The 122,893-nt window shown below is 36.1% G+C and overlaps 3 protein-coding genes and 1 non-coding gene across 16 annotated transcripts in view; 2 read left to right on the top strand and 2 right to left on the bottom strand.

Moving 5' to 3' along the window:
* Fgd4 (FYVE, RhoGEF and PH domain containing 4) overlaps window positions 1–4,657 on the top strand; it is a 188,573-nt gene extending 183,916 nt beyond the window's left edge. The window contains 2 exon segments of the mRNA XM_047548975.1: window positions 607–747; window positions 1,809–4,657. Coding sequence (XP_047404931.1) covers window positions 607–747; window positions 1,809–2,066 — 399 coding nt within the window. The 3' untranslated portion in view covers window positions 2,067–4,657.
* A 53,466-nt stretch (window positions 4,658–58,123) lies between these two features.
* Window positions 58,124–109,863, top strand: Dnm1l (dynamin 1 like). Of its 9 annotated transcripts, XM_047550543.1 has the most exons (21): window positions 58,124–58,330; window positions 76,563–76,710; window positions 81,013–81,051; window positions 82,501–82,547; window positions 83,224–83,295; window positions 85,744–85,830; window positions 87,469–87,631; window positions 89,973–90,093; window positions 91,458–91,589; window positions 93,287–93,493; window positions 96,768–96,888; window positions 97,211–97,366; window positions 97,597–97,686; window positions 100,064–100,156; window positions 102,372–102,428; window positions 103,061–103,138; window positions 103,439–103,471; window positions 105,220–105,396; window positions 105,559–105,668; window positions 107,024–107,183; window positions 107,457–109,863. In XM_047550543.1, the coding sequence occupies exons 1-21, from the start codon at window positions 58,229–58,231 to the stop codon at window positions 107,511–107,513; spliced, it is 2,250 nt and encodes a 749-aa protein (XP_047406499.1). In that variant the 5' UTR covers window positions 58,124–58,228; the 3' UTR covers window positions 107,514–109,863. The 9 variants fall into 9 exon arrangements, with proteins under 9 accessions (XP_047406499.1, XP_047406500.1, XP_047406503.1 ...); XM_047550544.1 differs by lacking the exon at window positions 103,439–103,471 and having other exon boundaries at window positions 107,457–109,862; XM_047550547.1 differs by lacking the exon at window positions 103,061–103,138 and having other exon boundaries at window positions 107,457–109,862.
* Trnaa-cgc (transfer RNA alanine (anticodon CGC)) lies at window positions 60,033–60,106 on the bottom strand. The gene has a single exon. It is a non-coding gene; the product is annotated as a tRNA-Ala (tRNA).
* On the bottom strand, window positions 84,960–120,066 carry Yars2 (tyrosyl-tRNA synthetase 2). Of its 5 annotated transcripts, none has more exons than XR_007108399.1 (7): window positions 119,246–120,066; window positions 118,160–118,327; window positions 114,120–114,275; window positions 113,634–113,804; window positions 93,319–93,387; window positions 89,574–89,663; window positions 87,861–87,876 (listed from the first exon to the last, which is right to left on the bottom strand). XR_007108399.1 is itself a non-coding variant. In XM_047550552.1 (5 exons), the coding sequence occupies exons 1-5, from the start codon at window positions 120,025–120,027 to the stop codon at window positions 111,582–111,584; spliced, it is 1,437 nt and encodes a 478-aa protein (XP_047406508.1). In that variant the 5' UTR covers window positions 120,028–120,066; the 3' UTR covers window positions 111,479–111,581. The 5 variants fall into 5 exon arrangements, 1 of the variants encoding a protein (XP_047406508.1); XR_007108397.1 differs by lacking the exon at window positions 87,861–87,876 and adding an exon at window positions 92,513–92,705 and having other exon boundaries at window positions 89,452–89,663; XR_007108400.1 differs by lacking the exons at window positions 87,861–87,876; window positions 89,574–89,663 and adding an exon at window positions 84,960–85,201.
* Window positions 120,067–122,893: the final 2,827 nt, after the last annotated feature.

Raw genomic sequence — 122,893 nt, forward strand, 5'->3', positions numbered from 1 at the left:
AATAAAAATTTAGTTAAATGTTTTTATTTCCCTTTTCGCCAGTGATTGATATATTAAAAGCAAAGCAGAAAACTGTAAAATGGCTTTTCAAAAATTTCTTACAATGAAAATTTAAATTACCGCAGGTACTAGGACAATTGGTTGATTTTTGCCTTTTTGCTGTTGCATTTGTGTATTGTTGGGAGTATTGTAGTTCAAAGTTTGTGGTATGGATTCAGACTGGGCTAAAATTCTATCACACAAATTCTGAAATGTGGGCTCTTGGGGAAGCTATTTAAAAATGCTGAGCTTCAGAGCTAATGAAAGTACTAACTTTACAATGTTGATGCAAGGATTAAATGAAATGCATGTATCAAGCTGAGAAAACTGCCAAAAAAAGCAGTCAATACATGTTTATTTAAATTTGGGTTCTAGTAAGAGTTATAGTTGACCCAAGTAGTTTTCCATATTAGTGATAGAATTTCAAATGTAATTGCAAATTAATCTTTTTTGGACAATCCCAGAAGACATTTTATATGAATACATTATACTTCGAGTATTTTCCTTAAGTTGAATCACTTCTGTTTCATTGTATTTTATTCTTTCTACCCATCATAATTGCTCTAGATTGAATCTGCAGAAGTATCTGGAAACAGTGTGGTGTGCAGCTTTCTTCAGTACATGGAGAAAACAAAACCTTGGCAGAAAGCTTGGTGTGTGATCCCCAAGCAAGACCCTCTTGTGCTGTACATGTACGGTGCACCCCAGGTAGCTAAACCACATCTGCTTGAAGGCACAGATGCCCCTGGGGACAGAGGGAGGCACGTGGATAGTGAACTCAATCCTTCCATCCTCCTCCCTAGAACAAAAGGACTCAGGCTGTCATGGTGTCTCATTAAAACTGAAAAATAGGCTGTACATCATGGCGCACACCTGTACTCCCAGCAGCTTGGGGATCTGAGGCAGGAGGATCTTGAGTTCAAAGCCAGCCTCAGCAACTTGGCAAGGCCCTAAGCAATTCATTGAGACCCTATCTCTAAATAAAATACAATAATGGACTGGGCTTGTGATGTGGCTCAGTGGTTGAGTGCCCCTGAGTTCAATCCCCAGTATCAAAACAAAAAAAAAGAAAGAAAAAGAATGATTAAAGTTAAGCTTGTTGTTTAAGCTGATAAATTTTATAGTTGCTATTTTCTTTACCCTATGAGTCATGTATCCCCTTTCTTTGCTCATTCCAATTCAGTGGGTTTGAGAAAAGGTGAATTGAGTTAACATGAAAGAACATGAGGAGGAGAAAAGGAAGCAAAGGGAAAAGCAAAAGGGGAGAGCACACCTTTTTAATGGTAGGAAATATTAAGAAAAATTGAGCTGGGTGTGGTAGTGTATGCCTATAATCCCAGTAACTTGGGAGGCTGAGACTGGAGGATCACAAATTTGAGGCCTGCCTCAGTAATTTAGCAAGGCCCTCAGCACCTTTAAAGAGACCCTCTCTCAAAATAAAAATAAAAAGGCATGGGGTTATAGCTCAGTGGTAAAGTACCCCTGGGTTAAATCCCTAGTACCACTGAGTAGAAAGCTGAATGAGCTCCCTCAGAGAAAAGGGGGTGTAGCATCAGTGAGTCCTAGCTGATTTGGGTGTCAGGTCTCGTTCATGCATTCACTCAGCCAACACCACTGGCCTCAGGTCCAGGCACTGGAACCACCCCCTCTGCCCATGGAGCACTCAGAGTGAATCTGGGCTGGGCAGGAGTAGGAAGGGAGGTTTTGCAGGAGCAAGGGCCACACACAACAAGCTAATATATCTCTCTCGTGCAATGTTCTTTGCTTAGGATGTCAGAGCCCAAGCTACCATTCCACTCCTGGGCTACATCGTGGATGACATGCCAAGGAGTGCAGACCTGCCACACAGTTTCAAACTGACGCAGTCCAAGTCTGTGCACAGCTTTGCTGCAGACAGCGAGGAGCTGAAACAGAAGTGGCTGAAAATCATTCTTTTAGCTGTCACAGGTGAGACACCAGATGGTCCAAATGAGCACCTAACCACCCTGGACGATCATCATGAACCTAAGAAAAAATCAGAATGTTGAACTCCAGGATCAACTGCAGCGTGGGGTCTCAAGCAAGACGTACAGCTCCAGACATTCCCAGCTCTCCTTCCTCCTCTCTTAGCACTTTACGTTGAAAATGTAGACTCATAAATGCCATCATTTGGGGACTCTTTTCCCATTTGTGTACTCTTAGTAAAATTAACGTGCAGAGCCATTCTCCCAGTAAAGTTTTGAAATAATGTGAAAAATGGAGTTTTTATGAACTAGAATATGTGCTTTTGTCTTGAAGAAAATGGTGTCAGTTGATTGTATCACTACCGGGTTAGAATGGGCCACTTTCATTTAAGAAATCCTTCGATGTCTTCTCTTTCACATGTAGAATCTGTAACAGTTCGAAAGATATACCTCCATGTTGCCAAAATAGATCCATGGTGGAAAATACAGGGACAGTTTAGGGTATTATATTAACTTATTTAGTTTATAAATCTCAAGCTGCATAAATGATGTATGTTCTTTTAAAACAAAGAAACGAGGACAAATTGTTGGTGTTCAACCTTTTTGACTTAAAGATAATACTTGTTTTTGTAGAAATACTCTTCAGAATATCTAAAGTATATAGCAATTATCTGTATATAGAATTAAATATAAATATATATACTATACATGCTTTTCTCTACAGCTTTAGGTTCACATTCATCTCTAATTTATTTTTAAAATAAAGGGCATGTTTTATCTTCGAAATGAGCAGTGTTCTAAACTTAAATGTTTTTGGTGATTTATGTTTAACCGATTGGTATCTAAGGGTGTTGATATTTTTATAAGAAAAAGCAGTATGTGGCATGGGGCAAATTAGTGAATTCCAACAGTATTTTTAGGGTTTTGTTTTTGTTTTTGTTATGTGCCTATTTAAACCAGTGCCTCTCTTAGAAGGTGCTATTAATACCTATTTAAATATAAGATGAGGGTTTAGTTAATGTTTCAGTTTTGATTATTCTGAAATTAAAGTGCATTTTGGTCACTGGGATAGTCAAAGTCATACGGGTTAATTTGCCTTTTATAAAAATATAATTGTTGCAGTAATTAACATCAGTGTGTGCAAAAATCTTTACCAAAACTTGAACTGTACAAGACACCTGACCTTACAGAGGGACATGTGGAAACTGCATTTATTGTCATTGTTTCCTTTTTTCATATGACTGTTATGCACGGTTGGATAAGGACTATATCAGATGAACACTTAAGATAACCATGTGGGCCTATTTGTCAGATAAGAAACAAAATTCACATGATAGCCTATGTTTGGGGGCAGGGGTTGATAGATAGTAAAGGAAGTTTATGCACAACCACCTCCCCAGAGAAGAACGGTGGTGGGTGGAGAACAATATTGAAAAAGCAATATCTTAATGGCAGGTTTTCAGGAAATACAAATGATTAAAGAATGTGAGAATTTTTTTCCCTTTTATCCTCTGTGGAATTTTAATAGATTATAATTCCTTGTCATGAAGGCTGCTCTTCATTTTATAGTACTTTTAATTAAAATCTCACATGGAGTTGCTTATTTAATCCTCTTCTCAGGTTCAATTTTTCATTTACTTTTACATTGTCACAACCCAAGCATTATCAGTTTTTATATACCAGTCTGCTAGAAATTTACTGTCCTTGGTCTTTAAGGACTGTACCTTAAATGTAGACAATGAGTAAATGTAGATTTACTCAGTTTGAAACTGTCATTTCTTTAGGCCCTTTTGCTTTAAGAAATATCTCAAGATTTTTTTTTCCCTCTACTACAAAGAAGCAAATGAACCAATTATGGCTGGCATAATTAAGTCCCCTTCCTCCATGAAAGGAATACCAGCCATGGTCATTAATATTAAACCAAATACTTAGAGCCACAAAGAGATGATACCTTCTTATGCCCTATGAAATCAGGGCCAAACTAAAAGGAAATTTACATTGCCTCTCGTTTCTAGCTATCAGCTGTAGTGTGTGTATAAGAATGGAAAAAAAAAAAAAAAAAAAACGGGTTTCAGATGGTTATTGAGAAAATTAAACTATAGCTATAGATAATACTTTGATTTTCTGAATCTCCAGAAAAGAGAATAAAAGTATAGAATGATTATCAGATAAAGATGACTTATAAATGTGCATAGATCATTGGAGATATATATGCCAACTAGATGATTTATGAGTCAGATTATTTTTTAAAATTGAGAAGAAAGGCCAACTCCACTTTCTCTACTGTCAAGTCCTTTTGGAATAGAAGTGACATGAACATGTTCAGTGTTATCTAACTTGGGTTCTGAAAGAATACTCACAAAGAGTATTATTATCATGCTCTTAGCATCCATTATCTTTACTTTTTTAAATGAGAAATATCAGTGCTAGAAGAGGATTTCTGGTTATCTAGTCACCCTCTTCACTTTTCACCCCACATTCTTCAGCCAAGCAGAGGAGATACAAGGTGGCAGCATCACTCATTTCTGTCTCTTTAAAGAATCACATATTTACTTGGAGAAAGGTTAATACTCTTTGCTGCTCAACTAAAAGACCTCAAAGAAGTTGTTAAAGAGAATTGGTATAAAAAGTGTCTTTTCCTTTCTGAGATACCCATGCAGTCATGACAAAATGAACCTAAAAAAAAAAAAAAAAAAAATCACTTTCCTATTAAAAAAAACATACCATATGGGTTTTAATGGTGGTCATTGTCTAATTTGGTGCTTTCCAAAGTTATCTTTTTAAGTGCCCTTCCTCTAAATTTAAAAATACTTCTTTGATAAAACTACTATTCATTAGAAAACATTCCAGTTTTTTAAAACTTAAATTTTGCTTTTGTTGAAAGTCTACCATTTGATGTATGAGACTTTGATCGAGGTTTTAAGTGGAGCTCAATAATGAGAAGTGTCAGCCACTTTCATAATAATGGCATCTATAACGCCATCTTATATGCAAGCAATAAACTCTCCAGGTACGGTTTTATACTGAAAGTATAGTATGAAGGCCCCTAGCCACAAGCATATAGAGGATTAACTTCCTGTATAGTATAATTGTAATTGCTGAGTATTGGGGAGGTAAATGGTGGGGAGGGGTGGGCATCATTCCTTGGATTCAAATGCTATCAAAATCATTTTTACTTTCTCAAAGGGTATGGAGAGTGAAATAAGTAAAAAGCACATATGTACTATTTTACCAAGCTATGTTTTGTTTTCCATTAATTCAACATACAGGTTACCTTTACTGGGCAACCCACCCCAATTTTTTAAAATTACCCAACTTTTTATAGAAATTCATCTTGTAAATGCACCATGTGTATTTTTTTTTAAGAGCACTTGTTCTAGTTATAAATGTATAAAGAAATCTGTAAACTTCATGGTACTGCAGGGTTGTTAAAGATTCATTGATGCCTTCTAAAAACCTTTTCTCAAAAATACATTTGGAAGTTCACGGTTCTGTTTTACTTTTTCTTATCTCTATGGAGACAAGGTGGGTTCCCTCCCTTCAAATGTTAGATCTTGTTTGTTTGTATCCAAAGCCTTAAGTTATTCTTAAGCATACTGTCTGTGATATATCTCTAATGGGATCTTCCTGCACTGCATGTATCCTGAGGAATAGACACCAACAGGAGCAAATACATAAATACATTTTAAGGAACAATTTTTTTTTTTTTTGCAGGTGTCCTTGCTATAATGCTCTATTAAGTAGAGAATTAAAGTTTCCTGCATCACATAATGTTCATGTTAGTGGATCTAAGATTAAGCACATAGTATTTATAAGCTAAGATTTGAAAGGCAAGAATATCAATGTTTTCATTCACAAATTTTGTAACCTACAAGAATGTATTAATGTAAGGACTGTGTGGCTAGCCAGTTCCTATTCTTAGGACTATATTGACATCGGTAGTGGATCATGTTATTTCTTCATTCTTACCCAGTTTTATTAGATTCAAGCTACTTTTTATTTTCATACTACTGTCTACTATAGCTTCTCTAGATTTAGAGAATATGATTAAGTAGAAAGACCACTAGGTCTATTTAAAAAATCCTTTTTGTGAATTTCTATTGTATGTACATATGTAAAACTTGTTTATTTTCAATTCTTTCCATAGGAAAGAAATTTTAATAGTTTGAGTATTTTAACAAGTTGTTTACATGGATTTTAAATATATAATTCATCCTTATACATGCCCCTGGATCATGTTTAGTCATGGGAAGATAACGTTGCTTTCTTTACAGTTACAATAGAGACAAATAATATTAGAAATTGAAGCAAAGAAGAATGAACACAGTTAGATAGTCTCCAGCTCAGAGCAAAGTGTGTTAGGAGGAAAATACCTAAGCTGCAGAAGGGATATAGACCATAAAATACAAATATATGTACTTGCATGCTGATGTGATTGATTGCACCCAGGCTTTGCCCTTGGCCTCTAAATTATAGACTATGGTATCTTGTTGTTATTGGATTCCTTTAGGTTTTTAAAAAATAGTTTCATTCTCTTAGAACACTTTTCTGTACTTTTGCTAAGACAAAACACCCCTCTAAATTAATTCATAGTCTTTTACTTTCTGGACTAAGCACCTGTGAGAATGCAGTCTTTTCTGTTTTGAATTGAAATAGCACATGACTTCTACGAGACAGTTCACTTGTTGGAGTCACTGAGGGTTACATGAGGGTCATCCCTTCTCCTGAAATTCATTGTGGTAGAGTTAGTGAAAAATTAAATCAAGAAACCTCTTAGTATATTTTAATAAGTGAATACTAAATGTATAGAGTGAAATATAGGTTTGGGAAAAAAATAATCTGTGGGGACCATTAGGATAACAATTGCATTATATATTACATAGTATATGGATATTGGAATGTATCACTGGGGGAGTCTTTCTTCATTAGCAAAGCAATCATGTCTGTATATAAAACTTTTTAAAGCCAGACTAGCATTTCATCTTGTGTCAGTTGACTGATATTTGAAAATATTATCTGGATTTTTCTTTTGATTTGATGACAAAGATTGAAAAGATCTGTTAGCAGAATTTTATCATTGACTCTAATGTGAAAAAGTGTATACAAATTTTCTTTTCTAGATATATGAATGTAAAATATTTGCATAGTGTATATATTGTGTAACATATGTATATTTGGTCATAAAGGCAGATAATTGAAAATACTGTAAAATTAAGCACTTTAATTCCTATTAAATATCAAACATTTGTATCTTGTAAATAAACACATCCTTAAATCAGTTCTAAAGCCTTATGGTGTTATTTCAACTAGAATCATATCTGTTCAGTTCGCATTGATTTTGGTTTTCTACTCAGAAAAAAAGTTACTCCAATGGGGCACTGATCCCCCCATCACACCCCCACAAAACAAACAACCTATAAAAATCAAGAACAAAGCTTGTGATCCAGCCAAGTTTTTCCCAAGTATAATCTGTGGATCTCCCTGTAATCATTCCAAGTCTGTCTCCAGGAACTGATAAGCAGTGCTGCTCTGTACCCTGGGAATTGATGCTTTACCCCACACTTTGGTATTCACCTATACTCTATGGTCTTTATGTAGTGAAACAAGCATGCAAATAAAGGGAGGTATGCCAAAGGTAAGTATTTCCTAGTTTCTCTTTATTATCCACTCTCTGTTCCTCAGTGATCACATGGTGATCTCATGCTGTCAACTCCCAGTTACACAGCTTTAGCTCCTACTTCTCTGGTCAGCAGACACATTTATCTGTCAGTTCTTGAATGTCTAATAGATGTCTCATATTTAAGAAATCCAAGACTGAACTCCTGAATTTTTTCTGCACAAAACCTTTATCCACAATCTTCCTCATCTCAGTTGATAGAAATTCTGGTTTTTGAGTTGCTCAGGCCAAAAACTTTCATTTTTGTTTTTTCTTTCTCATACTCCACATTCCAGTCTGTCAGCAAATTCTTTCAGCTCACTATCAAAATATACACAGAATCAGAAGTATTTATTTATTTATTTTGCTATTTCCTCTACTACCAATCTGGTCTAAACCAACATCATCTCTTCCTTAACATTATTGCAATAACTTCCTAATTAGCCTCAATGCTGGCGCCTTTGTCACATACTGTCCCTCGCCCTCACCTTAGTCTGTTTTGTGCTGCTATAATAATACCACAGATTAAGTAATTTATCTGAGAAGTTTAATATCAAGGTACCTGCATCTGGCGAGGGCCTTCTTTGTCATCAGAAGGCAGAAAGGCAAAATAAGGGCAAGAGGGCTAAACTCACCCTTTTTATAAAGGCACCAACCGCACCCAATGGTGGAGCCCTTGTGACCTAACCATCTCTTTTCTTTGCATTTGGTGTTGGAGACTGAACTCAAGGCCTCATGCATGGTAGGCACTTTACTCCTAAACATCCCCAACCCCCTAATTATCTTTTAAAGGTCCCACCTCTTTCCTGATTTCTTTCTCAGCAGATTTGCTGTTGGTATATAGGAAAGCTATTGATTTTTGTGTTGATTTTGTAACCTGCTACTTTGCCAATTTTGTCTATTAGCTCTAGCAATCTTTTGGTGGAATTCTTTGGATCTTCTAGGTATAGGATCATATCATGTGCAAACAGTGATGATTTGACATCTTTTTAATTTTTGTCCCACTTATTTCCTTTTCTTAATTGCTCTGACTAGAATTTCTAGCACTCTAATACATAGGAGTGGTGAGAGTGGACATCCTTGTCTTGTCCCAGATTTTAAAGGAAATGTTTTCAAGTTTTCCCCATTTACTATGAGGTTGGCTTTGGGCTCTTCATATATAGCCTTTATGATGTTAAGATAGGTGGCTTCTTTCCTTAGTTTCTTTGGTGTTCTATTTTTATCATGACTGGGTACTGAATTTTGTTGAAGGCCTTCTCTGCATCTATCAAGATTACTAAATAATTTTTGTCCTTAACTCTGTCAATATGATGAATTACAGTTATTGATGTGCATATATTAAACCATCCTTGCATCTCTGGAATAAAACCAACTTGGTCGTGATGTATAGTCTTCTTAATATGTTGTTGAACAGGATTTGCTAATATTAAGTATTTTTGCATCTAAGTTCATCAGGGTTATTGGTCTGTAGTTTTCTTTCCTCAATGTGTCCTCATTTGTTTTTGGTGTGTGTGATAATAGTTTCATAGAATGAATTTGGAAGTGTCCCATCCCTTTCTATTTCATGGAATAATTTGAGGAGAATTGGCATTAGTTCTTCTTTAAAGATTTGGTAGAATTCAGCTGACAATCCATCTGATCCTGGGCTTTTCTTTGTTGGAAGGCTTTTGATTACTGCTTATATCTCATTACACGTTACTGGTCTGTTTAGGTTTTCTATGTCCTCTTGATTGAATTTTGGCAGACTGTATTTGTCTAGAAATGTATTCATTTCTTCTTGGTTTTCCAATTTATTGGAATGTAAATTTTCAAAATAATCTCTAATTATCTGCTGAAGTTCTGCGATGTCTGTGTGATTTCTCTTTCTTCATCTCAAATTTTACTAATTTGGTTTTCTCCCTTTTTCTTCTGGTTAGTTTGGCTAAGGGCTCATCAATCTTGTTCATCTTTTTAAAGAACCAACTCTTGGTTTCATCAATCTTTTGTATTTTTTTTTATTCTCAAGTTCATTGACTTGGGCTCTGATCTTAATTATTTCCTTTTTTCTACTAGTTTTGAACCTGCTTTGCTCTTTTTCAAGGGCCTTGAGATGCATCATTAGGTTGTTTACTTGGGATCTTTCTGATTTTTTTATGTAGGCACTGATAGCTATAAACTTTCCTCTTACTACTGTCTCCATCGTGACCCAGAGGTTCTGGTATGTTGTATTACTATTCTTATTTGAGTCTAAGAATATTTTAATTTCTCCCTTGATTTCTTCTATAACCCATTCATTGTTCAAAAGAGTATTGTTCAACTGGTCATGGTGGCATACACCTATAATCCCAGTGACTCCAGAGGGTGAGGCAGGAGTATCTTGAGTTCAAAGCCAACCTCAGCAAAAGTGGGGCACTAAGTAACTCAGTGAGACACTGTTTCTAAATAAAATACAGAATAGGGCTGGGGATGTGGCTCAGTGGTTGAGTGCCCCTGAGTTCAATCTCTGGTACCAAAACAAACAAACAAACAAAGTATTCTTCAGTCTCCATGTGCTTATACGTTTCTGTAGGGTTTTGTCATGTTGATTTCTAATTTCATTAAGATCTGATAAAATGCAAGGAATTATATCAATTTTTTGTATATGCTAGGAGTTGCTTTGTGGCCTCAAACGTGGCCTATTTTGGAAAAGATTCCATGAGCCACTGAGAAGAAAGTGTATTAGCTGTTGTTGGATGATATATTCCATAGATGTATGTTAGGTCCATTTGATTTATACTATTTTTCAGAGCTAAAGAGTCTTTACCAAATTTATATCTAGATTACCTATCTACTGTTGAGATAGGTATGTTGAAATCACCAAGGATTGTTGTATTGGGGTATATCTAAGGCTCCAATTTGAGTAGTGTCTTTTTTTAATTTTTAAAAAAATATTTAAAAAAAAATTTTTTTAAATATTTTTAGTTGTATATGGACACAATACCTTTATTTATTTATATGTGGTGCTGAGGATTGAACCCAGTGCCTCACACATGCCAAGCAAGTGCTGTACCACTGAGCTATAACCCAGCCTGAGTAGTGTCATTTTTATGTAATTTGTTGCAACCATGTTTGGGGCATAAATATTTACTATCATTATATCTTCTGGTTGAATTGTTCCCTTTACCAATATGAAATTCATCTCTTCTGATTAATTTTGGTATGAAAATCTACTTTGTTGGATATGAGAGTAGCCAGTCCTGCTTGTTTTCAGGCTCCATATCAATTTCCGTTCTTCCACTTTCAGCCTGTGGCTACCTTTGCCTATAAGGTACATCTCTTGCAAACAATATATAGTCAGGTCTTGTTTTTTAATCCATTCTAACAGCATATGTCTTTTAATTGGAAAGTTGAGACCATTTATATTCAGTATTATTATAGAGAAAGATTTATTCATTTCTGTCAAGTTGATTTATTTATCACATTTAATTTGGTCCTGTTTCTCATTTGCTTAGCTATGCTTCAAGATGAGATATGTTCATTTGTGAGGGCCAGGTTTGTTTTTTATTTCTTTCATATGTGGTATTTCTTTAGGTAGGTTCTGTAGTACCAGTTTAGTAGTCATAGATTCTTTTAGTTTCTGCTAGTCTTGGAAGGGTTTGGGTTTTTTTTTTTTGGATGGGTGTCACTTAACCACTAGCCACAACCCCAGCCCTTTTTATTTTTTATTTTTCTCTCTAAGTTCCTGAGGTTGACTTTCAACTTGTGATCCTCCTGCCTTGGCCTTCTGAGCTGCTGGGATTATGGACGTGTGTCACCATGACTGGCTTGGGAGGTTTTTATTTCATCTTGATTTTGAATTATACCTTTGCTGGATATATTAATCTTAGTTGACAGTTATTTTCTTTCAGAGCTTAGAACACATTGTTCCAAGCCCTCCTGGCTTGTAGAGTTTGTGCTAAGAAATCAGAAGTTATTCTGATTGACTTGCCGCTAAGAAAGACCTGATGTTTTTCTTTTGGGGCTCTAAAAATTCTTTGTTCTATATGCTATGCAATTTAATGTTATGGAGAGACTATTTTTTTAATCTTGTCTATTTGGAGTTTTGATTGCATCCTGTATCTGGATGTCAATCTCATTCTGAAGGTTTGGGAAATTTTTCTGTTTTTTCCATGAAGAGTTTTTCCATTCCATTAGCCCACATCTCACAGCCTTCTTCAATTACAATGATTCTTTAAATTTGGCCTCTTCATGTTATCCCAGAATTCTTACATATTCTGATCACAGTTATGTTTCCTTCCTTCTTTCCTTCCTTTCCTTCTTTTCTTTTTATTAATACTGTCTGAATGTTCAAAGCTGGCCACTTTGTCTTCCAGCTCAGATTCTGTCTTCAGCATGGTCTACTTTATTAGAAAGAATTTCAACTGAACATTTTATTTGATCTATTGTGTCCTTCATTTCTGAGATTTCTGTTTGGTTCTTTTTCAATATTTCTATCTCCTTGTTAAATTTCATTCATTACCTATACTGACTTACTTAATTCATTCAGTTGCTTTTCTGTGTTCTCTTGGAATTCACTGACAATTTTTATAATGATTCTTTTGAATTCCTTATCCAATATTTCATCCACTTCTTTTTTGGCATCATTTTCTGGTGAATTATGACCTGGAGGAGGTGTTGTGTTAGCTTGTTCCTTCATATTTCTTGTATTCCTCTGTTGGGTTTTATGTATCTGTTGAAATGGATTTTTCTTCCACCCCTTTTTTTTAATTTTTAAATTTTATTTGTTCTCATTAGTTGTACATGACGGTAGGATGCATTTATACATTTTGATAGATCATACATAAATAGAGTATAATCTCTCATTTTTCAGATTATACATGTTGCAGTCATACATGTACATGAGGTAATATCTGTTTCACACTTCCCTCATGCCCCTTCCCCTCCCTTCATTCCCCTCTACCTAATATAAAGTAACATTATTTTTCCCTATCCTCCCCTTCTCTTCCACTCTTAATGTGGGCTTTTTTTAGAGCACAATCTTCACTTGCCAAAGTGTCCTAGAGTGATCTTGATTGAGACCCCCTCATAGGTGTGGTGTCTACAGACTTTGTGTTATTTCACTCTATTTTTTCTGTAGTAGTGGATGCCCATAGATGGGACCTGGGGATTCCTCCCCTAGCCATTTCTACTTGTGCTTAGTTTGGATTTTTGTCTCTTCTATTCTTTGCATTAAAGGATGACTGAAGATTGAATGTCATTAAATTGTGTGTGGAATAAGAAGCACTATTTTCTGGCTGAGTTTAGTTCAGCAGGGCAGTTTTTACTCTGTGAACTTGTAGTGTCCCTGTGGGTTCCCAGCACCTCACAGAATAGGGCAAACAATGGCAACAACCAATGCAACAGGCAGTTAGTGTAGAAATAGAGGATCGGGTCAGATCGAGGAAATGGGGGCCATGAAAGCCATTTTCCTCGGGAAGTTGGAGACTGTCCTGGGAGAATGGAATGTCAATGATCTGAAGAGCCCATTGATAAGCAAATTTACCTGCCCTTGTCAGGGACTACAGGCAAGGAGATGCTAATTAATGCCCCCTGGGCTCTTACCTGCCTGAATCACCTTGGACCTCCCCCTGCCCATGCTTCTCACTTTATGCAAAATTGGGTCTAGTCACATAGGCAGGAAGGAGAGATAAGGGGGAAGGAATGGGAGAATAAAACCTATAAAAAGGACAAGATTTGCTCAATCCAATGGATTCCGTCTTTGGGTCCCTTCTTCCACCCAGGAGAAGTCTGCTTTTACTTTTCTTTAATAAAGCTTCTTACTTTCTACTCTACACTTGCCTCCGCGTGCTTCTCTGCTTTTATACTTCAACACCTGAGGAAGCAGGACTCATCACTGGTAAACAGTGGTATCATATGTACATAGGAAAGTTAAGTCAGTCATTCCACTTTCTTTCCTATTCCTTTCCTCCCTCCCTTCCTTTCATTCCCCTTTGTCCAATGTACTAAACTTATTTTTCCCCTCCCTGCCTTTTTGTGTGTTAGCATCCACGTATCAGAGAGAACATTTCACCTTTGGGATTTGGGGATCGGTTTATTTGGCTTAGCATAATTGTGTGCAGATCCATCCATTTTCCAGCAAATGTCATAAAGTCATTCTTTGTTATGGCTGAGTAATATTCCATTGTGCATATATAGAACATTTTCTTTATGAATTCATCTTTGTATGGTACATAGATTGGTTCCATAGCTTAGCTATTGAGAAATGAGCTACTATAAACATCGATGTGACTGTGTCACTGTAGTACGCTGTTTTTAAGTCCTTTGGGTATATACCAAGGAGTGGGATAACTGGATCTAATGGTGGTTCCACTCCAAGTTTGTGAGGAATCTCCATACTGCTGTCCAGAGTGGTTGCATCAGTTTGCAGTCCCAACAACAACGTATGAGTGTATCCTTTTCCCAATGTCCTTGCCAACTTTTATTGTCTTGTATTCTTGTTAATTGCCACTCTAACTGGAGTGAGATGAAATCTCAGTGTAGTTTTAATTTGCATTTCTCTAACTGCTAGAGATGTTGAAGATTTTTTTCATATATTTATCGATCAAATGTATTTCTTCTGTGAAGCGACTGTTCAGTTCCTTTGCTAATTTATTATAATTATGTTATCTTGTTTTGTTTTGTTTTGTTTTGGCAATAAGTTTTTGAGTTCTTTATATTTCCTGAGATTAATGCTCTATGTGAGGTGCAGGTGGCAAAGATTTTCTCCCATTCTGTAGGCCCTTTATTTGTACTCTTGTTTTCTTTGCTGTGAAGAAGCTTTAGTTTGATACCATCCATTTATTAATTCTTGATTATACTTTAGGGGTCTTGTTGAGGAAGTTGTTTCCTAAGCTGACATGATGGAGTGTTGGGTTTACCTTTTCTTCTAGCAGATGTAGGGTTTCTAGTAAAATGTCTAGGTCTTTGACCCACTTCGAGTTGAGTTTTGTGCAGGGTGAGGGCAGTTCAATTTTATTCTGCTACATATGGATTTCCAGTTTTCCCAGCACCATTTGTTGAAGAGGTTATTTTTTCCTCCAATGTATGTTTGTGGTGCCTTTGTCTTGTATGAGATAATTGTACTTATGTGGGTTTGTCTTTGTGTTCCTATTCTGTACCATTGATCTTCATGTCTGTTTTGGTGCCAATACCATGCTGTTTTTGTTACTATAGCTCTATAGTATAATTTAAGTTCTGGTATTGTGATGCTTCCTGCTTTGTTTTTATTGCTGAGGACTGCTTTGACTATTCTGGGCCTCTTGTTTTTCCAAATGAATTTCATGACTGCTTTTTCTACTTCGATGAAGAATGTCATTGGAAACTTAATAGGAATTGCATTAAATCTGTATATCACTTTTGGTAGTATGGCCATTTTGACAATATAAACTCTGCCTATCCAAGAACATGGAGGGGGGTGGTCTTTCCATTTTCTAAGATCTTCAATTTCTTTCATCAGTGTTCTGTAGTTTTCATTGTAAAGGTCTTTCACCTCTTTTGTTAGATTGATTCCCAAGGATTTTTTTTTTTTTTTTTTTTTTTTGAGGATATTGTGAATGGGACAGTTTTCTTAATTTCTCTTTCTGCTGATTCACCATTTGTGTATAGGAATGCAATTGATTTGTGGGTGTTAATTTTATATCCTGCTACAATGTTGAGTTCATTTATGAGTTCTAGAAGTTTTCTGATGGAGTTTTTTGGGTCTTCTAAATATAAAACCATATTATCTGCAAATAGGGATAGTTTGAACTTTTCTATTCCTATTCATATCCCTTTCTTTCTTTCTTTCTTTTTTTTTTTTTTTTTTTTTTTGCTTAATTTCTCTGGCTAGAGTTTCAAGGACTATGTTGAGTAGAAATGTGAAAGAGGGCATTCCTGTCTTGTTCCAGTTTTTAGAGGGAATGCTTTCAGTTTTTTTTTTTTTTTTTTTTTTTTTTTTTTTCATTTAGAATGATGCTTGCCTTGGATTTAGCATATATAGCTTTTACAATGTTGAGGTGTGTTCCCACTATCCCTAGTTTTTCTAGTGTTTTGAACATGAACAGATGCTGTATTTGGTCAAATGCTTTTCCTTCATCTATTGAGATAATCATGTGATTCTTGTCTTTAAGTCTATCGATGTGATCAATTACATTTATTAATTTCCATATTTTGAACCAACCTTGAATCCCTGGAATGAAACCCAGGGACTTGATCATGGTGCATTGTCTTTTTCATGTGTTTTTTATGTGATTTGCCAGTATTTTATTAAGAAGTTTTGCATCTATGTTCATCAGGGATATTGGCCTGAAATTTTCTTTCTTTGATGTGTCTTTTGTTTTGGAATCAGGGTGATACTAGCTTCATAGAATGATTTTAGAAAGGTTCCTTCCTTTTCTATTTCATGAAATAATTTGAGTTCTTCTTTGAAGGTCTGATATAACTCATCTGATAATTCATCCAGTCATGGGCTTTTATTTGTTGGTAGACTTTTGATGGTATCTTTAATTTAATTGCTTGAAATTGATCTTTTAAAAATTTCTGTGTCCTCCAGGTTCAATTTGGGTAGGTCATATTTCTCTAGAAATTTGTTGATGTCTTTGAGATTTTCTATTTTATTTGAGCAAAAAATTTTCAAAATAGTTTCTGATTATCCTCTGTATATCAGTGGTGTCCGTGGTGATAATTTCCTTTTTCATCACAAATTTTAGAAATTTGAGGGGGTTTTCCCCTTTGCTCTGGGTTAGCATCACTAAGAGTTTATCATTTTTATTGATTTTTTTTCAAAAAAGACTTTTTTTCTTATTTTTGAAATTTTTTTATTCAATTTCATTGATTTAGGCTCTAATTTTAATTATTTCCTGTATTCTGCTTTTAGTATTGATTTGCTAATCTTTTTCCAGGGACTTGAGATGTAATGTTAGGTTAGTTATCTGGTAACTTTCTATACTTTTAATGAATGAATGAAAGTGCTATGCTATGAACTTTTCTCTTAGAACCACTTCATAGTGTCCCAGAGATTTTGATATGTTGTGCCACTATTCTCATTTATCTTTAAGTATTGTTCTTACTTCATCCCTAAATTTATTCTACTATCCATTGATCATTCAGTAGCAAATTATTTAGTCTCTAGGTGTTACAGTAGTTTCTATTTTTAATTATATCATTCATTTCTAATATCATTCAATCATGATCTGATAGAATGCAGGGTGTTATTTCTTTTATTTATTAATTAATTTATTTATTTAGTTAGTTACAGTGATTGAACTGAGGGACACTTAACCACAAAGCCACATCCCCAGCCCTTTTTAGTTGTTTATGTAGAGACAGGATCTCACTGAGTTGTTTAGAGCCTTGCTAAGTTGCTGAGACTGACTTTGAACTCACAATCTCCTGCTTCCTTCTCCTGAGCTGCTGGGATTACAGGCATGTGCCATTGCACTCAGCCTTATCTCTATTTTTTTGAATTTGTTCAGTGTTGCTTTGTGGCCTAAGATGTGGTCTATTTTAGAAAACAATCCATGTGCTGCTAAGAAGCAAGTATATTCATTAATGTTTGGATGAATATTCTATATATGTCTGTTAAGTCTAAGTTATTAATTGCATTTCTTAGTTTTATAGCTTCTTTGTTTAGTTTTTGTTTGGACAATCTATTCAGTGATGAGAGAGGCATGCTAAAGTCACCCAGTATTATTGTGTTGTTGTCTATTTGGTTCTTGTTTGGGGCATAAATACTTATGATTGTTACGTCTTGTTGATGTACAATTCCCTTAAGCAGTATGAAATGATCTTCTTCATTCCTTCTGATTAACTTTGGTTTGGAGCCCACTTTACCTCATATGAATATAGACACTCCTGCTTGTTTACAAGATCCATGTGAATGATGTGATTTTTCCCACACTTTCACTTTCAGTCTGTGGATGTCTTTGCTTATGTGTCTTGGAGACAGTATATAGTTGGGTCTTGCTTTTTAATTCTCTGACAGTCAGTGTCTTTTTTGTTTTCTAATTTCTTTTTGTAGTTGTAGATGGACAGCATGCCTTTATTTTATTTGTTTATTTTTACGTGGTGCTAAGGATCAAACCCAGTGCCTCACACATGCTAGGCACTGAGCTACAGCCCCAGCCCCAGTCATTGTCTTTTGATTGATGAGTTTAGGCCATTTACATTCAATGTTATTATTGAGAAATAATTTTTATTCCTTGTCATTTTGACTTATTTCTGGTTTTTAATTTAAATTGACTTCTCCCTTGGTTAATTATTAGTCTAGTGTAGTTCCTCCCTTTTCTGGTTTTCAATTTTATTTTCATTTCTTCTTCATGAAATATTTTATTGAGTAGTGAGGGTTTTCTAGTTGTGAATTTTTAAACTTTTATTTATTGTCAAAGGTTTTGATTTCATCATCAGATCTGAAGCTTAATTTTGTTGGATATAGTATTCTCGGTTAGCATCCATTTTCTTTCAGGGATTAGAATATATTATTCCAAGACCTCCTAGCTTTTAGGGTCTGAGTTGAGAAATTAGCAGAGAGCCGGATTAGTTTCCCTCTAAATGTGACCTGTCATTTTTCTCTAGCAGACTTTAAATTTTTATCCTTAATCTGTAGGTTGCACATTTTCATTATAATGTGTCCTTGTGTAGGTCTGTTGTAATTTTGTATATTTGGAGTCATATAAACCTCCTGTATTTGATTTTCCATTTCATTCTTTACTTTTGGGAAATTTTCTGATATTATTTTATCAAACAGATTGTGCATTCCTTTGGTTTATATCTCCAAGCCTTCATCTATTCTGATAAATCTTAAATTTGGTCTTTTCATGTTATCTTATTTTTTTTGGAAGTTCTATTCATGTTATCTTAACATCTTTTCTCCATGATCAACTTTATTTTCCAGATTATATATTTTGTCTTCATTGCCTGAAACTCTTTTATCTTCCAAGTGATCTAGTCTGCTGGTGATGCTTCTCACTGAGTTTTTAATTTGGTTTATTGATTCCTTTATTTCCAGAATTTCTGATTGGTTCTTCTTCAGGATTTCTATCGCCTAATTGAAGTGATCATTTTGTTTTAAATATCTTTTTTAGATGCTGATGGATCTTTATCTTATTAATTTGTTTATATGTGGTACTCAGAATCAAACCTAGTGCCTCACACATGCTAGGCAAGTACTCTACCATGGAGCCACAACCCCAACCCTAGAAGTGATCTTTCACTTCTCAGATTTTCTTTCTGATTTCATTCCTTATATCATCTTTTACCTTTCAGATCAGTTTAACTATGAACTTTAAATTCCTTCTCTGACATTTCCTCCACTGTGACATCATTGAATTCTGTTAATGAGGTATTTTGATTTGTTTAGGATGACTTTTTCTCTTGCTTTTTCATGTTGTTTGTATGTCTATTCATTTATCAGTAAGAATGTAAGGTGGCAGTAAGAATCTGAAGATTTTTAGTACCTCACATTTTAGGGGAAGACAAATAATAACAACAATGAATACAATCAGTATTTGGCATTAAACTAAATACTTAGCTCCTACAATATTAATTGGCACTATAAACAGAAATGATATGGCAGACATTTTCTGACAGTAGAAGTATTATGTTTACAAAAGGGTTTGGTATGTCAAAAAAGTGAAGAGGGATGGGCTGGGAAGATAGCTCAGTCAGTAGAGTGCTTGCCTTGCAAGCCCAAGCCCTGCCTGGGTTCAATCCCCAGCACCACAAAAAAAAAAAAAAAAAAATGAAGAGGGAAAATTCAGAAGAGATGTAGGATGTAATAATTGATAGGGAGGATGAGAGAGAGTAGTAAAGAGTTAAAGGAAGAGTGAAAGAACAATAGAATTTGGCTGTTGGAGAAAGAAAAGAGAGGAAGAGTATCAAGGGGCATAGACATGAGAAAATATAAAACAAATAAAAAACAATCTAAACAAAACCAAGTTATACTAACCAAAAACCCTAGTCCTCAACAGAATCAATAAAATAGCTACCATACTACCTTCAAGAAATACTTGAAATGAGTGAGACAAATATGTATATGTTCAAATGTCCATGGACAATTCATCACACAAAAGTAAAAAAAAAAAAAAAAAATGTTGATGGACAATTAAGAGATTGTTTCCATTGTGATGGTTGAAAAATTGTCTAAAATATTAAAGTTTTGGTTATTGGTTCCCAATTGTCTTTCTTTCCATTTTTTCTTGGCTTATGTATTTTGCACAAGAGTAGCAATTGGGGGCTGTCAGTTCCTTCCTTTTGTGGAGCTCATCATTGTTTCCTTTTCTCAACTTCCCTCCTCAGCAGTATGAGGTGGGGAGAGGTGGAGGGTGTTGTCTACTCTATTCACAGCAGGGGTCCTTGTAGAGTTCTGTGAAAGGGGCTCCCAGAGGTGGAGCTCCTAAAGGTGGTGTTTTGTCTAGCTAGACCCCTGGTTCTTTGTGGAATGATGTTTGGTAAAGTTTTTAAATCAGCACACCTCCAAAGCCTTGTTGCTCTGGTCCACACTGGGCATCTGTACCACTTGAATCACCCCTAGGTTTCTCTCAAGTGGCAAAGGAGCCAGTTCTTCAGCCTCCTCTGCCTCCCACAGCTGCAGCATGGCTGTCTCAAGATGGCTCCTGCCTCAGCTCTCCTCAGCCAAGTTGGGAAACATGTGGCACTTTTTAAAGCACCAATGCACAGTGCAGCCTCTAGATCAGCTAAGGACAGGTTGCTTTTCCCAACTCAGGATTTTCCAAACTAAATGTATCCATTCGTGTTTCTCTCTGTGTTCTCCCTCCCTCTGTGCTGAACCAGCACTGCTACCACTGCCGCTGCTGCTTCCACAACCAGTGTGGCTCCAATGTTATCTTTCTTCTTTGTTTAGTGTACCCAAATTTCTGAATATCTAAGATATTATGGCTGTCCAACATCGAGTTTTAGTGAAATCCCCCTTTCGCCCACCTTGCATAGAAGCAGTAGTCCTGCTGCTTGAATCCTGAACTACAGAGTGAAAAAGAATGCAGCCTTCCTCTAACCCACCATCTTGAATTCCATACACAGTAGCCTCAAAATAAAATAAAATACCTAGGAATAAATCTAACCAAGGAGGTGAAAGACTTCTGCAATGAAAACTATAGACCATTGAAGAAAGAAATTGAAGAATATCCCAGAAGATGGAAAGACCTCCCATGTTCATAGATAGGTGGAATTATTATTGTTAAAATTGTCCTACTACCAAAAGTAATATACTGATTCAATAAAATCCCCATCAAAATACCATGACATTTTTTACATAACTAGAAAAACAAGTGCTAAAATTCATTTGGAAGAATAAAAGACCCAGAATAACCCAAACAATTCTAAGCCAAAAAAGCAATGCAGGAGGAATCACAATATCTGACTTCAAATTATACTAGAGAGTTATGGTAACCAAAACTGCATAATACTGGTATAAAAACAGACACAGACCAATGGTACAGAATAGAAGACACAGAGACAAACTCACACAGATCAGTCATCTGATCCTTGACAAAGGTGCCAAAAACATACACTGGAGAAAAGACAGTCAATTTTAACAAATGGTGCTGAGAAAACTGGTTGTCCATATGTAGAAAAAGGAAACTACAACTTTATCTCTCACCCTGCACAAAAATCAACTTATAATAGATCAACTTGGAATTAGACCAGAAACTAGGCAGCTCCTAGAAGAAAACTGAAGGTCAACAATCCAACTGTTAGGTACAGGCAATGACCTTCTCAATAGGACCATTAAAGCTCAGAAATAATGCTAAATGTTGAATGAGATGACGTCAAATTTAAAAACTTCTACATGGCAAAGGAAATAATTATGAACATGAAGAGAGAACCTACAGAATGGGAGAAAATCTTTGCTTGCCACTCATATGGCAGAGGATTAATATCTAGAATATGTAAAGAGCTCAAAAAACTTTACACAAAAAAAATCAAATAACAATAAATGACAAAGGAACTAAACAGATACTTTTTAAAATAAGAAATATAAGTGGCCAACAAATACATGAAAAAAAAAGGTTCAACATTATTAGCAATTAGGGAAAAGCAAATCAAAGCTACACCGAGACTTCATCTCACACAAGTCAGAATAGCAGTCATCAAAAATACAAAGAATAATAAATGCTGTCTCCATTCCAAAGAATAATAAATGTTGTGGAGAAAAAGGAATTTTTTACACTGTTGGTGGGATTATAAATTAGTACAACCACTCTGGAAATCAATATGGAGTTTCCTCAAAAGTCTAGACATGAGGGGGCTGGCATTGTGGCTCGGTAGTAGAGTGCTTGCCTCACATGTGTTGTGAGGCACTGGGTTCAATTCTCAGCATCACATATAAATAAATAAATTAATAAGGGTCTGGGGTTGTGGCTTGTGATAGAGCACTAGCCTAGCATGCATAAGGTACTAGGTAAGATTCTCAGCACCATATATAAATAAATAAAATAAACATCCATTGAAACAAAAAATTTAAATAAATAAATAAATAAAATAGAGGTCCATTGAAAAAAAATATATTAAAAAACACTAGACATGACACCACCATATGACCCAGCTACACTATTCCTTGGTATTTATCTTGAAGAATTAAAATCATTTTACTGCAGTGATACATACATACCCATGTTTGTAGCAGCACAATTCACAATAGCCAAACTATGGAACCAGCTTAGGTGTCCATCAATGGATGGATGAATAAAGAAAATGTGGTTCATCCATACAGAGGAATTTATTCAGCCATAAACAAAAATGAAATTATGGCATTTGCAGGAAAATAGATAGAACTAGAGACCATCACGTTAAGCAAAATAAGTCAAACTCAGAAGGTCAAGGGTTGTATGTTTTCTCTCATCTGCAGAAGTTAGAAAGAAAAAAGGAAAAGAACAGTAGGGGCGGATCTCCTAAAAATCAAAGGGAGAACATTAGAGGAAAGGGACCAAGAGATGGGAGGGAGGGAGAGAGGGGGAAATTCCTGGGGAGTGATATTGGCCAAGTTATATTGTTAAAGTGTGTGTATGAATGAATATGTAGCAAGTTCCATCATTATGTACAACTACAATGAGACAATAAATATTGTGGGAAAATAAAAGGTCCTATCTCAATACCGTTACAACAGCAATTAAATTTCAAAATGAGTTGTAGAACTCATTTTGAGTTCTAAACACTCAAAAACAGTTTTAGTATCTGTTTAGTTCATTTGCCCATTTATTAATTGGGTTATTCAATTTTTTGGTATAAAGTTTCTTGAGTTCTTTACATATTCTAGATATTAAACCATAGCACTCACCCCATCCTCAATCATAGCATGCTCCCCCTCAAATTCTCAGATATGCAGCCAGAGGAGTCTATTGAAGTACAAGTCGGGCCCTTCTAGATGTTCCCCATTTCATTCAGAATAAAAAGCCCTTAGGCTGGGAGTGGTGGGAATTGGAATCAAATCCAGGGCCTCCACAATGCTAGGCAAGTGCTCTACCAGAGCTACAGCCCCAGTCCCATGATATATTTTAAATTCAATTGCCTCCACTACCAATGTTGTACTCCATTCTCTCTTAACATGATCTATTCTTTGCATGGCATGTAGCATCTTGCAACAAATGAAATAATTTAGTTATTTTTATGTTTATTTTTTATTGTTTGTCTAACCTACTAGAACATAAATTCCAATCATTTCTTATCCATTTTGATTGGGAATCCCCAAACCCTAGTATATTACAGGCACCCTAAAGTACTTATTGAACTTGAAAGTTTATATAAAAGAAAAAAGATCTAAACCTTTCCTCCAACATTTTAAATTGGAGGAAATAAGGGTACAGACCTTGGGAACAGAGAATGAGAGGAAAGAAAATCTTCAATATTTGATAAAGTCAAAATGTTTGTTAATAACAAAGCTAGATTCCTGATTAAGAATTTAAAGGTCAAGTACTTGAAAATATAAAGGTGAACCTGGCACAGTATGCATGTCTGCAATCTCAGTTACTGGAGAGGCTGAGACAGGAGGATTCCTAGTTTGAGGAATCCTAGTTGAGACTCTAGTGAGACTCTGTCTCTAAATAATATAAAAAGAGCTAGGATATAGCTCAGTGGTATAGCATTTGCCTAGCATGTGTGAGGCTCTGGGTTCCTGAGTTCAATAGTCAGTACTGGACCAAAAAAAAAAAAAAAAAAAAAAAAAACAAAAACCAAAAACGAAAAACAAAACAACAAAAAAAAATAGTGAAAAGTCTCAGTCAATCTTGACACAGTGGATTCTTGCTTTTAAAAAATAAGCTTAAGGGGCTGAGGTTGTGGCTCAGTGGTAGAATGTTTTCCTAGCATGTATGAGGCACAGGGTTAGATTCTCAGCACTACATATAAATAAATGAATGGAATAAAGGTCTATTAACATCTAAAAAAAATTTTTTTAAATAAATTTAAATTCACTATCACCACCATGACCATAGCACCTGGACTATGGAGGAAATAAGAGGCAGCTGGTCACTGTTTGAGAAGGATCCAGAAGTGCAGAAAAATACACATCCTGAGGAAATGGGGCTGGCAGAGTGGACCTGGCCCAGGGTCTGGATAGTGAGTGCCTAGTCTGCAGTCACATTCTTGTAGAGGAAGTGATTCATGTGTTGTTTTGCCCTGCATTAAGTAAAAACAGAAAACCAGGTTTGCTTGATCTGAGAAAGGAAATTCTCTGCTTTTATACAATTAGATTGGATCTCACAGAATAATACACTGTACAAAAATTAATTTAAAATATTGTTTCCATATAGATTCATACTATGTTTTTAAATGGGAGAAACATAGTTCATCTTGTAGTTTTTTCAATATCTGCTCAATGTGGTGTGTGTGTGTGTGTGTGTGTGTGTGTATGAATGTTCACATGTGTGCATTCATGGGGTGTGGAAAACAGGTAAGCACAGAATATAGGGAGAATGAAGCAAAGGATTCGGGCTTAATAGTTGTGTAGGAGGAAGATCCATCAATAAAGAAAAATTATTTGTTAAGAGCATGACCGATGTGATCCTACAATATGTATAATCAAAAAAAATTTACAATATGTAAAATCAAAAAAATCCATTTATGTATTATCAAAATATATAAATGCATTCTACTTCTACTATCATGTACAACAAATTAGAACAAATTTAAAAATTTTTAAAAAGATGATGCTTTTTTGAATATACTTTTTTGTGAAGGTTTGACTTTTGTATCATCTTAGTGTTTTACACACACACACACACACATATATGCACACAATTGCATAAATAAAATACCCCAAAATCTGTAGTAATAATATTGTATCTGCTAATTTTCCTGTCTGATAATTGCATGAGGTTGTGCAAAAGAATATCTTTGTTCTTGAAAATACACACAAAAGTATTTAAGGACAAAGTGGAATTGTATCTGCAACTTATTCTCAATGGTTCAGAGATGAAAGAGAATAATAGAGCCAATGTGGTAAAATTTTAATAAATAATATGGGTAGAGCTCTTGTAATAGATTGTAACTGTTCTGTAAGTCTCATTATATTTCAGAAAAATTGTTTAAAGTGTTTTGAGGAAGGTTTGGGAATGCAGTTCAGTGGTAGAACTTGCCTACAATGCATGCATCCCTGGGTTTGATCCCTGGCACTGCATAAAAATAAATAAAATATAAAGTGTTTGAGGGAAATGTAAAATTGAAATGAGATACCACCACAGCCCTATTACCATTGTCAAACTGAAAACACCGACAACACCAAATGCTGGCAAGGATGTAGAGGAATAAGAATTGTCATTCACGGCTAGTGGAAATACAAAAGGATATAACTACTTTGGGGAGAGTTTGGCAGTTTCTTACAAAACTAAACAGATTATTACCCTATGATTCATTAATCATGCTTCTTGGTATTTGCCCAAATGAATTCACAACTTACATCCACACAGAAACCTTCCCATGATTTTTTATAGTGGCTTTATTCACAATTGCTAACACTTGGAAGCTACAAGATGTCCATCAGGAGGTGAGTGGATAAAGTGTTACATCCAGATGATGAAGTATTAATTACTAAAAAGACATGAGCAAGGACTAGGAATATAATTTGGCGGTAGAGTATGTGCTTAGGATGTGCAAGTTCCTTGGTTTAGTCCTCAGCATTGAAAAATAATAAATAATAAATAATAAAAAGACATAAGCTACCAAAGCTTTTCTTCCCCAAAAAGAAATGGAGGAATACTAAAGGCATATATGATGAAGTGAAAGAGCCAACAGAAAAGACTATGTACTGCATAATTCTGACTACATTTATGTAACATTTTGGGAAAAGGAAACTACAGAGACATTAAAAAGATCAGTGATTGCCAGGGATTAGGGAGGAAGGGGAATAAATAGGCAGAGCAAAAGAGGATTATTCTGACAATTAAACTATTCCGTATAATATGATATTAATGGATGCATGAAAATTTACCTTAGTCAAAACCCAGAGTGAGGACTGGGGATATAGCTCAGTTGGTAGAGTGCTTGCCTCGCAAGCACAAGGCCCTGGGTTCAATCCCTAGCACCGCGGGAAAAAAAAAAAAAAACAAAAAAAACCCAGAGTGAAAAACCAAGAATGAACCCTGATCTGGGGTGTGGTGGTGCATGCTTATAATCCCAGTGACTCAGGAGGTTGAGGTAGGAGGATCTCAAGTTTGAGCAAAGTTTTGGCAGCTTAGCAAGACCCTCTCAAAATAAAAAATTTAGATAGGACTGGGAATGTGGTTTGATGGTAGAGTGCCTCTGGGTTCAATCCTCAGTACTGAGAAAAAAAAAAGAAAGAAAGAAAGAGAGAAAGATAAGAGTGAACCATGATACATGGACTTTGGATGAGGATGGGTCAAGGTAGGTTTGTTAGTTGTAACAAGTAGAGTACTCTGCTGCAGGATGTTGACAGGGAAACTATGCCTGTGGGAACACAGGGAGTTTAAGGGAACTTTGTACTTCCTGCTTAATTTTGCTGTGAACCTAAAGGTGATCTAAAAAAAAAAAAAAAAAAGTCCGTTTAAAAGGAGAAGTGTTTTGATGAAGTTTAACCTAGTTTTTAATATTCTTGAGCTTATATATTTCATTTTTCCTGTTTTTCACTTCTATATGAATCAAAGTTTTTTTCCTCAAAGAAAAAATATATAAAGTTGTAGTTAGGAGGAATAAAGAGCAATCAGATGAGAAACAATTTTTAAAAATACATTGAAAAAGCTATTACAAATGAAATTATGGTGTTTTCCAGTAAATGGACAGAACAGGAGAATATCATGCTAAGTGAAATACGCCAGGCTTAGAAAAAGGGTCCAATATTCTGTTCCACATGCAGAAGCTAGAGCAAAATAAGGGAAAGGGGGGTTATATATCATAAATTTATAGGAAGATCAGTGGAGTAGAAGAACAAGATGGAATGGGAGGGAGGAAGGAAGCCCAAGGGGAGGAAATTACCAATGAATTTAACAAAATCATGCTATGTGCATATATAAATATACTACAGTGAATTCCACCTTTATGTATGTATAAAGCACTAATCAAAAATAAATAAACAAGTGAAATGAATATCACTTGAGTGGAAGAAGGAAAATAGGAGGAGGAAGAGAAGGAAATAGAGGGGCACTGGGGACCAAAATGGAGAAAATCAAATTCCAAGCATGCATAATTTTGTCAAAATGAACCCAACTATTATGTATAACTATAATGCGCTAATAAAAGAGTTTTTAAAAACTCAATTATAAATTGTCACAGGAAAAATAATAGTCTCAAGAAACAAACTTTTGTTGTTGTTGTCATTTTGTTTTTTATAGCACTGGGAATTGAACCCAGGGTGCTGTACCACTGAGCTATTTGGAGACAGGATCTGGCTAAGTTGCCTAGACTGGCCTAAAATTTAGGATCATTCTGCCTCAGTCTCCCAAATAACTGGGATTATAGGTATGTGCCACTGCAGCTGGCTTCAAGATACAGTTTTTTGTTTTGTTTTGTTTGCGGTACTGGGGATCGAACTCAGGGCCTTGTGCTTGCGAGGCAAGCACTCTACCAGCTGAGGTATCTCCCCAGCCCTCAAGATATAGTTTTAAACATGAATTTGTTCAACATGTTTAAGTAGACCATTCATTTATTTGACATTTAAATATTGAGTGCTTTATAGTGTATCAATATGAAAGAAAATAATTGAATCAAATAATTTTGTGCTTATTGTATTAAAACATAAAATCTAGGATTACTTTGAATATTCAGTACTGACATAGATTTTTTTTTCCTGTGAGCACGCAAATAACGCTATCTTCCATATTTTGTATTTCCTGTAATGAGAAGATATGCTCTTCGTGAACGAAGATCCCAGTATATTTTAAGGTATTTGATTCATGAACAGATACTACCACACTGTCACAAAATATGTATTTGTCAATGGTTACAAGTAAAACTTCTGACCTCACACTTACCAATTGTGATTTAATCTAAGATTCATAAAAATAGAAGAAAAATTCTGTTTAAACCAGAGATTTTACAGTAAAAATACAAACAAATCAATATGCAGAATGGCAGGAAATTATACAGTGATCCAAATATATTTTAAGAAGCTGGGATTAATGACTTAGAGTGTTGCTTTGAATATGTAGCAATGATTGACTTATTTAAGGAATCCAAGTGAAACTAATAGATTATTGAAAAGGCAAATTGCTTGAGAATAAAAAAATGACTAGGGGCTGGGGATATAGCTCAGTTGGTAGAGAGCTTGCCTTGTACGCATAAGGCCCTGGGTGCGATCCCCAGCACCACAAAAAAAAAAAAAAAAAAAAATGACTAGCTGAGTAAGTCTCCAACTTTTTCAAGTTTCAGAGCTCCTTCAATCATGTGGACTTCTCACAAAAGGTCCAATGGACTATGTGAGTAACATGGATTAACATATTTTCATTTGTTAAAACAACAACAACTCTATGGGACTGAGGGTGTCACTCAGTGGGCATGTGCTTAGCATAAAGGAGGACATAGGTTCTATTACCAGAATCAAAAACAAACAAACAACAACAAACCCTCTAAATTCCACAGAGGATCTGACCTTGTGTTGTTTTGAATGAATAGAAGTAAAAAGTGCAATAGAACAGGTTATACATTTCAGGACTCAGAACCCAAAATCAACAAAACCCATAAAAACCAATAAGTGATTTTAGCTCAAAACGGAGGGAGGAGCAGCTTCTCTGTCTCCCACCTCAAACAACCAGTGTAAATACTAGTGTTCATAAATCTAAAAATAAAACAGAAGGGGCCTGGGTGTTTGTTTTTCCTAATTTTTCTTTTCTGTTTTCTATTTTTTCCCAGTGCCAAATATGTATTTAAAGTTTAAAATAAATGTCTTTATTAAGGAACTGCTAACTTCCACCTACCTCATCCGCATAAGAAAATCATACCAGCCCATCAGGAGCAGTCAGGACTTCACACTGGAGAGAGAATCCCTAGCCCACCCCTTGCGTTTCTATTTGTCACCTGAGCCCCAACTAGACTATGTGTTGCTTGAGTCTTGGTTTCAACAGGTTTCCTGGACAACGTAACAATCGAAGCATAACAGTCTGCCAACTTTTGCCAACAATCTGTTTATGCGTCTCTCGAGTGAGCCCTGGGGCCTGCCTGGAATCAGGACCAGATGGGACTTACAAGCTTCCAGATAAAGTAATAATTTGGTGACCTTTAAAATGAATACTATTTAAATGCTTCCTCAACATTTAGTTAGAACAGAGAAGGAAGTTCAAAGAAATAAGACTTCTTGGAGACAGCTGGCAAACTTCTGTATTCTGGGATCTTTGTTTTAGGGAAAGAATTATATTACTATTCACAAAATAAAAAGAGTCAGATGAACCCAGTTTCACTAGAAAGGGTTCATGGATTGTTGTTCAAGAGTGCCCCCTGGGGGTCTCAAACTATGACGAGTGACTAACCACATTATTCCACTGGGGAGGAGTTCTGGTAAATATAACTTTCTCTGTATCTCTGTACTTTCAACAATGACTGGTGCGCACTGTTATTTTAGGATCTTTCATACATTGGCAACGTGGGCCACTTGCCTGCCAGCCCACCCCTTATCCAGCTCTGTTGGGAATAACAATCCTCAAAGCACTTTCCCTCTGTTCTTCCCAGTTTCCTTTTCCTCCTTTCTTCTTCCCTTAAAAACATCAGGGATGGGGATACAGCTCAGTTGGTAGAGAGCTTGCCTCGCAAGCACAAGGCCATGGGTTCATTCCCCAGCATCATAAAAAAAAACACATCAAAGCAAATTCCTTCAAGTTTGTCCACTACAGAAATCATGAATGAATCCAAGGGATAGATTGTCATAGTTAAATCTTGAACTGAAATCCCCAAAATAGAGATCTCGTCTATAAAATAGAGATTCACTATTTGCAGTCCAAGGTCCTGTTGGTTTCATTGTGTTTCATTGTGTCCTAGGCACTTTCCTTATCTTCCAAAACAGGTTTTCAGAGTAATGGCCAAAAGCTAACTATGTGCCAAACCCTATTAGAGGAACTTTATATAAGTTACTTAATTTCTATTCCACCACAATTTATTTAGGAATCTGCTCACTTTGCATATTTTACTATTTAAAGTTTCAAGAAATATCTTTAACTTGTTATTGATATTTGCATCTGTGATTTAAGTTAGGTGTCATAGAAAACCCCTCTGGCAGGTGAATGAACTGCAAGGAGTGCACAAGAGTGACCCAACTCTCCTTTATTTTATAATCACACAGGTAAAGGGGCCCAGACCAGGAGGGGCTTCTTCTGTGATGAACAGGATGGGGTGGAATTAAGGGAGCCATTTTCTCAGGGAATCTAGACAGGGAACCACTCCCACACAGCACCACATACTTCTGGAGGCTGCTAGTTCCTGGAAGCCAGGCCTGTGTCCTATGGCTCAACCTCGTCTGATTCTGCTAGATAAGGATGGCTTCTCACACAGGAGGAAGCAACAAACACCTAAAGAATCTTAAGAGATGTGTTTTGAATATAAACAGACCTATTCACAGCCTGCTGTAGTCCCAATGTTCCTGGGGTGCATGTTACTATATAGGCAAGGATATATAATTTTCTCCCAAATGATTCAAATTCATCCCCTTCTTCATTCACCTGCCCATCCCAAGTTTTATGAACCATGGTGATAATCAAAGTTGAAAGAAGACAATTTTTCAGTGTTGCATTCTGGCCCCCTACAGCCCTATCCAGCTGAGACCCCAATGTTCTGGCCTGCTTGCCCCTCCTCCACCCATGATGTCACACCCTCCTGCTGGCCGCTCAGCAGCTGTAGGGCTTCACTGAGTGTTTCCCAGGCAAGTCTGTTGTGGGGTTACTAGAATGAAAGAGATAGCTATCTGGCTGAAAAAGAGAAAGGAATTAAGGGCCCTCTAAAAAGCCTTTGGGAAATTGCAAAATGTTTATAAAGGAGAAAGGAAAGTATAGTGTGACCAGAATGTAATCCAATTCTTTGCCTCCTTGCACTCCAGAGCAGTGGTTCTCAACCTGCTTTTCTTCCTCCCCGGGGACATTTGGTATGTAGTTGGTAAAGGCCAGGGATGCTGCTTAACATCCATGATGCATAGGACAGGCCCTTTCCACGACATGATTACCCACAATGTCTTTAGTACTCAGTTTGAGAAGGCTTGCTCCAGGGCCTCTACATCTCTGTCCACCTATTCCCTTCCTCTTCCCTCAAGCATGGGTGAAGCAAAGTGCAACCCTCTCCTCCTTTCTCCTGTTGCCATTCAACGCCCTACTTCTCTTTGGTTCAAATGGAAAGATGATAGCATCTCTATAGAAAACTTTATGGGTGGGCTGGGGAGATAGCTCAGTTGATAGAGTGCTTGCCTCACAAGCACAAGGCCCTGGGTTCAATCCCCAGCACTGCAAAAACAAAAAACAAAAAAAAAAAACAAAAAGAACTTTATGGGCCATAGTAATTTCCTGAGATTCTCAGTCTGTAGTTGGTGGTTCATTAGCAATCAGGTCCCTTAAGCAAAGTGACTCTTTATCTCTTGTATGGAATCTGGGAACTCATGGAGAGACAAGAATAGTTTGAATCTCTGTGCACTGGGAACGTGATCTATGACCTGCAGTACTTAAAAATCATTGTCCTTAAATGGCCTTGCACCACAATTGCTAAACATTTTTCCTTTAGAGTCCTCCTCTCTCGCTCTCTCTTTCTCTTTCTTTAGCTTGACATCTTAGGATATTTCCTCTGCTTTGCCATTCATTTGAGCCATGATTTGGAATCTCCAATAGCCACTCCCACCCTGTATCATTATGAAGAGTTCCTATTGAACTTGAGAGGGAGATAGAACTATTATTGTTATTGTTTGATAACTTAAAAATTAATTTTTAATTAATTGCTGAGAAAATATATGCCCTAACTAAATAAGTCCTCTATAGGTTTTTGTTTAAATAATTAGCATTCTGATTAGAATGTTTTTATCACTATTCGTCATTTTTCACTGAATTCCTTGTGAACAGTTGGGTAAGACTGAGTCTGCAGAAAAGACTTTAAAAGATACAACAATGACAAAAGGGCACAGGGTTCATACCTTGAAACCTATCTTTAATATGTTCCAAAGTCTGAATATACTGTATCTGTTCAGTGAAGAGTTGGAAGACTGAGGGAACTAGCCAATTTGTGTTTCCATCAAAGACAAGAATACTGTGGTGGGACCAGGTGTCTCCCATGCTTTTGGGGCTGTACTATGCATCTACTTCATTCTCATGGTCCTATAAATTAGGATAAGAAAGATAAGGTTCAGAAATATTAAGAGAACTCCTCAGGGACATATAACTAGGGAGTGGCAGAGGCAGGTTTTAAGCTTGGATTTAAACTTGGATTTCCAGGCAAACACCTGACAGTAATAGAGACTATTATTAAGGACATTTTATGAAACACACACCCTGTTTATCCCTTTCTATGATTATCTTGTTTTAAATCTCACAACCACCTTTTTATGTGAGTATCTTACAGATGGGGAAATTGAGGCTTAGAGAATTTATATCCCTCATCCCAAGTTAGAACTGGTAAATATTAAAGAACCTGATTCCAGCACAGTTCTGTCTGCTGTAAACCTGTGCTTTAAAGAATATACCAGGCCATTTGCCTGCCTCTTGCCTGTCCATCGCCTGCCTTACACCTATCCATCACACAATGCACGAGGTTCACCTCCCAATCGTCCGACAACAGTCAGCAAACTGATCGCCGACCGCCAGTGGAGCGCCAGTTGCCTGCGGTTGCCTGGAAGTTCACTGTTACAGTACCTGCAGGTTTGATTACATGTACAGGAGACACACCCTATAATGGAGGCTGCACCCTCATGGCAACCTCTTCCTCACACATGGCACTGCCTGACCCGCCAACAGTTTACCCGGACTTCCTTGTCCTGCTGCTCTCCCCTGGAAACTGAAAAATGTGTTCTTACCCAGCAGCCAGTTATGTGTAACTCCCTGATTGGCCTGCTTATCTCCACCCCTTAAGACCTTATATATGCCTGACTCATACAATAAAGTTGAGATTCCTGCTGTGCCTCGTGGGCTGACAGACTTCCCGGCTCTGGTGTATTTCCTTTGCCGCCGACACTCATCATCCTGCTAGGCCCCGTATTCTCCTCAGGCAGGCCCTGAGGAGGTATATTGGACCTTGTTGCCTGACAGGGAGCAACATACGCGTGGCTGCCACCATTTTGAGACAACAGCCAGGGCCCATTGGACCCCTGGCCAGACTGACTGAGCCCCGTCTCCAGGATCCTTCAGCCCAACCGATCACTCCCTGCTTCTGGGGCCCTCATGTCAACTGACTGCTCCCTGCTGCCAGGACCCCCAGACCAACTGACTGCGCCCTATCACCGGGACCCCAGACTGACTGATTGCACCTGGCCTCCAGGATCCTGCAACCACACCAAACATACCTGACCTCTGGGACCCCTGCCTGACCAACTGCACCCCACCTCCAGGACCTCCAGCTGACCACATCCGCATCCTGGTCTGCAGCTCCCCACTTGCCAACACATTTGGAAGCCAGAGCGGCCATCTTGGATAATCCTGGAAGCGGTAGCTCCAATCTTTAGGTGGGGCAAATCTCATCCTGAGACACCTGCTGGAGACTAGAAGCTCAATGTCAGGTACCTCTCATGCATCAGGCTACTGAAGACTGGGAGGTTTCATTACTATATGACTGTTATACTGTAGATTTTCTTTTTTCTCCTTATTGAAAATTTTAAGTTTTTATTTCTTTACTTTTCTTGCTCTCTTTTCCTTTTGTTTACCTGTTCCCTCGGAGTCTCTTTCTCCCTTTTTTGCATGCTAACATCCAATTTCTTTTGATTACACTCTCACCCTTTCTATTATCTAGAACTCCTGTATATTCTTTTCTTATCCCATTAACAGCTACATTCTACATCCCTCTGCATCCTCTTTGTCCTCCATTAGAAACTGCAGACCTTATTGCAAATCCGTTTGTTTTACTGAAGATAATATTTGAACTCATTCTGTTTATTATGACAATATTGTTATTGTCCTCATAGGGGCTATTTGGTCTAGGATTGCATAGTGTCTGAATTGGGCACTACTAATATTGATCTCCCCTTAAAGAAAAGGTTTTGGAAACTTATAGGGCCACTATAAACCTATAGGGGGAAATCTGCAAAACCCCAGATCTGCACTGCTAGAGGGGAAGATACATGAACAACATGAAAAAACAAGGGAAGAAAATGATCCAAACAAATCTAGATTCTATATTAATAGAATCCAATGACAGTATGTTAGAAGAAATGTCAGAAAAGGACTTCAGATTATACATGATTAAGATGATTTGTGAAGCAAAGGATGAGATAAGAGAGCAAATGCAGGCAATGAATGATAATACCAATAAGCTGAAAGAGCAACTGCAGGAAGCAAGAGATCATTTCAACAAAGAGGTAGGGATTCTCAAAAAAAACCAAACAGAAATCCTTGAAATGAAGGAAACAATAAACCAAATAAAAAACTTGTTGTGGGCTATGTGGTGCAGAAGGCGCCGGGATTGCACTTGGCAGCCAGCCAGAGGTTGCTTTGATCACATCGGCGGTGAGGAGGTCTATTGACATAAGCACACCCAGGTGATTTGTCATTGGCCGTATCCAATTAATTCCACGCACACAACGTGTGTGTGCTCCTGCTCGTGCCTGCTCGTTTTGACCTTTACCATGATTGGGCAGCTAGCTCCCGCCTAATCTTTGCATAATTGGCATCAGCTCTACCCTTCGCCTCCTGGAGGGGATATAAGCCGGCTCGCCTTGAGCACCAGGGTTTTTTTTAGAGGTTCGAGGTTGGAGGTTCCAGGTTCGAGGTTCCAGTTCCCGGGTTTCCTGATTCATCAATAAACCGTTCTGAATTCAAGAGCCTCACTACTCTTTTGTCCCCCGCGCCAAATTGACTCCGCTGTATGGCGTCAAAACTCAACGGAAAGCATCACCAAAAGACTAGACCACTTGGAAGACAGAACCTTAGACAATGAAGACAAAATATTTAATCTTGAAAATAAAGTTGCCCAAACAGAGAAGAGGGTAAGAAATCATGAACAGAATCTCCAAGAACTATGGGACAACATGAAAAGACCAAATTTAAGAATTATTGGGATTGAGGAAGGAACAGAGATACAAACCAAAGGAATGAACAACCTATTCAATGAAACAATATCAGAAAATTTCCCAAACCTGAAGAATGAAATGGAAAATCAAATACAAGAGGCTTACAGAACACCAAAAGCACAAAATCACAACAGATCCACACCAAAGCACATTATAATGAAAATGCCTAACATACAAAATTAAGATAGGGATTTTGAAGGCCGCGAGAGAAAAGCATCAGATTACATATGGGGGGAAACCAATACGAATAGCAGCAGACTTCTCAATCCAGACTCTAAAAGCTAGAAGGGCCTGGAATGACATATTTCAAGCTCTGAAAGAACATGGTTGCCAACCAAGAATCCTATACCCAGCAAAACTAACCTTCAGATTTGAAGATGAAATAAAATCCTTCCATGATAAACAAAAGTTAAAACAATTGACAAATTGAAAGCTTGCACTACAGAATGTTCTCAACAAAATATTCCATGAGGAGGAAATGAAAAACAACAATGTAGGTCAGCAAAGGGAGGAACTACCTTAGAGAAAAACCACTCAAAGGAGAAACCAAGCCAACTTAAAAAAAAAATAAGCCCAAATGACTGGGAATACAAATCATATCTCAATAATAACCCTGAACGTTAATGGCCTAAACTCATCAATCAAAAGACACAGACTGGCAGAATGGATTAAAAAGAAAGACCCAACAATATGCTGCCTGCAAGAGACTCATCTCATACAAAAAGATATCCACAGACTAAAGATGAAAGGATGGGAAAAAACCTATCACACACATGGACTCAGTAAAAGAGTGGGGTTTTCCATCCTTATATCAGATAAAGTGGACTTCAAGCCAAAGTTAGTCAGAAGGGATAAAGAAGGACATTTCATACCGCTTAAGGGAACCATAAATCAGGAAGACATAACGATAGTAAATATTTATGCCCCAAACAATGGTGCATCCCTGTACATCAAACAAATCCTTCTCAATTTCAGGAATCAAATAGACCACAACACAATAATTCTGAGTGACTTTAACACACTGCTGTCACCACTAGATAGATCTTCCAAACAAAAACCAACCAAAGAAACTATAGAACTCAATAACACAATCAATAACCTAGACTTAATAGACATATACAGAATATTCCATCCATCAATGAGCGGTTTCACTTTCTTCTCAGCAGCACATGGAGCCTTCTCGAAAATAGATCATATGTTATGCCAAAGAGCAGCCCTTAGAAATGCAAAAAAATAGAGATACTGCCTTGTGTTCTATCAGATCAAAATGGACTAGAGTTGAAATCAATGACAAATAAAAAACAGAAATTATTCCAACACCTGGAGACTAAATAATATGCTATTGAATGAAACATGGATAACAGAAAACATCAGGGAGGAGATAAAAAAAATTCTTAGAGGTTGGTCAATGAGAACGACGATACAACATATCAAAATCTCTGGGACACTATGGAAGCAGTACTAAGAGGAAAATTCATTGCATGGAACGCATTCCAGAAAAGAATGAAAAGTCAACAACTAAATGACCTAACATTATAGCTCAAAGCCCTAGAAAAAGAAGAACAGAATAACAATAAAAGTAGTAGAAGACAGGAAATAATTAAAATCAGAGCTGAAATCAATGAAATTGAAACTAAAGAAACAATTCAAAAATTGACAAAACAAAAAGTTGGTTCTTTGAGAAAGTAAACAAAATAGACAAACTCTCAGCCACGCTAACAAAGAGAAGGAGAGAGAAAACTCAAATTACTAAAATTTGTGATTAAAAAGGAAATATCACAACAGACACCACTGAGATACATAACATAATGAGAAGCTACTTTGAAAATCTGTATTCCAACAAAATAGAAACTACCGAAGACATTGACAAATTTCAAGAGACATATGCTCCTCCCAAACTGAACCAGGAGGACATACACAATTTAAACAGATCAATAACAAGCAATGAAATAGAAGAAGCCATTAAAAACCTACCATCCAAGAAAAGCCCAGGCAGCTGAGTTCTATAAGACCTTCAAAGAAGAACTCATTCCAATACTTCTCAAAGTATTCCAGGAAACAGAAAAGGAGGGTACCCTACCAAACTCATTTTGTGAAGCTAATATCACCCTCATACCCAAAGCAGGAAAAGACACATCAAGGAAAGAAAATTTTAGACCAATATCCTTGACAAATATAGATGCAAAGATCCTTAACAAAATATTAACAAACTGTATCCAAAAACATATTAAGAAAATTGTGCACCACGATCAAGTGGGGTTCATCCCTGGAATGCAAGGATGGTTTAATATCCATAAATCAATAAACATAATCCATCATGTCAATAGACTTAAGGATAAGAATCATATGGTTATTTCAATTGACACAGAAAAAGCGTTTGACAAAATACAACACCCCTTCATGCTCAAAACACTATAAAAAATAGGGATAGTAGGAACATACCTGAACATTGTAAAGGCTATTTATGCTAAGCCCATGACCAACATCATTTTTTTTTTTTTTGTAATCATACGTTTACATAGGGCAATGATGTTTATTTTTTTCCCTTCCTCCCCACCCCTCCCACCCCTCTTTTCCCTCTATACAGTCCTTCTTTCCTTCATTCTTACCGCTCTCCTTATCCCTAACCCTAAACCTAACCCTAAACCTAATGCTAACCCCTCCCACCCCCCATTATATGTCCTCATCTGCTTATCAGCGAGATCATTCGTCCTTTAGTTTTTTGAGATTGGCTTATCTCACATAGCATGATATTCTCCAATTTCGTCCATTTGCCTACAAATGCCATAATTTTATCATTCTTCATTGCGGAGTAATATTCCATTGTATAAATATGCCACAGTTTCTTTATCCATTCATCAACTGAAGGGCATCTAGGTTGGTTTCACAATCTGGCTATGGTGAATTGAGCAGCAATGAACATTGATGTGGCTGTATCTCTGTAGTATGCTGATTTTAAGTCCTTTGGGTATAGGCCAAGGAGTGGGATAGCTGGGTCAAATGGTGTTTCCATTCCAAGCTTTCTGAGGAATCTCCATACTGCTTTCCAGAGTGGCTGCACTAATTTGCAACCCCACCAGCAATGTATGAGTGTTCCTTTTTCACCACATCCTCGCCAACACCTATTGTTGCTTGTATTCTTGATAATCGCCATTCTAATTGGGGGGAGATGAAATCTTAGGGTAGTTTTGATTTGCATTTCCCTTATTACTAGGGATGTTGAACATTTCTTCATATATCTGTTGATTACTTGTACATCTTCTTCTGTGAAGTGTCTGTTCATTTCCTTAGACCATTTGTTGATTGGATTATTTGTATTCTTGGTGTAGAGTTTTTTGAGTTCTTTATAGATTCTGGAAATTAGCGCTCTATCTGAAGTATGGTTGGCAAAGATATTCTCCCACTCCGTAGGCTCTCTCTTCACATTTCTGATAGTTTCCTTTGCTGAGAGAAAGCTTTTTAGTTTGAATCTATCCCAGTTGTTGATTCTTGCTTTTATTTCTTGTGCTATGGGAGTCCTGTTAAGGAAGTCTGATCCTAAGCCAACAAGTTGAAGATTTGGACCTACTTTTTCTTCTATAAGATGCAGGGTCTCTGGTCTGATTCCGAGGTCCTTGATCCATTTTGAGTTGAGTTTTGTGCAGGGTGAGAGATAGGGGTTTAATTTCATTCTGTTGCATATGGTTTTCCAGTTTTCCCAGCACCATTTGTTGAAGAGGCTATCTTTCCTCCATTGCATATTTTTGGAACCTTTGTCTAGTATGAGAAAATTGTATTTATTTGGGTTTGTGTCCATGTCCTCCATTCTGTACCATTGATCTACCTGTCTATTTTGGTACCAATACCATGCCGTTTTTGTTACTATTGCTTTGTAGTAGAGTTGAAGATCTGGTATTGCAATACCCCCTGCTTCGCTCTTGCTACTGAGGATTGCTTTAGCTATTCTAGGTTTTTTATTCTTCCAGATGAATTTCATAATTGCTTGCTCTATTTCTGCAAGGTACATCATTGGGATTTTAATTGGAATTGCATTGAATCTGTATAGCACTTTAGGTAGTATAGCCATTTTGACAATATTAATTCTGCCTATCCAGGAACATGGGAGATCTTTCCATCTTCTAAGGTGTTCCTTAATTTCTTTCTTTAGTGTTCTGTAGTTCTCATTGTAGAGGTCTTTCACCTCTTTTGTGAGATTGATTCCCAAGTATTTTATTTTTTTCGATGCTATTGTGAATGGGGTAGTTTTCCTAATTTCTCTTTCTGAAGATTCATCACTTATGTATAAAAATGCATTGGATTTATGAGCATTGATCTTGTAACCTGCTACTTTACTGAATTCACTTATGAGTTCTAAAAGTTTTCTGGTGGAATTTCCAGGTTCCTCTAAATATATAATCATGTCATCAGCGAACAGGGATAGTTTGAGTTCTTCTTTTCCTATTCGTATCCCTTTAATTTCTTTGGTTTGTCTGATTGCTCTGGCTAGAGTCTCAAGGACGGTGTTGAATAGAAGCGGTGAAAGAGGGCATCCCTGCATTGTTCCAGTTTTTAGGGGGAACGCTTTCAGTTTTTCACCATTTAGAATGATATTAGCCATGGGCTTAGCATAGATTGCCTTTATAATGTTAAGGAATGTTCCCACTACCCCAATTTTTTCTAGTGTTTTGAGCATGAAGGGATGCTGTATTTTATCGAATGCTTTTTCTGCATCTATTGAAATAATCATGTGATTCTTAACTTTAAGTCTGTTGATATGGTGAATGACATTTATTGATTTCCGAATGTTGAACCAACCTTGCATCCCTGGGATAAAACCCACTTGATCGTGGTGCACTATCTTTTTAATATATATTTGTATGTGATTTGCTAAAATTTTGTTGAGAATTTTTGCGTCGATGTTCATTAAGGATATTGGTCTGAAATTTTCTTTCCTCGATGTGTCTCTGTCTGGTTTAGGTATCAGGATGATATTGGCTTCATAGAACGAGTTTGGGAGGGTTCCCTCCTCTTCCATTTCCTGGAATAGTTTGAGGAGTATTGGAATGAGCTCTTCTTTAAAGGTTTTGTAGAACTCGGCTGAGAACCCATCTGGTCCTGGACTTTTCTTTATTGGTAGGCTTTTGATGACCTCTTCTATTTCATTGCTTGAAATTGGTTTATTTAAGTTGTGTATGTCCTCCTCGTTCAGTTTAGGTAGTTCATATGTCTCTAGAAATTTGTTGATGTCTTCGAGGTTTTCTGTTTTGTTGGAGTATAGATTTTCGAAATAGCTTCTAATTATGTTTTGTATTTCACTCGTGTCTGTTGTGATGTTTCCTTGTTCATTCCGAATTTTAGTAATTTGAGTTTTCTCCCTCTTTCTCTTTGTTAGTGTGGCTAAGGGTTTATCAATTTTATTTATTTTTTCAAAGAACCAACTATTTAATTTGTTAATTTTTCCAATTGTTTCTTTTGTTTCAATTTCGTTGATTTCGGCTCTGATTTTAACTATTTCCTGTCTTCTACTACTTTTGGTATTGGTCTGCTCTTCTTTTTCTAGCGCTTTGAGCTGTAGTGTTAAGTCGTTTATTTGTTGATTTCTACTTCTTTTTTTGAATGCACCCCATGAAATAAATCTTCCTCTAAGTACTGCTTTCATAGTGTCCCAGAGATTTTGATATGATGTGTCTTTGTTCTCGTTTACTTCTAAGAATTTTTTTATTTCCCTCCTGATGTCTTCTGTTATCCATTCATCATATAGTAGTGTATTATTTAATCTCCAGGTATTGAAGAAGTTTCTGTTTTTTATTCTGTCATTTATTTCTAATTTCAATCCATTATGATCTGATAGAGTACAAGGTAGTATCTCTATCTTCTTGCATTTGCTAACAGTAGCTTTGTGGCATAAAATATGGTCTATTTTAGAGAAGGATCCATGTGCTGCTGAGAAGAAAGTGTATTCGTTCTTTGTTGGATGGTATATTCTATATATGTCCGTTAAGTCTAAATTGTTGATTGTGTTTTTGAGATCTATAGTTTCTTTATTCAATTTTTGTTTGGATGATCTATCCAGTGGTGAGAGAGGTGTGTTAAAATCGCCTAGTATTATTGTGTTGTGGTCTATTTGATTTCTGGAATTGAGAAGGATTTGTTTGACGTACGTGGATGAGCCAATGTTCGGGGCATAGATATTTATGATTGTTAAGTCTTGCTGATTTATGCTTCCCTTAAGCAGCATGTAATGTCCTTCTTTATCCCTTCTGACTAGTTTTGGTTTGAAGTCTACATTATCTGAAATGAGGATGGATACTCCAGCTTTTTTGCTGTGTCCGTGTGCATGGTATGTTTTTCCCCATCCTTTCACCTTTAGTCTATGGGTGTCTCTTTCTATGAGATGAGTCTCTTGCAGGCAGCATATTGTTGGATTTTTCTTTTTAATCCAATCTGCCAGTCTGTGTCTCTTGATTGATGAATTCAGGCCATTGACATTCAGGGTTATTATTGTGATATGATTTGTATTCCCAGTCAATTGACTCATATTTGTTTTTGACATGATTTGGTTTCTCCTTTATTTGGCTATTCCTTTAGGCTAGCACCTCCTGTTGCTGATTTGCATCGTTGTTTTTCATCTCTTCCTCATGGAATATTTTGCTGAGAATGTTCTGTAATGCTGGCTTTCTTTTTGTAAATTCCTTTAGCTTTTGTTTATCATGGAAGGATCTTATTTCATCGTCAAATTTGAAGGTAAGTTTTGCTGGGTATAAGATTCTTGGTTGGCATCCATTTCCTTTCAGGGCTTGGTATATGTTGTTCCAGGCCCTTCTAGCTTTTAGGGTCTGGATTGAAAAATCTGCTGATATTCTTATTGGTTTCCCCCTGAATGTAATTTGGTTCTTTTCTCTCGCGGCCTTTAAAATTCTGTCTTCATTTTGTATGTTTGGTATTTTCATAATAATGTGCCTTGGTCTGGGTCTGTTGTAATTTTGTGTGTTTGGAGTTCTATAAGCCTCTTGTACTTGGTTTTCCATTTCATTCTTCAGATTTGGGAAATTTTCTGTTATTATTTCATTGAATAGATTGTTCATTCCTTTGGTTTGTTTCTCTAAGCCTTCCTCAATCCCAATAATTCTTAAATTTGGCCTTTTCATGATATCCCATAATTCTTGTAGATTCTGTTCATGATTTCTTACCATCTTTTCTGTTTGGCCAACTTTGCTTTCAAGGTTAAATAATTTGTCTTCAATGTCTGAGGTTCTGTCTTCCAGGTGTTCTATCCTATTGGTTATGCTTTCTATGGAGTTTTTAACTTGGTTTATTGTTTCCTTCATTTCAAGTATTTCAGTTTTTTTTTTTTTTCAGTATCTCTAACTCTTTATTGAAATGATCTCTTGCTTCCCGTATTTGCTCTTTTAACTGTTGATTGGTGCGATCATTTAATGCCTGCATTTGCTCTTTCATCTCCTCCTTCAATGCCTGCATTTGCTCTTTCATCTCCTCATTAGCTTCCCTGATCGTTTTAATTACATACATTCTGAACTCCCTTTCTGACATTTCTTCTGCTGTGCTGTCATTGGGTTTTATTGATGTAGTATCTAGGTTTGTTTGGGACATTTTCTTCCCTTGTTTTCTCATATTGGTCAGCTGTCAGTGGGACCCTGAGATATTGCAGTTTTCCGCTATTGGCTTATAGTTTCCCGGTAGATTTCCAGTGTATCACCTCCCAGCCTTCAGTAGCCTGATGTCTTGGAGGAATCTGATAAAGCAGCACATCTGAAGAAAACTGCCCCTAGCCCCCTACTGGTTCCACGGTTTGGAACTGGTTCTGTGCGGAAATGCTCTCACTGTGGGCCTGCACCGTGCAGCTGGCCGTGTGGGAGGAGCCCACTGCCGGAGTGTGGAAGCCTACCTTGGGAAGACTCTAGCTGCCCTGCCTGGCTCCGATAAGCCACCTCTATCTGGACCTGCCACCCGGGCCGAGCTTTACCCAGTGGGCAGACTCACCTGTGGCTCTATTTCAGTCCGAGTCTCTCAATGCTTCCCCTTCTTAACTCCTGGGTTCTGGAGCGACTGGGGGTGCAGTCTCCCTCTAGGCCTCCATCTTGGATCGCCCTGTGAAGAGAGCCTGCGACTGGAGTGGGCAGAGCTGCCTGAAGAATTCTCCGGCTGCCCTGCCCTGATCCCAGAGGCTGCTTGCGGATCGAAGCTCTCCGTTGGTTCGGGGACTTGTGGCTGGTTCTATGTAGAAAACCTCTCACTGGGCGGTCTGGTCTGAGAAGCTAGCCTTGAAAGGCACCTCCCACCGCAGGGGTCCAGGCTACTTGGGGAGGTCTCTGGCTGCCCTATCCTGGTCCCTGAAGCTGCTTGTGTGCCGGAGTACGTTGCGCTGCATGGCTCCGGGACTCGGAGCTTGTTCTGGTCAGAAAGGCTCTCACTAGCGGGCCAGTTCTGTTCCGAGAACCTGGAGAAGCTGGCTGTGTGGGCGGGGCCCACCGCCGGAGTGCGCAGGGCTGCCTGTGGATGACTCTAGCTGCCCTGCCCGGCTCCGATAAGCCACCTCTATCTGGGCCTGCCACCTGGGCCGAGCTTTACCCGGTGGGCAGACTCACCCGTGGCTCCACTTCAGTCCGAGTCTCTCAATGCCTCCCCTTCTTAACTCCTGGGTTCTGGAGCGACTGGGGGTGCAGTCTCCCTCTAGGCCGCCATCTTGGATCACCCCGTGAAGAGAGCCTGCAGCCGGAGTGGGCAGAGCCGCCTGAAGAGGTCTCTGGCTGCCCTGCCCTGATCTCAGAGGCTGCTTGCAGATCAAAGCTCTCCGTTGGTTCGGGGACTTGTGGCTGGTTCTATGTAGAAAACCTCTCACTGGGCGGTCTGGTCTGAGAAGCTAGACTTGAAAGGCACCTCCCACTGCAGGGGTCCAAGCTACTTCCCAACATCATTCTTAATGGAGAAAAACTGAAACCATTCCCTTTAAAAATGGCAACAAGACAGGGATGTCCTCTTTCACCACTTCTATTCAACATTGTCCTTGAAACTCTAGCCAGAGCAATTAGGCAGACTAAATAAAGGGATACAAATAGGAAAAGAGGAACTTAAGCTGTCACTATTTGCTGATGACATGATTCTATATTTAAAGGATCCAAAAAACTCCTCCAGAAAACTTCTAGACCTCATCAATGAATTCAGCAAAATAGCAGGCTATAAAATCAACACGCATAAGTATAAAGCATTTTTATACGCAAGCGACGAAACAGCTGAAAGGGAAATGAGGAAAACAACTCCATTTGCAATAGCCTCAAGAAAAAAATAAAATAAAATACTTGGGAATCAATCTAATCAAAGAGGTAAAAGATCTCTACAATGAAAACTACAAAATATTGAAGAAAGAAACTGAGGAAGACCTTAGAAGATGGAAAGATTTCCCATGTTCTTGGATAGGCAGAATTAATATTGTTAAAATGGCCATACTACCAAAAGTGCTATACAGATTCAATGCAATTCCACTTAAAATCCCAATGATGTACCTTACAGAAATAGAGCAAGCAATCATGAAATTCATCTGGAAGAATAAGAACCCAGAATAGCTAAAGCAATCCTTAGCAGAAAGAATGAAACAGGGGGTATCGCAATACCAGATCTTCAACTCTACTACAAAGCAATAGTAACAAAAATGGCATGGTATTGTCACCAAAATAGACAGGTAGATCAATGGTACAGAATGGAGGACATGGACACAAACCCAAATAAATACAATTTTCTCATACTAGACAAAGGTGCCAAAAATATGCAATGGAGAAAAGATAGCCTCTTCAACAAATGGTGCTGGGAAAACTGGAAATCCATATGCAACAGAATGAAATTAAACCCCTATCTCTCACCCTGCACAAAACTCAACTCACAATGGATCAAGGACCTTGAAATCAGACCAGAGACCCTGCAGATTATAGAAGAAAAAGTAGGTCCAAATCTTCAACTTGTTGGCTTAGTATCAGACTTCCTTAACAGGACTCTCATAGCACAAGAAATAAAAGCAAGAATCAACATCTGGGATAGATTCAAACTAAAAAGCTTTCTCTCAGCAAAGGAAACTATCAGCAATGGTAAGAGAGAGCCTACAGAGTGGGAGAAAATCTTTGCCACTCATACTTCAGATACAGCACTAATTTCCAGAATTTATAAAGAACTAAAAAAACTCTACACCAAGAATACAAATAATCCAATCAACAAATGGGCTAAGGGTATGAACAGACACTTCACAGAAGATCTACAAGCAATCAACAAACATATGAAAAAATGTTCAACATCTCTAGTAATAAGAGAAATGTAAATCAAAACTACACTAAGATTCCATCTCACCCCAATTAGAATGGTGATTATCAAGAATACAAGCAACAATAGGTGTTGGAGAGGATGTGGGGAGAAAGGTACACTCATACATTGCTGGTGGGGCTGCAAATTAGTGCAGCCACTCTGGAAAGCAGTGTGGAGATTCCTTAGAAAACTTGGAATGGACCCACCATTTGACCCAGCTATTCCACTCTTCGGCCTATACCCAAAGGTCTTAAAATCAGCATACTACAGAGATACAGCCACATCAATGTTCACAGCTGCTCAATTCACAATAGCCAGATTGTGGAACCAACCCAGATGTCCTTCAATTGATGAATGGATAAAGAAACCGTGGTATATATATACAATGGAAAATTACCCAGCTCTAAAAAATGATAAACTTATGGCATTTGCAGGCAAATGGATGAAATTGGAGAATATCATGCTAACTGAGATAAGCCAGTCTCAAAAAACCAAAGGACGAATGATCTCGCTGATAAGTAGATGATGACACATAATGGGGGGTGGGAGGGGGGCAAGAATGGAGGAAGGAGGGACTGTATAGAGGGAAAAGAGGGGTGGGAGGGGTGGGGGGGAGGAAAAAATAACAGAATGAATTAAACATCATTACCCTATGTAAATGTATGAATATGCAAATTGTATGCTATTACTCCATGTACAAACAGAAACAACATGTATCCCATTTGTTTACAATAAAAATAAATTAAAAAAAAAGGAATACACCGCACTGCCGCCCCTAAAGCCATTTCACCATGTCAAGTGCCTATCACCTCATCAAATTCAGTCACCACCCACTGTGGTTAGTAATGTTAGTTCCAATTTTCAGATGGAAAAATTGAAGCTCAGATAGAGCAGGTAACCTCTCCAAGGCTACACACCTCCCACCATGTGTGGGTTATGTTAGGTAAGGAATGCTTGTTAGTACTCACTCCATCCATAATTTTCAAGCTCTATCAGTGTTCAGGTATTCCATACTTTTGAAGAATCAGTACAATTTCAAAAAACAAATGAAATCATAAATTATTTTCCACATACATACATACATACATACACACATTTATAGATGTTAACAAAGATTGAGATGATGATTGAGTTGGAAAAATGTGTACAGAATAGTAAACGTACATATTTAAAAAAACTGTAAAGCTGGGGGTAATGGTGCACTCCTGTAGTCTTAGCACCTCCAAAGGCTGAAGCAAGAGGATTGCAAATGCGAGGACAGCCTCAGAGATTTAGTGAGACCTAAAACAGCTTAGCAAGATCCTGTTTAAGGGGAAAAAAAAGAAAAGGACTGGGGATGTAGTTCAATAGTAAAACACCTCTAGTTTCAATCCCCTGTACCAAAAAATAAAAATAAAATTTAAAAAAACGGCTGTACCTTATATATGCATGGAAATTTCTGAAAGCATACCTAAGAAATCCTTAGTGATAGTTAACTTCAGAGCAAGGGATTTGACAAGGTGCCAGAGAGCTCAGGTGATATTTTTTACCTTCCCCTTTATGCCCTTTATTATTACTGTTTAACTAATTCCCACCCTTTCTTTGAGGTGAAAAGGAAAATCTAAAGAGGTTTCAGAGAAGTTCCTAGCCTGAGGACATACATATTTAGGTGTGATCTAAAGTAACTGGGCTTGCAACATGCTAATGTTTTATAATGAGAAGTGGAGAGTGAGAGGTGAAATTCACCCACACAGGTGGCAAAGCCGAGTGCAAGGCGTGGGGCAGGAAAGTGGCTTTTAGAGAACCTGTAGCTTAGGTAAGCAGGAAAGAGGTGTAAGTCTTAGGCACTCTGAGTTGCTGATTGCCTGGGTGAAAGAAGGCACAGTCTGTGAGAAAAGCTCAGGGATTCTGCTTCTAGGGGATTTGGGTTGACTTCAGAGCATGGATTCTCCTTTTACCAAGGAGTACACCTGGGTCTCACACAAGGGCAAAACATAATTGTAAAAGGTTGGTCAATTTAAAATTTAAAAACTTTACAAAGTTTTAAAATTCTGCTAGTCACATTTTAAAACCATGAGTTGAATTGTTTGTTTTTAAATTCAGAGACAAGGAACTCCAAATCAGGGAGTTTTTGTCAAATTGAGAGTCAAGAGGAATGAATTCTAACTCAGTCTCTGCTAGTAATGGGAGCTGTGAACATCATTTAACCTCTTTGAACCCTGGTTTCCATTTGTGTAAAATACTACAGTTGGACTAAAGTCAAAATGATGGAAAATGCTAATGTTCTCTTGGCCAGACTACCATAAGATTTTTAGTGCTCATGTTTTCTTATTCGTGGTTCATCTGATTCTTTTTGTATTTTGGAAAGCATATATTTGGACAAATGCAAGTATTATTTATTTTACATATAAGTATACATTGGATTTTTGTAAATGTTCTTCAAGTGTTTCCTTAATGTTAGGCTGCAAACCAAGCCTTCTCTCCATTTTTGATCTCCCAGAAGGACCTGAGACCTCATCCAAAGCCCCAGGGCATTAGTGGATCCCACAGTACAAATGAGGGCTCAGAATTAGTACTGATAAACCTACAAAGATCTCTTCAGGATTCAAAGCTTTTATTCAGACAAATAGGCTGGGCTGATTTCAGTAAGGCATTTAAAATGCTGCATTAGGCACCAGCAAGGTGGAGGAGCCATTTTTGCCCTGGCCATTTTCCATGCTTTGGAGTCTTGATTTGTAACTCCCAATACACACACCCTGCATTTCCTACCAGATTTGGTCCTACAAATGTCCTTCTACACAGGAATATTATTATCAAAATTAACATCAATTTCAGGTGGGGTGGCACATGCATACAATCCTAGTTACTTGGGAGGTTGAGGCAGGAAGATTGCAAGCTCCATGATAGCCTAGGAAACTTAGTGAGACCCTGCCTGAAAATACAACACAAAAAGGACTGGGGATGTAGTCCAGTGGTAGAGCACCTCTGGGTTCAATCTCCAGTACTGCAAAAACAAATAAAATTAAAGTCAAAAGACTTTATTGAGAGGAAAATTTGCAATGTATATAATAAGATTTATTTGTCATAGCAAATAAAAAAAACAAATGATTGTTTTAATATATAAGTGCAATGGAAAAAATGGGCAAAGATATGAATAATAATTTGCAGGAAAATAGAGGTGAATATATGTAAAATTCACTAATAATGAAATAAAAATAAAAACAATGACTACTTTTTTTGGAAAATAATTACCTTTTAAACTTATTGCTATGTTGCCCAGGCTGGCCCTGAACTCCTAGGTTTAGGTTCTCCTCCGGAGTAGCTGGGACTAGGGGTTAGTGCCACCATGTTCATCTCTAAAAATAATTTTTTTTTTTTTTTTTTTTTTTTGCTGTGCTGGGAATCGAACCCAGGGCCCTGTGCTTGTAAGGCAAGCACTTTACCAACTGAGCTATCTCCCCAGCCCCTCTAAAAATAATTTTTAACCAATAAATTAGCAAAACTAAAATATTGGTACTGCTTTAGGGTTGGTATGGGGAAAAGTATATTTGTATACATGCTTACTAGAAGAATAAACTGGCATTTTTTGGAGGGCAATTTGGCAATATTCAGATTTTAAAGATGCATACCTTTGGCTCAGAAATTCCATTTCTAGAAATCTATCCTAGTGAAATACTAATAGAAATATGAAAATACACACATACAATAATATTTTCTGCAACATTGTTCATAATAAGAAATTCAAAGTTATTCTCTACTGAGAAAAACTATTAAATTATCATAATCCTTACAAGAGAATCTATGCAACCATTGGAAGGAATATTTTGGGATTTTTATGTACTGATATGGAAGGTATTGAGACTATCATGATGAGTAAAAAAACCAAACAAACCTATAATAAGAGGAGAGTTCACTTTAAGTGAAACAAAAAAGAATAGAATCTATATGTGTAGTATAATCTCATTTATATTTTATGTTTGTTTAATCAGTGAAACGTATGAAGAACAGAAGAATGTTAACAGTGGTTTCCATTTGGAGAGTATGATCAGAAATGAGGATCTTTCTTATTTTACATTACTTATTTAATGATACTATAGACTGAGTTGTGTCATGCCTTACCCCCAGTCAAATTCATATGGGGAAGCCCTAACCTCCAAGGTGACTGTATTTTTTTAAAGGAGGTAGTCAGGACTAAATGAAGTCATAAGGGTGGGGCCCTAATTTAATAGAATAGGTGTTGCTTTTAAGAAGAGGAGAGAAGGGCTGGGGTGGTAGCTCAGTGGTAGAGCACTTGCCTAGCATGTGTGAGGCACTGGATTCGATTCTCAGCACCACATATAAATACATGAATAAAATAAAGGTCTATCAACATCTAAAAAGAAGAAGAGAAGCCAGGTGTTGTGGCACACATCTATAATCCCAGCAATTTGGGGGTCAGAGGCAGGAGAATCCTAAGGTTGCTGAGGTTTGAGATAAACCTCAGCAATTTAGAAAGAACCTATTTTTAAAAAATCCACAAAAGAGGTGAGGACATAGTTTAGTGGTGGAGTACTTGTCTAGCATGATTGAAGCCCTGGGCTGGGTCCCTAGCACTGACAAAAAAAAAAAAAAAAAAAAAAAGGAAAAGACACCAGAGCTGCTCACTTGCTCTCCACGTGCACAGAGAGGAAGGCCACGTCAAGGTGGTCATCTGCAAGTCAGAAAGAGAGGCCTCTCCAGAAACCAAACTTGCTGGCACTTTGGACTTCCAGCCTTTAGAATTATAAGACAAAAATTTTCTTTTCTTTCTTTCTTTCTTTTTGATACCAGGGATTGAACCCAGGGGTGCTCAAACACTGAGCCTCATTTAAAAAATATTTTATTTAGAAATAGGGTTTCACTGAGTTGCTTAGGGCTTTGCTAAGTTGCTGAGGCTGGTTTTGAACTTGCAATCCTCCCGCCTCAGCCTCCTGAGTCCCTGGGATTACAGGTGTGGAACACTGTGCCTGGCCAGGTCAATAAATTTCTTAATTGACCAAGTGTGGTACTTTGTTACAAGCAGCCCTATGAAACGAATACACTCTACTAGCACATTTATGCAGAAAGAGATATAATACAAGGAACTAGATGCTTACAAATCTATTAGAATAACTGGAAAAAATAGAAGAAACATGGAGAAATTACTCTCAGAACAATGCTACAAAATCAGTGCAACAAGAGTTACTGCTGCATTTACCACAGCCAAGGGCAAGTTCTCCAGCTCTCTTAATTCAGCCTCTGTCTGAGAATCAGGAAAAGGTCATCAGAACCACCAATGCCAGAACTGTTATGTGTCCCATGATCTGCATAAGCAAAGTGGAAGCCTTGTGTAACTCCTCTGCCATCTCACAATTTAACTCAGAAATTAAGCCTTGAGTGAATACCTCTATTTTATGGAACTAAAAGTGTATATGGAACACTTGGCTGTAAAAATACTAGGAGAATGTAGTTTTTAGCTTTTTAGCTTCTGAAACAAAGAAAAACCTATACATGCTGGGAGCAGTGGTGCTCACTGATAATCCCAGTGACTCAGGAGGCTGAGGCAGGAGGATTGCAAGTTCAAGGTCAGCCTTAGCAATTTAGTGAGATCCTGTCTCAAAATTTAAAAAAAGAAAAAAAAATTTTTTTAAAGATTGGGATGTAGCTCAGTGAGAGAATATTCCTAGGTTCAATTTCCAGTACAATATACACATGCACACATACGTACATACATACAAAGGAAACTGAAATGTTATAAACTAGCTAATTTCAATTTCTGTTTTTCTCTTTTACCTTTTTCATCACTATTTTATAGTTTCTTTCCGTAACATCCTTTATTTCTTCAAAATGTTCTCATTCTGACCTTGTTTTTTTTTTTTTTTTTTTTTGCCCCCTTATACTTTATAGTCTCTGGCCAACTGCATCTTTTCTAAAATTGTCTAGGTGTCTCCATCTCCACTACCACCCTGGTATACAACACCATCATCTCTGACTTAAATTACTGTGACACTCCCTACCTGGTTTCCTTTTCCCCCTTACCTCATCCCAATCACTGGGATTAGAAGGAGGTGTGTACAATATTCATACAATCATGTGTCTCTCTTCTGTACTTTTCTCTCTACTTTTTCTGTCACATTCAAGATACATTGCTAGCCCCTCTCGTTGGCATGAGTGTTTTCATGAGCTGAATGGACCTCTGACTGACTAGCTCTTTAGCCTAGCCACTCACCACCCCCCAAAAGGCCCTTGTACCCCATAATTAGCCAAACCAAAATTATGACAGAATACAGAATATATCCCATTTGTTCCCTCCTTTTCAATGTTGAACAGGCTGCTCCCTCTGCTGGTTTGAAATTTCTTTCTTTTCTGTCTAATAGACTCCTATCCATCCTTCATTCAATTGGGAAGCTTGGATTAGGTTCCTTTCTTATGTTCTTACTTTTATTATAGCACTGGATAATTGCTATAATAAATAATTATAAGACCTATAAGATTAAATAATTAATAAATAATTGCTCATTTTCCTCTTGAGAGGAGAGAATGATAAAAACAAAGATTTTGAGGAGTGTCTTATTGGCCTTTTTGGCTTCAGTGTTTACCACAGTATTCGATGCTCATTTTATGCTTTTATTTTTTTGCTCTTGTTTTTACTACTGGTGTGAAAGTAACAATTTAAAATTTCTATCTGGGTTTTGAGATGGGACATTTTCTAGCTTTGCATTAACTTACTAGTATTGCTAATGCTATTTAAGAAATTTTGTAGTCAAATTATATTGTTATATTGCACACATGTACAGATATGTAAACAGATATGTAACAACAAATCCCTCCATTATGTACAACTATAATTCACCAATAAAAAATGTGGAAAAAAAAGAACTTACTTTTGTTTTGGTAGAAGGTCAACATCCTTTGTATTGTTATACTTCTTTCATAGATAAGAAAATGGTTTCTAAAGAAAATGATTAATTTAGTACTTTTTTTCTCATGATTCATTGGTCCTAAAATAACAACTTTTTAGTCTCTGAGTAACTCAGTTAAAGTGTAATTACTATGCAAAACATGTATTCAACCATCCACCAATTCATTCAAGGCAACTAATTTAGTCCTTAGTCTTATAGGGTTAACAAACATACCAGGAAATTGGGAATTAAAAAGAAGATACTTCTTCAAGTCTTTGACATTAAGATAACAAACCAGAAGACTGGAGGTTGGAAATCAGCTTAGCCTTCAAAGGCAATATGGTCAGCAAACATATCAGAAAACCAGGAGGAAGAAAAACAAAGCAGTAACTTATTGATCAGCTCCACTAACTCAGAACAATAGAGTGCCCTGCTCTTAAATAATATTTGGGTTTACCTCCAATGGTGAGTGGCAACAGCATGCATGTAGAATAGTCACTAGAGTAACCTATGCTTATCATTACTTCATTAGCATAGTAAAAAATCACACTCTAAGGCTGACACCTAAGATGATAATGAGATGTGTGTCACATGAAGAGGCATGATGAAGCCAGCTGAAACTCCACCTCAACAAGCAACATGACATTAAGAGACCAGGTCCCTGCTAAGTCAGAAGCACTATAAAGCTACACATTTCTGGACTTTTGTTAGAGTTTGCCTGGGGTTTCTGTCCCTCATGTGCTGCCTCCCTTATGCTTGAGCAAGAAAAAAACCCTGGTTACTGTGCCTATGTGCCTTTTATCAGATTCTTTTGATGGAAAGCACGAGAACCCATGGAGTCCCTAATACATTCATCCAATAATATTCAGTAACTGAATATTAGACTAATAATGAAGGAAAACCATTATAAGAAAAAAGTCAACTCAGATAAACCTTTATATATATTAGTACTTTATAATATACTGCCACCTTCACTAATTTACTAATTGTTACTGAGATATAAGACTTACCTCACTAGCATTGTGTGATATTTCTAGGAAACTAGTTCTTAAAACTTGAATCGACTGATACTTCCCAATACTGATTGGGGAGTTAGAAAGAAAAGAGGGCAGGAAAAAAGAAGTCTCTACTAGACTTGACTGTTAAAGCCAGGACAAATGCCCCTTTGCTTTTGTTTATCACAGTGCACTAGTGAGCTTTTTAGTTAACCAAGGGCTAAAAGATAAAATTCTCTTTCCCATGAAATGAGCATACTGAGTTGGTGAAGGGGAAACAAAAAGGGAGCCGAAAAAACAGAGAAGGGAGATTTGAGGAGCTTCTAAGTATGCCAAACAGTTTGAGAACTTGGAATATGTTGTAAAGAGGTTGATGAGAAAATCTGAAAAATAGGGTAGTGAGTTTAAGAAGAGGGATGTCTAACGTGTAATTTTCAGTTGGCATTGCTGTAATGTAAAATCACTCCTATCTCAAACAGTAAAATACGTCACATTTTGAGGGTGGGAGGATCAAAAGAAGAGCCAAGTTTCCTTGATAAGAGGGTTTGGAGCAAAGGGAAGAAAACAGTCAAGGAAGATAAGCTGAGGCTGGAACCGAACTCCTATAGTGTCCTTTGTTCTTGATGTGTTGTCACACAGTCCTCTAATGGGCTGTCACTATCTCACCAGATTCAATTTCTGGCTTCTGAACCATCTGGACAACTCCACCATCTGCAGACAATTTCCTACACCTGCTAACAAAGTATGTGTTAAGCTTGAGGCCTAGGGAGCAGAACGAACTGATTGAAACTGTTTACTTTATTATCTCTGCAAAATATAGGCAGTTTCCAAAATGTGACAAAGACACTTCTTCATCAGAGTTGTGCATTTTATGTTAACATTGGGTCCACACACACGCCTAGATTTGAAGGCATGGATAATGGCAGCGTGGTTGTGATTGTTGATCAAAATATTAGCCTGGTCAGGGCACAGTAGTGCATGCCTGTAATCCCAGCGGCTCAGGAGCCTATGAGGCAGGAGGATCACAAGTTCAAGGCTGCCCTCAGCAACTCAATGAGGCCCTACTTAACTTAGTAAAGAAAAAAAAAAAAAGAACTGGGGATGTAGCTCAGTGGTAAAGCACCTCTGGGTTCAATCCCTAAGTACCAAAAAAAAAAAAAAAAAAACAACTTTAATTAGAGATATATTGCCTGAATTTAATTGTAAATCCTGGTTGCAGTTGTATCAATTCAGGGCTGCTTAAAATCATGCAGACTAGTATTAGATAACAAGTGTCATACTAGATAGTAGAGAAAACCGGCTAAATATAGTACCACTTCTGTTCTTAGTGAGTTCACTATAGGGGAGGTGAGAAGGGTATGTTACTGTTGTGTCCGTTGTTTCTCCCTGACCTCCAGCAAGATCCATATGCCAAATATGTATTTGTAAATGCATTGAATAAATGAGGGGATGAAAAAAGAAACAAGGTAGTTTATGTGTAGAAGTTAAGAGTTTAGCTAGGCATGTGGTATATGCCTGTCATCTCAGTTACCTAGAAAACTGAGGCAGGAGGAAATACAAGTTTAAGGCCAGCTTCTGTTTTTTGTTTTTGTTTTTGTACCAGTGATATTGAACTCAGGGGTGCTTAACCACTGAGTCACATCCACAGCCCTTTTTATTTTTCATTTTGAGACAGGATCTTGTTTAGGATCTCACTAAATTGCTGAGGCTGGCTTTGAATTTACCATTCTCCTGCCTTAGCCTCCTGAGCTGCTGGGATTACAAGCATGCACCATCATGTAGACTTGAGGTCAGCCTCTATAATTTAGCAAGATTCTGTTGAAAATAAAAAAAATAAAAAGGACTAGGGACATGGCTTAGTGGTACATCAGGTTTATAGATGTAGAAACTGAGGCCACAGGGATTTAAGTAGAGCAGTAAATTTAGATAGCTAATATGGGGAGGAACTGGGATTAAAACAGACAAATATGTGTGTGGGAGTGGGGGCAGGGAGGGGCTGGGTATTGAACCCAGTGGTGCTCTACCACTGACCTACATCCCAAGTCCTTTTGAAAAATTCTATTTTTGAGGCAGGGTCTTCCTAAATTGCCCAGGCTGGCCTTGAACATGTAATCCTCCTGCCTCAGCTTCCTGAGTAGCTGGTATTATAAGTGTGCACCACCATGCCTGGCTTTGACTGGAAAGAAAATTTTTTGAGTAAAGGAGTTTATTTAAATCTTTCAAGCCAATTTAGACCATGTGGTAGGAAACATGCTCTCTGGGGACAATGACTCACATCCTTTGGTTCCATAATCAGAGAGAGAACATAGTTCTGTTCTTACTCAAGTTAGAAAATCCTCAGGGAATGACTCTAAATGGTCCTGTTAGGAAAAAGTTCTATCCCTAGACCAGTCACTTAAACTAGGGGCAATAGGCCGAAGAATAGACCCTCAAACATGTCCATATCCTGATTCCTGGAATCTGTGAACTTTAACTATAAAAGAGATTCTGCAGATGTGACTATAGGTACAGACCCTGGAATGGAGAGATTATCCTGGACTGTTTAGGTGTGATAATCTAATCATGAGCTCTTAAAAGCACAGAACTATTTCTGGCTGTGGTCAATGTGAGACCTGAGAGAGAAGAAAAGTTAAAGAGATGCAACATTGCTAGCTTTGAAGTTGTTGGAAGGAGGTCACCAGAAAACAAGAGGAGTGACCTCTAGAATCTGGAAAACATCAGGAAATGGAAGGGATAGCCTTGACGACACCTTGATTTTAGCCTAGTGAGTTTTGTGTCAGACTTATGATCTACAGAACTGTAAGATAACAAATTTTTGTATTTTTAGGTCACTAAGTTTGTGGTAATTTGATAAGGTAGCAATAAGACTAATATAGCAGGGAAACAAGGTGGAAACCTGGTTTCAATTGCTCCTCAGATTCACTCAGTCCCATCAGCCTGAGGCAGCGTCATAAATGAGAGCTCACGGGCCTCCACCACTTCCCACTCTCCTCACTCTATAAGATAAATTGGTTTGAAAGAAGGAAATAAAGATGCAGAGAGTAGCAGATATAGGAGGCACAGTTCCAATGCTGCCTGAGCTCCTAGTTTCAGTCATTTTTGGTTAGTTCAAGCTAAATTTTTGTCACTTGCAACCAAACTATCTGCCCAATTCACAAAACTACAGTGAGGGAGGGATAACTTAAGGAGATGAGATTTTAAAAAGGCTTTATGAGACAACACTTGATAAGGCTTAATGGGATTCCATAGTAATTCACTCCAGAGAGGAACACATTTTCCTACTTTCAATGAGGAAAGAAATATTTATTGGCTAAATGACTTTCCCATAAGCAAGAGTGCTCTGAACTTAAAATGTGGAAATCCAGATTGGTTTACTTTGTTTCCTACAGTGAAACACATTGCACATAGAACATCTTGTTTTATGTTGAAAAATAAAGTTATCAAATAAGAGTCATACCTTTTCAAGGGCTCATCATTTCCTGCTTCATTTCTTCTATGTCTGATTAACTCAATGCTCTAGGACAGTTACCAGACAATTGTTTGTGCTGGTGGAGTGCTAGAAAGACTGTGAGCACTGGCCATGAAATCATTCTTCCTTGTCCTAGAAAAAGAGGCATGGTTAATACAAGGCTCTGGATAGTCTATACCAAAAGAAAACTTATAATTTAAATGGAAATTATAATGCCACACAAAGTTTATGACATTTGCTTTCTGGATATATATGTATGCTTGCTAATTATGTCATTAGTAAATAGGAAAAGACTGTGTCTATTGGTGCCACAAATAAGGAAAAATCAGTTGTAGTTGCATCATTTTTGCCCTAGGGCACTTCCACCTTGTAGTCGTAACTGGTTACATACATGAAACTTCACCCTAAGCCTGCCTGCCATCTCTCTTGCTGCCTTTTCTTTTTGAAATGAGTAGAGACTGCTCAGAAATTTCTCTTCTATTTAGAAAAGAGCAAAGTAGAGAACCCGAGGGTTCTCACCTGGGCTAGTTTTGCGTAATAGCACCTCAAACATTCCATGCCAAGTTACAGACATTTTGCACCTATCTGGGGAGCCTGTGGCCTTGACTTTGTCTTCCCAGCCCGTTCTCTTTTTTTTTTTTTTTTTTTTTTTTTTTTGCAGTGCTGGGGATCGAACTCAGGGCTTTGTGCTTGAGAGGCAAGCACTCTACCGACTGAGCTATCTCCCCAGCCCCTAGCCCATTCTTCTTGAGAAAGCTCTCATAAGAAAATGACACTGGCTAATCAAGAGAGACATCGCAATTCTTAAGACATATTCACACCCAGAGTTTTCACATCTATCATGCCCCTAGGACAAGAATATAAGTATCTCTTCCGTCCTATTTTCCCGGTCCCACTCCCTAGCCTTTTATATTTATTTATTTTTTATTGTTCTATTTATATGTTCTATTTAGTTATACATGATAGCAGAATGCATTTTGTACACAAATGGAGTACAACTTTTCACTTCTCTGGTTGGACTCCCTAGCCTTTTGATAGGAGCCAGCGAAACATCCCCACCCCTGGCTCCCGGCCCTCCTCGCTCCGCCCTCCCATGCCGCGTAGCCTTCTGGAAGTCGTAGGCACCGCTCTCCGCCGCGACAGAACTACAACTCCCGGCAAGCGTTGTTTCTCTCCTGTCCCTGGAAGCGCATGGCTTGCCGGGAGGGGGCAGGGAGCAGGCGGCCGGGTCCAATGGGTGCGGGCTCCCGAGAAGAGGGCGGAGGAGAAGAGGAAGGAGGTGGACGCTGGGCCCCGTCCCCATTCATTGCCGCGGTCAGTCGGGCGGGGGTCTGGTGTTTTGGGGATTATGGAGGCGCTAATTCCTGTCATCAATAAGCTTCAGGATGTCTTCAACACGGTGGGCGCCGACATCATCCAGCTGCCTCAGATCGTCGTTGTAGGAACGCAGGTGAGAGACGAGGGCGGCGTTCGCTCAGGCCAGAGCCCAGGGCGTGGGCCTGGTCCGGGCTGCGGCAGTGCCTGCTCCTGGGCCAGCCTTTGCGGCCTGTGGGTGGAGGGCCCTGAGAGGTGCCCCGGGGCTCTCCGCGCTTGCCCGCCTCGGGCTGCGTTGCACCAGGCGGAGAGTCCGAGGCCTGGCTGGGCGGCGAGGGGCGGAGCCGGCGCGGCGCTGGGGCCCGCGGGCGGGGTGGGGAAGGACGGTCGGGCGGCGGAACTGGAGTCAGCCAGGACCGGCGCGGCTCGGTCCGCGGGCCGCTGCTTCCAAGGGCACCTGGGGGACGCGCGGTTCTGCGCCCGGCTCGCGGGGGGCCAGACAGCTCCGCCTTGGCTAGTTTCCGGGCGCCCCTTCTTGCTTTGCCCAGGGGCTACGGAGTCATTTTTGGAACCGCGGTGTGGAGCTGAGAAAGGCCGCTGCTCTGTGGATCCTGTGTTTTCCTGCACAGTAACCCCTCCCGCTTTCCCAAACTTCGAAGTAGTCCTAAATAAACAGATGAATAATAAATTTTAAAAATCTCACGTGTACCTGGAGTTCTATGAGTGTTAGAAAGGAATTTAGTTTTTCTGCATAGTCTGTGGTCTTCCGCAGTTTTGTGGTTGTGACTTAAATTTGGCATCAGGTTCTCTGGCTCTTTCATGTTGGTTCTTTCATGAATAACTCATCATTTTTTATATGCAGAAATGTTGAGAAAATAAATGTATTTCTGGAGTGACAGTATAAAAATTTCAATTCCTCTGCATGCTGCTTTTCTTGATGGAAGAGGAATCATAGGACTTTCAATTGGAGTTCAAGAGAAACACATTTTAGAGATTACTTGGTATATAGACTTTAAACGCTCTCATTTCTTTTTTTCTTTTTAGGTCCTGGGGATTGAGCCCAGGGAACCTTTACCACTGAGCTATATCCCTAGCCTTTTTTATTTATTTTAAGACAGGGCCTCCCTATGTTGACTAGGCGTCTTGAATTTGCAATCGTCCTGCCTCAGCCTCCTGAGTCGCTGGGGTTACAGGTGTGCGCCACTGCACAGCTTTTGTCATTTCTTAATAGTATCTCTTGAGAAGGCGAAGGTTTCCCCATCATTCTCCAGGAGGTGTATCGCTACATCTTGCTACAAAATGAAATTGTAATAAATATGATGAGAGGGAACTTAATGTTCAGAATATTAGAGGATATATAAATACTGTAAACCTTGGAAGCCATAGACCTGTATTTTTCTTTTTCTTTCTTTCTTTTTTTTTTTTGGCTTTTAAATAAAGCAATGAAAATTATTTTTGAAACAATTTATCTTGGTTTACAGTAAAGTTAGTATAGATACTGCTCAATCCTCCCTGCATATTCTAATATTCGTAACAATATTTGTAATGATTGGAAACTGAATCATCAAACATAATAATGAACAGTGTTTTTTTGTTTTGTTTTGTTTTGTTTTTAAATCCATACTGATATAATTGAAAAAATTGAGAAGTGACATCCTCCTTACAAATTCTAATTGGTAAATGCAAAAGGTGAACAGTGTTTTTATTGAACATATTTCATTCAGTCTGAACCATGTAATTAGGTGCTCCACAAATACTCTGAATATTGCTTACTGTAATTAGATAATATTTTGGAACACTAGGGCTTTAATTATTAAAGCTGATCTTTTTTTTTTTTTTTGCGGTACTGGGGATTGAACCCAGGGCCTTGTGCTTGCGAGGCAAGCACTCTACCAACTGAGCTATATCCCCAGCCCTGTTTTTGTAAATAGAATTAGAGATGATATAAATTGAATTTTCTTTGGTAGTAATTAAAAAATGTTGCCTAAGTGCATATCAGAAACCGCCCATAAACTTTTAAGATTTCAGTGCTCTTTAAGCATGAAGCAGTAAAAGAATCAGGGCTTTAGTGTATCAGCATAAGTACTTTAAAATAAAGGATTTCTCTTACACAAAATAGAGAGTTTATTTCAGTCAATAAACCTGTTGGTAAAATAGAGAGGAGAGGAAAGAAAAGACCCCATATTTCTGAAAGCCATTAACATGTGCCAACAAAAACCATCCTAGTAGTGATAGCTATACCACTTTTGTATGTTGATGTTTGAAATTTCTCAAGGGAATTTTTTTTTTTTTTACCTGATTTAATGAGGTTTATTTCTGTCCAAGTCTTTGTTAACCAAAATTTAGTCCTTTCTCATTCATAATACAGAAGAAAGAAAGAATAGGAACAGTTTTTTTTTCCCCATGTTTTCCTCAGTGTGTTGGAAAAAAAACCCAAAAAAACCTTTTCTGCTTACTTTGAATCCTGTTAGTACACCACTATCTTGTCTATGCCATTTTTACTCTTTAATGTTTATAACATAAATACAGCACACATCTCACATTCTTATTTAATGGAGTAGTATACAGTGAGTAAGCTCCAGACATATAAGTGTTGTGTACTTAGTTCTGACTAGTAAATTTCCCAGTCGTGGTGATCATGTCTTTGTAAAACAAGTAGAGCCTTTCTTATACATTACCTACATGTTAAATGACTGCAGGTCCCATCTTGTTGAACTTAGAACTGTGATTTTCAAACTTGAGTGTGTATAAGGCTCACTTGGAAAATAAGTTTCCTGGTTTCCATCTCCCAATTTTTATTTTATATGTCTGAAGTAAATGTAGTACCATAGGTTATTCTGATGCAAATTGTTCATAGATCTGAAACCAAACCGTCTACCAGTGTATATTTGAATTTTAAACCACACAATGCTATTAAAAGCAGAAGTAATTCAGGGAAGCTATGTCTGAGGGCACTGCTATTCATTATCATGTTCATTTTGGTGGCATTCTTGGTCGAAAGCATCAATTCTGAGGCAGTCTGCCATTTCCTAAATGTTTTGAACTTGGATTTCTTAAATTCCCTAAATAATACTTATTTGATGGATGGCTAGAGAGTTGGAGGAGTTGAGGAGAGAGAATCATGTTTACAGGTGTAGATCATTCACATTTTATTATTAGCTAAATAAATTGCTTTCCTCTTTCTCTAGCTGAGTTGGTCTGTGTGGAAGGAAGAGAGAATGGGGAGAGAGAAGGTTGATACTTTTAGACCTGGTGTACTTTGCAGGTAGAGAAGGAGATAAGACTTAAAACAACTTTTGTGACTCAACTTGGGAAATTTAATCACTCTTTCTTAAGTTGAGAATTGGAAGGGGGATCCCTCCTGGTATGTAATCCAAACCACCGTCCAGTACAGGCATCACAATGCAGATGACATTAACCAGAGATTGTGGCATAGTATTGCTAGTAATGTACTTTTAACTTTGCCTTTTTTCAGCGATTTGAGCACTGTCTTTGGCAATTAAAGCAATGTAAAAGGAAATGAGATTTGGGTTTTAATGACCATTTTAAACCAATTATAAATCAATTTTTTAATAAATTTAACATTCAGAAAATTGAAATTTATATACATAAAATTCACTATTGTGGAGTATGCAATTCTGTGATTCTTAGTATATTCACAAGGTCATGCACCCATTACTGCTATCTAGTTCCAGAACATTTTCATTACCCCAGAAAGAAGCCACTTACCTTTAGCAGTCACTTCCTTATTTCACCTTCCCCTATCCCCTGGCAACTACTAATCTACTTTCTGTCTCTGTAGATTTGCCTGTTATAGACACTTATATAAATGGAATTGTTTAACATCTGGTCTTTAGTGTCTAACTTCTTTTGGTCAACATAATGTTTTTCTGTATTATAATGATTAGTGCAGGTTGAGCATTCCTAATCCAAAAATGTGAAATCCAAAATGCTCCAGTGTCCAAAATTTTTTGAGTATAAATGTGATGCTACAAATGAAAAATTCCACACCTGACCTCAGGACAGTTGCAGTCAAAATGCAGATGCAATAGAAATACTGTATAATTACCTTTAGGCTATGTGTATAAGGTATATATAAAACAAAAGAATTTCATGTTTAGATTTGGATTCTGTCCCCAAGATATCTTGTTACTTATATGCAAACTTACCCCAAATCTGACAAAATCTCAAATCCGAAACACTTTATTCAGTTGTAAGTAGTTCTGATAAAGGATATTCATTCTCTTTTTATGGCTGCGTAATATTCCATCATGTAGATTTACCACAGTTATTCGTTGATGGATATTGAGTTGTTGCTTCTTTTGGGCTATTATAAATAATGCTGTGAACATCTTTTTTTTTTTTTTTTTTACAAGTTTTTATGTGAATGTATGTTTTCAGTTCCCTTGGGAATTGCTGGGTCATATAGTAGCTTTTGGGTTTTAAGTTTTTGAAGAGTTGCCAAACTGTTTTCCACAGCAGCTGTAGCATTTTACATTCCCTTCAGTAGAATATAGGGATTTCAGTATGCCCTTACAATGTCTTTATTTTTAAGTGCTAAATCATTCTGGAATTCTTTACTGAAAAAAGACATCTTTAAATTCCTACCCCATTTCCTTCTATGGCCAACTCTTTTAATAGTTCGAGGTCCCTTCCCTACCCCCTTCATTGAATACAACTGTCTACATTTCAGTTCCATATGAAATCTTGACTTCTGCCTGATACTGCATACATCTGTTCTGTGTGTGTAGAGGTGGTGCCTTCCTTAGGCGTAGTAATTTAACCCCAATATTGATTATAGTTTTCGTTTCTTGAGGTGGAGTTTTCTTTTGAGTGTGCTTAAAGAACTTTTTTTTTTTTTTTTTGTAATTTCTTTGTATAGATCATAAGCTGCTTCCTTTTAACTTAAAAAAATTGGTGAAATTTACATAACATAAAAATCATTTTATGCTGAGTATGGTGGTGCATGCCTGTAATTCCAGCTATTAGCTACTTGGGAGGCCAAGGCAGGGGATTGAAAGTTTGAGGCCAGCTTGGGCCCTGTCTCAAAAAAACAAAAACCAAAAACCGATCAAACAAAAAAGGTTAGGGTATAGCTCTGTAGTAGAGCACTTAGCTCAGTGGTAGAGCACTTGCCTAGCAGATGCAAGGCCCTGGATTTAAGCCTCAGCACTGACCACCACGACAACTAACAATGAGAAATTTCAGAGAGACAAATCAGTGGCATTTAGTACATTCAAAATGGGAAACCACCACCTCTGTTTAGTTGTAAAACATTTTCATTGCAAAAGAAAACTACCTACTAAGTCGTCATTCCTTAGTTCTTCCTCCAGCCACTGGCAAACACCAAGGATTTACTTACTCTACGTACTGCACAGAAATGGAATCATACAATATGTGATGATTTATATCTGGCTTCTTTCACTTAGCATAACATGGTTGTTTCATGTTGTAGCATATACTGGGACTTCATTCTTTTTAATGGCCTAGTAATAGTCCATTTTTGTAATATTTCTAGTAAAGAATGAGTGTGTGTGTGTGTGTGTGTATAAATATGAACCACACTTTGTTTATTCATTTATTCACTGATGGGCTGTTGTGTTGTATCTACCTGTTAACTACTCTGAATAGTATTACTGTGAACATAAGTGTTTGAGTACCTGTTATCTGTTCTTTTGGTATATACCTAGGAGTAAAATTGCTGAGTCGTATAGTAGTTCTATGTTTGACTTTTTGAGGAACCATAAAACTTTTCCATAGTGACTGTACTGTTTTACAGTTCCCACCAGTAGTATACCAAGGTTCCAGTTTTTTTCTGTATACTCATCTTCATTTGTAATTATCTGTTTGATTATAACCATCCTAATGGATGTGAAGTGTTGTGGTTTTGCTTTGCTTTTTCCCTAGTGACTAATGATGCTAGACATTTTTTCATGTACTTGTTGAGGTTTTATTTTTGTTGTTGCATTTTAAGAATTCTTTATAAATTCTGGATACTTGTTATGGTTTGAATCTGGAATATCCCCCAAAGGCTCATGTGTCGAGGTGAGGGCTTTGTCCCCAGTCTAGCAATGTTCACAGGCAGGGTTTTTAGGAAATGATTGGATCATGAGGGTTCTAACCTTATCAGTGGATTAATCCATCGAGGGCTTCATAATTTGAATGGACTATTGGGAGGTGGTGGAAACTATACAAGGTGGAACCTAGTTGAAGGGCATGGAGACTGTATCTTGTCTCTGGCCCTTCTCTCTGCTTCCTGGCTACTGAGAGATGAACAACTCTCTTCTACCAGGCCCTCTCTGCCATGAAGCTCTGCCTCAACACAGACCCATGGCAATGGAGCCAGCCTACTATGGACTGAAATCTTTGAAACTGAGCCAAAATAAATTTTCCTTTAAGTTGTTTTCTCAGGTATTTTGTCACTGCAACAAAAACACACTTAACCAGAACCTTAATAATATATGTTGCAGATAATTTCTCCCTTCCTGTAGATTGTCTTTTCACTCTCTTGATAGTGTCCTTCAGTGCATAAAAGTTTTTAATTTTGATGAAGTCCAATTTACCTATTTTTTCTTTTGTTGCTTGTGCTTTTAGTGTCATATGTAAGATATTGTCAAATCCAAGGTCATGAAGATTTACTATTTTATGTTTTCTTCTAAGGGTTTTATAGTTTTAGTTTGTACATTTAGGGTTTTGATCCATTTTCAGAAAATTTTTGCTGGTTTGAGGCAGGGGTCCAATTTCATCTTTTACAAATGCCTATCCAGTTAAACCAGCACTATTTGTTAAAGAGACTATTCTTTCCCAGTGAATAGGGTTGGCACTATTGTTGAAAATCATTTGACCGTGGTGTATGGATTTATTTCTGGATTCTTAGTTCTTTTGCATCCTTATGCCAAAACACACTGCTTTACTATAACTTTGTAGTCTTTATTGAAATTAGGATGTAGGCGTCTACCAATTTTGTTCTTCCTTTTCAAGATTGTTTTGGTTATTTGGAGCTCCTTTCCATTCCATAAACAAAACTGTTGGAAATTTTGATAGAGATTATGTTGAGTCTGCTGATTGTTTTGGGGGAGTACTGCCATTGTAGTAATATCAAGTCAGATACAAAATTTTTGGTTGTTGGGTTTTCCTTTTAGTACTTTAAATCATCCTACTGCCTCTGGTTCCCATGGATTCTGATGAGAAATCTGTTGTATCTATTGTTAATCTTATTAAGGATCCTCTGTACATGATGAGTTGCTTTCTGCTTCTCTCTCTTGCTGCTTTCAATGTTTGTCTTTGTCTTTCAATAGTTTAATTGTAATTTGTCTCTGTGAATCTCTTTGTGTTTATTCTACTTGGAGTTCACTGAACTTCTTGGGAGTGTAGATTCATGTTACTTATGCTTTTCTGCTTTTATGGAAAAAGTTTTTTTTTTTTTTTTTTTTTTTTTGTGGTTCTGGGAATTGAAACCATGCTCTACCACTGAGCTATACCCCCAACTCCATAAAGTGGGAAATTTTTATGGATATTACTTTTGCTACTCCAGTTCATGGCCTTATCAGATATCTGAATCTCTTGCTCTTCTGTGATCCAAAGAAAACTGGGCCTGTGTTTCATAACTAAAAAAAGTTCTTTCCTAAAGACTGTTATATTTTGTCTTTAGGTAGAAAGTATGAAAAATAAAGTAAAAACATTTTAGGTTAGCTATCTTAAATACTGTAAGATTATAATTCTAAGAATACTGTAAAGTAAAAATTAAGGAAACCTCTAAATTTATAATTATTTCAAATATATTAAGTATATCTTTTTAATAATTATTTATTATTATTTTTTAATGTGGTTCTGAGGATCAAACCCAGTGCCCACATGTGCTAGGCAGGTGCTCTATCATTGAGCCCTGTTAAGTATATCTTTATCAGCTGTATTAATATCAGCAATATCAGCTGTCTTACACAATTACAAATAAAAATTTAAAAGTTAAAAATTAAATTATCTTTGGTAAATGTGGCATATATGAACATTTGTAATTCCTCACACCCCCCCCCCCAACCAATGCTAGTTATCAGGGTTTTCTTTTTAGAGATGAAAATATAAAAATATCGTTTTCAGTAAAAGGGCACATCTTAAAATAGAATTCAAAACACTATAGATCCCATTAGAGTTCATTTGGAGGAAAATGGAGGGTGATGCTCAAACCAGGCACACACATTGTTTTTTTTTTCTTTCCTTGATACTCGGGATTGAATCTAGGACCTTACATATGTTAGGAAGTGCTCTATTACTGAGCTACATTCCCAACTCTTTATTTTGAGAGAGTCTTGCTAAGTTCCCCAGCCTGGCCTTGAACTGGTGATCCTCCTGCCTTAGACTCCCAAGTAGTTGAGATTACAGGTGTATATCACCATGCCCAGCCAGGCACACAGATTTTAGCTCCTTAGTGCTATACAGGATATTGAATCAACTTTGGGTATATGTGGAGATGAGAAAAGCTGATCTCAGAGTGCCAGTAAAGTCCTTTTTACAGAGCAAGCCAGCTGTGACTTTTTCTACTTTGGAACTCATGTAGCTGCTATTCACCTTCCTGGGAAAAGGTATCTGGACCCTGGATGATTAAATCACTAGAAGAAAAAAGCATTTATCTAAAAATTGTTAAATAAGCAAATGCTGTCTAACATACTGAGTATAGATAAAGAGATTTTTAAAATCTTAGAGCTAATAGACATGTTTTGTTGGTCTGTGTGTGTTGACATAATATTAAAAAGAAACAAATTTTTGCCTAGGTTTTAAAATTGGTGGATTTAGTTGAAAGACACAGATTTCTGGGTTTTCCTTAAAAAAAAATCAGAAAAGATCAAAACATTGGACCCACATTTCCAGTGGATCTGAATAATGCCTACCTTAAATAGGTCACCTGGTATCTATTTGGGCATAACTCCCATTGCTACCTCTTGCCGTCCCTTGATGCCATTTATCATCATATATGTGGTGTTCTTTACTTTCTTACAGTGTGAAGAGGGCAATGAAATATTTTGTTTCTACATCTGTATTAAAAGTGGGAAAATTGAAGGCTGCCCTAGGTTACAATTCAACCCTGTTGGCTAGTTACCTAAGTATATTTGTGCAAGTTGTATGATTTTTTTCTAAAAATCAGTTAGTTAATAAAAAAAAGAATCAATAGCAACTAATTCATGGAGGAGTTTGCCTGTGCCTGAATGACATAATCACTTGAAATGGTGATAGTTATATAGTATGTGCAATAAGCATTAGCCATTACTACTGATTAAGATGGCTGTACATTTTAAGAAAAAAGAGCTTTTGGGGGGGCAGATGTTAGAAATATTCATTACTTATATATTTGGGGGATGGGTAGGATTGCCGGGGATCAAACCCAGGGCATTGTGCAAACCTAGGCCAGTGCTCTGTCATTGAGCTATACCTTCAGTTCTTATTTATCTTTATCTATGTATATATATATATTTTTTGGTACTAAGGATTGAACAAGGGACATTAACCACTGAGCTACATCCCTACTCCTTTTTTATTTTTGAGACAGGGTCTCAATAAAATGCCCAGACCGGCCTCAAACTTGTGATCCTCCTGTCTCAGCCTCTCAAGTCAGTGGGATTACACCCAGCTTGCCCTCATATATTTAGTGTGGAAACAAGATGTTAGGAAAATACAGTCTGGTGGCATTTTTAAAAAAATTTGTTTATTGAGGTATGATTGACATGCTCATGACATTTTGATTGCAGGCTGGGTTGATTTACTTATTCACTGTGACTGAGTTTGTAATCTCTGAATTAGTTTGCTAAGGCTGCCATAACAAAATACCATAGACTGGGTGACTTAAACAACAAATTTATGTTCTCAGTTTTGGAAGCTGGAAGTGTGAGATCATGGTGTTTGTAGATTTGCTTTCTTCTGAGCCCTCTCTCCTTGGCTTGAGAAAGCTGCCTTCTCATTTAATCCTCATACGGTCTTTTCTTCTGTGTATGCAAATTTCCTCTTATAAGGATACTAGCCAGAATGTATTAGGGCCTACTATACCTTATTTTAACTTCGCCACCTTTTCGAAGACGCTGTCTCCAAATACAGTTACATTCTGAGGTACTGGGGGATAGGATTTCAAACTATGAATTTTAAGGGGACACAATTCAGTTGATAACAACTAATATGATGTCTAATATATATATTATATATATATAATATATATATAGTGTATTTAAATGTGTGTATAAATGTAAAACTAAAAATCAGTAGCCATAAAGGAGAAGATGTAAGTAGGCAATCAGTAATAAAATGAGGTTAATTTAGAATTCAAGAGAGAACTTGAAATGTTTTCCCTGTGAAATATATCTCATTTAAGAAGGAAGAACAAAATGGCAGGATGGGAATGGTTGAGAAGTAGTAGTCACTGAAATTGCTGAAAACCTTATTAAAATAACTTGAGGAATTCTAAAAGATCAAAACATATATTATGGAATGTATTAGAGATAAGAGGCATGAAAATGAGAGTTAAGAGAACCAAAATCCTTATCACAGATAGTTGGGGGGAATGCTTGGAACAGATGACAAAAGAAACAATAATAAAGTAAGTCATAGGCAAAAGTTCCTCACAGTTGAAGTTAGACAGCTGCAGATTACTGCAATTACTGGACATAAATATCAAAATGAGATCATTATTAAATATCTAAAATGAAAACAAAAGGCATACTATAGACTTCTAAATAGAAACAGGGTGGTGGTGGTGGTGGTGAGGGGTACAGGTGCTTAGGGGTAAAGGGAAAAATAATCAGGCTACTAGTCTACAACAGTAAATATTAGATACACAGAGAAGTATATAGCTTTCCTAGGTACACTGTAATTTAAAAATTCTGTATCCATCCATATTATAACCATCGTTTTTTCTTTTTGGATGGTGCTGTGGTTTGAAAGTGCTTTGTCCCCAAAGGAATCAAATGCTGTATGCTTGGTCCTCAGTGTGGTGATATTAAGAGACAGTGGAGTGAGGGGCTGGGGCAGTAGCTCAGTGGCAGAGCACTTGCCTAGCATGTGTGAGGCACTGGGTTTGATTCTTAGCACCACATAAAAATAAACAAATAAAGGCATGCTGTCCATCTGCAATTTAAAAAAAATTAAAATAAAGAGGCAGTGGAACCTTTAAGAGGTGGAACTTAATGGGAGGTAGTTAGGTTATTGGGGGTTCTGCCATTAATCCCTCAAAAGGGATTAATACTGGTCTTATGGAATGAGATCTCACAAGAGTGGGTTGTAATAAAGAAAGACCTCTTCACACACTTGCTCCCCTTGCTGTTTTCCTTCCCACTTCTCTGACATATTGTGATACATCCAAGGAGGTCCTCACTTCCTCACTACAGGCTGAACAGACGGGGCTACCCAATCTTGGACTTAAAGACTTCTAAACCATGAGCTAAATAAACTTTTTTCTTTAAAAGTACCCAGCTTCAGCTATTTTGTTATAGCAACAGAAAACAGATTAATACAAATGGTGATGTGTTTTTTGTTTTATTTTAAAAAATCTGGGCTAGGGTTATGGCTTAGTGGTAAAGTGCATGTCTGGCGTGCACAAGCCCCTGTGTTCAATCTCCAGCACCATGGGAAAAAAAAACTGATTATCCATTCTATAGAATAGGACTTACATATAATCAAAATTAATAATCTGAGAGAGCACAGGGTCTAGTGCTAACTCCAGGAAATCTATTGGAATCTCAGGAATAAAGATAACATATTAAAAGTTTTGTTTTGAATTAGTTAATTAATTAAGTTTTGCTTTTGGTGCTAGAGATTGAACCCAGGGTTTTATGCATGCTACATATGCACTGTACTGCTGTCCTAGCCCTTAATCTATTGATTCTTGGTGTATTAGCTCATATTTCTTCATTTTCCAGCTGTCAGTTGACATGAATAGTCAAGACTTATTTTAACAGCAGCCTAACCAATTAAGTGGGTTTTAGGAACTATATTTTCCAAGAAGTGACTCAGTCTAATTCTGAAATGACAAAAGCAGTTCATATCATTTTGTTAACATTTGAATTCCACTGGTGTCAAAGATGAAGTGACATTTTTCTAGTCTAAGAATTGAGTCTTCAGGTACTCTCTCAGTTTACTAGGTATCATAAGAATGTAGGGTTCATAATTTCTCCAATTTAATAAGTTTTTTTGATTTCTTAAAGCATCAAATGAATCAACGATGCTACTCAAGTCCACACAGAGCCAGTCATAGTGCTCTTCCTATTCCTTTTAGCATGAGGCTTATTTCCATTTCAGGAATTTGTACATTTTCATGATGAGGCAGGTCATGGCATGTAAGTTTTGGGTTCAGGGTCCACTACCAATCAGTAGATTTCATTTCTGGAGGAACCTTAATCCCACCTCTTACATTTTATTGCCTTAGAATGGATACCAGCATATTTATGTCAAATTTGGGATGAGTGTGATCCGTTGTGCCTGAATCCAGTGCCCCTCATTGGCTGCCCCTACTAACTGTCCCTCCAACTGAGGTCTACAGTACAGGTCTCCTGAGGTTGGCAGAGTCCTTTGCCACAGCAGTGCCCCAAACCCATGTGCACACAACCTCTGTAACCATTCTTTTTGAGTGAAGCCTAACAACTAAACAACGAGAGAAGAGAAAAAAGGTTTTTCTTGGCTCTTCATTTCCTAAGATTATTGTGAAATAAGATTGAAATATTACCTGAATTGCTTATAATCCTTTGTTGTGTGTGAACTTTCTGCCAGAGCCCGACACTTAAGAAAGTACAGATCACTTTTGCAGAAGGCAGGGTGTACACAGGCGTTGATATATAACCTATGTCCAAGTTGTGTGGCTCCATCAAGTGTTTGCTTTGGGTATAGGAGAAAAGAGAACTTTTAATCTCTCTTCAACGTGAGATTCTGTACTATATTTGAGGCATTATAAAATTACTTTAAAATACTGAAAATGTCAACAGAGTGTAATGTATACAGTAACATTATGAATATCATTAAGTGTACCTTCCAAATTAAAAAAAAATTAATGGCTAGTTAAATTTATTTCCTTTTCAGAGAAAGGGAGAGAGCCACATTCTTGAATTTGGTGTTTTACCATGCCCATGCACTTTATTATACATGTAATACATATATAGATAACCTCAACAATACATATTATTTTCTTAGATGACTTTAAACTTAAAGTAATTGGTGTCAAATAGTATATGTCCTTCTGCAATGTTTTTTACACAGTCATGTGAATTTAGACACCCAGGCACACACTCCTTGTTTATTCACTTATATCACTCTACAATAGGCAATTATAGGAATATATTATAACTTATCCTTTTGTTGAGGAACATTTTTCTTGTTCCCCATGGCACTGAGGACATTCCTATACATATCTCTTTGTACATATTTGAGAATTTCTTTAAGGTATCAAAAAACGGGATTGCTAGACTATAGGTTATACTTACTTTTATTTTTACTAGATATTGCTATTTGCTTCTTAGGATGATATAACTATTTATATTCCTACCAACAGAGTGAAGTATGTATGTTTATATAGTACTTGGTATTGTCATAATTTTTTTTATAATATCTCATTGTGGTTTTTGTTGTATCCTGCTGATTATTGGTGAGTTTGAGCATCTTATTTCTTGACCTTTTGTGGTTCTGAGTTTTTGTTCCTATTTCTGCATATTATTTTCTATTAGGTTATTCATGTTTTATTGATTTGCAGGTGTTATACATTTTGGTTCTGAATTATTTTTCTTTTTTTGTGTGCTAAAGATTTAACCTAAGGCCCCACGTATGCTAAATACATGCTTTACAATAGTTACTAATTCTTTATAAGTTATATGACTCACAGATGTTTTCCCCAATTCTTTTCTACGAGGGCAAGAAGTTTTAATTTTATGATCAACCTTTTCTTCCCTGGCTTGTACATTTTGGGCATTAAGAAATCATTTTATTTATTTTTCTTTTTTCTTTTTTCAGTGCTAGGGATTGCCTTATGTGTGTGAGGAAGCACTCTACCACTGAACTTCACCCGAGGCCCTTTTTTGATTTATTTATTTTGAGATAGGGGTTTCACTGTGTTGCCCAGGCTGGCCTCAAACTGCTGGATTCAAGTGATTATCCTGTCTTAGCCTCCTGAGTAGCTGGGACTATGACCACTATACCTGGCTTTATTTTATTTTTTAATGGCTTTATTGAGATAGAATTTATATATCATGAAGACAAAAGGCATCACAGTGATAAGACATTTCAAAAAATTGATTTGCATCAAAATATTTTTAAGTTAGGTAGAATTCAATAAAGTATTAGAAATAAAAAAATATTTTAGAAATGAAGACAAATTAGTTGGGTACAGTGGTGCATGCTTGTAATCCCAGCCACTTGGGAGGCTGAGGCAGAAGGATTGCAAGTTTGAGGCCAGTGTCAGCAATTTATTAAGTCCCTAAATAGCTTAGTGAGACCCTGTCTCAAAAAAAAAAAAAAAAAAAAAGGCAAAAAAAGAACAACAACAACAAATAAAGACAAATTAGAAATTAGAAGGAACAAATAAACGTAACAGATAATATCTTAAATCTGGTTGTGGTAGTGCATGCCTTCAATCCCAGCTACTCAGGATGTTGAGGCAGGAGGATTACAAGTTTGAGGCTAGCCTCAGCAATTTAGTGAGACCTTGTCTCAAAGTAAAAAGACCTGGGAGTAGTTCAGTGGTAAAATGCCAGTGGGTTCAAACCCTTGTACTAAAAAAATCAACAAAAACAACAATAAAACAACCCCCCCCCCAAAAAAAAAAAAAAAAAACAAAAAATCAAGGAACTTAGAACAGATAACTAAAAATTACAATTTAAGACAATTTTAATGAATTATAAACACATTTGGAACTGTATTTTGACAGAACATACCTGAGAACAGTGACACGAAAGGACCAATTCTGAGACAGTCTAGAAAAACTATTTGGACTTTAAAGGAATAATAAAAAATCTTAAGACTTGTGGGCAGAAGTCACATAGGCCTTTGTAAGGGAAGGAAAATTAGATTCTTTTTCACAGGTTTCAATAGCAACACATGGAAAACGGTGATGGAAATCTATATTTAAAATAATAAAAAACATGTATGAGTGAAAGATTCAAAGATTTTATATACATCAAACTGATTTTCAAGTACAAAAGTCACATTTTAATATGCTAGAACTTGAAGTCTATTGTTTCTAGTATACAGACCTTCCTTAGAAATCTAGTAGAGAACAAGCTTCAGAAAATCAAAATGACTAGAGCCACATTAACTAAGGACTGGTGGAGGTTAGGATGGTGGTTCACATTATACATAAATTAAACCACACCAAATGAGTGTTTAAAAGGAGAGGAAGTGTGGTCTATAAAGTGGGTGTGGGAGGAGAATGGTCTTATGTAAAACACTTAAAAATTATTTTCAGCAGTGGTGACATAGTATCTACATTTCAAGAATCTGTGTAATGTGAAATAAAAAGCAAAGAAATTGTGTTGTTCTAATTATTATAAACTGTCATTGAGAACCACAGTTCTTGATATGGAAGGAAGAAAGATTGAGATGACTGACTGGGGGGTGTATATTTGTGTATTGGGTGTATTGGGGGTGCCAAGTGTTAGTAGCTGCAATAGAGAAAAAAGCTAAACATTCAACTCAGGGAGTTTTTTTTTTTTTAAAGAAAATAGATAAACACTCCTTTTCCTGGGGCAGGGAGGGAAACAAGAAGAAGTTAACCTGGTATAAAAAAATTAAAAGCAAAATCAATACAAGATGATTTGAACAATAAAATCAGTCAATTTATTTCAGTTGAAAAGTCTGGCTAGAAAAAAGGCCATAAAGATAAAATATTAGGAATAAGAAAATAAATTCTAAGATTCATATTAGCAGTTATTTGAAAATCAAAGAGAATTAGATGATTTTTTTAATTGAAAGGTTATATCAAACACTAAAGAATAGGAAATTTGTTTAAATTACTTAGAGTACAGAGATGAAATGATGGAAAGATCCCTTTTTACTTAATAAGAGGGAATAAACCCAAATACCAAAATGTTTGCAGGGGTGGGGAATACTGGGGGTCAAACTAGGCCTCGATCATGCTAGGGACCCACTCTACCACTGAGAAGTACCAAAAAGTTCAGTTTCACAAATGTGTCATATAATTGGACTTTCTAAATCAACTGAGCATTCCTATTCTCCATCATAGGGGACCTTTTTTGGGCAGTATGAATGGCCTCCTATCTCCTCTGGCTTATGAGTGCAATTGGAAATGAGGACCCCTGATAGGGATTTGGAGGCAGACGACAGAAGTCTTGGGTATTTATTCCCTTGCCTCATAACTTCCAGCATGTAGGAGGGCTGACTTTGTGTCTTGTCTGAAAGTTCTAGTCCTTCCTTTGGGACTTATGGGTGATAAGAATGTCTTTTTTACTAGCTGGGGTTATTGTACTATCCCTTATTCCCCTAAACTTCATCCACAGCTTTGTAAATAATCCCTTTGTAAATAAGCCGTCTTTAACCTAATTTTTGTGTGTCACATTGATTTCTATAGATCCTTCCTGATTCAACAGATGAAATTAGGATTTTTGCTTTTGTAGAAAATATTAAAAAGATATACTAGTTTAGACTAAGGAAAAAACAGTACAGGAAAAAAATACTGTATAGAAAAACAATATATTGAAAAGTTAAGAAAATGGTAATTTTAGAAATATTTAAAATGTGTATTAGGTACCATACACATTTAAAAGATTGTCTAATAGAGGTTTATATGTTACTATTTACTGTAGGTTAGATATTAGTATTGTTAGCTGTGTTAAATTTTCTGAGTATGATCATTATGTAGTTATAGAAAAGAATGACCTTGTTCCTAGGAGACACATGCTACATTATTGGTTTTTTTTTTTTTTTTTGGGTGCTGGGGATCGAACCCAGGGCCTTGTGCTTACAAGGCAAGCACTCTACCAACTGAGCTATCTCCCCAGCCCCTCTACATTATTTAGAGGTGAACTGTCTACTATCTGTTACTAACTGAAATGGGACAACAAAAGAAAAAAATGTTTATGTGTGTATGTGTAAGGAGAGATATCAAACAAAAAGCAAATGTGTCAAATTGTTAATAAATGGTGACTCTGTGTTAAGGTTTGTGATTTCTTGCAACTTTTTGGTAGCATTAAAAATTTCAAAATAGCTGAGCACAATGGCACATGCCTGTAATCCCAGCATCTTGGGAGACCGAGGCAGGAGGATTTCGAGTTCAAGGCTATCCTCAGCAACTTAGCAAGGCCCTAAGCAACTCAGCGAGACTCTGTCTCAAAATAAAATATAATAAGGGCTGGGGAATGTGGCTCAGTGTTTAAGTGCCTCTGGGTTCAATTCCCAGTCCTCCCGCAACCCCCCAATTTTTTTTCAAAATAAAAAGTTGGAATATTCAAGTTGGAATATTCAAAACAAAAAATGAAATACATTATAGATAAAGAGCTTTATTATAAACTCATAAGAAACAAACACTAGCATTTGCATAAGCAGATCACAAAAGGAGAAATACAGAAAGCCCTTAAACAAATGATTCCTCAATGATAATGGAATGCAAATTTAAAAGAGCTGTTAGTGTCCATCTATCAAAGTAGCAAAGATTTGAAAAGTGACAATGTCCAGTGTGGCTGGGGATGCAACAAACAACAAATTTGTAACAAACTGTTGGCAGTACAGTTTTGTACTATCTTGTGGTATGCAGTTTGGCAGTATCTATGAATGCTTAAAATCTGTATCCTCTTTAATTACAGCAGTTTAATTTAAATGAACTAAATCTAATGAGGTACTAAATGAGTAAGGTTTTGTGAACAAACATGTTCACTGCAGCATTTTTCATAATAACGTGAACCACTTAAACATCCATTTATTGGAATTTGGTTTTACACGCAGTAGAATACTGTGTAAAATACTATTTAACCATTAAACTGAAGTTGTGAATACATTGATATGGGACAATATCCCTTATTATTACCTGAGAAATAAAAGCAAGTTAGGGAAAGATATATTCAGCACTCTCCCAATTTAAAGTGAAAATAACTACATATTATGGCATGATTTTATATATACCAGTTTTATGTAGGTTTTAAAACCTGGTTGAGGGAGAATCAAAAGAGTAGGAAAATTATGAGAAAAGGGACTTTTTTTTTTGAGTAAGCTTTTATTTTCTGTTTTGGATTTTTTATAAAAAAAGACAGATGTCCTAATAGAAAATATAATTAAATTTGATTTTAAAAGTCTCCACCTAAGATAACTTCTGTGTATGCTGCTGTTGGTCATCTTTTAACCAAAAAAAAAAAAATCCATTAAGAAACTCACATTTCTCTTGTATATTCTGTTTTCAGAGCAGTGGAAAGAGCTCAGTGCTAGAAAGCCTAGTGGGGAGGGACCTGCTTCCCAGAGGTACTGGTATTGTCACTCGGAGACCACTCATTCTGCAACTGGTCCATGTTTCACCAGAAGATAAACGAAAAACAACAGGAGAAGAAAATGGTAAATTTCAAATTGGGGATAAGAATTATTTCATAGCATTATTTATTTTTTTTGGTCTGTTCTTAAAAAGATATGCATTGATTAGAAAATTAGCAATTAGTGGCCATTGAAAAATCAGAAGTCCTATGAAGAGAAGCAATATGCATTATTCTTAATGTAAAAAAAGTAATTTTTGTTTTTGAAGGGCCATGAGCAAAGTGTTGGGAATAGTTCCTCTGGAGGAATTCAGCTTAGTAAACTGTTAATGCTTTTCAAGTTTGATCCAGTGAGGCACTCAGTAAATAGTTATCAGTTATTTTAAAGAAAAAGCTTTTAAATGTTTTTTGGAGTATTTAAAGTTTTTTCCCCCTCCTAGTTTTTAACCACTAATTTTTTTTTTTTTAACTTCAATTTAGAATCTTAGTCATTTAGATTTTAGCTGAAGGAATTCATTCATTCATTCTTTCTTTCTTCTTTTGTAGTACTGGGGATTGAACCCAGGGACATCGTAGCCCTTTTTATTTTGTTCTGAGACACAGTCTTGCTAAATAGCTTGGGTGGACCTTGAACTCACAATCTTCCTGCCTTAGTCTCCTGAGTTGCTGGGATTACAGATGTGTGTCATTGTACCCAGCACAGATTTCACTTTAAATAAAATTAAAATGACTAGTTTTTAGCTTAGCATTGTTATCTCACCTTCACTTTTTTTTTTTTTTTGTCTTACTATGTGCCTGGTATTTTTGATTCTTTTGCCCTTCAACCTAAGAGGAATATTATTTATAGAAAGAGTTGTAATATTTAAATTGTTATTAGTTTTTACTATTTTTATGTTAAGATTTTCCTACATAACACATACAATTTGATTTTTAAAGATTCTCTTCTCCCCTGTGTTTAGGCTTAGTCTTCAGCTAAACTGAATTAGGCTATTTCTTTAATGGATTACATGACTAGTAAGCAGGGAATATAAAATAAGAAAAAAGTGCACTGTTTTATATAACAGTATTAAAAAAATTAAACTGAACATATTTTAAGAAATGCTTTTTTGTCTAGTAAATTTTAAGTTGCTTATTAAATGCGTATCCTATATTAGTCATATTAGTGAAATTGAAATGTTTGATTTGAGTAATGTATTTAAGGACTGGGAATTTAGCTCAGTGGTAGAGCACTTGCCTACCACTTTGATCCCTAGTATTGTGTCTGCTATGTAAGAGTACTAACCCCATGTAACCTAGAAAGCAAAAAAGAGAAAATAATAGATTCAATATTCCTGTTTATTTCAGACTTTCTGTTTTATAAGTCTGTAAAATAGCTAATTATTAAGTAACTTTTGCAGTAGAGTACCATGTCTGTAGCTGGGTGCAGTGGCACACACCTATAATCCCAGTGACTCAGGAGGCTGAGGCAGGAGGATCACGAGTTCAAACCCAGCCTCAGCAACTTAGCGAGGTCCTGAGCAACTCAGCGAGACCCTGTCTCCAATAAAACATTAAAAAGGACTGGGGATGTGGCTCAGTAGTTAAGTGCCCCTGGGTTCAATCCCTGGTACAAAAAAAAAGGAGTACTGTATCTGTTTCTTCCTGCAGATATCTATTTTCAATGCAGTTTCATTCTACTTATATTCTGATGTAAGATGAGATGATATTATTGACAAAATGAATGGTATTTTAATTTCTGTATTTGATTTTTTTTCTTCATTTATTATAGGAGCTATTGGTGGTAATTGCTTTAAGTGGGGAAAACCTGTCATGAGCATCTACTATGACTCTAGAGTGTTAATCACTGAAGCAAGTTATGGAGGTTAACAAGTAATATTTTTGTATAGACTGCTAGAAAGAGAGACATAAAGAAATCTTTTAATTTATATTAGGTATCTTCTTGTGTGTTATTAATCACTTTGCATCTCTGTAATATTTCTGTATTATTGAAATTCTGAACCGTGAATTTAGTCCTTCTGGGCTAACCTATTGTTTCAGCCTCAAATATGCAGAATAACAATTTAGAATTCACTTCCACTGATTTCATTAAATAAATTTACCAGACAACTTTAGCTAAGACTTTAAGAAAACTATATGGCATTATGTCTCATTTTATTAATTTTTAAATTTCTTTTAGTCACTTTGAAAGGGCAAAGGATATCCTGTCTCTCAGAAATCACTTGCAGATGTGGGAAGTGTTTCCTTAGATTAAAGCTTTGCTTGTTAGGAAAGGTTGTATATTTCAGCTATAGATGTGTCAGTTCCCTCAGTATCTCTTTGCTTATCTGTCTAGTATGTTTTGTTGATGTCTCTTCTTGGTGGTGGGTCAGTAAAATCTCTGTCTTTACCTGTGTACACATTTTCCCAAGCTTAATGTTTTTTTTTTTTTTTTTTTCTCTAAACACCCAGTGTGTGCGCGCGCGCGCGCACACACACACACACACACACACACACACACACACACACACACACACAGAGTCAGGCCAGATGTGATGATGCACTCCCATAATCCCAGCACCTTGGGAGGCAGAGGCAGGAGGATCACAAGCTCAAGGCCAGCCTGAGCAACTTAGTGAAACCCTGTCTTAAAACATAAAGAAAAAAGGGCTGGTAGCTCAGTGTTAAAGTGCCCTTGTGTTAAATCTAATATTAGGGGTAGAAAACGACGAGTTACCTAGAGCACAAAATAGATATCATAAATTTGAGTACTAAATTTCCTATTTTATTTTATAATAGTTCTTTAGTTTCTCATCAGAGCTACTTTCTCCTCTGGATAAGCAATTTTAGTTTATCATAAATCATTCTAAACCAGAGAAAATTGGAAACCATGAAGCAGATTGACAAACAGTTTAATTAAAAGAGTATGAACTTGCTAAACGCAGAGGCACATACCTGTAATCCCATTTACGTGGGAGGCTGAGGCAGGAGGATCACAAATTTGAGGCTAGTCTTTGCAGCTTAGCAGGATCCTTTCTCAAAATCAACAGGGCTAGAGCTTAATGTTAGTGCACTTGCCTAGCATGTGTAAGACCCTGGCCTGGGTTCAATCCCCAGTAAACCCTCCTCCCAAAAAAGGATAAACTACCTGGTATGGAAATCATAAGCTGACAGAAGTTCTTCAAAAAATTATTCACTGGCTATTTTGTATAGGAATTTTTATAAAGCCTTTTTATAAGGGCTTTGTTATTTCACAAAAGCCTAAGAGCAGTGCATTCTAAAATGACAAAGAGAAGTCTGGCATGGTGACAGTAATCCCAGCGATTTGGGAGGCCCAAGCAGTAGGATCCGAAGTTTGAGGTCATCATTAGCAATTTAGTGAGACGCTGTTTCAAAATAAAAAATAAAAAGGACTGGGGATGTAGCTCAGTGGTAAAGTGCCCCTGGGTTCAATGAAATTAAACCATGTTTTAGAGTAGGGTGGTTTAATTTGAACTTTATATACTTCACAATTATTCTTCATACATTTGTAAAAAATTAATCAAATTTTTATCAATTTTCCTTTTAGACAAAATGCAAAAGTGGCATGCTGATTAAAGGCCAGAATTCTGCTGTATATTATACCACTGAATAGTGTGTCACTGGAAACTTGAAAAATTATGAATTGTAGGGACAGAGAAGATTTTGTTTTTTTAAATACACATATAAAGTAGGATAATACTAATATTTAGGATAATACTAAAAATTTTGAGTATAATTTGAATATTTATCCCATTTACATTACCCATATAGGCAATAAAGAATGAAAGAAAAAGGTAGGATTAATCTTTCTGTATAGGATGCTGTGGTTAGAAGTAGTAGATTCCTTTGGTGGATTGAATTCATGAAGATAAAGAATTTACTTTCTGTTAAATTTTATTTTATTATGTAGATATATTCTGTTAAATTTAAATTTGTTTCAAAGAAAATACCCTTATAAAGTTCAGTTTTTACTTAAATAGGGTAAATACTTGCATATATTAAGGTTTCAAAATATTGGCCTAATATATTTTGTAGATTTCTTTTTTTATCAATTTATCTTTTCTCACAGTAGGCTATCAAATAGTATGTCGAAGGCAAGTTATTGAATACTAGATTAATTTTAATCTATTTAGAATTAGAAACAATGGTGATGTAATGGAAAATTTGTTTTCTAAAAATGTTAAAAATAAACTCTGGCAGACAATATGATTTGTTATTACTTAAAAATATATATACATTCTCTAATTCAAGTGGTACATTTTGAATAATTGAATGCTATGTGCATTTGAAATGTGATCATATTTTTACAAATTTGATTTTTTAAAAAGGTTTAAAATTTTAGGGGTAAGCACTAAACTTCTCATTCTGTGCTGTTTTTCTTTAACTACAGACCCTGCTACATGGAAAAACTCAAGACACCTTTCTAAAGGTTTCCTCTATCCATTTGTTTTTGGCCCTTTTTCTATTATGCCTGCATGTGTGCTTATGTACTCTTACAGGCTGTGTGCATTTTTTTCCCCATTTTTATTTGCCTTCCTACATTGACTGCAGGTTTTATCTTGTTATCTTTCTGGCATTGCATCAAAATGCAAGCTTTTTTGGTGGTGAATGTAATTTATTTTATTTTTGTTTCAAAAAACATGCTTGTGAAACTAGGCCTCTTTTATATTATAAGGTAAATTAAAAACACCCCTTTGGTATGTAGTACCAGCCTTTGTGAGTTCTGTTCACCTAGATTACTCCAGTCCTCCAATGAGACTTCTTGGAAGAAGGTACTAAGCTTCAAGTAGGTGAGCATTTTACTTGCAAAAAGGATCCAGTTTTATTTACCTTTATTCCACCAAAGAAATGATCCACCTTTTCCTTGATAAACATTTATATGGATATCTTATAGTCATTTTATTTTGATTTCAGGTAGCTAATGCATTATTCAGTATATTTAATTATTACTGTAAACTTCTGTAAATTTAGCAAAAACAAAATAACTCTGCTTGGGAGAGATCAATTTAGATAATCTTTCTACAATTAAACATTTCTAGTTTCTGGGAAAAAAAACAATTTTTTTTTTCTCCAAGTTTTAGACTACTTCACACTGTGTATACAGTGAATCTATTTTCCTTATTTCAGCCAGTAAAAGAGGAACAGACCTATGATTGGAAACTAATGGAGAGTGTCAACTCCATACAGTGCATATACCAGGTTTTTTGTTTTTGTTTTTTCCCCACTCCATTTCATTTCTTTCCTACCTTCAATTCCATGGAAGAATGTAGCTTTGGCCTTGGGGGAGTTTTCTTAACACATTTTACAACACAGTCAGCTCCATACTACTAAAAGAGCTCTTAAAGAAGCACCAAACTGACTTTATAGGTATCCAACTGGAAACCAAATTAAACAACAACAAAGCACTGAAAAAACTGGCTTTCATTCACATAAGAAAATTTTTTACTGAGGGCAATAGGCACAAATATGTTATATAAGCTTTTTACATTACTCAATGGAATTCTTTAATTTTCTTCTTAGCCATTAACTTAAATGCATGTTTTCATCAGATAAACTGCTTTGATATATAAGATGTTTGGAGAACTACCTTTTACTATATTATATTACAAACAAATAGAAAGTGAACAATTTTATTTGTCAAATCTAGATTTCAAATGGTGGCAAGACTTATGACCTATCTACCTGAAATTAGACATGATTCTGAAATGTGATACAATTTAGTAAATTTGAAATGTATAGTTTAGCAGATCTTAAAACACTTGTTACCTTGTTAATGGCAAAATAGGAACTAAAAAATCAATTTATTATGTTGCCCTTTTGAATTCCTAACATAAAGTGATTCCCATAGTTTTCAATAAATTAGTTTTTCTTTTTCTAGGGGTAGAAGCAGAAGAATGGGGTAAATTTCTTCACACCAAAAATAAGGTAATCATGCAAGAATGTAATGAAGAAATAGCATGTTGAAAATAATATTTTAGATAAATATTAAATTAATTTCTCGTCATTGACAATCTGTTATGTCATTTTGAAGCAACCATTTCTTGTAAAATAAATCTTATCTCAGTAGTATTTCTAACCACAGTAGTGCATTTGGCAAATAATCTTTAAAATGAGCCTGTTTTATCTCTAATTTGGAGATTCTTCACTGTTGTAGTTTGGAGATTCATAATTGTTGTGGAATCAGGCAACTTTAAAACAAAGCTTAGAAAAATTGAATCTCTGGGTGTGGTGGTGCATGCCTGTAATCCCAGTGGCTTGGGAGGATGAGACAGGAGGATCACAAGTTCAAGGCCAGCTTCAGAAACTCAGTGAGGCTGTAAACAACTTAGTTTATAGCCCCTGTCTCAAGGGGAGGAAAAAAAACTGGGGATTGTAGCTTAATCATATAGTGCTTCTGCATTAAATCACCAGTACCAAAAAATAAAATAAAAACTAAAAACTGTGAATCTGGGCTCAAAAAAAGTATATGTGTATATTAGAATTTGTTGACTCATTTTTTGAAGCAAATCAGTAGACATCCTTGAAATGTGTGGGTATCTTCCAACTTGAGAACTTTTGATCTTATTTTAAATATTGTGCTTTTTGTTTCAATAACTTTTAGCTTTACACAGATTTTGATGAAATTCGACAAGAAATTGAAAATGAAACAGAAAGAATTTCAGGAAATAATAAGGTAGGTATCACTTTAGTCTTGGAAGGCATAAACATCAGTAAATATATCATTGAGGATTTTTCTATATATAATGTACAAAGAATATTGTAAATTTGCAGTCTTGGTCTTTGAAACAAATGGAGTATTTTCACAATATAAAAACTTTGCTTAAAATCCCTTGTTTTGGGACTGGGGATGTAGCTCAGTGGTATAGTACTCACCTAATGTGTGTGAGGCACTGGGTTTGATCTCCAGCATCAAAAAAAAAATCATAAAATTCATTTTGTTTCTTAGAGCTTTTATATGTATCAAATATTTCATTTATGTTTATATTCTTAATTCTATCATGTACATATCACTTTATTATATAATTCTACTTATTACAGTTATTGTGAGTTATCTTTTTTAGATGGATTGATTTTTCTGTAACTCAAGCATTACATAATTTGTGAGATATGTATATTCAGAAGAGCAGCATTTTTTGTGAAAATGAAAAGCAGTATGTTGATTACTTTCTTATTTTCTAAGATTGTGGGAATCTAAAGTAAATTAGGTATCTAAGATACCATTGATCTCAATAGCAGGCACTATCACTGCCTCACATAAATCTTGTTTATCTTTCTTTATTCTTATAATTTTTTCTCTCTCCTTTCTTCTTTTTTGTTTTTAACCTCCATTCTTGTATTATCCAGATGAACATTTACTCCCACAAATGGGCCCTAGCCTAGTACTAATATTCTTCACATTATTTATTGAACCCTGTATCTGCCAGATGTGTAGTGAGGTTCTTTTCCCCTGCCAAAAGCATTTTTTGGAGCCACATTAAGTCTCTATGCCTATTTGGCTCTGTTTTAGTGATTTACTAAGTTTTGTTCATTATTTTACTCTAAGCTGATAACTTTTGAGTTCTCTGAGTTTCTAATAATATTGTTATATGTAAGTAGAAAAAAAGGAGCCAGAAGCTAGTTTATATCAGGGATAATTTTGTCTTTGGGGATATTATTAATCATAACACCAATTTGAATTATCTTTATAAAGATACATACTAAATTCAGCAGTTGATGGTAATTTTATAGTACCAGAATTTAAAGTATGAGACTATGGTGATTCAGAAATGGAAGTGTTTAGTTACATGAATTGACTGTCATAAGAGATTTAGTCTGTATACATACACGATGTTTACATTATACTAAGGATATGATTTACTTACCCAGTAGGTTTTTTATCCAGTGTCTACATTTGAAATGTCCATTAGCTTCAATTCAATCAAAAAATGTCCTCTTAAATCATGCTTATAATGCAACTTTGATCTTATGTGACTTAATATGACTGAATGTATAAATGATTTCATGTGCCTAACTTAAATCCCTAAAGGATTTAGAATGTAAGATTGGAATTTTAAAGGTATTTGGCAGGACTTTGAATTGGATGTAATGAGAATGCCATAACAATAGATCCTGAGAAATAATACAACCTAGGTGTGCCAAATAATGACAGTTAATGACTTTGAAACACTAGAGTATTTAAAATAGAAACTAGCCCACTACTTTTTAAGTATAGTACATATAACTGTTTAAGAAACTCATACTAGGGGGCTGGAATTGTGGTTCAGTGGTAGAGTACTTGCCTGGCATGTATAAGGCACTGAGTTTGATTCTCAGCATCACATATAAATAAATAAAGATCCATTGACAACTAAAAAAATATTAAAAAAAAACAAACTCAACTTCCTAGGAAATTAGAATTTTCAATGGGTTTATGAAGGAAAATATAAGTGGATAAACAGATGAGAGAACTAAAGGATAAAGAACATGTACAAACAGAAGGTATAAATACTTCCTCAGTGTCCTTTTACATGTAGCTGACTCAATTCTAAAACTTGTATAAGACCAATGTTGAAGAAGAAGGAGGCTCTGCAATAATTAATCTGTGGAAGAGAAAATACAGGTATCTCTCACTACTCATATTTTTATTATTAGAATTTAGGGATCTAAAAATTCAAATGAATTGTCTAAGGAAACTCTTAGTATGTATACACTTGTCACTTGCTATTAAAAGATCAGGAGCCAAATTAATCTGAATAAGTTTTTTGTCTATTTCTTACTGTCTATACTCAAGAACATCATAAATTTGAATACTGAATTTGGATAGTGAGTAAATTATTCTTTTGTTCAACACAGTCTTAAACATTTAAGTAGTATATATACAGAATCAAGAGGAAAGAAACTGAAATGATACAGGGGATATAAATTGTTTATATGAATGGTATGGGGTTAGGTAGGTTTATAACCTATTATATGACTGACTGCCTTCTTGTTTTTTTTAATAGGTTTGGATTGTTGGAAAGTTGTAGAGATGCATATTTAAAAGTATCTAAAGTCTTATCTACTTGAAATGAGATTTGCCTTAGCATTTTATACTTCATTGCAATGTTAATATGATTTTAATATTTTTAAAACTTATTTTTAGGGAGTAAGCCCTGAACCAATCCATCTTAAGATTTTTTCACCCAACGTTGTCAATTTGACACTTGTGGATTTGCCAGGAATGACCAAGGTGAGGAATAGTTGTTATTCATTGTGGATTTGGTCATGTTTTCACTTGAATAAATGTTTTTCCTTAACCCCATATGAGAATAATGAGCTTTGTTTTGTAATCAACTTAATCTGTTATAGCAGTTTATATAGTTATAGTGTCCTGTCTCCTTTAAACACTTTCTTTACCTGGCTTCCAGGATACCACACTCTACTGTTTTATCTCCAGTCTTAGTGGGCACTTTTTTCCAGTCTCTTTTGCTGGTTTCTTCTTGTCTTCCTAGTGTCTGAACAATTAGTGCCCTAGAGCTCACTCAGCGTTTGGACTCTTGCCTTCTCTAGGTACACTTACCCTCTTGATTTCATTGAATCTTATGGTTAAAATACATGAATTTCTGTATTTTGATATTTACAGATCTCTAGACTTGGATATTCAGCTATCCACTTGACATACACACTTAAATGTCTTATAGGTATTTCAGACTTGAGATACCAAATTCCTGATCTGTCCTTCAATTATATTGATCCTTCTATTGTCTTCCCCATCTCAACAAATTGCCAAGCCATAAAGTTTGTCATTCATTATCTGTAATGCTTCTTTATCTTTCATTTCACTTCCTGTCAGCAAATCCTCTTGTTCTCCTTATCTTTATAATATATCCAGAACCGTCATATCTTACAGATTCTTAGCTACCATCCCGAGGTGTTCACTTATATCACCTGGATTGGTATAATAAATAATAATAATAATAACAACAACAACAATAGGTCTTCTTTATTATCTGTTCTTAACTTAGCAACCAAAATGATTTGTTAAAGTAAAAATTAGATCATATCATTTCTTGGCTTAGAGTCTCTTTAGTGACTTCCCATGTTTCTGAGAGTAAAAGCCTAAGTTCTTACAGAGAGCTAAAATATCTACTAGATATCTCCAAGTCATTCTGTTCCTAACTTCTCTAGTCTCTTGCCCTTATTCACTAAGCCTGGAATACTCTTCCTCCAGATCTGTGTATGTCCTCTCTCTTCCTTATTGCCTTTAATTTTTGCTCATTCTCTCAAATGTCATGGTCTCAGTGAGATCTTCTCTGATTTCTTATTTAAAAACATAGTCTAGTTTAAGTCAGTAATTTAAAATTTTTAATTCTCTCAAATCATTCCCTATTATTTTTGTTTTGCTTTGTTTTTTCAACAGCCCTTTTTACCAACTGGATACTTTAGGTGTTTCTTTATTATCTGCCTCACATCACTAAAACAAGCAGGAATTTTGGTATTTTTAAAATTCTTTACTGTAAAATAATCTCACTTATAGAAGAGTGCCTGAAATCATAATAGGCTGCCAATAAATAATTGATGACTTAACGAATGAACTTGTCTTTAGGCAAGGATAATGCTGATCAGTCATTAACATAGGATTGTGTTCAGTAAACATTTGTGTAAAAGTAAACTTTTGATATTTGAAAGACACTTTGAGACCTCTCTACATTAGCAGATATATGGATACTACTGCAATATATTATTAATATATTTATTTTAACTCTTTGGAAATGGAGAAATACCTATGCTCTGTGGATTAAATGAGGAAAAAAACTGAGTTGGTTTTATTATTAGCTTTTATTATTATTGTTATTATTAGTTCCTTGCTCATCTCTGTTTGCTTTAGGTGCCTGTAGGAGATCAACCTAAGGATATTGAGCTTCAAATCAGAGAGCTCATTCTTCGGTTCATCAGTAATCCCAATTCCATTATCCTCGCTGTCACTGCTGCTAATACAGATATGGCAACATCAGAGGCACTTAAAATTTCAAGAGAGGTAGATCCAGATGGTAAGGATATATGTTAATATTTAATGAGATGCTTGATTTATCATGGTAGATCCCTCAAGAAAGGGATTTTTTTTTATGGGGGGGTTGGGGATTTAACCTAGCGACACTACCACTGAGCAACACCCCAGCCCTTTTTTATTTTTATTTTGAGTTTGGGTCTTAAGTTGCTGACGCTGGCCTCAAACTTACGATCCTTCTGTCTCAGCCTCCTGAGTTGATAGGATTATAGGTATGTGCCACTGTACCTGCCAAGAAAAGGATTTTTATTTTTAAATGGAATTATCTCAGAGTTAAAAAATGGTTTCCTATTTTGCTTATAATTTCAAAAAGAAATGCTGATGAAAAACAGTTAAGTTGGTTACAGGTGAGGCAAAAAAAAAAAAAAAAAACTTGACATAAAATCTATATTTACAATAGTTTCCTAGTGATTTTAACATAATAAAATGGCTTTGCAAAGGGTTTCTTGTTTTGTGTAAATGACATGATTTAGGTTTTTGCATGACTAATTTTTAAGAATAACTCTCACAGTTAATTTCTCTACAGTCATCATCTATGATGATTATTATGGTACAGGAAAGAATTAAGTTATCTATGTTCTGCAGAGGTAGAAAATATTTGGACATGCTCAAGGCACAGGAGATTCTTAAAGGTAAAATCCTATTATGAAGCATTTGTAGCTCCAAGGATTAGTTCATACCATGGGTTACTAATAGTTGGTTAATGATGTAGGGGCATCATTTGATACATTTTAAAACACTAGCTTATAGGAGAGTGGTCATTGTTGATATTACTAGTGTTTGCTTTGCTCTATAAAGAAACTGTTTTTTTTTTTTTTTTAACCTGAATATTTGGAAGATCTGAAGGCTGTGTCATATTTTTCTGACTTTGAAGAAGAATTTTAAATAAAAGTTGATAGGAAATGTTAGTACTAAAATTGTTAATTAAAATTCCCATAAACAGGTACATTTCATGTTTTTAAGAAATTTTTTTACTTTGAGTAGCTAATGTGTTTATTTAAGTTGAATTAAATGATAAACTATAATAAAGATCTTATTTAAATTTTACATTATTTAAAGTAAACTGTTAAGCATTTTATATGTATTTACTCTATTTTTAAAGTGACTCTTGAGCTGTAGTGGCTGGGGGCAGGGCCTAGTGGCAAAAGCACATGCTTAAAAACCCCAGCAATAAAAGATTAAAAAGTAAAAATAAGATTAAATGATCCTTGAGCTATAAATATGGTTACAGTTTTGATCTAATGATCTTAATCTGGTGAGACATGGTAAGGAAATAATCCAAAACAGTATGTAGTATCAAAAATTTAGAAGCAACTTAATGTGGCTAGCAACAGGTAAATGAAGATGCTAAAATGAGAAATTAAAAGGGAACTTTGTTGATTTGGAGCAATATAGAAAAATGCTTGTAATAAAAAAAATGTCTTATGTAAAACTGTACACTACACAGAGGAGCTGGAATTCTGATACATTGATGGTGGGAATGGCATAACTACTTTGAGAAATAGTGTGGGAGTTTCTTATAAAGCAATTCCATTTCTAGGTTTTTACCTATGTTAAATGAAAAACTATATTCATATAGAAACCTGTATGCAAATGTGTGTCACAGCTTTCTTCAGTTTCTAAAAACTAGAAGCAACTCAAATAGTTTTCAAATAGGAGACGAGAAACTAAATTATGGTGTATCTATACAGTGGAACACCACTTGGCAATAAAAAGGAATCAATTGTAGACATACACAACAACACAGATAGCTCTTCAATTCATTATGCTAAATGAAGAAAACCAGACTCCATTTGTATAATATTCTAAAAAAAAAGGTAAACTAGAAATGGAAAATGGATTTGTTTATTCGGTACAAGAAAATGTTGGGGGGGAGCAGAACTGCTCTGTCTTGAGGCAGTAGTGACACATCAGTTTTCACTTACCAAAAAATAATAGAACTGGGGTCTGGGAAAGTGACTTAGTGGCAGAATGTCTGTTTAGCATGGTGAAGGTCCTGGGTTTGATTCTCAGCACTAAAAACAAATACGATACAGAAAATGAACATTCAAATTGTTCACCAAAAAAGTAAAATTTAAACAAATTTTTAAAAATACTTAGAAAAAGGTTAGTCCCAGAGCTAATGAAAAATTGCATGTGAAATTATTTCTAGAAAATTTAAAGAATGTTTAAAATTATTTCTTAAAAAGTACTTTAAAACAGAGGTTGGAAAAGCATTTCCAAAATGATGAAAGAGGTAATGTTAGGTGGGATTATATGTGAAGAGTTTCTTTCCTTAATGGCTTAATAGGTCATTTTCATTTTTGCTTTTTTGCATTTACCAGGTCGCAGAACCCTAGCTGTGATCACTAAACTTGATCTCATGGATGCGGGTACTGATGCCATGGATGTATTGATGGGAAGGGTTATTCCAGTCAAACTTGGAATAATTGGAGTAGTTAACAGGTTAGCTGTGAAGAATGGTATAAGGATTGCAGTATTCTTGTTTCAAAACAAGACCGGAATTCTAAAATCAGTCTGAAATGTGATACTACTCTTTTTCCCTCCTTTTACTATAATGTTGGTATTACTAAAGAATTCATTGCCTAACGTGACAAAAAGAGATTCACTAAAGTCTCTCTGAGACATTTCTAATTGAAAATGTTTCTGAAGTAAGCAGGACTACATATGGATGAGAATAACTAGGCTTAAGAATTTTTGTCTATCATTTAAGCCACATTTGAGAAGGGCATGCAGTAAGGGAAAAAGAAGTGTTATCTAATCTGTACTCAATAAAGAAATTTTAATGTGGTATGACTTTAATAGCTTGGTTTAACCTATACCATTAGTAGTGCTGTGTAACTGCCAGGACATGACTTGGAGAAATTTTATTAAAGATATCCTAATTACAAATCATTAGTATTAAAAATTGTGGAAAAGAAATCATTATTGAGTGTCTAATTATGTTTTAGACACTATTTTGAGCAATTTGCAAATGGTTTCTCTTGGAACCCTCATGACATCCTGTGAGGCAGGTGTTGTTTCTATTTTATAACTGGAAAACTCAGGTCATACATTTGCCAAAATCACATGTCTAGTGAAAGGGGTAGGTTTAAATGATGATCTCTCTTGGTCTGAAGCTTTTATAAGGTAGGAAACACTGAAATTATCTTGAGACCTGGGTTATAGTCATAGTCACAGTTCTCACACAGACTAGATACAAGATGAGAATGTTTTACTAAGTGGTATCTAAAGGCTATTCCAATTGTCTGCTTCTCTTCATATGTCCCTCCATCCCACTCCTCCTCCCATTTTGTTTTTCTTCCCATTCCAACTGTCTCCTGTTTCTTGCAACTATGTATTATAATACCACTTTCTGTATTTGTAGATAATTGCTCTTCATGTTAACTAAATTATTTTTGATAGAAATCATTTGCCTGTCAATGGATAAAGTATAGTTGATTGAGGTACACATATTTTTGTACCTATCTATAATTATTACTTAAGAATACTACTTTTGAGTAGTTAATGGTATGATGAGCTTACACTATTCAGGCCTTAATTATTTATAAGTCACATAGTTCAAATCTTGGCTGTGCTACTTAATGTGTGGCCTTGGATAAGTTAATCTCTTGGAACCTCAGTACCTTGTGTAAAATGGTATAATAATACCTATCAAATTATTGTGAGAATTAAATAAAACAACCCATGTTAGTTATTAGGGAACAATACCTGGTACTATTAGTATCCCTAATATTTCTGTCATCATCTAGGAGAGGGAGAGGATGATAATTGATTAGTTGGACAGTTTTTCTGCTTTTCATCTGTAGGAGCCAGCTAGATATTAACAATAAGAAGAGTGTAACTGATTCAATCCGTGATGAATATGCTTTTCTTCAAAAGAAATACCCATCTCTGGCCAATAGAAATGGAACAAAGTATCTTGCTAGGACTCTAAACAGGTAACATTTTTACCTTTTAGAAATGAGATGTTTTTGTTTTGCTGACTGATAGCTGAGACTGTTTTTGTTCATTAGTTCCTTATGTTTTCACTATTATTCCTTATAGTTTCACTTCTGTTTTCTTTATAGTAGGTTCTTATAAAATAGATGTCTTTTTACTAGGGTGCTTAACATTAAATCATCCCGTTGTGTACAATGCTTAAATGAATTTTATAATGTTTTAATTACAAAGTTTTTGAAAGCTAATTTAGTGCTGAGGTTATAACTAGATAGCAGATGACTTCATTTCTACTTTGATTTCAGGAACTGAACTAGAATTTATGATTTTCACATGATCTATTTTTAATTTAGAATTTCTTCTATTCCTATATTCATTGTAGAAATAATGTAAGTTGTATACTTTGAATTCTGAATATCCACTGATGGTATAGGGACTAGAAGACCTTTCTAAATTCTCTTTTGTCTTTTTCCCAAAATTAAAGGCAGATGGACTCAGATTTTAATAGGATAGATTTACACTCTGTTGGGTACCTATTGTAAAAGATAAGTTGCAAAACAAAAATTATACACGTAGAATTGGACTAAATGGTGATTTCAATTTTATGAAAATAATTTTGCAGTTTTTTGTTTTATATTTGGTTTTCTTATAATTGCTACAATTTGATGGGTCAAGACAGATTTCAAAAGCATTGACCAAAACAGTTTGTGTTATTGTTTTTTCAGACTAAGTAATTTACCTGTAATCTAAGATTGCTTTGTTTCCTGCTCTTGTAATAAAGGGAAAAATCAAGTATTTTTTCCTATTCTCAGTCAAAAGAGCAGAGAATGTTTGAGACACCAGATTTATGTACTTTCCCCCAGACACCGTGCAAGCAGTTCTCTGGTGGTGTATTCTGTCTCCATTCAGTTCTGATGCTACTTACCTAGGGATAGCATGAGATCTGATAGGTTGAGAGCTCAGTCCCACAAGTCTGCCTCTCCACTTCAGATGCAAGTTGCAAGCAGAGGTTATGCCTTGTGCTTCTGACTGGCTATAATTCTGGGTTCCCAGGATCCCCTCTGGGTTTAATTTGCTAGAGCAGGTCACTTTCAGGGAACACTGTACTCAACTTCACCCTTTTATTATAAAGGTTATTGCAAAGGATAGAGATGAACAGCCAGTTGGAAGAAAGGGATAGGTCAAGACATACAGAAAGGGGCATAGCGCTTTCTTGCCTTCTCTGGGCCCAGAACCCTCCAGGAACTTCCATGTGTTCAACTTCATGAACACTGTCCTTTTGAGTTTTCATCGCTACTTCATTACAATGACACGATTGATTATATTATTGGCTATTGGTGATCAATTCAGCTTTCATTCTCATTCTTGTTCTTCTCCTTGGAGGTTAGAGATTGTGGCTAAATGTCCCAATCCTCTAATTATGCCTATTCTTTTTGGTGACCAATCACCATTCTGAAGCTCTTTAGGGGCTTCCAGCCACCATTCATCTCATTAATATACAAAAGACACTTTTAACACTCTGGATTCCAAGGTTTTTAGGAACTGAGTGTCAAGAAATGTGTATATCATAATACCAACCTGTCAAAATATATTGTTTGACAAGTTTTCTCCTGTTGTTTGCATTTTAAAAATGTGACTTGTTTAGAGTGTTCGAACACACAATTTCACATTAAAATCCTGCCTTTCTAATCTTTGTTAGGTTACTGATGCATCACATCAGAGATTGCTTACCTGAGTTGAAAACACGAATAAATGTTCTTGCTGCTCAATATCAGTCTCTTCTAAATAGCTATGGTGAACCTGTGGATGATAAGAGTGCTACTTTACTCCAGCTTATTACCAAGTTTGCCACAGAATATTGTAACACTATTGAAGGAACTGCAAAATATATCGAAACTTCAGAACTGTAAGTAAGAAATTTTTAAATAGATTTGGTTACCTGAATTGCAAGCCCACTTTATCTTTTGTTAAATTGACTTTAAGACTATTTTATTGTGATTTATTACCTATAAAAACAAATAGGAATAGCATTTTTTTAAAGAAAGGATAGAATAATGACTGGTATGTGTGGTAAAATGCTTTATAATAAACTATGGAAAGCATGACAAAAATTTAAGGTTTTCTTTAAAAGCAATATTTTACTTGATAAGCATTTAAAAATACTGCTTTTCTTTTGAAATGTCTGTTTCTTTTTAAAAAGTACAGCATGAAAAATGCATGAGAAATTAGAAAATGCAGATAAGTAAAAATAAAACATAAAAACAAAATTACCTAATTTTACAAACCAGAGATAATTCCTGCTTAAGTTTGGCAATGACCTAGACATTTTTCTATCCATCTATAAGATACATAAATGGAGTATTACACATTTAAAAATCAGGTGCTATTCATGCTACTTTGGAATAATTTCTTTAAATTCATATGGTACAGCTTTCTAATAGGATAGGATAAATTATCATTCTGAAGATTTGCATAGTATATTAATACCCTCATTTGTTGAACCAGTCCTCTACTATTGGATAGTTTATTTGCAATTACAGTAGTCTTACCTTATTCTTGGGGATACATTCAAAGACATCCAGTGGATGTCTGAAACTGAGCATAGTACTGAACCCTATTTATAAGCATTACAGTACCAATAACTGATGACTGAGATGGCTCTCAGGTAACAAATGGGCAGGATACACTTGACACAGAGATGACTCAGATCCCAGGTAGGACAGAGTGGGATAGCATGAAATGTCATCATGTTATTTAGAATGACTTACAACTTAAAAATTTAGGTATCATTTGTTTCTGGAATTTTCCATTTAATATTTTTGGACTGTTGCTGACCATGGGTAACTGAAACCTCAGAAAATAAAATCCTGGATGAGCAGTGACTAGTGTATACACAAGAATAAGTGATATTATGGCAGTCTACTTGTGCATGTAGTCTTAGGGGCATGTATCCAAGTAAATCCTGAGGATAAATTCCTCAGAGTAGAATTACTGGATTAAGGTATATAATACCCTCAAAGTCATTGATTACATACTGCATATTTTACTGTTTTACTATTAGCCATATGTAAAAAATGTACATTTTCAAAAACTTTTTATTTTGGAATAATTATAGACCCATGGATGTTGCAAAGAAATATACAGGGAGTTCCTATTTACCCTTTACCACTCCTGCCCTGATACTGACATCTTATATAAGTTTAGTACAGTAATAAGAAAATGAACACTAGAACAATTCAGAGTTTATTCAGATTTTCCAATTATATATACACTCATTTTTGTGTTTGCTTACTTTGTATACTTTTGTGTGACCTAGGGGGTCTTTCAGATGACTTAACTCCATAAAAAGATAGGGTATTTAATACACTATTGAATGGCTATTATATGCATAGCATATGGAGAGATAAAAGATTGCTATAATGGGCCTTTAAGGAGTTCAGTTGGTAATATAGTTGAGGTAATAAAAGGCTTCATTAGTTGGCAAAAGTATACATTTATTTAGATGTTTCTTATTGCTAAATACAATACACATCCACAGAAGTGCATGTAATATATAAGGGCAGTTTTGTAAATTGTTAATGAATCAGATCTTTATTCACTTACTCAAGCCTTTGAGACATTGAAGAGAGACTATTTACATTTCTTTCAGGGATTGGGGGTACTCTGTGGTTAATAAGGCATCTGAGATGGGCTCTGAATAGAACTTGGGGAGGTAGTTGGGAGGGCATTCTTGGAAACAGCAAAATAGTGCCAGGTATATTTGGAGAATGGCATGTACACTAATGGGACATGATAGATAAGGCAAGAAAGGTGTATAGGAATAAGACTGTAAGAAGTCTTGAATCTCCTGCTGAGAATATAGATGATTTCTTACTATAAAAAATAAAACACTTTTGGTCAGAGGAGTAACCCATTTTAATTTTTTGGTACAGGGGATTGAACTTAGAGGCACTGAACCACATCCCCAACCCTATTTTTGTATTTTATTTAGAGACAGGGTTGCACTGAGTTGCTTAGGGCCTTGCTGAGTTGCTGAGGCTGGCTTTGAACTAGAGATTTTCCCATCTCAGCCTCCCTTGCTGCTAGGATTATAGGCATATGCCACTGCGCCTGGCAGGAGTAACCCATTTTAGAAGAGTAATTTGATCATTATGGAAATTTGGAGAAGGAAACGGCTGGACCCAGAGACCAATTACTAGTAATTTTAACCATTTTTAAGTGCATAGTTCAATAGCATTAATAACATTCATAATATTCAACCATCACTGGTATCTGTTTCCACAATTTTTTGTATCATCTCCAGACAGACTGTACCTATTAAGCAATTATTTTCTTCCCCTTCCTTTTCCCTGCTAAATTAGAGAATTTACTTTCTATCTCTATGAATTTACCTGTTCTAGATATTTCATGTAAAAAGGATCATACAATATCCTTTTGTGCTTGGCTTATTTTGGTTAGCTTAATGTTAGATTAGTACCTTTAACCCGAATTAACTTGATTAATGATGGTGAAAACAGAGAGGAAGGGATGATTTGAGGGGATATTATAAAGGTATTTGTCGAGTTCCACTGGACTTGAAATGAAAACACCAAAGTTTTTTAGTCATTAAACAAGATAGAAAATATAAGGTGCCTAGTAATCAAGAAATTTAATTTGTCCAAAGTAGTAGACAGACAACAGCCCACCAGTTAAGAATGATTTTTACATGATAAATGTAAAATTTTAAATGTAAAAGTGAAACATAATTCAAAGAAATCATGACATCTGAAAATTACATAAAATTTAAATTTCAGTGTGCATAAATTTTATTGGAACACAGCTATGCTCTTTGTTTATGAATCAACAGAAAGCACTGTTTCCTATCCTTATGGAGCTCACAGGCTAGTTGAAGAAAATTAGGACAGAGAAAGGCTGTTTAGCAATTTTTAGTTATGTTTTATATCAAGTTATTCATATATTTATACCATTTATGAAATGACTCCTTTTCCTGTTTAAAAAAAAATTAGAGAAACTTGTTCATAATGATTCTGAGTTGAGAACACATGGAAATAACCAAAATGTAATTATTTATTAGGTTTTCCCAGAAAATTAGACAAACTTCAAGCTTATACAAAGATTTCTAACTTACAGCTTCTTTCCCTTATAGTAATGTAAGAAACCATATATTCATTGTCTTTCAGATGCGGTGGTGCTAGAATTTGTTATATTTTCCATGAGACTTTTGGTCGAACCTTAGAATCTGTTGACCCATTAGGTGGCCTTAACACTATTGACATTTTGACTGCTATTAGAAATGCTACTGTGAGTATGCTTAACTTTCAGACTTTTAAAACAATGAGGTTAAAACTTCAGTTTTTAATCATATATTGTATTTTTTAAAATTAATTATAATTTGTTATTTTGCTCTCATATTTGAAATTCAGAAGTGCTTTTTATTTGGGGGTGCTGGGGATTGAAACCAGGGCCTTGGGCATGCTAGGCAAGTGCTCTGCCATTGAACTATACCCCTAGCTCTAAGAAGCACTTTTTACGAAAAACAAAAGATGTGATTTCTGTTTTAATCTTTGGGAAGAACTGAAATTGCTTGTAACTGTAATAAGAGCTCTGAGTTCTATTTTTCCAGGGTCCTCGTCCTGCTTTGTTTGTGCCCGAGGTTTCATTTGAGTTATTGGTCAAACGACAAATCAAACGTTTAGAAGAGCCCAGCCTCCGTTGTGTGGAACTGGTTCATGAGGAAATGCAAAGGATCATTCAGCACTGTAGCAATTATAGTACACAGGTAATTGAGAGGAATGGAACAGGTTTCAGATAAATAATAAATGACTTGAAGTGGTGATTTCATAGGGAGGAGGAAATGATGGGCTAAAAGTTAAAATCTGTAGTTCCTTTATTCAAGTGATTCGTAGTAATAGTATTCTTAAATGTAACTTCCAAATTAAGTTCAGTATTTCTGTACTATTCCATTAAATAAAGTAGACTGATACATTTGTATTTTTCCATCATTTATAGGAATTGCTACGGTTTCCTAAACTTCATGATGCCATAGTTGAAGTAGTGACTTGTCTTCTTCGCAAAAGGTTGCCTGTTACAAATGAAATGGTGAGTTATTGTTACAAATCATTGTAAACATTATTAGTGAAGGCTTAAATTTTACTCTGATTGCTTTTTATATACAGTATTATGGTTAGAGTTTAGGCATATTTCCCAGTGTGTTGGGAATCAAAAAAAAAAAAAAGTAAGTTTCAGTCTTACTTCCAAGGAATTTTTCAGTAATTCTAGTGCAAAGTGCATTTTTCTTCCTATTTTAATCATTGCTAGCCTGTGCAGCCACAAGTTTTTGTAAAAATAGAGTTGTTGAGGGCGGTGAATAACTTTGCTCTATTTATTATGTGGTGCCGCTGATTTTAATGGTAAATTAGTTCTGTCTTCAATCTCAGTAAACTGAGCTTTTATAGCAAGCTCCTATTTTAGCTGTGAAGTACATCAGGGTAATTGGGCCTCTTCTGCAGTTGGCTTGTCTGATGACTTCAGTGGGTTGCAGCTGTCCACCAGAAGAATTAAAAAGCTGATAGAAGTATGAAAAATAAGCTTTTGAAATTGCCTTTAGCTTCTAATTATGTTTTTTGTTTTCATTCTGGCCTTTAAAAATGCACTTGGGGTCTTGGCTCAGGTTGGTGAGCCCCAGTGGAGGTTTACTGAGGCAAAATCATCCTTGGAAACATAGAATATAAGTGATGTTACTTGGTTAGTATACAGCAAGAATAACTATCAGGGCCAAGCACAGTGATGCACAGCTGTAATTGGGACTGATTTGGGAGCTGAGGCAGGAGGATTGCAAGTTTGAGTTAGCAACTTAATGAGACACTTTCTCAAAATCAAAAGAGCCTAGGATATAGCTCACTGGTAGAGTACTCTTAAATTCAGTCCCCAGTACCACCAAACCAAGCCAAACAAAAACAACAAAACAAACAAAAAAACTATCAGTCAGATGTCTAAAGACCAAACTTAACCTGACCTCAAACTCTACCCACTGATATCACAAAATTGTTGGAACTTCATTTGAATAGATCCTTTAAACACAGTCTGCACCAGTAAGTGCTGTTCTAATATATGACATTTGTCAGGACAGTACAATGCAAAAGATGGAAGAAAAGATTTAAGTTTATTCTCTTTTGAAGCCTCAGAAATTTTATTGAAGGCTGGAGAAATTAATTTCATCCTTTCTTTTTGATTACTTTCTCATTAGATTGTGAACCCCTAAGTTTTTCATAATTAAAACTAATTAGGGTCTGGGGTTGTGGCTCAGTGGTAGAGCACTTGCCTGGCATGTGTGAGGCACTGGACTGAGCTCAGTTCTCAGCACCACATATAAATAAATAAAGGTTCATTGACAACTGAAAAAATATTTTAAAAAACTATTCACTATCTGAAGTCTAAATATATTTTTTATTCAAATAAATTTAACACTTTAAAATTTATATGTGATTATGAACTGTTTTTGTTTTGCTTTTTTGTGGTACTGGGTATTGACTTAGTGGTACTCTGCCGATGAGCCACATCTTGTGACCTTCAAAAAAGTTTTTTCATTTTGAGACAGGGTCTCACCAAGTTGCCCAGGCTGACCTCAAACTTGTGATCCTCCTGCCACAGCCTCCTGAGTTGGTGGGATTATAGGTGTGTTGCTACCATATCTGGCTATGAACTGTTTTCTTATTATTGAACTAAAACTTTGACTTGGAATAATGAATGATCTGAAATTTGAATAGCAAAGTTACCTCTCAAAGGCTTGGAAATTAGATTTGTGTCAGGTAGATAACTTTTCCTTCTAATAGTAAAATACATCTAAGCTAGCTAGCTCAATGTCATTTTTCTTCCTTATAAATGCAGTTTTCTTTAAAATTTTTTAAAATTTGTTCTTTATGGTTATACATGACAGTAGAAGGTATTTTGACGTTTTATATATATGTGGAGTATAACTTCCCATTTTTGTGGTTATACATGATGTGGAGTTATACTGGTTGCATATTCATGTATAAACATAGTAAAGTTATGTCTGTTTCATTCTACTGTCTTTCCCATTCCCATCTCCTCTTCACTTCTTTCCCCCTACTCCACCCTGTCTAATCCAGTGAAACACCACCCCCTATCCATTGTGAGTTCCCAGTTGCATATCAGAGAGAACATTTGGCCTTTGGTTTTCTGGGAATGGCTTATTTCACTTAACATGATAGTCTCTAGTTCCATCCATTTATCAGCAAATGCCATAAAGAAATGCAATTTTTGATGATGAAATGCAGATTTAAAAGGTAGAGCGAATAACTATTTGGCATAAGATTTATCAGTTGGAGTATAATTATCCAATATTCATTTAGGCATAACTTTCCTATAGTTTTCCAGCATTGTCTTTAATAGGTCTTATATGCAAATTTTTCAAGGTAAAATTTTATATAATAGCCTAATTTTGTTTTTTTTCTAGGTCCATAACTTAGTGGCAATTGAATTGGCTTATATCAATACAAAACATCCTGATTTTGCTGATGCTTGTGGGCTAATGAACAATAATATAGAGGTAAATACACTTTAGATTCTTTTTTTCAGAGATAGAAATCTTTTGTAACTAAGTTATATCAAAATTTAGCATGGGCTAACTATAAAACAGATATGCCACAGTCGCGTCAATTATATTACAGGAAATATGCTGAGGTCATTACATTGTTTTCTTAAGTTTAATTCTCAAATCCTCCTGGAGGCATTATTCTTATTTTCTGCTTATGAAACAATCTGGAATTCATTGGCTTAGTGTTGAAGGACTGCCTGTATTCTTCACTACTACTGAGGTGGATACAAGGACCTTTTTCCATTTAATACATATTAATGTAACAAGTTGGGATAAGATCTCAGAGTCAAGGCTGATGGCTAGAGCAATTTATCCAGAAGCTGAGGGGTTTTTTTTTCCCCTCTGCCATTTTTCTCCAAGAACACATTATCCTGCTACTCCCTAATCCATTAATATAGAGTCCCCTCTAAATCATACCTCCCCTTTTGCATGTGGATGGAGAGATTATAAACATAGCACTTGGAAACTGGAAAGGACCCTGGATTATCTTCAACTCTGGTTAAAAACAGATGAGGAACTGAGACAATTAAAAACAACTATTCCTTCAGTGTTTATTTTGCTGGGCACTAATATAGGAAACAAGCACCTTGTCTTTAATAGGTATTATGAACTATTTTTACCTACTAAAACTGAAGTTTTTCCTATTATCAAAAAATTCAGAATGCCTGCTGTAAGACTCTAACACTCAGAAAGTATACTAGATAACAGTTGTGTTAAAAATTGGCACATGTACTCTTCCGCAGTTTAAGGATTTAGTTCCTGTAACATTGAAACCAACTTTTCTTGGAAAACTTGTATCTGGAGCAGTTTTGTTATACTGATAAGGTCCTACAATTTAGTTTCACATCAGTATTTTTCTGCAAATGAATATGCCTCTGGTTTTAATGACTACCAAGGAACTTTGGTGGATATTATAAATATTACAACTTTAAGTGGATATAACTATGATCTTTATAGTAACCCTTTGAGGGTAGATAATGTTATTAGAACAGGAAATGAGGCTTAGAAGAGTTGGTAACCTATGCACTTAATAAAGCAAGTAAGTCAGGTCTGCTGGGGTCCAGGCTAGGTAAGGTCATAACTGGCTGGTAACAGATTAGGATGAAAATTCTCATCTTCCAGATCCCCAGCTTTTTTGCTTTGTATCCCTCTCACAATGTACGTGTTAACATGTTAGCTTTTTATTCAATCTGTATTTTATTCTCACATATTGTTAAAATCTGTATAATTCTGTTATTTTGTAATTGGTTAACTTCCCATAAAAAAATAAGTGGGTCAAATTTTTATTTAGCTTAACTGCTTTTCTATTACACTTGATGCTGCCTATGAGAGCGCTGTTCTTCATCATCTCATATCAACATGATCTTGCACCTGTTCTAATACTTGAACATAGCAGATGCTTACTTAGTACATATGGATTTGAATTTAACATTGTTCCATAATTTGACAAATTAGAGCAAATTACAACAGTGTATTAAATTAGTGATATTACAGAAAGGTCTGTTGTCAACATTATTTCCTGAATACAGATTAGAACTAACAGAATATTTTAAAGAATAACCTTGGGTCTGGGGATTTAGCTCAGTTGGTGAAGTGCTTGCCTCACAAGCACACAAGGCCATAGGTTATTAAAAAAAAAAAAAAGAAAACAAAGAATAACCTCAACCACAGATACTTTTGAAGTGATAGAGTAACAGTTTTGTTGTGTGGGAGTTGTCTGAATTTAATGCAAAGGTGTGCAGGTTAGAGTGATTTTTAAAGGCTTTAAGTTTTCTGTGATCTGTGCACTTCAAATTCTACATGATACATTGAGGGCTTTTGTTCCACATTTATGTGGTAATATTATAAATCAATGTTTTTTAGTGGGAAAGGAAGAACATGTTGGTCTGTTGCTCCTTATTAGAGAATCACTGGTATAGGGAGCCACTGTTACTGATGCTATATTGTATCCCTCAGGTGTGTTGGGGCAGAAAAAAAATGATTTGAGAAGCATTGGGTTAAATGATTTATTTATTTTAAAATATGATAATTATGGCATGAGTTCCAACAGTGAGAGGATATATCTGTAAGTTATGCCACACTTTTCAACTAAGATGAACATTTTTTAGTAGTCATAAATCTCAGTGCTCTGATAATCACTTTTGGTTTGCTTGGTTGCATTTTATAGGAACAAAGGAGAAACAGGCTAGCAAGAGAATTACCTTCAGCTGTATCACGAGACAAGGTAAAAAAAACAGTATTTTTGAAGCATAATCTCAATTCCTAAAGATGGATGGGTAAGACTCAGAATATTACTTAGTTCTAGAAGTAATTTTTTTCTATTCCAGTACTCCATTGGAACTGTGTAATTGTTTGAGTAAAGGTATGTAAGTTTAAAATAGGCTTTGAGTAATCTAAAAGTAATAGCCTTTAAGGATACATTGGAATAAATGTTTAAAGATGTCTCAAGTGTCAGGACTTCCTTTTTAAAAACTTCTATCAGTGATTTTACTACAATACTTTTTTTGGAGTGGCAAGATAATATGCACATTAACAGGTTTTAATTACCAGTAATAGCCATAGGAGATGATAAATTAAAATGTGCATAGAAATCTGTTACCTTGAATTCTGCAGGAAAAGATCTTATTAAATGCTGAAAACAGATGAACTGGATTTGGATTTTTCTTAGGTATTTATTCATCTGAAAAGAGATTCATTTGAACAAAGATGACAGTTTTATAGGAAATAAGGCAGAATAAACAATTTTATGTCCCATGATTATTTTGTTACAGAGGGGAAAAAATTCACATTTATAGAAAGTTTCTGAATGCATTTTTGGCATCCTTGATTTTTTTTCCCTGCATTTTTTGCCTTTAGTCTTCTAAAGTTCCAAGTGCTTTGGCACCTGCCTCCCAGGAGCCCTCCCCTGCTGCTTCTGCTGAGGCTGATGGCAAGGTCTGTTGTGATTCTTAATCTAAGCCTGCATGCCTAGTTGTTTTGTGCAACATAATCTTCTGGAAACAATACACTGAAAGAGTACTGATATGGGATGTTGTGCTAAGGTCAGATCATTTTTGTATGATTGAAATTTTAAAATTATATAATTATACTTTGATATTGATGCTTTTGCTTGCAGTATAGATATACACAGAAAAGTAATTTAAAGAGGAAATTATCCTTCATTTTTTGAATTTCAAGCCATTGATATCTAAATCTTGCTTGTTAAATTGCATGTTTTAACATATCTTTTAACAGTTAATTCAGGACAGCAGAAGAGAAACTAAAAATGTGAGTCTTTTGATTCAGAATGGAAATGTTGATATTTTTGGTTTTCACTGAACACTGTCTTCAAAACCATTAAGGAACATGTTTGTACAGTGGCATCTATTTCTTGTTGTCTGTGTTATGTTCCTAATGGTTATTTTACCTAACCCTAATAAGATAGCATAAGTCTAGTTCTAACACTGTTCTAATTAATAATAGGCTTTTCTACTGTTACTTTCAAGACTGGTTTTAAATTTTGCATATTGGTGGCAGGGAATTAAGATTTCAGAGATGGAAACTGTACTTTTGGACATTTCCTCTTTAAAGGTTCTGAGATCTGTTCAGGACTAATGGATAAACCCCTCTAATACTGCTTATGCTTCCCAATTGCATGTACTTTTTACTTAAAATATATAGCTTCAGATGTGCTTTGACAGCTTAAGCAAATGCAAAACAAACAGGGACTTTGAGATTACTGTCAATTCTTGAGTACCATTTTAGTGGAAAATTAGATAACATGTAAATTATTTAGAACCATTCCTATTTTTTTTTTCTGCCATTTAGTTCATTTCCTTACTTATTAGCCAGATTTGAAGTTCTGAACCTTAGAGGCTTACAGATGTCTTGTTTTCTCAGCCCACTGTGGTGATATTAAGAGAATCACCCAAACCACTGCACAAGTTTTATTTCAATCATGGCATGTGCTCATTTTCCTTATAATTTCATGTGACTTATCATTCATGTTTCTTTAGCAAGCATTTAAATATATAATTACTCATGTTACATTGTATAATTAAAATTTATATAATTTAAGCCTCACTTAGAAATAACTCACTTTAACATACTAGAGGCAGATTTTGGCCAATGTTAATTAACAATACCCCAAACTGCCATTTTTGTAACTACCATAACACTCTGCTGCTAAATTTATATAATCTTTTAAATTTTAAGATCTTAGTATCTAAAAACATCTCTGAAATGTTGATGAATGATATTTTCTTATTAAGTCATTTTTCTTTTCAAAGTCAAGACTAATCAGTATCCCAGAATATAAGGTTGCAGAAGCAGCTATAATTAATAAGATCAGTAGATTTCTTTCAGGGGATCCTCTCTCAGGAGTGTAGATGAGGGAACTTACAGTGTTTGTTACATTCCACAATTTAGGCAGCCTGAAGTGACTATTAACCTAAGATAGAGAGTGTAGTTTTGCTTCTTTTAGTAAAGTTTCTACTTTTACCTCATGGTATTTTGGTTGACTACTGGGAATGTAAACTAATTTGAGAAATTATAAACTCTTCAAGTTTGGGGACATCAGTTCATAGAGCTTTAGGCAAGATCATAGATTGATAGTGATTTAAAATGATTTTTAAGATATAACTTCGTAGCAGTTGTTTCCTTGTGTATGCTTTTAATGAGTAGTTTTATTTTTAAGGGCAGAGTATACTTTTTCTACAGTCTAGTATTAGAGATGTGGGAGAAGAAAATTTTTTAAAAGTCAGTAAATGATAAAGAAAAGGGAACTAAATAGGTTCTAAATTGGCCAAGGCCTTGAAAACAAGTTTAAAATACAACCTGTTATTCTGTTCTCTTATTCAGAAGCTCAGGTTTCCAGTTATGTGCTATCCACCATCTCTCTCTGACCCTATTTATCTGAATAGACTAAACACCTGATGGGTACTGGGTATGTGTTCTTGACTACTGTCAAAGAAAGCAAACTTTGTTAATGTCATATATGATATGGTTGGTATAGGTTTTGGAACATGTTTTTTCAGGTTGCATCTGGAAGCGGTGGGGTTGGAGATGGTGGTCAAGAACCAACAACAGGAAACTGGCGAGGAATGCTGAAAACTTCAAAAGCAGAAGAGTTATTAGCTGAAGAAAAATCAAAACCAATTGCAATTATGCCAGCCAGTCCACAAAAAGGTCATGCTGTCAATCTGCTGGATGTGGTAAGCCATGATAATTTGGTTTAGGTGACCAAATTAGTAAGCAAACACTCCAAAGATAAAAGGAACTAATAAGTCTCAAAAACTTACTTTTAACTTTTGAATGTTAAATGTTGCTGTTTCTAATGGCACAAAAAGTAATATTTCCCCCCTCACCCCATTTAGCCGGTTCCTGTTGCACGAAAACTATCTGCCCGTGAACAGCGAGACTGTGAAGTTATTGAACGACTCATCAAATCATATTTCCTAATTGTCAGAAAGAATATTCAAGACAGGTTAGTATTTACTTAATAGAAATCACAGACTATAATACCACTGAATGAGTTCATTATCTGTTTTGAAAATAAATGTATTTTAAGTTAGCTTTTTATTCTAAGTTAAATGAATTCTCTGATAGTCTTTGGGTAACTGTTGCAACAAGATTTAGATAGTTTAACAGACTGACTAGGATCTGATGTATCAAAAAAAGCTTTTAATAATCTTTTGCTGTATCCATTGCCACATTTTGTTATTTAAAAGTGTTTTTCTAAACTTTAATTTTGTAGTTTCATTAACACTTCCTTTTTAATTATTTGATTGGTTCTCAGAAATACCAAAGGAAATGTCTTTGGGAAATACATTTTTTTCCTTCTAATTCAGAACACTTTTTCTTGTGTTCACTGCCTAATGTTTATTCTTCAGTGTTGCATGTAATGTCATTTCATGTAGTAATAGGGAGATGAAAATCATTTAGCTGTGTCTATTAGAAACTATTCTGTATGTAATTTGTGGGAATCTGTAGGAAGCAAGAGAATTCTGCACAGGAATAAAAAGCCAAATAGTCTGATACTTCAAAGTTGAAAGTAATGATTTTATCTGTAGAATCAGTTATCCTCTTGCCTATAGAATCTTTTACAGCTGTGGTAGAAATAGTATACACTGTAGCTTGAACACAATTCCAAAAAGGCCCTAGCTTTTGTTTCTCTGATTGTCCCTATGTTCTACAGAGGTCTTCATTGTTTTTAAGAATTCAAATACCATAAAATTGACTGTTTTAAGTGTACTTTACAGTAATTTTTAGTATATTCAGAAGGTTGTATGGTGCTAACCACTAATTCTATATAACATCTTCATTACCCCATGAAGAAATCCCATACCTAATAGCAGAAGTCCCGTTTTGCCCACCCACCCCCAAACCACTAATGTAACATCTCTATGGATTTGTCTATTCTAGACATTTCATATATGTGACAGCATACTAATATTTGGCCTTTTGTGTCTGGCCTCTTTCACTTATCACACTGTCTTAACATTCTTCTACAGTGTAGCATGGATCAATACTTCATTCCTTTTTATGGCCAATTTATTATTTTGTTTCCATTCATCAATTTATGGGATATATGATTTTTCATACTTTTTGGATATTGTGATTAATGATAGAAGAAAAATATAAAATACCAAGAATTATGGCTGTTCTTATGTTTGATTATAATTAAGCAAAAATTCGAAGGGTAATTATGGCATTAAGGAAATATCTAAAACAATGTAGTGTTCTTATTTAACTTTGTTATTTTCTGAGGTCAGAATCTAAGTCAAAGTTTTTAAAAGTAGAATTTCTACCCAGACTTCATAATTTGGTTTTGTTTTGCAGTGTGCCAAAGGCAGTAATGCATTTTTTGGTTAATCATGTGAAGGACACTCTTCAGAGTGAGTTAGTAGGACAACTGTATAAATCATCCTTATTGGATGATCTTCTGACTGAATCTGAGGATATGGCACAGCGTAGGAAAGAAGCAGCTGATATGCTAAAGGTATTTCAAGTTTTTTCAGTGTTTTACTTAGAGTGTAGATATACAGATTCATATAATTTAAAATGCATTTTGATCCTTGGATGTATAGGTTTTATATTATAACTGTGATTTTTGTTGTTGTTGGTCCCTAATTAGATTCAAATTCCAAAGAAGGTATTGGTTAGTAAAAATCTACATAAAAAGTGGAGCAGTTTCTCTACAAAGTCAGATTAACATCTGAATATTAATATAAATTCAATAAACATTTAAAGGTTTTTATTTCCTTTAATGCAGGCATTACAAGGAGCCAGTCAAATTATTGCTGAAATCCGAGAGACTCATCTCTGGTGAAAAGAACTATGTAACACTGAGACTGTTGACTCAAAACCTGCTAGTTACTGCCTACTTGAGTAGAATTTTATTTATGAACTCCTGTGTATTGCAATGGTATGAATCTGCTCATGTGAAGATTGGCTATACACTGAAAAATATACTCTGCATTACAGAACAAATCACACATTTAATCCAAATAATAAATGGCTGTTTCTAAAGTTTCACAGTATATGTACATATATATATATATATAATCTCTCTTTCTCGTGACAGTTTCATTTGAAGAACTGTTGGTGTTCTAGTTGTACAAAGCAGTTTGCCTGTGGGTAAAGATGATCTGTGTAGTCTTTGTTAGTAGTCTTAAAGCTGCTGCAATAGTTCTTTAAGAAGAAAACACGAAAACATTTCATGAGACTTATAATGCATGCACTGTATAAACTGACCTGGCTTTGAAAGATGTGGGTTGGCAAGTTCCTCACATAGTCACTGTATTCCACCTGTCCTTCAACTTAGTTTTTAAATAACTATGCAGCTGCAGCCTTTGCTGTGTTAATAAGAAAGCTGAATGCACAAGAGGATCTGGAATACTGATAAAGATGCAGGGTACATATTGTGTAGTTACATAGCCTTTCCACTTCTGGGTCCACACTGCCTAATGCATTAAATATTAAACTTAGACCTGAAAAATAATTTTCTACATTGAAACCTTATGGACTTGAATTACTTCATAGACTTAGTAATGATGGCCAGTTCCTTTCAGTTTTAGAAGAGCCAATGACAATTAATTAAATTCCCCTTACTTTGCAAATAAAGTAGTAGTAGTTCAGATACATCTCTAAAATGGGGCACTGACATCAGGATCCAAGATTCACTTAAAATAGACTGATTTTTAAGCCCCACTTCAATTTGTCGGTAATAGGTACTTTTGGTCTAATACCAACAAAATACATTAGAATAGTGATATAAAAATGCTGATGGAACTTCGTTATTTAAAGAAAAATACACAGACACACACGCTCCTAAAGGCATATAGGATATATGCATTCAGGGGGTGAGAGTGAGGTTCACAATATATTTAGTGAAAATTGGCCAGGTGACTCTTGGTATGAACTACAACATTAAAAATTTCAAGATATGTAGAAATTCTTAAGACCTATAGCTCCATCTAACAGATAACACAATAAGTAAAATTGCAAATATTAAACTTTCTTTTCAGGTTATGAAGGATTTACTGGCAGGAAAGATATGGTATGTTAACTTATGGTACCCATTTAACTGAGAAACAACAGGCTTGCAACTGATGGATCCCATACATACATATATAAAATAACAATTAAAATCAGCCTGACATATGGTACTACTTTCAATCTGTTTACAGTACCAGCTTGACAGTGGATGCATGCTCCCAAAATGTTAGCACTCTCAAAACCAAAATCACTTTTGTCACTGTAAACATCATTTTGAAATTATAGCCACCCATGATTTTTTTCCAGACAGATGACTATCATTGTTGCCTTTTGAATTTGTAAGAGAAAAAAAAAAATTTACAATGCACCTTTCTCCAGCACAGATTACAAACTGAAAATGTTAGCTTTAAAACATGCTATGGTAATGCACTTGCTAGTATACTACACATTTTGTATAACGGAAAAAAGAGGCAAGAAACTTACGGAAAGAAAGCAAGCCTTCCTTTGTGGGCCCTTAAACTGAGTGAAGTTTCTAAAGTGTGGAGATGATCTTTGGCATATTTATAAAAGATACCTGTATGTTTTTGCTGTGTAAATAAAATTGCTGGTATGAAATGATATTTAAAAAGTTGGTCAATAAATGAATTCTTTCTAACTTGTCTCAGAGAAAGGTTTAACTAGAGTTCTAAACTAGATTTAAAGCTAAACAGTACAATTTACATTGCAACTAAGGTTTTATGAGTTTTTCCTATTATTCTCTCACAATCACCATTACATCTCCATTTCTGCTTATGGAGACAGTGACTTGTGCACCAAGTAATCCAGGTAGTGGATAGCTGGAATCTGAACACAAAAGCCAAGGTTTGTAGTCTCTAAGGTTTTCAGAAGAATTCTGATCATTTTGTGTGTTTCACTTGATCCTTGTGGAAATGAGAGTGCTATCACCTTGATTTTTCAGATGTGGAAACAGTTCTGGAGAATTAATTTACCTAATGTATCCAGAGCTGAACTAAGTCCTGATTCTAAATTCTTTTAAGTCTGACCTGAAAATTTCCCTTACCTCGGTGTCTTAATGTTCTCACAAGATTGCATTTTTTGGTGAAATATTTATATTATTTATTTGTTTTTTTAAGTTTGCTGTTTACTTCAAGTTACAATCTTCCTGGGGACAAAAATTAAAACTAACTGGAGACTTAGGAAGCTGAGGCAGGAGGATCACAAGTTCAAACCTAGCCTCAGCAACTCACTGAGACCCTGTCTCTAATAAAATATATTAAAAAAAAGTGCTGTCAGGGGCTAGGGAGATAGCTCAGTCGGTAGAGTGCTTGCCTTGTAGGCACAAGGCCCAGTACCCAAAAAAAAAAGAAAAAAAAGAAAAAAGGGCTGTGGATGTGGCTCAGTGGTTAAGTGCCCCTGGGTTCAATCCCTAGTACAAAGAAAGGAAAGAGAAAAAAAAAAAAAAACTGGAAAGTTTCTAAATGTATAAAACAATTGCTACCCTAGGAATCCACTGACAAAACAAGGCTGTGAATAAATACTGAAAACAGGCAAGGGACTGGAAAACTGAATTCAAAACTTTCTGGCAAGTACTGATTTTTGTTCTTTTCTTTGAGAGGAACTTGTTTCTTACTGTAATTTCTAATGTCAGCTATGGCTTCATCTATTTTTTTTTAATTTCAATTTTTTACAGACTGCATTTTGATTCATTGTACACAAATAGGGTACATCATTTTGTTTCTCTGGTTGTACACAATGTAGATTCATATCATTTGTATAATCATACATGTACATAGGGGTAATGATGTCTGTCTCATTCTACCATTTTTCATACCCACCTACCTCTCATTTCCTTCTACATAATCTAAAGTTTCTCCATTCTTCTCTCACTCCCCATCCCCCCACCCCCATTATATATCATTTTCCACTTATCAGGGAAAACATTCGGCCTTTGGTTTTTTGGGCTTGGCTTATTTCACTTAGCATGATATTCTCCAATTCCAACCATTTATTTGCAAATGCCATAATATTATCCTTCTTTATGGCTGAATAGTATCATTTCTCCTTTTTAAGGAGAACTCTGCTTCTTAAACAACAAAGTCAGAAACTTATGTTTTCAATAGGTTTTCCATTTCTAATAAGGACACCAAAGGCACTGCTAATTTTATAACTAACACCAGTGAGGTCAGCGCTCAGTTCCTGACATAAAAGTATCCACAATTCCTCGTATTGCCTCTTTTGTTCATTCATTCTTTTTTTTTTTTTTGATACTAGGGATTGAACTCAAGGGTGCTCAACCACTGAGCCACATACCCAGCCCTTTTCTGTATTTTATTTAGAGACAGGTCTCACTGAGTTGCTTAGGGCCTTGCTAATTTGCTGAAGCTGGCTTTGAACTAGAGATCCTCCTGCCTCAGCCTCCTGAGCTGCTGGGATTACAGGTGTGCATCACCACGCCCGGCTTTTGTTCATTCTTATCACTCCAAAGCAGAGCAAGAAAGAAGGGGACATATAAAGACATCAATTAGTTTTTTTTTTCATAAAGCAGCATTTTTAAAATATTAATCCCGCAAAAAAATCACACTTTTCTTTTTTTTTTTTTTTTTTTGGTTCTGGGGATCGAACCCAGGGCCTTGTGCTTGCAAGGCAAGCACTTTGCCAACTGAGCTATCTCCCCAGCCCCCACACTTTTCTATAGTAGTCATTAATGTGTGTGGATCCAGAAATAAACCATCATTAAATAAACAACTTATTTATTAACCAAGCCATAAAATAAATTACTCACATTGTGAGGTCTAATGTATATACTCCATTCTCTGTTTTTTTTTTTGGTTCTGAAGCCAACTTTTTGTGTTTTGAGAATGAATGATGGGTAAATGTGAACAATCAAAAGAATTTTTCATCATAACTGAAGCCATTTTATAATGTAGAAATTCTTTTTTCCTATTTTAAGTAAGGAAAGTCCATTCTTGAGAATATGTTGTCCAAGAACTAAAACACACTCAGGATTTGTTACTTGTCTGTGATTTATACTGACTCCACCTTCTGTTATCATTCGATACCTAAAAATAGAAATGTTTAGTAACTAGAAGATCAATCACTATTGACCTCTCCCGCAAAAAAAGATACATTATTTCACTTAAAATTTTAGAAGCTCTTCAAATTAAACCATTTACACTGGATTTTTACACTTCATGTTCACTTGATTAGACTCTGCCTTCCTTTAATGACATTCAAAAGAAGCAAATATAAGGGAAAATAGGTTTCTTGTTTTGAAGAGAAAGAGAGCTAGGTTATTTCATAGATTTTGACAGAACTATCCAGTTTGATAGTTCCTCTAAAAATTAAGATGACTAGGAATGGAGGTTCATTTTCTGGATAGCCCTTTATCCACCCTTAGGAAAAAAAGTCACAGAAAAGAAACTTCCAAAAAGAGGAGGGCAATGCTGCTTTTAGTTAAACTACCTTAGTCACAAGTCATAGTGCTATCTACAGCAGTCTTTAGGAAACTTGCTTATAAAACTGGAAAATCCTTACAAATTATGTTCTGAGACTGCAAAAAATAGCAAATTGTTTAAACACTTTTTTTTCTCTTTTTATTTTAAAGGAAAGAGGCTAGAAAGACGGCCTTGAAAGTCTTTATGGAAGAAAGGTAAATGTTTTTCTTGTATCTGAATATGTTACCAAATAAAATTAACTACTATATGGCATCAACAAGGTCTTTATTTAAGGACAGAGTTCTTTCTTTTAAAGTAAGTATTATTTTAGGCTGTTACCAGATCATGTTCCATGTTCATCTTAATTTTTAAAGCCATTATCAAATGGATACCAAGAGCTATGAGATAGCCTAGCTTTTTCTCTACTAAACAAATAGACCAACTCTATTTACTTATATAATAAGAAACCACAAATGAGTATTAGAACCCTGGCTGAATTAAGTTTAAGTAGGAGTAAAACTTTCAGTAAAAGCAAACACACCCTAGGAAAGAATAAATGCTTCCACAGTGAAGAATTCTTAAAACCAGTGAGAAGAGTATGTAGAGATACTAGAGAGTATGTACAAGATACTACCCTCAAATTCAGTGTATATTAAAAAAACTAGTATGTTAGGGAATCAGTATGGTGTAATGTCAGATGATACAAATGAAGACAATGGTTCTTTCTACCTATGGAGAAATCTGGGGCTCATGAGGAGAGGCAAATAATCTAAAACAACTGAAAGAGGAGAACAAGTGTAACAAATGTCACTCATAACCATGAGCTGATGACTGTCTGACTTTTGCTCAAACTCCTGTAGATGAGGCTAATGCTTTTCCTTTTACATTTCCTTCCTTAGTTCTGAATGGGTAAGTATCAATTACATGCCAAATTACTTCTTGTGGAGCCAAGTATTATTCCCTAATAGTAAGACTTAACTGAGGAATTAAAATATTCTACCTACTTCCTGAATAAGAAAAATGGAATTCCCAAGGGGAATTATTAAATAGTTTGTAATACTAGCCTCATGAAGTTCTACCTTGTGCTAATTTCAAGAAATTCAACTAACACTTTAAATAGATTGCGGAACTTCTACCGTTCCCCAAAATAATGAGGATCAGAGTATGAGAAGGGTTTGAATTTAATCACTTTTCACATAAAAAGTAACCATATGCCTGAGCTGACTAATCCTAGTGCCCTTACTAAATAAACAATGCAGTCCCTCAAACCTAAGACTTCCCATGCTGAAAAACTGTCTCAACAAGAGACAGTATAGGAGTGCTGTACTTCACAGAAAAAATTATGGTATTTTCATAAATACTCAGTTTTTACCTTATTCTTGGACCAACCTAATTTCTATAAGAAATGAAATGCCATTAAAGCATTGTTGGGAAAACACCCTCTCTGGGAATACATGCTGTAAAATGTAACACTTAATAATGAATTAACTATGAATCAAAAAGTTAAATAATCTTACCCTCGGGGACCATCTGGAATGGCATTTGCCTTGCGGCACGTATCTAGAACACTTGTTCCAGGGTCAAGAACTAATTCAGAAAATGAAGCTTCTTTAAACAACTCTTTTAACTCTTGATCCGACATCACCTCAAGTGCGTCTATGCTACTATGATAAAGGGCCTGCGTACACCTGAAAAACACATTTAGAAAGCCACATCACGTAAGTGCTTAACCAAATACATATTCTAGGATTCATTACCCCAATAAAGGAGGGTCCGCTATGTTGCAATGTAAAAGTTTTTCCAACAGCAGCATCTATCGTGTATAATTCATAAACTTTATGCAAGATAATCTTTCTTTCCAATGAACAGACTATTTTAAGCACTTAAGTCAAATGATAATCCTTGTCAGTGGTAAATAAAAAGATAACTCTAAAACAGCTCTAAATTTTCTCAAGTCTATCAGAAAAATAACTTTATGAAGTGTTAATTATTCCAAAGACTACCTTTTAGCAGAATTCAGTCCTTCTTGTCCATGAACAAGCTTTGTTACTTCTGCAGCAAGTCGTTTTTGAGCACCCCGCTTTTCTGGTTCTTTGACATGCAGCTGCATAATATGATCAATCTCAGGAAGAGGCAGAAAAGTGAAGAGTTTCAGATACCTTTAAGACAAGAAAATGTTACATTTATATCACACACAATTTTTCTTTCCAGTTACCTTACTCTTTAAAGAATACCTTGCTTGGGCTGGGGTTGTAGCTGTGGTAGAGCACTTGCCTAGCACGTGTGAGGCACTGGGTTCCATCCTCAGCACTACATAAAAATAAATAAATATAATAAAGGTATTGTGTCCATAAAAAATAAAACATTAAAAAAAATCTTGTTTACTTTTAAATTGTTTATTTCTAAACATCAAAACAAATGTGCAGAAATGTACTAAAAGTAATAATAGATATTTATGCTTACAACAATAAGAATGAAGAGATATTATTATTTTGCCATGTTTGTTTTGATCTTTTTTTTTTTTTTTTTTTTTTTTGCTACTAGGAATTGACCTAGGGCACTTTTAACCACGGAGCTTCATCATCCCCAGTCCTTTTTAATTTTGAGACAGGGTCTCACTAAGTTGCCCAGGCTGGCCTTGAACTTGTGATTTTCCTGCTTCAGTTGCCCACATCACTGTGGTTATAGGCATGTGCCACTGCACCTGGCTTGATCTTTCCTTTTTAAAAGGAATAAAATGGTATAGATCTAAATGAAGTTCCAACTCCATCACATTTCCTTCCTTGCCCTCAGAGACAACCACTAATCTAAATTTGTGCAATCTTCCCAAGCTTGTTTTTAAACTTCTATGTGTATATATTCACAAAGTATTGTGTAAACATATAAATGATGTAATGTCACTAAATAAATGACAATAATATCATTCTTATATGTATACTTATTTAATCTTTGGTGAAATAACATAACAATGTACATTAATCACAAACATATAGCTAATGAATCATTATATAGCAAACATCTATGAAGCCATCAGTTTGGTTAAGACACAACACTGTCTCTACCTAATGAAGTCCAAATATTTCACATAAATCATGCCACCTCCAAAGTAATGAATCTTTGCTTTTTATGATAATCTCTTGTTTTTCTTTACTCTTAACATCTCAGTATGCTTCCTTAAGAGCATCACTTAGTGTTGTTCCTCAACCTTTTCTTTTTTAAGATGGGGTTATTGCTAGGTTGCCCAGGTTAGCCTCAAATTCCTGGGTTCAGGTGATCTACCTGCCTCAGCCTCCTGAGTGTGTATGACTACAAACATGCCATTGTGTCTAGCAAGTTTTGCCTCATTTTAAGAGTTTATATGAATGAGTGAAATACAGAAATATTCAGAAATGAATGAAATATTTTTGAGTTTGGCTACCTTGGCAACTCAAGTTTAGGAGATTCATGCACATTTACATGTAAAACCTTCCATGCTATGAATATCCCATAATATATTTATTTATTGCATTCTGGGTATTTGTGTTATTTCTACTTTTGGACAAATGCCAATAATCCTCTGAATATGCTCACATTTCTCTTGGTGCATACACATAGGCACTGACTTCTGTTGGGTATGTACCAGCTGAGGAACTGTTGGATCATAGCTTATGTGCACATTCAGTTTATCTTTCCAAAGCAGTTAAGTTCATTTTTCCACCACCATGGAACACTCTCACCAACTATTATGGTTTGGATGTGGTGTCCCCCAAAAGCTAACGTGTGAGACAATGCAAGAAGGTTCAGAGGGGAAAGGATTGTGTTGTGGCACTGGGGTCATGGCTTTGGGATAAATATTTGTTTCTGGTGAATGGAGTCTCTCTCTCTGCTTTCTGATCATCATGTGAGCTGGTTCTCTCTGCCACACACTTCCACCAAGATGTTCTGCCTCACCTTGGGCCTGAGGAATGAAGTCAGCCTTCTGTGGAATAAGAGCTCTGAAACTGTGAGCTCTCAAACTTTTCTTCCCTAAAATTGTTCTGGTCAGATCTTTTAGTCACAGCAGCAAAAAGGCTAACTAAAACATCAACATTCGGCACTGCTAACTTTTATAGTTAGCCATTATAGAGGATAAATAAATGTATCTCATTGTGTTTTTACCTTGAAGTTTTCTTCTTATTAAGGCTTTTGGCCTTTTGAAGAGGATCTTTGTGAAGTGCCCATTAAACTCTCTTCCTATTTTTCTTCTGAGTTGTTTTTCGCATTGACTTTGAGAAATTCTTTATATGAATCTGGACACAAGATCATCAGGTACATATACTAAAAATATCTTCTCCCACTGATCATGGTGAATTTTGCTGAACAGATCTTAATTCTAATTTAGTCTTTTCCTTTTGTGACCCACTTAAGATCTTTCCCTATCCCAAACTCATGAAGCTATTTTCCTACTTATCTTCTAAGAGTTTTGTTTTATCCTTTCATCATACACTTACATTTATAGTCTACCTAGAATTGACTTTTGTATACGGTATAAGATTGTTTCATTTTTTTCCTCCACAACTAGTTATCCAAACAATATTTACTGAAAAGACTGTCTTACTCCACTCTCTACAGTGCCACTTTTGTCAGAAATTTGCTGGAGTTCTTATTCTCTAATTCATTCCATTGGTCTCTTTTCTTAACCTTACATTTAAATGTATACATTTTACACATTAAATTTACACTTCAAGGTCATTATTAGAATTAACTGAGTTTAGCAGTGTTGCTGGATACAAAATTCATATATAGAAATTAAGCTGTCAATCACAGTGGCGCACACCTCTAATCCCAGCTACTCAGGAGGACTGCCGAATCTGAGGCCAGTCCAGGCAACTCAGACTGTCTCAAAATAAAAAACAATAAAAGAGCTGATGATGTAGCTTGGTGGCAGAACACCCTTTCAATCTTCAGTGCTGGGTTGAATTAAAAAAGCAAGAAAAAAAAGTTGTTTTTCTATATATCAGAACAAACTAGAAGGTAAAATTTTCAAAACAAACCAAAAAAGTGTACATATATATACATATGTGTGTGTATGTGTATGTGTGTGTGTGTGTGTGTGTATTTGGCAGTGCTGGGAATTGAACCCAGAGTCGCATGCATGCTAGGTTAGCACTACTCTGCCACTGAGCTACATCCCCAACCCAAAATATCAGTTTTTGATAAATTAAAACACTAGGACTCTATCAACAAGTATGCTAAGAATTAATTCTAAAGGAAAAAAATACACTTAATTATTATGAATTTGCAATAAGCCATGATATCTTCTACTCTGTTCTTTAAAATTGTATTGGCCAATCTTGGAATTAGTTTGTCAAGTTTCCTAAAAAAGCCTGCTTATATGTGACCGGGACTGCAATGAACATATCATCAAAGTGAGAACTGATATCTTTCTATATTATGAATATGGCATAACTTTCCATTTTTGTAGATCTTCTTTATTCTGCTCTATAGTATTTTCTGATATTTTGCAGGGCAGTCTTATATTTAAACATTTAAAAAGAATTATTCCCTAAATTATTTTAAAGCTACAGTAGTATTAAAATATTTTTATTTTTTTTCTTTGTTGCAGGTGTATTTGCTTTCTCATTAACTTATATTCTTCCAAGAGTAAAATGCAATGTGAATTAATGAGAAAAACCATTAATGGTTTTTAAACCTGTTTTATGCTACATTTAAGAAGGAAACTTTAGAATACCTGTGAGATGAGACAACAGAAAAATAAGGATAGTCAAATTTAAGATGAAAGGAGTTAAAAAAAAAAAAAAGTAGAACATGCACAGGATAAACTCCTGAGTACTTGCTAGATATAGATAAAAATAACTTGTCTGAAAGTTTTCTAGTCAACCACTGTGGTGGTCTATTTTAATTAACAAAGTGTCTAGAACAGTTAGTTACAATATTCTATTATGTAATGGTTTATGCCTTAAATAAAATCTAAGTAAACCCCCCCAAAACGCTACAAAGGGTATGAATAAAGTTATATCATGAGATTATGACATTAATTTTTCTCAGTCAACTATTAACTCACCTTTCAACAGAATCATCTTGCTGTCTCACAAAGAATTGATACAATTCAAATGGAGATGTCTTATCTCTGTTTAGCCAAACAGCATTGCCAGCAGACTTTCCCAGTTTTGCTCCAGTTGTATTTGTAATTAAAGGAACAGTGATTCCAAATACATCTTCTCCAGTCAACCTATGCATAAAGAAGAACTTCATGATCTGCTTCAGGCACAAGTAGTGGTAGGCTGCCACTGTTCACCCTTCAGATTTCAGTATGGTTACCTGATCCAAGAAAATTTCCTTGACCTTCTATATCTGGATTCTTTTCTGTTATGTACTGTGACAGCACTCACCCTTTATTTGCATTGTCATCCTGTCATCCTGAACCACAACTGCATGAATGACTGAGCAAGCCAAGGAAGTGATTTTTTCTTCTCTTGTACATGACTTTTTTTTTTTTTTTTTTTTTTTTGCTGTCATGTATAACTAATTAGAACAACAACAACACAAAAGAAGTGATTTTGAAAGGTCAGGAGGAAAGAGAGAAAGCTGGGTGAAGTGGGAGCCAGGAGGAGACACTCACTAAAGGGGTTGCTTAAAGAGGGGTTTAAATGAGTTTTTCTCAGTAGGACATGGGCTTGCTCTATACATTTTCCTTAAAAAAAAAAAAAAAAAAGTCATTAAAATGTACATTACTTGGCAAATATTTGGAGTTGCAAAAAAAATTATGAGATGCCTGTTGGGGACTAGAACTGGTTTCATGGGGTGAAGAACTAAAGCAAAGTATGAGGCCCAGTTATCTAAGTCAACAAAATAATTTTCTCAAATTAAAAATACAGGGCGATTTAAGTGAAACAGACCCAATTCGAATTTTGAGTAGGGCTCTATTTCCTCTGATGTTCCAGAATACGCCACCTTACTCTTAATACCCTTAATTCAACCCTTTAATTCGCAATTGCCAGTGTCATGAACGCCCTTAGAGATTCTTTAAGAGGATAAAAACCAACAAGGGCTTGAATGAAGGGCAGCGATTCACAATCCTAGTAATGAACTACATGCTACTAATATGCAAATGTGGTTCCTGGATTTCTGAGGGTTTAAAGGCGCTTACTTGTGAATAAACTCGTATCCAGACACGATGTTGCCCAGCTGATCAGACCCACCCAGCTGGACCCGGCATCCATAACGCTGGAACAGGTAATAGAAGTCATACGCCTGAAGCACCTGGTAAAAGAACTCGGCCAAGCTCATGCCCTCGGGGCTCTGGAGTCGCGTCTGCACACTCAGTCGGCTCAGCAGCGTGCCCATTCGGAAGTGGCCACCCACAGCTGCTAGGAAGTCGACCAGGTGCTGCTTCTGGTACCAGGCTGAGTTGTCCAACACGGTGAAGCTGCCCCAGGTCCGCCCATCAGAGAAGAGCTGCTGGTGATTAGCCGCCAGGGCCTCAAGCCCTAGGCGAAGGGCGCGCGCGTTGGTACGCACGCGCTCCGCGTCCAGCGCCTCGCGCTCCTTGGTTCGGCCGCTCGGGTCTCCCAGGCGCGCGGTGGCACCTCCCACCAGCGCGATCACGTTGTGGCCCGCTCGCTGGAAGTGAAACAGGCTCTGCAGCGCTAGCAGATGCCCTACGTGGAGCGAGTCACCCGTGGGGTCGAAGCCGCAGTAGACAGTCTGGGGAGAGTAGCCCGTCATGCTTCGGTCGAACAGCTGTGGGAGCTCTATCTTCGTACCCCTCTCGGGGAAGAAGTCCTTGAGGAGACCCCGAGCCTTCTGCGTCGCTAGTAACCCCTGAGCGCCTGAATGGGTCTTACGCAGCCCCAGGGCCAAAACCCCTGACAGGCTTAGGGTCCCAGACCACCAACCCCGGGAAAAGCACCGCAACATGGGCGCCGCCATCTTGGTGGCGGCAGGAAGGGGATGCTGGGCTCTGAGAGGCCTGCCACGCCCCTCAGTCCCGCCTTCTACGGCCCCTGTAGTGTTTTTGTGCGCATGCTCGGGAAGGGCGGGAGGCGGTTACTCAAGTTACTGAGCTTGCGTTCTGGACAGTCCCTGAAGTTCTGATTACGTCGATTCCACCTTGTTGCTTCGTGTTCCTGAAAACGTAATTTCCTCATTCTTCATGTGGATATGTTTATAATAATAGTTCCCGTCTCACAGCCCTGTTATGAGGATTAAGAGCGAAAGCACTTGGCACCTAGCACGCTGCAAAAGTTCATTTTTTCACGTAAGAAGATTGTGTTGCGCAAACTTTTTGAAGCCTTGGGTCTCTGCAGAAACCTGCTCAGAGGTTGTGAAAAGTTAGGAATTGGTTTAATTTCATGGAGAGATGGAGCTTGAGTTGAGACATCATTTCGTAGTAGTAGTACTGATTCCCCAAGTGGATGAGCTCCTCAGCTCCCAGTGTTCACTAGTTTCTCCTGCAGGTGGCAGCCACGTCCGTGGTATAGCGAGAGAAAAGCGAACTCAATAAATTGAACACATAACTCCTTGTTTACTTATTTATTTAACCACAGCTGGAACTCAACACTGCATGAATGGATTCAGATTACTAATCACATCACCACAGCAAGGCAGGCTATGAGGACGCCGCCCACCAGGGACAGGGTTCTCATTGGCAGAGGACTGGCAGGTGATCCACTCCCAAATCTCTTTTTAGAATCTGATTTTCAGGACCATTTGCAATATGAACTATCTGCATTTGGGTTCCCTGGACTACAAGTTGGAGATTGTGTGCCGGAGGATTATTGTGTCTTATTGTGAGCACCACCTGTAATGGAGCGAGAGAAACAGGGTGGCAGAAATGATGTACTGTGAACTGTTGGCAACAGAGAACTCAGATGATCCCGTGAAGGCTCTGGAGCTGGGATTTCCAAGTCATATTGAATTGAAGCAAAGGGGTAGATATTATGCCGTCTTATTTTCTAGTCATTAAAGGTGGAATGGCCCCGGGGAGGAGACAAAACCGTTGGGCATGTCTTTTGATGCAGGGCCATCTGCAGAAAAGGGCTCAGCTGTGTGTCTTCAGCAACCAACACTACTAGCAGCTGCCTGGGATTGAGTGCCTCCTTCTGGGGCAGGGATCTGGACCAAACCCCAAACCATTCTCTGCGAGACCTTTCAATTTCTTAACATTAAGTCATTTAAATAAATTAAATCTTATTTTAATAATTAGTTTTTTCCCCATGTATAATTATCAGTGAATTGAATTTCTCATTACAAATAGTAACTTCAATAGAATTTTTAGGTACTCATTCGACAGGCAGTATAACATGATCCCTACTGCTGAAAAAAATAATCAGGAATGTGTTCTTTTGTGTTGCTATTAAAATTTGCAACCATAACCTGTTGATCCACAGTCTTTATGTTCCACCACTTTGATCAGGGCCAGATTTCAATATGCATAACTGAAAATTCTTCTGAGCACCTAGCAGATACTACACTTAATACCTAACAAATAGGAAGATTTGAACACTTTTCCAGGGGACTCTTATTCTTGAGGCTCTTGGTCAATATGACACATACCTATCTGTAGCTTTTTAAGGTGTGTTAGCAGTTTTATACCAGAAAGTATGACTTTACATTGTGGTGTTCTCAAACGGCTTCACTGTTGCTATCATTCTTTTTTATTTGTTCTTTTTAAATATACATGGCAGTATAGTGTAATTTGACATATTATACATACATGGAGTGTAACGTTCTACTTTGCAGTTTTACGTGATGTGGAGTTGTGTATTCCTATATGAACATAGGAAAGTTATGTTGCTATTATTCCTGAAACCCACACCATAAGTCCTAAAGACTCTTCCCACACAGCACATCCTCACCTGCAAAACAGTTGCTTCCCTTTCATTTCTCAAACTAATTCCAGAAAATTCCTCTCCATTGGGTGGGACAAGGAAAAGAAACTTTTACTATCCAGGTTCACCACACTCCTAAATGTATTAGAATATGAAATCAATAATGTTCATCCTTACAAAAAGACTGTTACATTCTATTAAAAATATAAATGCATGTGATCCAAGTGCTTTGAAATCTAGTCTGTGTTCTTTGAAGTGGCTGTAATGCTTTTTTTTTTTTTTTTTTTTTTTTTTTTTTTGGGTGCTGGGGATTTGAACCCAGGGCCTTGTGCTTACAAAGCAAGCACTCTACCGACTGAGCTATCTCCCCAGCCCCTCTAATGCTTTTTGAGCAGGTAATTATCTTAACATCCAAACATTTTATAGAAGAGATTTAATTTAAGCTGTTAGTTGCAGGAGGATAATTAGATAAATTTAAAAAAGGGACTGCATGTACATTTCCTTTCTCTATTAGAGTTTAGAGAAGCATGCAACCAGTGTTCTTTCTCTTAAACTGTTTTTGTAGCCTGTGGAGCAACCTGGAGGTCTCAGAGTTGCCTTAACAGTATCTTCCTGGTCCTGTGCCCAGATGGTTTGATACTATTTTGAGATGGCTAAAGTTTTTTTTTAATTCATCATTTTCCATTTTCCAGTCTATCCATTTATGTCTGTAGCACACCAGTGCCTTTGGGAAGGTACAAGTTAGGGAGAGATGCAGAGTAAGCCAGGAACTTATTGCAGCTTTTATTTCCAAAGGTCAAAACCTATGACAGAATAAAGTTTAAGGAATAAATTTGAAAATCTGAAAAAAAAGAAATGAATTCTTCATTTTAAAGAAAGCCCCCCACTTCTCCAGGGTAAAAACCCCACACTGTTGATCCCATTTGCCAGAGAAACTGCACTGTGCCCCAGCCTCAAAGAAATGG

The sequence above is a fragment of the Sciurus carolinensis genome, chromosome 4 (assembly GCF_902686445.1).
Source record: "Sciurus carolinensis chromosome 4, mSciCar1.2, whole genome shotgun sequence".
Taxonomy (NCBI): Eukaryota; Metazoa; Chordata; class Mammalia; order Rodentia; family Sciuridae; genus Sciurus; species Sciurus carolinensis.

Coding starts and splice junctions, on each gene's coding strand:
- Dnm1l (XM_047550543.1), top strand. CDS start 58,229: ATGGAGGCGCTAATTCCTGTCATCAATAAGCTTCAGGATGTCTTCAAC. Junction 97,367..97,596: donor GTAGCAATTATAGTACACAG/GTAATTGAGAGG, acceptor CATCATTTATAG/GAATTGCTACGGTTTCCTAA. Junction 105,397..105,558: donor CTGTCAATCTGCTGGATGTG/GTAAGCCATGAT, acceptor CACCCCATTTAG/CCGGTTCCTGTTGCACGAAA.
- Yars2 (XM_047550552.1), bottom strand. CDS start 120,027: ATGGCGGCGCCCATGTTGCGGTGCTTTTCCCGGGGTTGGTGGTCTGGG. Junction 114,276..118,159: donor CAAGATGATTCTGTTGAAAG/GTGAGTTAATAG, acceptor CTTGTCTTAAAG/GTATCTGAAACTCTTCACTT. Junction 111,742..113,633: donor ATTCCAGATGGTCCCCGAGG/GTAAGATTATTT, acceptor TTCTATTTTTAG/GTATCGAATGATAACAGAAG.